Consider the following 144179-nt stretch of genomic DNA (forward strand, 5'->3'; position numbering starts at 1 on the left):
TGAGACGTGATTGGAGCAACCGAGAGGTGAAGAAAGGGGGACCCGATAAACGAGAGACGTGTGGCGAGTAGCAGAGAGGGTCAGGAAAGGGGTTACTCACTTGTGTGATAGTCACAAGGCAACAGCGCTAGGAAGGGTGCGGAGGGACGTGATGCTGAGGCGGCCAGGGAGCAGGTATTAAGGTACAAAGACCGAGCGCACAGGAAGGGCTGCTGTGACAAGGTGTAGTAGATGCCGCGTGGGAAGGGAAGAGGTGACAAGGTGTAGTAGATGCCGCGTGGGAAGGGGTGCTGTGACAAGGTGTAGTAGATGCCGCGTGGGAAGGGAACAGGTATGATGTATATAGCCAGCTGGAGCGCAAGGGATATGGCAGAAGGCTTGAGAGGGCTGGTATGCGTAGAGAGAACCAAATAGCGGCTTTTGCAGTACGATCATCCTTCAGCACAGTCAGAAAGTCAGTGAGCAAACTAACAAGAGTGGATATGATGCAGATGTGTCTACAGAAGTCAAAAGAATGCTGCCCTAGCATCTAAAAAGGTGACCAGGAGGTGGAAAAGTGGGCTCTTATGCAAACACAAAACATGGTCTGAAAGAAAAGGTTTAAATACACCCAGAGCCTAACCGATCCCTTTTTCTACGTGTAGGCGGGGGCTCTGAAGCCTAATTGCTCCTGGACAACGTCGGGACGGGCTGCTAGTATATATATATACTACTATTATATAGAGAGAACACAAACCTTTCGGCAAGGTAAACTCAGGAACTACAGTGCCAATCCACACACCCAATACATTGTTGTAATCCTCAGGGTGTGCAGATGGACATAGGCTATAGAAATAAAAAAAAAGGTAAATTAAAAAATATAACTTTAAAAAAAAACTAGTGCCCTGAAAGTAGCGCCGGCCGCGACGCTGACGGCCACGACGTAGCGCTGGCCGCAACGTACGTGATGACGAGGAGGAGCGGCGGTGAAGTGAGGAGCTCGGGGAGGAGCGGCGGCTCAGGTAAGGCTCTGGGAGACGGGACGGGAGGGAGCCGGTGCGGGAGTTTGGCCCGGAACAACTGTGGTAAGGCTCAGGGTCTGGGGGCAGCATTTCAGGCTTGCGAGGAGGAGCGGCGGCTCAGGTAAGGCTCTGGGACACGGGACGGGAGGGAGCTGGTGTAGGAGGTTGGCCCGGAACAACTGCGGTAAGGCTCAGGGTCGGGGGGCAGCATTTCAGGCTTGCGTGCACTCCCGCCACGGCCCCCGCCCGCCACGACATTGTCCGGGACACAGACAATGTCGTGGCGGACGGGGGCCGGGGCGGTAGTGCACGCAAGCCTGAAATGCTGCCCCACAGCCCCCTTCTGCCCCGTGCAAAGCTGGGGCGGGCTGCTAGTATATATATATTTATATCTATACTACTATAATAAACGAAGAACTTTCAGCCTTTGAGGCGGGTAAACTCGGGAACCACAGCGCCAATCCACACACCCGATACACCGTTGGAATCGTCAGGGTGTGTAAATGGTTATAGGCTATATAAATAAAATAAAAAAACGTTATTTAAAATATACAGTAAAAAAAAAGTAGTCCCTCCGAAGCAGCGCCGGCCGCGACATGCGTGCTCACGTCAGGAGCGCGGGGAGGAGCGGCGTCCAGGAGCGCGACGAGGAGCGGCGGACATGGCGCGGGGGAGGAGCGGTGACGTGAGGAGCAGCGGACAGGCCAGCGGCGGTGCGAGCAGCGGACAGGCTGGAGGAGTGGCGGCTGTCAATATGTAGAAAAACAAGGACCCCTGATTTGGATCAAATTCCTCGGTCAGGGTAAGTAATATGTGTAAATTAACGCACCCAGGCAAAACAAGCTACCTACTGGCAAATTTAAGATGGCAAACAAACCACAAATAATAAAGATAAAGAACTGTTTTAGCACATAGAGTACATTTTAATTCCATACAAAAAATAATAATGTTTGATAAAATCAATAGATCATTGATGAGACTTGATAAAAGATTTGATAAAAATGTTTAGCATTGTAGCATATGCATTCATTAATAAGAAACAAGTTATAATATAAAAAGATGGATGGTTTCCTGTCTACGCGTTTCGACACGAGACCGTGTCTTCCTCAGGACTGTACCATCATGATACCGTAAAAAGATGTTTAAAAAGTCTTTACAATTTTGTTTTTTTGTTTTTTTGTGCAAAACATTTCAAAAAATACTTTTTGCCAAAATTCTAATGCCAGTTAACGGTTACATAAGCACGATAATACCGCCTAACGATTGGTTCAATATTCAAGATAATTACAACAAGACATGCTTACACGTATATACATAGAGAAAATGAAAAACAAAATAGTTATATTTTCCACAATTCGAACAGTTCAAGACATAAACAGGATACTACCCTTTGTCCTTCATAGTGTTGCTATGGGTACAAATATAATGAAATATTTTGTATACATCCTGCGAATTGTTTCAAACGAGAAGAGAGAGAAGGAATGGTGAACAGAAAATAATGCAAACTAAAAGGGAAATGTATTTGTGCTTACCTATAGGGTACTGTGGTGACTCTTATTAGGAGAAAAAGAATGAACCTATTCACACAGCAAAATGGGGTGTATCTGTCTTGTGATATTTCCTGTACTTTACAATAATACACCATTGGTTTACTACCAATGTACTTGAATAGCACTAATCATCCCGATTTACTCTTACCTGTATAAACAGATTTTTAATATAAGCTTCTATTTCTTTTTGGTTCTCCTATCTGTTGAACCATACAAGTACACTGCTGAGATGCGTATAGGTAGATGATCGTCTGTAAATAGATAGAGTAATTATGTTTGCTCTTTTTTTATGATAGCTTATTGCAGATGCTCAACATTTAATCTTTGTTACCTATTTAGCCTGATTTTTTTGAATATTCTTGCAACCTAATTGTTGGTATAATCTTGCTGCGGGTTACCAATTTCCTAAAACATAAGGTTACCTAGAGTTAATTTATTGCATTATTTGTTGTTTTTTATTTGATTAGGGTGGTCCATCTATTATAATTATTACATTGCTCACCTGTTCATAAACAACCGGGAGTATATCGGAATAGCGCGTTAATTTCTGCGTCTGCTAATACGGATTAACGATTCCCTGGAACATAAGGTTGCCTAGAGTTAGTTTGTTGCATTATTTTTTATTTTTTATTTGATTAGGATGACCTATCTATTGCGGTTGTTACATTGTTTACCTGTTCTTAAGCGGCCGGGATTGTATCGGAATAGCGTATTAGTTCCTGCGTCTGCTAACACAGATATTTTTTGGAGGCTAGCAGCTCTCTGTAAGTGAATAACCGTCAGTCAGTAACATTTCCTCACTATTTTCCAAAAAGAGACATAAATTGGTGGTACCTTACCCAGCGTAAGTATTTGACAGTGACAAAGTGGATAATGGACGTGGCAACGCGATCGTTCAGACTTGATATGGCGTGCAGAGTTTCATTTATCTAGTAGAGAAAATCGGCGGGTAAGCGGTTTTAATCGTTAATCTCTTTTACTAAACTCTGTGGATGATTTAATTTCTTACCTCTGGCGTAACAATAAATGCTGGACCAGGATTACGACGTTTATGCGAGGACGGGTTGCAGTCATGAACTTACGGCTTATCTACAGTTAAAAAATAGCTGTACATTAGTATTAATATTCTATAATGTTTGCCGGTACTAATTTACGTTAGTTTCCTACTTTTATCTTACCTCTAGCAGGCGAAGGGACGGCGTGCCGGATATGCACTCAGTGGCATCTTAGCATTCAGCGGAAGAATGAGAACGATCATTTTGGTTGGTTTATATAACTTGCCTGATTATTGGTCAGCGCGATTACCTAGTTTCTTAAGGGTGTATGACCCTCTTTTAATGTTATTCATTTAGAGGTGACGGTTAGACTAATTCCGGATCTGTTGGATAACGTGAATTAGCAGCTTATGCGTGGGTATCTGATAATGTGAGTTAGCAGCTATGTATGGGTATCTGATTACACCCTGGTATATGTCCTTACTATTTTTGATTTTTAACTAGTTTAATTAAGGAGAAATCAACAGCTTAAAGGGCCTATTAGTCAGAGCGATTTTTATTTCAGTAACTATAGGGCAGAATGCTAATCTCTTTTAGAGGATCGCATTTTCCCAAGGTAATTCATTATTTAAACCATGGGTAAAAGTTCTCAAAGAAAAGATCCAGAAAACTTCTCTCTTTTTTCTTATTTTATCCCCGCCATTGTCAAACGTCCCCAAAGTTATGAGCAAACCCAAAAAATACTTTAACCTTTAGAAATGCAATGCAACTATAACTACCCAGATATAACCACCAATGGTCTCTTTCTTTCTCTTTCTCTCTCTCTTTCTCTCTCTCTCTCTCTCTCTCTCTCTCTCTCTCTCTCTCTCTCTATATATATATATATATATATATATATATATATATATATATATACTTTTTCGCCAAGCATCATGCAATGTAACAATGCTCTCCCTCCAATGGAATCACCACTCTGAATAAGTTGCAAATAGGATTATTTATTTTTCATTTTAGCACGGTGAGCCGAGAAAGAAAAATGAAAATTAAATAATCCTATTTGCAATTTATTCCGAGTGGTGGTTCCATTGGAGGGAGTGTATTGTTGCATTGTATGATTCTTGGCGAAAAAGTATGTAGATTCAGGGCGACCTCGGACCCTGTGATGCACCGCTGTCCAAGTGTCCCGGCATGTCAGAGGGAGTGAAACAGAAATATATATCCCGGCATGTCAGAGGAAGTGAATATATATATATATATATATATATATATATATATATATATATATATATATATATATATATATATATATATATATATATTATGCTCCAACTCCTCCTCACATAAGAAGAAGACGACAGCACTCGAGGGTTACTTTTCGAAAACGTGCAGGTTTATTTATTTCTCGCAGGCACCCTCCACAAACGCGTTTCGGCGTGCTGCCTTCGTCAGTGTGGTAACAACATTATGCATTCTTAGGTGGATTATATAAGGCATTTTCACTTTCTGGTTACAATCATGGAAATCGACAGAGGACAACCCCACTATGATCACTGTAGGCGCCATCTTTGAATATCAATGTATGCAACCTAAAGATGTTTTACAGGTTGTGCACTAGAGCCCATAGATGGGCAGATCCATACAGGAAGTGGGTATACACAAAAATTATAATGTTTAAGGCATAAACAGAATAAAATAAAGCTGTGGATCGGCTAGGGTCCTCTATCTAGTGTGTCAAATAACAGTCCACCAATATTCTGCAGGTACATGACATCTTATGTTACTGAAAGAAAATCGCAAAAATCGCTATACTGTACACCTCCATAACTCAAAATATATTCATCCACATTGTTATGTAAATGCGTTCATGCAAGCCATGGGACACAACAATGTTTAAATCCTATGCATAGATGGAATCTAGACACAGGAACAGATCCTAATAGATATAGTCACGGTCCATTCAACATGATAAAGGGCCCTGACTTCCTGAGCGTACAGACAGTGCGAAGATTTTAAGGTAAATTATATATTCTCACAAGGCAATTGAATCTTACAATGTAAGACAAACAAACGGACAAATGCGTCAGCATGCGTCATATTCAACACCTCATTCCAGCTATATTGAAGACCCTGTATGTGTTCTATGATCACCTAGAATTCCTACTCCACTCTACCTCAGACGTTTCTTGCTAACAGGGAGATTTTCTGTACTGTATATGGCCTACACACAATATACGTGGTTCTATTTCCCTAGATGGAACGCCATCTCCTCCCCCGCATTCAGACCCCTAGGGTGCTTCGTGGAGAGGTCTATGATGAACCTGGATTCCAGTCTGCGGAGTCGTCTCAAGCGATCTCCACCCCTCGCATTAACGGGTATGGTATCTAGACCGTAATACTGTAGTAATTTGCGGTCACGTCCATGTACCTCCGCGAAGTGGCGGGCCACTGGATAACTGGGGTCGGCTTTGTCGATGGCTCTCATGTGTTCCATGACCCTCAGTTTCAGTTCTTTGATCATGCTGCCTATGTAGCGCAAGCCACACGGGCAGTGCAGACAATAAACCGCGTATTGTGTACTGCAGGTGATAAATTTTCTTATAGGCATGCTCCTTCCTGTGTCCGGTATAGTATATGAGAGAACGCTTTTGCTATTTGCACAGGCTTTACATCTCCCACAGGGGAAAAACCCTTTTTGATCTCTCAAGGTATTTACCCTTGGAAGGGGTTTTTCCAGATGACTTGTAACGAGCATGTCGCCCACAGACCTTGCTTTGCTGAATGTCACCAGTGGATTGAGGGGAAGGTCGTCCTTCAATACAGTATCAGTTTGCAAGATATGCCATTTCTTTTTAAGCATTCTTTTCAGGTCATTGGCCCCAGTGGAGTAGGGGGTGATCATTCTGAATTTATTGACATTGGTGTTTTTGTTTACATCACGGCCTGATCCATCCGGTCTGGCGGTGAGCAAACTCCCTCTTGATGTCTTGTTAACCTTTCTCAACATATCCTGTAATAGGTCTTCACCATATCCCCTTGTTGATCAATTGTGGTGGATGGCTGCTGCTGGCAAAGAGTGTTGAATTGCCAGCAGTCTCTTTTCTAAACAAGCAGGTGTGTAACTGCCCATCTTCAACAAACACCCTCAGGTCTAAGTACTCCGCTGCCACCGGACTAATAGAACCCGAAAAGTGTAAGTTGAGGCTGTTGTTATTGAGCAGTTTGATGTATTCAGTGGCTGTCTCAGTATTACCATTCCAAACGATGAAAAGATCATCGATGTATCGATGCCAACACACCGCAGTACCCACCTCCTGCCCAACCCTGCAGCTCCTGGGTACTTGCTCCTCCCACCAGCCCACGAAAAGGTTCGCGTAGCTGGGAGCGAAGCAAGTACCCATCGCCGTCCCTGACGTCTGTAAATACAGTTGTTCTCCAAACAGGAAAACATTGTGGGTTAAGCAGAATTCAACAAATTCCAGTATCATCAGGTTGTGTCTTGCAAATCGCGCCTGGCGCTGATCTAGAGCATGTCTTATCGCTTGTAAGCCCTGTTGGTGTTCGATTATAGTGTACAAGCTGGTGATGTCCAGCACTACCAGCAAGTAACCTGGATTCCACTGTAGGTCTCCTATTTTCATGAGGAAATCCTTAGTATCCCTGACATATGATTTCAGGTTTAGCACCAAAGGGAAAAGAATATTGTCAACAAAGCGCGACATGTTCTCCGTTAAACTCCCTATTGAGGAGATAATGGGGCGGCCAGGTGGATTGTCTTTGCTCTTGTGAAGTTTCGGGAGATGGTAAAAGGTGGGAATCATTGGGCAGTTGTTACGTAGGAATAGGTGTTCATCCTTGCCCAGCATCTGTAGGTCGTACCATTTTTTGAGGAGAGTGTCATATTCTTTGATGCTCTGTTGGTACGTGGTCATGGTACACTTGATGTAAAAGTTTTCATCCGAGAGCTGTCTCAATGCCTCAGTCTTGTAATCGTCCCTACTCATTAAAACAATGTTCCCACCTTTATCAGAAGGTTTCACCACGATGTTTTTGTCTTCTTTTAGTTTTATTAGCGCTTCATGTTGCTGTTCAGTGATGTTGAAGTTGTGACTGGTATGGTTAGACTTTCGATACCTCATGAGGTCGTTGATCATGGCTTCGCTGAACGCATCCACAGCATCCCACGGGGACTGAGGGACAAATACGGAAGGAGGTTTGAAATTACTCTCCTCCCTTTCTTGATCAATCCCTTGCAGCTCAGCCCTTTGTGCAGTGTCCAAGTGTTGAACCTCTAGTGTCCCATCTCTTTCAAGATCTTCCAGGGCCTCCACTGTTACTAGATCTCTACTGCTCAGGGCATCAGTGGCTGTTATTCTTGTCCCCTGATTTTTAGGATCTTGAGTGTGGGGGCGTAGCTTGAAATATTTGTGGAGTTTTAATTTTCGCGTGAAGCGAAACAGATCAATCCTTGTTTGAGTATATTCCAGTTCTTTGTTGGGGCAGAAGGTTAATCCTAGACTGAGGACTTCAGTTTCTTGGTTGGTTAATTGTAATATATGATATATATATATATATATATATATATATATATATATATATATATATATATATATATATATATATATATATATATATATATTACTATTATAAAGAGAGAACGCAAACCTTTTGGCAAGGTAAACTCGGGAACCACAGCGCCAATCCACACACCCAATACATTGTTGTAATCCTCAGGGTGTGCAGATGGACATAGGCTATAGAAATAAAAAAAAAAGGTAAATTAAAAAATATAACTTTAAAAAAAAAGTAGTGCCCTGAAAGTAGCGCCGGCCGCGACGCTGACGGCCACGACGTAGCGCTGGCCGCAACGTACGTGATGACGAGGAGGAGCGGCGGTGAAGTGAGGAGCTTGGGGAGGAGCAGCGGCTCAGGTAAGGCTCTGGGGCACGGGACGGGAGGGAGCCGGTGCGGGAGGTTGGCCCGGAACAACTGCGGTAAGGCTCAGGGTCTGGGGCAGCATTTCAGGCTTGCGAGGAGGAGCGGCGGTGAAGTGAGGAGCTCGGGGAGGAGCGGCGGCTCAGGTAAGGCTCTGGGACACGGGACGGGAGGGAGCCGGTGCAGGAGGTTGGCCCGGAACAACTGCGGTAAAGCTCAGGGTCTGGGGGCAGCATTTCAGGCTTGCGTGCACTCCTGCCCGGGGCCCCCGCCCGCCACGACATTGTCCGGGACACAGACAATGTTGTGGCGGCCGGGGGCCGGGGTGGGAGTGCCCGCAAGCCTGAAATGCTGCCCCCAGCCCCCTTCTGCCCCGGGCAACGCTGGGGCGGGCTGCTAGTATATATATATATCTATACTACTATAATAAACGAAGAACTTTCAGCCTTTGAGGCGGGTAAACTCGGGAACCACAGCGCCAATCCACACACCCGTTGGAATTGTCAGGGTGTGTAAATGGTTATAGGCTATATAAATAAAATAAAAAAACGTTATTAAAAAAATTTACAGTAAAAAAAAAGTAGTCCCTCCGAAGTAGCGCCGGCCGCGACGTGCGTGCTCACGTCAGGAGCGAGGGGAGGAGCGGCGTCCAGGAGCGCGACGAGGAGTGGCGGACATGGCGCGGGGGAGGAGCGGTGACGTGAGGAGCAGCAGACAGGCCAGCAGCAGTGCGAGCAGCGGACAGGCTGGAGGAGTGGCGGCTGAGGTAAGGAAGCGGCGGACAAGGCGCGGGGGAGGAGCGGTGACGTGAGGAGCAGCGGACAGGCCAGCGGCGGTGCGAGCAGCGGACAGGCGAGAGGAGCGGCAGCTGAGGTAAGGGGACCCATGTCGGGGCAGGCAGGGGTCGGGGCAGGCGGGGGTCGGGGCAGGCTGGGGACAGGCCGGGCAGGGGCCCGGGCTGCTGGACAATGTCGAGGCGGGCGGGGGTCGGGGAAGCCTGTTGCTTCCGGACAAGGTCGGGACGGGCTGCTAGTATATATATATCATGAAAGGTTGCCCTCTGTAGAAATGCTGCACCCGGGGAGTTAAAACCTCCTTTGTGAGGACAGCAGTTAAGCCAGCCTCGACCTCCATTCAATTTCAAATGCCAAACATGTTTCGGACCCCGTCGTCCATGATCACTGGCAACAAAAAGAAGAACAGCAGCTCTTTAGTGGAACACCTGCCTGTTTCATTATTGAAATCCCGCCCCAGTGGGCGTTGATATCCCGCCTGATAGGCATGTGCAGCATTGCACTCTGGTACTCGCAGTTCCACTAAACAGTTATCCACAGTGGCTGCTGCTGGGCGCCTTCAATTAAAACAATGTCATACCCCAGTGGGTAATGAAAGGTGTAGGTACATGGATGCACTGCTGATTCGTATATCACTCACAGTTGGGTCCCCCGGCCCAGCCAAATCTCCTTATTCCAAAGATTCTGAATCCGCTTTGATCACGGCGGGGCGTTTCCGCAACCGAGCAGGTCGCTGAACATAGATCATGAAAGGTGGCCCTCTGTAAAAACGCCGCACCCGGGGAGTTAAAACCTCCTTTGTGAGGACAGCAGTTCAGCCAGCATCGACCTCCATTCAATTTCAAATGCCAAACATGTTTCGGACCCCGTCGTCCTTGATCACTGGCAACAAAAAGAAGAACAGCAGCTCTTTAGTGGAACACCTGCCTGTTTCATTATTGAAATCCCGCCCCAGTGGGCGTTGATATCCCGCCTGATAGGCATGTGCAGCATTGCACTCTGGCACTCGCAGTTCCACTAAACAGTTATCCACAGTGGGTGCTGCTGGGCGCCTTCAATTAAAACAATGTCATACCCCATTGGGTTAATGAATGTTGCCAGTGATCAAGGACGATGAGGTCCGAAACATGTTTGGCATTTGAAAGTGAATGGAGGTCGAGGCTGGCTGAACTGCTGTCCTCACAAAGGAGGTTTTAACTCCCAGGATGCAGTGTTTCTACAGAGGGCCACCTGTTATGATTTAATATATATATATATATATATATATATATATATATATATATATATATATATATATATATATATATATATATATATATATATATATATATATATATATATATATATATATATATATATATAATTCAGCAAAGGAGTCCTGTTAGGAAGGGAGCACATTTCAGTCGGTGCTCGCTTCGAGAATATTGTGATCTGCAATAAATAACATCTTCCCAACCTAGAGGTGTACCGCGACTTCAGTTTTTTGTGGAAATATATATATATATATATATATATATATATATATATATATATATATATATATATATATATCGTAGCTCCTTTCTTTTCGTCTTTACAAAGAAAACAGCACTCGCAGGAGGAGGATCAGAGTTTTTATTTTCGACCCTCTGAGCACCAGACGCGTTTCGGCTCCTGCCTTTGTCAGTGGTACACTGACGCGCCATTTTTTCTTAATTTAAATACCCTTCACGTGATACATTGTCATCGAGATCGAAATAGGGTTACTTCCCAAACATATGCGCCATATTGGAACGGTTTTTTATAACAGTTATTCACAGTTTTTAAACGTTTGTTGCCTTAATTACGCCCTGGATGGGCTTGTGCATATTTACAAACAGTTTCACATCATTCTGTATTATAATATTGCCCTGGATGGGCTTATGTAACGTAACCCTCTTGTTTTCTCGCTAGACTTGATTTACTGAACACACTGTGCAAATGATAACCCTTTAACCAAAATGAGATTAAATAAAACAAAATAAAATAAAATCGCAAAATCACCAATTCATCTTATCTTAAAACTTGCTAACATTTCATAGTTTCAAAAAAAATTGTAAAACATTTTCAGAAATTTTCTTGGTCAACTCTACTCTGTAACATTGGGATTCTTTTAGCCTAGGTGTACAGTCATTTCTTCATGGCTATTGAGACCCCCGGGGTTCTTAGTTCCGATGTCTATTATATGCCTGGATTCCAACCTCCTTAGTTTTTATAGTCTATCCCCCCCTCTAGGGTTGATAGGTACTTGGTCTAATGCAATATATTCCAGTTGCTCACTATTGCTCTTATGGTGTTGTTTATAGTGTCTCGCCACTGGATATGATGGATCACAATTTGTGATTGCTCTGAGGTGTTCCAGGATGCGCATCTTCGTGGGGTTCACTGTACTTCCTATATAGCGTAGTCCGCACGGACACACTAGGCAATAGACTGTAAATGGTGTTGTGCAGGTTAGAAAAGATTTAATTTTCCGCTGCTGCCCTCTCACCTGGTAAGATGTTACTTTCTTGCTATGTTTACACGCTTTGCAGCGCCCACATGGGTAGAAACCTGGTATGGGTTTACCGAATGGTTGCTCTATAGGGCGTGTGAGGTAGCTGCTTGTCAAGGAGTTCCTTAGTGCCCTCGCTCTCCTATAGGTTATCATGGGTTGTTTTGGAATATCTGCACCTATTATTGGATCAGTTGTTAGCAGATTCCAGCTCTTTCTCAGTGCTGTTCTTAACATTCCAGCCCCTTCCGAATAGGTGGTGATTAGTCTAAATTTCCCTTCCATTTCGGTATCCTTTGTTCTAATTTTCAACGTTTCTTTCCGTGGGATGTTATCCACTTTTTTCTGGGCTTCTTCTAGACACTTCTCCCCATAGCCTCGCTGTCTAAATCTATCTACACTTTTCCTTGCATTCTCCTTGAAATCTTCTTCTGATGTGCAATTGCGTTTCATGCGCAATAACTCTCCATACGGAATGCTGTAGATCAGCTTCGGTGGATGGCTACTCATGGAGTGTAATATCGAGTTCCCAGCTGTGGGTTTTCTGAATAGCTGTGTGTGCATCTTACCTTGCTCTATTCTTATTTCTAAATCTAGAAAATTTACTTTCCTGTTACTTATTTCTTTAGTGAAACGTAAGTTATATATGTTGTTATTAAGTTTCTCAATGTATTCTTCTGCCTTACTTTCTGATCCTCGCCAAACAATCATCAGATCATCTATATATCTGTACCACACTAATATGGTTGTGTCCACTCTTCATATTTGGGGTTCCATGCCTCATTTTCCTCCCACCATCCCACAAAGATATTAACAAAACTGGGGGAATAACTCGTGCCCATGGTACCCCTACCAACTGTTTATAATATTGGTCTTGGTACAGATAAATATTATTGTTTAGGCTGAAGAATAAAAATTCCAAAAGCATAACATTGTGTTCCGCAAAGTTAGCCTCTCTTGTTGACAAAATCTGTTCTACTGCTTCCATACCATGCTTATGTCCTATGCTAGTATAAAGGCTAGCAATGTCCATTGTTATGAGTAGATCTCCTTCTCTCAACGTGAGCTGTTCTAGCTTGCTTAATAAGTCTTTTGTGTCTCTTATATAACTTCTTAACGTCTTGACATGATCAATCAGAAAATAATCAATATAGATAGATAAATGTTCCAAAAGGCTCCCTTGGGCACTTACAATTGGTCGTCCCGGTGGCTTTACTCTGTCCTTGTGCACCTTCGGTAGGTGGTAGAAACACGGTGTGGTAGGATTTACGCATCGTAAATACAAGTACTCCTCCGTTTCTATTATCCCTTTGCCATGCCATTTCTTTAACATTTCGTAGCACTCTGTAATGCTCTCTTGGTAGTCTTTCTTCCCCAGTTTCCGGTAACACATCACATCTTGTAGTTGTCTAAGTGCCTCTTCATTGTGGGCTTCATATGTTTGTAGGACAACGTTCCCCCCTTTGTCTGAGGGCTTCACAATTAGTTTCTTATCACTCTGTAAGTTTATTATCGCCTCTCGATGTTTCAGTGTTAGGTTCCACTGTTTGTTAGTTGGGCCTTTTTTCTCTATTTTCCTTAGTTCTTTTGAGACTGATTCCATAAAAAGATCTATATTGTCACTTGGCATTTGTGGCACAAATGTCGATGCTGGTTTAAAGTTGGTGTTACCTCCTTTTTGTACTATGTTTACTTGCGATAAGTTTTCAGGTTGACTCGCCTCCTCCGCTCTTAATTCTTGCATGGCTTCAAGTGCGGGAATATCTTTCACTCGAATTTCATGTGTTTCCCCTCTTTTGGGTTGAGTCATTATTTTCTTAGGTCGCATTTTGTAAAATTTATGTAGCTTTAATTTCCTTGAAAACTTATAGAGGTCTATTTTCGTTTGTGTGTACTCCAGCGGTTTAGAAGGACAAAAGGAAAGACCTAATTTTAAAACATATTCTTCTTCTTTCGTTAAGATGCGATGGCTCAGATTCACAATGGTCAGGCTATTGGCTTGTTCTTGTTCACTGCTCTCTATAGCCGCCTTTTGTTGTATCTTGCACTGCGGGTTGTCGGTGGCGAGTAATTGCTTTTTCCTCCATTCGCCGCCCCTCCGCGTGGGGCGTTTCTTTGTTGCTGTTGCTCTGGGGGTTTCCCCCTGCCTCCTCTTTGTCGTGACTGCCTGATGATTTGGAACTCGTCGCGAAAAGGGAGTTTGTTTGTTTCCGAGCTTCCCGTCGCATCTCTGTCTTTCCGTGCTTCCTCATTTTTGGAGACTTCTGACTCTGTAGTGTCTCCTGACTCTTCTCCTCTTGTAGTCACCGCTTTGTTTTTAGACCTCAACGCTTTTACTTGCGCATCGTATCGTTTGGCGAAGGTTAATACTCTGCCCGTTTCATAGTCTCCTTCGTATCTCTCAAACTTTTCTTGCTTTCGTTTTCTGATTTTATCTTCGTATGCCTTTAGTCGTTTTGTCATGGCACCTTTTAATTCATCCAGCTTTTTTCTGTCTTCCCCCAATGCTTCTATCTCATTTTCGAGCTCTGATATTTCTGCGTGTGTTTTTTCATGGTCGCTCCACGCAAATTTTATTAACAGCTTCAGAAGCCCTTGGCAGAATTCACTCGTATATTCCGCCCATTCCTCTAGTAGCTGGGGATCCGGATTTTCATAAGCCGGGACTGTATATACTCTTAGTCCCCGTGGTACCCGTTTCACTTCTACATAGTTCTGCAACAAAGTGGCTTCCCACCACTTTCTTATTTCACGTTCAAACAGTCTCTCCAATTTACTGTATGAAGTTGTCGCTGTTCCTGTTGACCCTTTCGTGTCGTTTTGTTTCTTTTTGGTCACACTGGTTTGAGTGCGTTTTTTAAAAGCATTTTCTGCCGCCTCCTGGCGGTCTGTATCGCTATATATGGCACGTCGGTGTCGTTTTGGTTTGTATATACACGGAGTCTTGTTAGTTCCTTTTACTCCTGCTCATACTCCCTCGTGCGCCTCTCCCATTTGAATATAGGGCTCCGGTCTTTAACTAGACCTTTAATTCCCTTCTTCCTCGTTGGTAGCGGCGGTGCACGGCGTTTTGAAATTACTGCTCCTCGTTACGCCGGGTCATGCACTCATGCACGGGTGCGTGTTGCGAGGGGCGTACCTCGCTATTATCGTAGCTCCTTTCTTTTCGTCTTTACAAAGAAAACAGCACTCACGGGAGGAGGATCAGAGTTTTTATTTTCGACCCTCTGAGCACCCGACGCGTTTCGGCTCCTGCCTTTGTCAGTGGTACACTGACGCGCCATTTTTTTCTTAATTTAAATACCCTTCACGTGATACATTGTCATCGAGATCAAAATAGGGTTACTTCCCAAACATATGCGCCATATTGGAACGGTTATTTATAACAGTTATTCACAGTTCACATACTGCAATCTGACCCAGTAATTGGTAGGGACGTCCCAGATCGTCTATTAATCACATTCCGGAAATTAAAATCTATCAGAGATAAAATAGTCCAAAGCCATCTCATGCCACCGAAACCCAAAAGTAGTGGAACATTGAAAGAAATGAAGGGTTTCTTCCCCTGTGTGAAATGTAGAGGGTGCGAAAATAGCCGAAGAGTACTTACCTACAAAGTGCCGGGGCAATCTAAAAATAGGGAGATTAATATGTTCATCACATGCTCAACTCCCTTCGTAGTTTATTGCCTATCTTGCCCATGTGGCTTGAAATATATCGGCTAGAAAAGAGAAAATGCTAGCCCTCGAAATGATTTTCTCACAATTTTTGAGAATACAAACAAGGGGGAAACCTTTTGTTTGTATGGGTTATTTTATTTGACCCTTTTATAAATTTTCAATCATTTTTAGAAACATTTTTTCATGGGTGAGAAAAACACACAAAATACTAACATTTACATTATTTACAACCCTCATACATGCAACTATCATACAACTATCTGACGACTGACATATATACAAATAATCCACAATTTATATACAAGCTTCTTTTGCAAGAGGAAATGAGTGACAATTGAACAAACACAAATAGTTAATCTTTGTGGAAAATCAAATCATTGTAATGCCCAACCAGGGTCAAAAAACAGAAAAGGCAACAGAAAATTGAATTTAAACTCTTCAATTAATTCAGATTAGTGAATAAACAACGTAAGAATTGCTAGATCATAATGCCTATTTGCTGTTTTGCCGACGCGTTTCGAATCTGGGTGCAATCTCAGATTCTCCTCAGGGCTCTTTCAATGTAGTAACTCTAGAAAAAGAGAGGAAGCTTGTTTTAACCACTAATTATAGAAATGTGTAGACCCCCTGGCTAAACAGATTGTCACAGACTTACCTTCATGAATGGATTACGCGGTCCTGCGGTCCCATTAATCAGGTAAGGATAGGGCATTGATTTTGGCAGAGGTTCTGTTAAAAGAATATATATATACAAGATGATTACCAGACCATCCAGAGACGCGCAGTTACTGTGGCTCCACAACTCAAAAGCTAACAAGTCCTACCTTAAGATGTTATATCAGCGAAGCTACTGATTTCTTTCACGCTGAATTATCTCCGCTCGCGAAGCGAGATCACTAATGCCTGAAACGCATAAACATGAGCTGTGCTCAGTGTAAGCTGCTCTAATCCAAAACAACATTTAAGGTTACAAGGGATGCGATGGGATGCGGTGGGACATACCTGAAGGATATGGTTTTGGAGCAGAGGTGGTTGTTATTACGCCAAACCCGCTGTTCCTTTGTTATCGGGCGGGCGGCAGGCCGAAGACTCCTCCGCGGCGTGCCAAAAAGCTGTGCTTCAATCGCGCTGGTTTCTAAAAGGAATTATATTGTATTGTATTGCGGGACGCAGAATTTTCTTGTCTTAGTCTGAGGCTAAGGACATGCTGGCACTAACCTCTCTCTCCAACAGATGGACCAGGAAATGCAAACTCATTGGTGGAAAACCACCATGTGAGGTTCCTACTTCATAGCAAACCCGCCCCTCGGCAATGGAACTCATTTTCCCCATTGGACTGTGTTGTTCAATCTGAATCAATCTAATTGTGGCACTAATAGTGAACAAATACTAGTAAGGAAAGAAGCTTATCTGATACTTAAATTTAACAGTACCCAAACGGGACTCACTATCTGAGATCTCTCATTTGTAAAATCATGACGCGCCAATTTCTGAGAAACTACACTGACCACAATGCCGAGGGGCGGGTTTGCTATGAAGTAGGAACCTCACATGGTGGTTTTCCACCAATGAGTTTGCATTTCCTGGTCCATTTGTTGGAGAGAGAGGTTAGTGCCAGCATGTCCTTAGCCTCAGACTAAGACAAGAAAATTCTGCGTCCTGCGCTAAACAATACAATATAATTCCTTTTAGAAACCAGCGCGATTGAAGCACAGCTTTTTGGCACGCCGCGGAGGAGTCTTCGGCCTGCCGCCCGCCCGATAACAAAGGAACAGCGGGTTTGGCGTAATAACAACCACCTCTGCTCCAAAACCATATCCTTCAGGTATGTCCCACCGCATCCCTTGTAACCTTAAATGTTGTTTTGGATTAGAGCAGCTTACACTGAGCACAGCTCATGTTATGCGTTTCAGGCATTAGTGATCTCGCTTCGCGAGCGGAGATAATTCAGCGTGAAAGAAATCAGTAGCTTCGCTGATATAACATCTTAAGGTAGGACTTGTTAGCTTTTGAGTTGTGGAGCCACAGTAACTGCGCGTCTCTGGATGGTCTGGTAATCATCTTGTATATATATATTCTTTTAACAGAACCTCTGCCAAAATCAAAGCCCTATCCTTACCTGATTAATGGGACCGCGGGACCGCGTAATCCATTCATGAAGGTAAAAGTCTGTGACAATCTGTTTAGCCAGGGGGTCTACACATTTCTATAATTAGTGGTTAAAACAAGCTTCCTCTCTTTTTCTGGAGTTACTACATTGAAAGAGCCCTGAGGAGAATCTGAGATTGCACCCAGATTCGAAACGCGTCGGCAAAACAGCAAATAGGCATTATGATCTAGCAATTCTTACGTTGTTTATTCACTAATCTGAATTAATTGAAGAGTTTAAATTCAATTTTCTGTTGCCTTTTCTGTTTTTTGACCCTGGTTGGGCATTACAATGATTTGATTTTCCACAAAGATTAACTATTTGTGTTTGTTCAATTGTCACTCATTTCCTCTTGCAAAAGAAGCTTGTATATAAATTGTGGATTATTTGTATATATGTCAGTCGTCAGATAGTTGAATGATAGTTGCATGTATGAGGGTTGTAAATAATGTAAATGTTAGTATTTTGTGTGTTTTTCTCACCCATGAAAAAATGTTTCTAAAAATGATTGAAAATTTATAAAAGGGTCAAATAAAATAACCCATACAAACAAAAGGTTTCCCCCTTGTTTGTATTCTCAAAAATTGTGAGAAAAATCATTTTGAGGGCTAGCATTTTCTCTTTTCTAGTTATATTAGGTCCAGCTGCCCCTCTGTCCCAGGACCAAACTCCGTTTAGTTTTGAAATATATCGGCAGCACAATCAAGAGTGTGAAACTGCGAATTTTAGAACACCAGCGGGCAATAACAAATCAGGACGTAACATATCCGGTTGCCCGGCATTTTGCCCAAGGACACGACAGCAATAGGGACCTATTGCAGTATTGGGGTGTAGATCATGTACCTCCACAACCGAAAGGAGGCGACAGACTTCTCAAGTTGAGAAGATTAGAATCACGCTATATTATAGACTTAGATACCAATACCCCCCAAGGCATGAACAGTGGTGAAGAAATGACAGTACATTTGGGAAAATGAAATATAGTGGATGAGACTATTGTTATCATTGTGGATCAGTTGTAATGTCATTTTGACAATTTGAAAATGTAACGATTTTTGCTGATTTGTTGCTCATTGAGATTTTGAAAAAATTTGAAATTCTGACCTAATAATTCTGACCTTCTTATGATTATATGTTGTTGGGGTATATCCAATGATGAAAGAAAACAACAAAGTTGATACCCCCCCTGTTGATAATGAATTATCACATGAGTATTGAAAATGGTTTATGTTCGGAATGATATGTAAAATGATGGCTGGTGTGATGCCGATACACGGCTTTATTGTTGCTTTAATCACCGGCCCATTGCGGCCAATTTGCCGATATACGGCTTTATTTAATGGTCTAATAATCTGGCGCCGTAAATTTCTAGCGCACTGAAGGTTTAAATACTTGGATTTACACATTATAAAATGGCTGCACTGTTTACATACAAAATGAAATACTTTTGGTGCCGTCATTGCTTTCCATGTATAGCTTGCAATGACGTGTTGATTTATAGCCAGGAAACACTGACTATGTGCTAAACACTGATGAAGGACTAGACGTCCGAAACGCGTCTGTTTTGTTGCCGGATTAAAACGTTTTGATCACCCACCTTGGAGTGCTTCTACTTTGTTTGAAAGTGAGCGAAGCTGCGAGCCTGATATATATGTATATATATATATATATATATATATATATATATATATATATATATATATATATATATATATATATATATATATATATATATATATATATATATATATATATTTGATCAACAATGCGCTCCTGCACTTTCAGAAGGGCTCACCATGGCACCCCTAGCCATCCGGCTTATTGTAGCTCCCCCAAGCAGCTTTGCAGCCTCCCTCCAAGAAATTGAAAAGTCTGACGCATTTCGGGGACAACTGAACACCCCTTCCTCAAGAACATAAACACTGAGGCATGACAGGCTCACCTTTTTGCAATTCAAATGCATTTTTATTTGAATTAGTCCACCCTTAGTGGGTGTGGCTGTAATGTGTCACCAGGGTTGCTGGTAAATGTAGTCCTTCAGGTGAGTATTCATTTATTACCTTAAGTAGGTTGCATGCATTTGTGCGCTGTATTTAATCCTTTATTAAAACCTTTAGTAGGAAATGGGGGCAGGCTCTGCAGTCGCAACTTTCATCGGAGTTTCGTGCTGACAGGCCAGACCTGTAATCTCGCCACAGTCTTCCCAAGCGCAGATTTTATGGACGTTATATGAAGTGGAGCTCCTTCCATGTGAGTAATTTGATCAACAATGCACTCCTGCGCTTTCAGAAGGGCTCACCACGCATCCCCCAGCCATCTGGCTTATTGTAGCTCCCGAGCAGCTTCGTAGCCTCCCTACCTGCAATTGAAAAGTCTGACGTGTTTCGTGGCCAGAATGCCCCTTACTCGTGGACATAAACACTGAGGCATGACAGGCTCACCTTTGCAATTCAAACATATTTTTATTTGACTTAATCCGCCCTTAGTGGGTGTGGCTATAAGGTTGTGTTGCCAGGGTTGCTGGTAACTGTAGTCCTTCAGGTGAGTATTCATTTATTACCTAAAGTAGGTTGCATGCCCCTGTGCGCTGCATTTCATCCTTTAGTAAAACCTTTAGTAGGAAGTGGGGGCAGGCTCCACAGTCGCTACTTTCATCGGAGTGTCGTGCTGACAGGCCAGACCTGTAATCTCGCCACAGTCTTCACAAGCGCAGCATTCATGGACGCTATATGAAGCGGAGCTCCTTCCCATGGTCCAAGCCAGCCGTGTAACTAATTTGATCAACAATGTGCTCCTGATCTTTCAGAAGGGCTCACTACCGCACCCCCCAGCCATCCGGCTTATTGTAGCTCCCGAGCAGCTTTGCATACTCCCTCCAAGTCCAACGCGTTTCGGGCCAGAATGCCCCTTCCTCATGGACATAAACACTGAGGCATGACAGGCTCACCTTTGCAATTCAAACACATTTTCATTTGAATTAGTCCGCCCTTATTGAGTGTGACTGCAAGGTTGTGTCTCCAGGGTTGCTGGTAACTGTAGTCCTTCAGGTGAGTATTAATTTATTACCTTAAGTAGGTTGCATACTTCTGTGGGCTGTATTTCATCCTTTATTGAAAACTTTAGTAGGAAATGGGGGCAGGCTCCGCAGTCGCTACTTTAATCAGAGTGTTGCACTGACAGGCCAGACCTGTAATCTCGCCACAGTCTTCACAAGCGCAGCATTCATGGACGCTATATGAGGCGGAGCTCCTTCCCAGTTTATATATATAAAAATAATTCCCAGTGGCAGTTGATACTGGGTAGTTATATTTAGGTCAGTGTTTCTATAGGAAATGCCTTTGTTTTTTGCTAATAACAAATCTTCACAAAACGTTCCCAAAAAAATGTTCTTTTTGTCACATGTATGCATGGAAAGTTTTGGGGTGATCCATCAAGTGGGGCTTAGAAAAAAGGGGGTTTTCAAAATGAAAAACCCCTGCATTTCCATAGCGGTTTTGAACAGAACTGAGGAAAAACTGCTGAACTGACTTAGACCAAATTTGGCAGGAAACTAGATCTTGGTCGAGAAAGCATGTTTTTGCAACTTGGTGTAAAACCATTCAGTAGTTTTTGAGATATTAAGTCTAAAAAATAGTTGTATGTCTGGACAAATGAATGTGAGGGACACTCGCGAGAGTCCCTCAAATCCAATTTCATAATACAGAGCCTTTTGACAGCACTATGATTGGCTGGCCACACCATCTTTGATGATGTTCTGGCAGCTATTGCAGGACTCGGGGACATAGGTCACTGTCTTGAATTTATAGTAAAAAACTAACATTGGGTGGCAGGGTAGGGATGCCCTGTCCCCTTAGGACATGCGGCCATGGGATCCCCCCACCCAGGACTCAAAATAATATATATATTTTTTTAAAGGCAGCCAGGTGGTGCTGTGATAAATTCAGGGGAGGTGGTGCAAGGCTCCCCTCCCCAAGACTTATCAATGCCATGGGTACCCCATCTCCCAGGGCCAAGTATGGCCCCAAGGATCCCATCCCCCAGGGCCAACAAACATTGCTCCCCAAGCCATCAATGGGCCCTGGGGACCCCACCCCCGGTGCCATTACTAAAATGAGGGAGAGGAAGGCACGCAGACTCTTTCTCTGACCATTAAAAGGGCCTGGGGACCAATCCCCCGGGGCTGACTTATGCTGTGTGTCCTGGGGAGCCCACCTCCAAGACACAGTGGTTTCCTGCTCGCATTTTCAATGCTCCCGCCGGGTAGGAACGGAGTTACTTTCCCTGTCCGCATTTCTGTGGGCTGGGAAACTTAGATTTTCCCCACACAGTACGTTTGCTGGGAGGCTTTTGGTGGCCATTCCCCCTATCTCCACCACTCTGCAAGCGCAACTCCTGGTGCACTACTAATTGGGGGATGAAGTCCCCTTGGCTCTTGAGGGTCCTTGGGGGCCAACTACCCCTCCTGTTACCTTCAGTAACTCCCACACAGTGGGTTTGATGGGAGGTTTTCAGTGGCCTCGCCCCCCCTTTCTCCACCACTTTGCAAACACGCCTCCTAGTGCACCACTAGTTGGGGGATGAAGTCCCCTTGGCTCTTGAGAGTCCTTGTGAGCCAACTACTTCTCCTGTTACCTCCAGGAAGACTCACACAGCTGGATAGCTAAGAGGTCATCAGAGGCCACAACCCCTTTTTCCACCACTCTTCAAACATGCCTCGTGGCGCACTACTGGTTAGGTCAAGATGCCCACTTTAGTCCTGAGGTTTGAGATGTCATGAGTGATGTCATCAGTGATGTCACTGATCGTGTCATGAGTGATGTAATATGTGAGGTCATAAGCAGTGCATTGCGTGGGCACAAGCTGCTGAATTTCCCTGGTTATATGCGAGTGAAATGTCAGCCTACCTATAAGTCCCTGTAACCTTTGTTTTTTTCAGTGAAATTCTAAGGTTTTTTACAATTCTATTTCCTAACAATAACGTCCATGTAACCTTTCTTTTTTTTCAGTGAATTTCTAAGGTTTTTTGAATGATTAATGTTACCTATAGCTTATCTGTAACCTTTGAATTTTTAAGTGAGTTTCCATGTTTTTTTAAGTAGCAATGGTCTTTGCAGATGGTGTGGAAAGGGGACGGGGCCTCTGACCAGCTCTCAGCAATCCCGCTCAGTACAACGTATAGAAAGTACCAGGAGTGCTTCCTGGCCCCCAAGGTCTTTTAGCATCCAAGACAACTTTATTCCCCAACCAGTAGTGTGCCAGGAGACAGGTTTGCAGAATAGTGCAGAAAGGAGGTGTGGCCTCAGACCACCTCTTAGCAAACTGACTGTGTGGAATTTGCTGGAGAAAACAAGAGGGATATTCCAGGAGGCACATTTTCAGTGTGATGCAGAAAGGACATCCTTCATGATTGCACAGGTAGAGCCTGTATGATTCTATGAGTGCCATTGCCAAGGACAGACTGCGAATATCAGGTGTTTTTGACAAAGTGTGAAACCCATATTTAGGCATATTTGACAAAGTTTCTGTGTAGCTATTTAGTAAGATACTATTATAACTTTCCCCTTTGAATTCATTTGTCAAAATAACTACATCAAGAAAGCATTTACCTTCTTCACAGCAACACCGGAGGTAGCAATCGAATTAGTCATGAATACAAATGAAAAAGTGTAAAACAGATATACAGACATATTTTACACGAACTTTGAGTCTGGCTGTTCAGTAAAATATTGGTTTAGCTTTATTTTAACAACATATTTGTAAAAAAACAACTGTTTAAAAAATAACTTTCAACATCTAAACACTTGAACACAACATAACTTCCAAACATCAAACTATCCATTGTTACCAAACTTTATGGGGAATCAAAAACTGCTGCAGAACTAGTGCAATGCACTATGTATGACAAGACCATCTCTAGAGGGGCGAACAACAAATATTTTTGTGGGGCGATGTCCATCTCATATTATCTTCAAAAACGTCTCCAACTGGCAATCTACAAGAGGGAAGCTGGAGGACCATTTACATCAGAGGCAGCAGCAACTTAACTCAGCTAAAAGTCCCTTTAGAGGTACAGGCTACTACAACAGATATGGCTCTACAGTTTTCAAGAATTGCCATGTATTGCAATGACTGTAGTGCTCTTATAACAGCTGGTGAGCAGTATGTTAAAGCTATTTACAATGCTGCCAAAAATCATACATGGTATTTATTTATTTTCCTTCTTTTATATCTTTGCACAATTCATAAGAGGAATTCATAGTGAGCACAAGAAGGCAAAGCTAAGCTTGAGGGCCCTCAAGTTAAAAAACAGCACAACATCTTCGAAGCAGAGAGTCAATTCAAAATTCCAATCTCAACTTCAAGATTTGGCTTCACAGTTTTCCTCAATGGCGTCATACTGCATTGTGAAGTTGTAGTTAGTACTGGAGAGCAGTCCATAACAGCCCTTCGCAATGCTGGAAGGAAAAAGAAATATGATTTTTTTTTACCTCCATAGTTGTTAATTTTATTATCTTCCAATTTATTGTAACATTACTTACATACAACTTGCCATATAGACAAGTCAAACCATCCCTCTACAAATAAAAACACAGCTAACTTTTGCCAGTTATCATAATTAACTTTTTCACTTTTTAAATATGTTAACAATCTGAGTTTAAATCTTCTAGAAAGTGCATCAACAACATATACAAACATACTCTGTTTTTTTAACAGAACACTCTGTTAAATTTCATAATCTCTTTTTTAAAACTATCACCTGTAATATATGTGTCTTGTTCTGCAACTCCTCCTCTTAACAACTCTTCATTTTTCCTAGAATCCTGCTCATTACCAAAGAAATGAAACTGCACATCACCACAAACCTTTTCTATGTCTGCCATACTACCATGCAAAAGTGCTCTACTTATTTCTCCTAAAGCAGGAGTATTCACTTAATACAGCCTCCTACCTAAAGTTCACATTGTTAAGTAGTATAACTTATTTTGTGTTTTAAACTTCTCCTTGGCAAGATATGTAGGAATGTTCTTAATATTTCAATGGATTCCTGCCTAATACTAGAAACACTCCAACAATCCCATTTGTAAACATTACTCTGACTATGCCTCCCTTGTAACTCTTCTGCAATAACTTCTTTTACATTTCTAGGTACCATCACCTCTTTTGATATAGGACTACCATTCTTCATTTGATAACATCCTCCTCTTTAATCAATAGCACAAACTATTTTGTTATGCTGGATATAGCTTTCTTCATTAAAGAAAGCGTCTGTACAAGAAGTATGTATCCATTGTCCATTAAAAACTGTTCAACAGTTACTTCTATTCACTAATCTTTTCTTCTGGGGTTGTCTCCTCATGCAAAACACTATTTTGTCAAGAGTCTTCATTCTATTTAGAATCAAAATGAAAAGCAGCTTCCTCTTCAAACCAAAGGCGTCATCAATTACTCTCACAACTTGTTCTTTGTGTTTTACTGCATCTCTCCTTCTTCAACACTTTTTAAAATTGTACACTAAATTTACAAGGCTGTAACTATGCAATAATTATAAAATTTGCGCATCTAAACACCCACTTACAACCAATGCAGTCATTGAAATACTGAGGCACACACATGCACTAATGAAACACTCAGGCTCTACTAATGACTTATGTGATTACATAGAGAGTACCACTGTAGTAAACCTTATCACCCATATTGTCTAAAGCTTACATATTCCTCAGTAAAACTTGAAAAATACATGGGTATGTAGTTGAATTCATCAATAGTCCCTGGATGATTGAATGAGTGCGTAGGTAGTGCCCAGGTGATTCCATGAGGATACACGTAGTGCCTAGATGATTCCCTGACTATATCATAACTCCATGGGTCATTCCATATATGCATACTTACTGCCAGCATGTTTGCATGAGTATACCACTAGTATCTGGGTGTTTGAATGAGTGCATGAGTAGAGCCTCAAGGATTCAACAAGTGTGTGACTAATGCTTCAATAATTCAATAAATGCATAGCTACTGGCAGTGCTTAATTTGTAAAATATGAAGTGCAGGTGCTCAAATGTTTGTCGGAGGCCACACCTACTTTTTCTGGCTCCACCCACTTACTATATTAACTCCACCCACATCGTCAACGGGCACTGCTAAAACTCAGATGTAATATATACCTGATCTGAATTTCTGCAAGGGAGCCTTCCTCATAGTAAGGTTTTGATAGGAGGTTCCGCTGCCCTGTGAACATTTTGAAAAAGATTAAATCAAAAGTGCATTTAAAGCACAATTTTTGAATAAATTAGCTAAAATCACTAATACATTGAAAAGGGACAATTTCAGTGCTGATTTGGGGAAAGGATAATACTGGGGTAGGGTATACCATTTTTAACAGGGACTATGAGGCCAGGAAGTCAATAGAAGGCCTTAGCATTGCAAAGGGCGCACCAGGGACATGCATTGCTCTTTAACTACTGATAAATAGTTTGGTGACATACTTTGGCAACACATTTTTACATAATACATGAGAGCTTCAGATCTATTGTTTAACTCTGACCCTGTACATTTTGTTGCCTCCTCCAGTGCTTTGGTCTGGTACTGTTTTTTAAAAAAGTTTTACTTTTATTTTAAATAACTCAGTATGGCATTGTCTCCTTGTGGATCACTATCTACAGTACATAACATTAGTCCACAAAGGGATCATGAGTCTCAGGTTCTTAGGGAGATAAGGTGTGTGAACTTCTTTGCTTTTAATGAACCTTCTCCTTATTTCACCACGAGGGGTGATATTACATAAGTACCACAGGGTACAGAAGGCATTGTGCCACATTTTGAAACCCACCCACTCTTGTGGCAGTTCTGTATTACATAGGGTATTACAGACTCAAAGTTGCAGGGTGTTTCCTCATTTATATGGTGAGTGGCCACATGGAAATGATGGAAAGCCTTTGTGGCCGAGAACATTTAGCAATGTATGTACAAGAGTAGAGTGTACAACTGTGTGCCATGTGGGAAGTGTTGCACAGTTAGGACGCCCACTAGAAACACATTTTAGGACAGGGGACAAAGATTCCTCCTTCCTGCGGGTTCAGTCACAGACCCCCAATAGGATTTCCCTGCCCCCTATTAATGCCAACCGTTTAGTTAGCAGCTCGAGAAATGGCATGTTTTTCGCTACTGCACTATTTTGGGGGGCTGCAGGGAAATGGGGATTCTTTGGGGATCTCAGTTTGCATCTTCAGCACAAGCAGGGAATGAGGGCTAGAAATGTACAAAAGTTATGATTAGCGTCCTCAACGTCAAGTCGCCAACAACTGAACAACGTCGTACGGCCTGGCCGTTCGGGCTTGGTGCTGCCTTACTTTCACTTAGACAGACTTAGTGAACAAACGATATTGCAAGTAAATACCGAAAACCACAGAATGGAAGTGCACACATTTAGAACTGAAGCAGAGAAATGCAGAATTAAAACAGACGAAGAAGACTGAAGTCTGATGGGCCCCGAATGGAAGCTGATATCTGGGAATTTGACAAACACAGAATGAAAGCAGACAAAGCCAATAGGTCTGGGTTTAACCTGCTATTAAGTGCAGCATCAGCACATTAGAGCAAGGCATATGGGAGCGAGGCAGCACAGGTTCAATAGTCATGGTCACTGGAATTATACAATCCTGCAGTTCTGCAATTGCCCACAACATTATAGATTTACCACATAATCCATTGTCTGCTGATAGTTTGCAAATTTTGACCACATTTTTTTTTCTAGCTCAAACGTATCAAAAGTTACGATAAAGTCCACATGTATGTGATATTTCGCACTAGGAGACCCTCTGCGAGGGTTAATTGGTTACTTTTCAATTGCTACTCTGTTCAGGTGTTAAACTGGCAGCTAAGAGATGTAACCTTTGCCCAGACAGAATTAACGTGTGTTAAAATGTTAAAACAACAGAATACTGTCAGATAATATGCTACAGTATGCAGCACAGTTTCCCTAGTCTTGCTATATAATTTAGTTAACCTTACTGCATAATTTAGTCCCCCATTGCAGCATAATTCTAGTGACCCTGGCTGTATTTGTAAAGTAGCCTGCAGTTCAATGCAAGCACTAAAGTGGAGACAGAAAGACACACCCAAACAGCCAATAGCTAAGTGGAGAGATGATTACTCACTGGGCTGAACCAAGACTTGATTGACACAATCTCAGCCCAATACATGAAAAAAGTCTGGTAAAAACAAAGCCGATGTTTCAAAGGGGTGGATCCAAATCTCCATTTTACCTACATTGTTATTGAACGAACTGACGCTGCTGATAGGTTCTTGAACTTGAATGGCCATGATGACTCAGTGGTGTTGAGAGGTGAGGCCTTGCATGTCCTACACCTGCGCAGCATTGTCAGCCTCGGGCGGGCTTCCGAGGGCCCACAGAGTATTGAAAACAACACTTACAACCCTAAATGGGCCCATTCTCTCCGGGTGCCCTCCACTGTAAAGAGGATGGCAGAGCAGACCCGTTAGCACTGCTGCTCGCTCCCCAGCACCACCACTCCCCAGCCGGGGCCAGATTGTGATCCCAATCCTACTCTGGCAATGCTACGATCAACGTGGCAGAGTTGAAATATGCTCAGCACGCACAGTGCCCAGGGTGCAACCAGCAAACTTTAAGCTCTTGAAAACATGCGGGCACATACCGGAGCAAAGCGGTCTGACACCTTAACCAGCTGAAAGCATGCCGTAAGTCAAGCATGTTAGCAATACACCTTGGTATATGCATCTCTCACAGATGGATAGTTATCTTTTGAAAGGTAGGGATATTTTCTGGCTTGGAGTACTAGACAGTTTGTTTCATATGCCTTTCAGTCACAGCACACTGTGAAAGTGAACCTAATTTGTGCCCGGCCGTGCGCCATGTTTGGACTACAGCAGCGGCTGTGCGAACTCTGAGTCGTCGGACAGGGCGGGCCTTGGCTTTTTTTTAAAACTTACATACTACTAACAGTAGTCTAAATATTGCCAGGCCCATACTTCGACAGGCTGCAGTGCAGGCCCTATCAAAAAATCACATGATCATTGCGTAGGTAACGGTTAAAGAGGACGAAAGTGTGTGTGTGTGTACCTAACTAAGTCAGTCAGTATTAATAACTTAACTTACACTGCGTTACCTGCTGTGTGGTGGACCCGGCCGGCCGTCAGGGACTAGGCAGGCCACGTCCCACACTGGCTGCAAGCACGGCCTTTCTTTATAACTGATATTAGGCCTTGAGCTGCAGCTGCTTCTACTAGAACATTACACATTACAGTACTGCTACTTACTGGCTGATGATCGATGCTCTCCTCAACGCAACTCCACGGTAGTCGGGGTCGGGCCGACTTGAACGTGATGACTGACTCTTGGTGAGCTGAGCTGCTGCACGCTTCGGTGGTTATGCTCGGGCGTGGCAATGATGTGAAAAAAACCTGCGCACATTGCCGCGCGCACAGCCCCTACCCCAGTATAACCCAAATAAATGCAGCCCAATTCAGTGTCCTCCTACCTGGAAAGTCAGTGGCTAAGACCGCTGCGGCGCGCAGTGCGGTGTCGCCATTAAAACAGTTATATATTTAAACTCATGTATTTAGGAATAATGAATTTGCTCAGGGCAGCAGTCTAAATCCCACACCAACACTTTTAACCGCCGGCGCTGTGGAAGATGTGAAAAACATGCAGCGGCTGCACGAGAGTACAGCAGTAAGTTGAAATTGGAAAATAAATGTGACTTGTGCAGCAGATGCGACGTAGACCCGGCCCTGTCAAATAAGTGCCGGGGCTAAGCACCGGAAAGCTCCGGCACAAATTAAGCCCTGGCTACTGGTAGGGTGATTAAATTAGTACATCTCTAATACCTGGATGGTTGTAAGAGTGCATACACAGTATATAGGTGATTTATACAATGCATGGATAGTGCATACAAGATTCTTTAAGCCCATGCATAGCACCAGCCTATTGGATGCCTGGATGAATACTGTTTCAGGAATTGGATACTGTCCATGTCTTTTTGGTTTTTTGAACAGGTTATGCCTGGATACTTACATAACTACATGGGTAGTGCCCGGAGAATTGAAGAAGTGCATCGGTAGTGTCTACCTAATTAGATGATTTCATGACTAGTGTCTGAATGACTGAATGATTCCATTGTTAAAGCTTGAGAGATTGGATGAAAGTAAGTATACTACTGGGGTGAATGTATTAATGCAAGACTATTGACGCAGTAATTAAATGACTGCATAGGTACTGGATGGGTGATAGGTTTACTACAATGGTACTCTCTACGTAATTACATGAGTGCAATGAGTAGAGGCTGAATGTTTCATCAGCGCACACGTGTGGCTCAGTATTTCAATAACTGCATGGGTTTTAAGTGGGTGTTTAGATGGCTGCATAGGTTATACGCAAATGTTATAATGATTGCTTTGTTACAGCTTTGTTATTTGCATAACTCAATAGATAGTACTTGTGTGATTAGATTAATGTTATGTAGTGCCTGCATACTTCAATGCCTACATCATTTCAGCTGCCTGATTGCAAGAGTACATGTATAGTTTCTGGATAAGTGAATAACTCCATGGATAGTGAATCACTAATTTGATGACTACCTGAGTAGTGGCTGTGTGATTCCATGAGTGCCTGAATACTGCCTGACTGACTGAGAAAATACCTTCATTGCTCGCTCTTAGATACATAACAGTTGTCACTATATCTCTGAATCATTGGTTATCTTCTTCTGTCAGTATCAAGCTACCTATTTTACTGTATACATGCTTTTCTTCTGAGCTATGTGTGAGTGAAATCTAGGTATCACACTTCATATATAATTGCATACATGGCCCTCTAGAAACCTACATTGCTTGCTTTGTTACTGAGAATGCACATGCATAAGTAAGTTTCTAAAATGGAAAACAACATTTTGAAATTTTTCAAAGCACACATCTATTGCAAATGGCATACCTACATCATTTCTTAAACACTTCTTCTGCTTCTAAAACATACATTCACCATATCTCAAACAAAAGTTACACTTGAAATGAAGCTAGCACAAGAACTCTCGAGGCATCCTGCACCTTCTCAATTTAAAAAAAAGTGTTTAAAGAAAAACACTACCTTCACCATATACATGACATTTTCATCAGCCTTACTTAGCATAGATGTAAATGTAAATTGATACTTGTATAGCGCACTACTCACCCGCAAGGGTCTCAAGGCGCTTGTACGAATACCGCTGTGGAACCCATCCTGGCCTTCCCTGTGAGGCGTCCAGTCCTGGGCACCCCCAAGGTGGAGGCCAGGCATCCTTGGCATTGTGGGGGCCGTTGTGGAGATTAAGCAAGCTATTGCCCAGAGTTGCAGAGTGGGACTCCATGATTGGAATAGGCACCGAGGCGAGAATTATCAGGTCCATGGAATTTTCGAGCCCAAAACCCACCGCAGCGGGGAATTGAACCCTGGTCCCGGGCTAGACCTCTGCATCAGGGTCGGCCGCTCTAATCATTGAGCCACACTTCTCCACAGATCACAATGTAAACGTATATGCAATTTCTTAATAGATACAAACCTTCAAGCCGTCTTTCCCAAAATATATACCTCTTTGCATCTTTAAGCAAACTCATAAGTCCCACAGTATATATAGCTATGTGCAAGCACAAAATCATATCTTACCATCTGAGCATATGCAAAGTGGTCCTTTAAAATAAAAGCCACATTGACAACACTTCCCAATACATACCCAACAAATATTATGTCTTTCTAATTGATATATACAGGCGGACAGCATGTTCTTATCTTTTATTTCTCACTACACTTTTCCTGTTCAATAATGTGACTAAAAGTACTACAACTCCCAGAATGCAAACAACAGATGTATCTATTCTGCTCATGATGTTTAGACATTTAAAACATTCTCAGTTCCTCATAGCAACTTCCCACAAAACTATGCTGTTATTTTTCAATAAAATACATAATGCAATAAACAGGCACTGATTCATTTTTCTCATACTTCCTAAAACATACACCACTAACCTTTTAAATGCATACCCTCAACTAGATAGTTTATCTCATATATTTTTTTATATCACTGTGAAACTCTTGTTGATCAAACTCCCATATACATCTTCATTTCTTATGTACATTTTTAAATTAAGTACAAAGTTATAAACATACCACTGAATTCAGTATGTAGAATATATTATTGTTTTAAATATTTCTGCATAGGTTTGACACCGTTAAGATTTGTAAAAACTAAGCACAAGAATGGTACACCACTCTCATATAAAGCAAGTCTAAAATGGCAACCTCTTCAACTTTCCACTCTATCATCATGAGAAAGGCAGCAAATGAAATTTTCTCTTTCATTTTAGACCACTGCATCTCGACTTGTGAAGGGTTAGCATCTCTTACCCATTTCCTCTCTTTCGAAATGAGGTCCCTGTCTGCACGTTTTCACAATATTTTCTTGATCATCTCAGAGAAACCGCTGTAAAAAAACAGAAGTTCAAACCTATATCTAGCTTCATTTTTTGGAAATTAAAAATACTACACAACAGTTTATTACATATCCCTGAGTTGGATGCTGGGTCTAAACTGGGGTGGCATGGTGAGCAAAAGAACAATGGATTTAACCCAGATCTCTTGACTGGGGGTGAATGTATGACTTATGCAGCATTCCGTCCATCATTTGTTTGCATAGCACTTTTCACTCTAAGTGGGATAGGTATGCCCAGATGTGGGTCCCTTGCTCACTGTGCCACTGGATTCAAGCTAGCCTGGCTGATGAAGGGTAATACCCAGAAACCGGTCCTGGGGGCTTGTTTCCGGTCCAGGGAGGACCTGGCTTGGCATTTTGGTCTGGACTGTTCCCATGAGGCACTGGGTCAAGACTGATATGCATATGGCTGGGTCTTAACTGGGGTGGCATGGTGAGCAAAAGAACAATGGATTTAACCCAGATCTCTTCACTGGGGTTGAATGTATGATTTATTCACATTCCGTCCATCATTTGTTTGCATATTACTTACATTGTGTCATCACTCCTCAACTTTTCAAAAAAATGTTCTGTCTCTTTAACACCCTTCCCCAATACAGTCTTAGCTCAGTGTATCTAGGAACCCAGTGGAACCAGTAGGAGGTACGTTCACAGCACTTTTTAGATAGAACATGCTACTTCCAAATGAGATACAGCAAGTGTGGTTTACCGGCTGAGCTTGGTGAAGCCGGAGCTGGCGACTTGTGTGGGGAGATGCCGTTTATGAGGAGGTGAGCCTACATGGAGAAGCCTGGACGTTTTAGTTTTTAGTTGTTTAGTGCATTCTCTTGAACTGAGGGGGTGAAACTCACTCTCTATCTGGGAGGACAGAACCTGCTTTTTGATTTTTTTTTCCAACTCCTGAATGTTAAAGTGTTAGAAGCTTCCCAGCCTTCCTTCAGAAGCTCGATTTAAGGATACAGACCTGCTCCTTTAAGATTAAGAGGATATTGAATATCTGATACGCTTCGTGGAGTTTTGCCACTACTGAAGGAGACTACTGGTCCCGGGAGGCAGAGGGACACCGAGGGCGTGCTTAGCCCTCCCACCATCACCTGCAGCGCCTGTAAAGCGCCTCGCGCCTCCCCCTTTGCGGGACGCGCGAGGGCACGTGCTGGGCGAAGCCCGGGCCAAGGGCGTGCCCGTTTGAGCACGTTAGAGGCCAGTTGAGGACGGGACGGGGGCCACCTCCCTTTCATCTCCAAATTAAGGTTAGTGCTTGAGTATTTCTACTCACAAACAAAAACAAGGGAACCCTACCCACTTAGGAACCAGGGCGCGTATTTTATATCAAAAGAACATTGGTTCCAGTGGAACAATTGACAGTATATTTGATACTTACTGAGCAATGTCTGATAATAGTTATGAAGGTTCGAGGGTGCAAGAAGGAAAATCAGAAACTCATAACACCGATTTGAAAACCATCAGTTTGTTATTCTTACACAAATTCAAAGAATATACAGTTAACCTTATATAATCATTTACATTAATGTGAAAGCTTTTCGAAAAAAGTAGTCCCAGGTGTAAAGTGTGAACCGGAAGAGTGGTGAAAAACACACTAAGAGTGACAACAAGTGACAATTATGTACACGTTTTCAGCAGAGGTGTATTTACAAGGAAATGGGAAAAACGACCAAACAGACAATATTCAATAATATATGCAATGGCTATTCAATTCATAGGCATTGTTTAAAAGGTTCATTCCCAATGGGCGTCGACGGCGTTTCGACCCTTTACAGGATTGAGGGTCTCGTCAGGACAGGGACGGTGTGGGACATCTTAGAGGATTAAATCAAGAGCTCGTGATGGAGTAGGTGCCAACCATGCGTGAGAATAAAAGATAAGGTGTACTCACAGTGGACCCAGCCGGGTACTCACTGTAAGATTGTACACAGTGGAATATATCAAGCGTGGCTACAGGTATGTCCAATCATTAACCAGGATCGTGCCACTTGGTGCTTCACTGAGCACAGAAACAGCGTGGGCCAGGAAATTGCCTGCAGGTTGACCGCAGTCAGCTTCTATGCGAATGTTGCGGTTTAACAGAATCGTGTCATTTGGTGCTTCAATGAGCACTAGATCAGCGTTGGCCAGGAAAATGCCTGCGGGTAAAACGCGGTCTGCTTCTCTCCGAATGTTGCAGGTTTCCTTGTAAATACACCTCTGCTGAAACCGTGTACATAATTGTCACTTGTTGTCACTCTTAGTGTGTTTTTCACCACTCTTCCGGTTCACACTTTACACCTGGGACTACTTTTTTCTATAAGCTTTCACATTAATGTAAATGATTATATAAGGTTAACTGTATATTCTTTGAATTTGTGTAAGAATAACAAACTGATGGTTTTCAAATCGGTGTTATGAGTTTCTGATTTTCCTTCTTGCACCCTCGAACCTTCATAACTATTATCAGACATTGCTCAGTAAGTATCAAATATACTGTCAATTGTTCCACTGGAGCCAATGAGTATTTCTACTGGCAGCCTGAAAGTCTGATAATCTATATGCCAAAAGTGTTATAAGTAAATACTGAAGACGCTGCCTTCCTCCCCAAAGCTGTGATGACTACCACCAAGGCAGTTAAGGGGAGAAATTCCATTACTGGCGGGACATTATTGGGCACCTTGGACCAATTCCTTCGAGGGCATCATCTGTGCTGGCCCGCGAAATAGAATTGACTGAAAGAAGGCTTTTGTTGGAGTTGGCCTTTGATAAACGTTCATCCTTGGGCTTGTTAGTACACGCAGTGTCGTCCAATAACCAACATGAGACTGAAACTGCCTTGATTAGAGTTAATGGCGAGGGGAGAATCCCATTACAAGTCACTAAAGACCTGAGTCTATCCTCTGCAATCACGGACGCTGCCCCGATCGAACAAAGTATATCTGGCCCCAACAACCAACATTCAGGATCGCCGGTTCCCAGACCACAAACACGATCTACACAGAGTTCTAAACTGGAGATCACAAATCCCGTAGTAGATCCGGTTGTTCAAAGGAAGCGCAGAGGTGCCCCCCTGAAAAACAGGAAAGCTAAAATCCAAAAACGGAATAACGAGGGGGAAGGACAAAGTACACAAATTTTAAACAGCCCAGTGGCAAGACCGCCCACTGTACACGCGGCTATACCTACAACGAGCTTCAGTGAGGTGGGTCCTACGGAGCTGGGAGCTGTATTTTGGGCCAAATTGGAACTTATCTTTACACAGACTTGTCTCCTTATCTATGAAATACTCACTATTATAGAAAATAGACTCCTGCACCTAGATTCATTGCACAAATCTGCCCAGGCACGAGACGGTTTACAGGATTCTGGGGTGATTGGAAATATTGATAGGTTCCAAAATAATGGAGATGGTAATCGACTTGCCCCGCCTATTGGTAATAATACATCTGATCCATCTCTTTTGGTGGCAGCACCTAATGACCCCTCATCAAGATCTAGTGACATTGCTGCAAGTAATAATAATAATTTGAATGGAAGAGGGGTGACTGGGGGAGTGAGTGGGCCGTGAATCACCAACCCCGAGCAAGTAGTAACATGCCCCAAGAAGGGCTAATAAAAGCTCTACCATGTATAGATCTCCCCCCAGAGTCATTACCATATGTGGTGGTGCTTGCAGGGGTCCCAGCTCTGAGTCAGGGGACAAAAGAGGGCTATAATGAGCTTAAAAAGAAATGCATGCAGTGGCTCAACGACAATAGGCCACTTCTCTCTCAGGTTCCTGGCAAAATTTGGGGGCATATTACCAAGCAATAGCGATAATTATCGCTATTGCTTCGTTAGAGACAAAAATTTACCGCTGAGCTGCGGCGATTTATCGCAGATAAACCTTGGTATTACCAAGGTTTATCGCAAATGCGATAAAAATCGGCCGCAATGCATGAATATCGCAGAAAAGTCAGCGATATTCATGCATTACCGAGCTAATGCTCTTAGCCATGTTATCCACCTCCCATTGGATAACATGGCTAAGAACTGCTCAGGGCAGGTGCTAGCTTTGGGAGATATTCGCGCTTAGCGCGAATATCTCCAAAAGTTGGTAATAGGAGATAGCGATGTTAGCGACTGTTTCCAGTCGCTAACATCTTGGCACGCCCACTTTGCATGTCATTAGTGATAAATATCACTGACATGCAAAGTGGGGCCCAAGATGGTCGCTATCTCCTACTAGCTGTCGCTAACTGGTGTTAGCGACAGCTAGGTAATAGGGAGATAATTTTATCTCCGCTTTCTTGGCTTTTAAAGCCAAAAAAGCGGAGATAAACCCCCTTGATAATATGCCCCTTTGTTTGCAAGATGAGTAGACTGGGTGGGGTCGAGGCAAAAAACTATTGTGGGAGATTGCGTAATAATCAATTTCAGGAGTAGTCGAGCTGTGGAATATATCTGCAGCAGGGCACCAGCACGGTCTGAAACGCAAATTCAACCCCTACACCTATCCTACTTTTACCCCGCTCCTCCGCCTGATCCTACCCGTAATCGAGGTGGACAGGTCTGGGGGACTCATGATATGTTTCGCCATGGAGACCAAGGGGGGCTGCATACAGGAAGGGCGCAAATATATTTACCCCTGTACTTGCAAAGTTTTCCCAAAGCAATAGATTCAGTGTCATACATCAAATGGATTGACGGTTTGGGGTCCGATTGCCTACACTCCCCGCGGACAAGGGTCAGGGCTCACTTGTAGCTACAATGGGACTAATTGTTGATGTAAATGTTCCCCATATCCCAGTAAATACTCAACAAGAGGGTGTAGATGGTAGGGGGGCATCAAGGGCTAGCGCGGGGCAGGTTACCGGGAGTGGCTTTGTGGGTGTACACCGTGGAGTTCTATCCCTCGCAAGGCAGGTGGATGTCGGTGGTGACTCACCTGAGTTGATAAAGGGAGGGGCCCAGGAAAGAACCCCAGGGGGTAATCGGCCAGTGTGCGCTAGTGGAGAAGAAATTGGTGAAGCCTTTCAAGTTGGGGAAACAACCTGCACAAGGGTATTAGGTTCTTACACGGTCTAAGGCAACGGGTGGTAACATCAATATCCTCTCCTGGAATTTGGCAGGGATTAAAGCAAATTATCTTCCCCTGAGTGGGGATTGTTTATAGAAAAATGCGACATTTGCTTAATGCAGGAGACCTGGGCGCTGGAAGAGACCTCGATGGCCGGTTTTGCAACCTTTAATATACTGGCTACAACACGGGGTAGGGGCAGACCATCAGGGGGTTTAAGCACCTGGGTGGGCATACACTTGGGTGCAAAAGCTGCCCAGATACCAACCAACTCACCTGATGTTCAATGTGTTCTTCTTACGCTTCCAGATTCAACACAAATTGCCCTATTTAATATTTATTCGAGACCTATGCAGAGTGGGCATGAATCTGGAACCATTGATGAACTAAGGCAGTTTATCATGTCCCTAGACCCAACAGTAGTCATAATAGTTGGTGGAGATTTTAACTGCCAATTTGAGCCTCTGAGCAGAGTAGATCTAGATGGATTAGCGGATGAGGATCAGTATTGGCATATCCCAGAACCACAGATAGCAACTGTTAGAGCATGAACGCCCCTAGTTCTTCAAATAAACTCTTTTTCCCTCTCATTCTCTCTGAGGGCTTGCAACAGGAGGACAAAATCAGACAGATCGGGTTTATCAACCTTTAATAGAGAAGGGCAAAATTCCCTTATTGATTACATACTGGTTGAACTTAGACACTGGGCTAAGGTCCAGGCCTTTAGGGTCCACCCGAGGAAAGACAGGGACCACAACGCCCTGGTCTTGACATTAAAACCAGTGAGTTTTGGGTTGTAAAACCCCGTCCCTGAGCCCACTGTTGTACAACTGCACCTCCAGCTAACCAATAACAGGCGGAGAGTTAAATGGTCATACTTACAGGGCCCCCCAACTAAACTTGCAGGTTTATATCAACAGGCTTTGCCACAGTTGATAGAAATGGGAGAGATTGGGGATAAGGACACCTACCAAGAATCTTTGACTAAGCCCGTGGAAATTCACAAACAGTTGGTCGCCAAATTGTCTGATGTGTTCTTCCCGGAAGGAAGTAAGAAGGCAAGACCAGTTGCAACCCATCCCTGGTATAACGTTACTTGTCGGAAAGCAAAAAAAGAACTGCTAACCGTAATAAAAGCAAAGGATAAGCCAAGTATTAAGCAGCGCCGGCTCAAATATAAGCAGGTTATTAAAAGAGAAAAGATAGATTGGGAAATGAATAGATGGGAAGATTTAGGAACAGCACTCTCATGTAGGGACTCTAAATCATTTTGGTCTATCGTAAGCTCTGGAGAGAGAGAGGGTAGAATAGCTTCTGAACCGAATATAGCAGCTGTCGTTTGGAAAGCCCACTTTGGAGCTCTCTAAGCATATTCTGGTGAAGATGGTCCCTCGTTTATCACCCCAGGCCCACTTCATGAGGATCGACTGGAGGGGTCCTGGGAAACCGCAATAGCTAAACTCCTACCCAATAAGGCGCCCGGCCTGGACAAGCTCCCAGGGGATTTATTTCGAGCAGAACCGAAAATTTGGGCACCATATTAGGCTCTTCTCTTTAATTCAATATTAAATGGCATGGACCCGCCAGATACCTGGTGTGGAGCGGAGATAGTCCCGATCCACAAAAAAGGTTGTCCCCTAATGCCGTCTAATTATAGGCCTATCAGTTTGATAGACATTACACAAAAACTGATGGGAAGGATCCTTTTAGATAGAGTGCAGGGGTGGATAGAGGAAAATGAGATTCTGAGTACTCTGCAGGCCGGGTTCAGGCTGGGCACTTCAACCCTTGATCAGATATTTAGACTCCAGGTACTGTTCTGGAAAACGGTGATCATGGAGGCTGGCAGCCTCTACCTCATCTTTGTTGACCTGCGGGCCACATTCGATCTAGTGCCAAGGAATAAGTTGTGGAGTGCATTATTTGATCTGGGCCTACCCACTTATTTATTGGATGTGCTAATTAGACTCCATACCGATAATTACGCACAAGTCAGGTGCTGGAAGTATGCAGAACTGTCGGCCCGCTTCCCAGTAAAAAAGGGGGTGCACCAGGGGTGTTTCCTGGCCCCCACCTTATTTTGTCTTTATATAAATGGGTTAATAGACCACCTGCTCGGAGTAAAGGACAATGATGCCCTAAGGCTAGCCTCAGGTCGTGTGCCTGCGTTGATGTTTGTGGACGACACTTTGTTGTTGTCCAAAACATCAACGGGTATTCAAAGAACCTTGGACGGCTTTGCTGCTTTCTGTGCTTTGCGAGGGTTAGAAATAAACTTGGATAAGACCAAGTTTATGATTTTTAATTCCCCAAGGCAGACCCGTCTAAATCTGCTTCTAAATGGAATCTCTTTGGAGTGAATAAGACCTTTGAGTACCTGGGCATCACCCTGACAGAACATCTTGACTGGGGTATCCAGTGAGCAAAGGCGGCACTTAGGTTATCTCAAGTGGCGGGGGGAATTGGTAAAATGCACAGAACATCTGAATTTAGGCCAATAGCCCCGGTCATAGAAATTTACAAACTTCAGACTAGAACGGCTTATATGTATGGGGCGGAACTACAGAGACATCAATGTACAACCAGCCTCATGAGGGTAGAACACACGTTCATGAGGAATTTATTGGGTCTACCAGCCAGCTCACCGCTTGTTCCTCTACGCATGGACCTGGGGATAGTCCCTATAGAGGAGGAGGCCGCATTACGGCCTTTGATGTACTGGAAAAGATTATGGTCTGTGCCTGAACTAGTGTCCTGCAAAAAAGAATTCCTGGAGGTTTGGGCTACCTTACGAATTAAGAACAGTTTGTGGCTCACACATATCAAAGCAGTTAGTTATAGGATCGGCTTACCCGAGCTGTGGGATAAGCCTGAAGAAACTTGTCCAGGGTTATCCAAGACAGTGTTGGTCTACCATTTTAGGCACCATAATCTATTATCTCTTCATAGAAGTACTACAGTGGGAAGACTAACAGCAGAGTTCCTCCAAGTTAAATTAGAACCCAAAAAGGAGGACTTCTTGGATTTAATCTATCCTTCACTGGCGAGGAAACTGTACATGCAATCTAGGTTTGGCAGTCTCCCGCTCAGGGCATTCATCAGTAAATGGGTCAATACAGAGAACCCCGTGTGTCCGGCATGTAAATTCAATCTAGAGGATGAAATCCATGTTTTGTTTTTCTGCCCTGCATATCAGGTCACTAGGAAATGCTGGTTGATACCACTGTGTAGAAATTTAGGTTTCAGCCAATGTGCCCAAGCACGCAGGGTTTTAAAGTATGATACCCATCCCCAAGTTATCTTTGCTGTTTTGCGGTTCCTAATTGGTATGTGGCACAGACGAAGAACATTTTTGTAAAAAGATCTCCTGTAATCACAACACTGCATTCAATGTACATCTTGATAACTTTAAATGTCAATGTCAATGCCTCTTCAAAATGGAACGCACTTCCTCGCATGTTGCGTCTTGAACCATGTCACGCCCTCTTCCGTAAAAAACTTAAAACCTTCCTCTTCCCCAAATAGTTCCTGGTCTCCCCTTCCTGGATTTCACAACCTTACAGCGCGGGGATGCCTTCGGGTCACCAGGCGCTCTATAAATCACAAAATAAATAAATAATAAATAAATTCGATTTTAGATGCTTGAATTTTACTTGGATATGTTATTTATTGTTTTATCCTTACTTCGTGCAATGTATGTATTTTATCTGCACTGTTATGGTCCGCGGTGACCGAAATAAAGTTATTTGATGATGATGATGGTTTACTCCACAGATTCAAAGCATATCAATGTCTGTATTACATATCTTTTTTTCAACAACAGACAATAATAAGACTTCTTCCTGAGCCATCCAACACCCTACCTAATTGTATTCACTTTCATGCGAACAGAATCTAATGGAAAAAAATTAAATATATATATATATATATATATATATTCTTTTTTTTTTTAAAACACCTCCATTTTAACTTCTTTTCCTTTGGAAAACTACCTCGTTCAGCTCCAGCCTTCTCCCGACTACTATTGCTCCTTCATGTCAAAATACTTAAAGTATGGATTGTGGGCCCTAGCTATATCTATTTGGCTAAACACACTGCAAAAAAGAGAGGTATTGACAGGGACTTGGGTTTGCCAAATGTGCAGATTACTTAGTTTGGGTAGAAAGGGTTAAAGTTTAAACAGTCGTTGGCTTTGGTTAAATCGATTGTGGATTTCCAAACCCCTCACCTCATGATTGTACACTGTGGTGGCAACAACCTAGGCACATTCACTGGGGTATGGCTAGACATCTCAATGAAAGATTCCTTTCCAGAACTGATGTCGCTTTTCCCTCACACTGTCTTGGTGTACTAATATATCCCAAAGACAGAAATGGAAGTGGTCAAATCAATTCTGTCCACAGATTGACAAAGCCAGGAAACATGTTATAAAACTGTTTCTGCATTCCTCAGAGATCATCGTATAGGCTGTATCTATAACAAAAATCTGCATTTTGACATGCATGGATTTATAGAAATGATGGAATGCACTTTACAGATGAAAGCAACAGGGTGTTTCAAAGTAACCTGAAACTCTGCATGCAGTCTTATGTGTGGCAGTCATACACACACAACTAACACAACTGCTCTTGTCAGAGCCACCCTAGAACCCAAAATATTATTAATTGTTTTTTCTAAAGGGTTTATTTTTCTTTAGTTTTCGGGGATCTTCGCCGCAAAGTTGTGGTCCCCGCGGACATGTTGTGAAAACAGAAAACAAAAGCATTCAAAGGCCACCAAGACATCCTAAAATACTATATGAAAAATCCATTCTGAACATCATATTTTTATACTAAGTTTCTTGGAAAACCATCTTTAGGGCCTATTTCCTGTTTTCACGGTTATTCAAGACATTGCAATGACGTCATTAACAACGACGATTGCACCTTTCCCATAAAGTGAAAACACATACATGCACACACATTACAGTATTCATACAACAAAGGTTTATCACTGCACACTTCAAACTCATGTTTTTCTACTTTTTTCTAGAACAACCATCTCTAAAACCTGTTTTCTATTCTCGCTGTGACTCCGGAGATCGCAATGACATTGGTAATCAACATCCCCGTGGGTATGTCGCGAAAGCGGAAAGCAAAAGCAGGACTTCAATAGCCACATCAACATAAATTTTTTTTTAACAATATAATTAATTCTAACCATCACAGTAGATAACTCACTACATAAATAACTCTATAAAAACATTTATTAGAATCTCAATATCTCTATAAGAATGCACATTAATGATTCACCAATCTTCACAACGTTGGTAATCGTGATGTCCCCTTGATGGTACACGGTCGGCCACACCGGCGTTCATGGCATTGTCGAGAATATCGTGTGCATTTAAAAAAATAAACTTTGGACACACAACTTGTGTCACTAACACCTCCATTTCTCAACCATGGGTTTAGAGTATCTTTACGTTGACCCCTTATGTGGGCTTTCACACAGATTTTCAGACCCAGGAACCATTCCCGATAGAAAAAATAGTGGCTGCAACTTTCTATTCAGGTTGCGACCAGCCAATATAAGCATTCCCGTGGGTGGTGTATTGGCGATTCATTGTGAAACCTTCGCGAAATATCTGCGGCCAGAGATATCACTATAATTTTTAACTTAAACTTCTCAACTACTACTGAATGGATTTACACCAAATAAGCAAAAGGCACTTCCTTGAACCAACATCTACCTCACTGGCAAATTTGGTGTAAGTTCATTCAGCGGCTCAGGCTGTAGAGGTGGCGAAATATTCCTATGCGAATTAACATTACAACCAACACCTTGGTTCACGCCCCAAATTCTATGTCCCCACTGCATGGCTAACCCCCAAACTTTTCCAATCATTAGTATTCACATGACACTTTTTTGGCAAAATTTCATGCAGATTGGTTAAGCGACTCCCAAGTTATAGCCAAGTCAAAAAAAAAATTCCTATGGAAACTAGGTTCTAACTACCTACTGGTGACCTAAATATAGCACCAAATGAAATCCCTTCAATCTCATAATTAAAAGATGGTGGGAGAAGAGGAAGAAGTGTACTGGGAAGTGTAATGTGTAGGTTCAAAAGGTATAATTTGCAATGCAATTTCATCTTCTCTGCAGTCTGTGGAGGCTCCCCTAGCAAAGCACATTGCTGTAGACCCTGATCATGTCACAGGTGATCCTGATATAGATGGCCAGGAACGCTTACCTAAAGGGAAATATGTTCAGGGACCCAACTTCAAAAGGTCATGTCTCATACCACAGGGACAAATGGGTTTTGGCTGAGCACTCAGCTGCATGCAAAAACTGGTGCAAATTTAGGTTCACAAAGTGCTCCCATATTATCTTTTGTTCCAACTGAGGTCAACATCAAAATTCAATACTTTTCAATAACGTGAAGCTCATTAGGCTCCACAACAAACATAGAGAGTGGTGAGGTTTTAAACAATAAAGGTTTATTAAAGGATTAACAAGGTTACAAATTCAAATCTTCTAATTAGTTGTAAATCAATACATGAGTGCATTACTCAACATATTCAAAGCAGTTCAAAGACAAACTATTATAAAGCTTTCTCAAAAGGAGAGTTAAGAAAGATAAGTCCTCCCAAGCTATACAGTTGTGGCTCCATTTTGGAACCAATCGGTCGATATATTGCCTTCTTCATTTTAAGACTTTGTTCCCATACAAAAGACTTTTGTGAGGGACAGTACATTTGTGATAAACCTCATTGATAACATGCTCTTTAACACAGAGCCTGACTTGCTTGCTACACTAGACATATCATCATTATACACCAACATACCCCAGGAAGAGAGCATCCTGTTAATAGAAAAAAATTGATGGATACACGAACACAGCCTGTCCAAGTTCCCACTAGTTTCATTATTCCTTTACTGAGAATTGCTTTACAACACAACTACTTTGTGTCGCAGGGGGATTTCTACCAACAATGTTCAGGTTCTTCGATGGGAGCAGTTTTTGCTCCCAATTTGGCTAACATCTATATGGACTATATTGAATAAACGCACACCTTTTCCTTGCACAATATATATTGTTCCAACAGTAAGTGTTGGAATCGTGTTATTGATGATATTTTCCTTATCTCGCCAGGTCTGAAAGCAAATTTTATGACTTTGTAACCTATCTCAACGGTGTCCAAAAATATCTAACCTTCACATCCACCATACACCAGTCAGAAATTGCCTTCCTAGACTTAACCATTAAACATCAGGAAGGAGGACTGTACACCAGCCTTCACAGGAAACCCACGGAAAGGAACACTCTTTTATCTTACACCAGCAACCATCCTTTGGGCTCTACTCTTACACTTAACTCTATGCCACTCTACTGAACTCTACACCAATGCACTCTATGCCACTCTGAATCACTCCACTCTACATCACTCTAATCTACTCTGCCCCGCTGCACGCCACTCTACTGTGTACCACTGCACTCTACACTACACTTGCGTACTCTACCCTGCACCACTCTACTCTACGCCACTTCACTCTTCTCTGGAAAAGTCTACTCTACGCCACTGCACCATATGCCCCTCTATGCCACTCCACCCTGCCCTGCTCAACTCTATGCCATTGCGCTCTTTACCACTGCAATTTATGATGTGCCACGTCACTCTACTCTAATCTTCGCCACTTCACTCTATGCCACGCTACTCTGTGTCACTTCACTCTACGGCAATGCACTATACACTATTTTACTCAAAACCAATGTACTCTACGCCACTGCACTCTATGCCAATTTACTCTGCACTACTGCACTCTATGTCATTTCACTTTAGGCCACTCTACAGCACTCCACTCCACTCTACAATACTCCACTCTATGACACAAAACTCCATTAAACTCTACTTCACTCTATGGCACTCTACTACACTCTATGCCACTCTATTGTATGCCACTCTATGACACTACTCCACTCTATGATGCTCTATGCAATCCCTCTACGTCACTCCATGCCTCTTTGCTCTGCTTTATTCTATAACACACTCCTTCATTCTACTCCCCTCCTCCACTCTATGCCACTCCATTCTGAATGTCTATGCCACTCCATTCTACATCACTCCAGTCTACTCGCTTCTATGACATTCCATTCAACTACACTATTCCACTCTATGCTACTCCACTCTACGACAATCTTGTCCACTCTGCACCACTCTGCTCTACATTACTCCAATCCACTCTAAGTAACACCCTGTATGCCACTTCTAAGAGACTGCCTTAATATATGGTAACACTTATTTAACTTTAGCACCTTGCACTAATCCATACAATCCTTAAGGTGATTTTATTGGTCTTAGACAACCATGGAAAGCTTGCTAAGTGGTAGCTGTGAAGATCATCCTTCAGGCTTAGTCCAGAAGGAGTGTTAAGAGGCCTGTTTTACCAGATCTAATCATGTAGTATAGGCTCAATGAAAAAGAACCACACAGTGTAGTTATAAAAATATGCCTATTTATTACAAAACACACACTCACACATTGGTATATCTCCTACCCAGAGATATCAGCACAAATGCACAATAATACACAATAATACTTCAATTGCAAGAGGTAAGTAAGCACAATACACAGTGGTTTCCAGGGGGAGTCCAAACAATATAGTAAGAAAGTGGAATGCAAACTGTGACCGAATGCTGGACTTGGACCACGAGACGCAGAAGAGCTAGGGACAAAATGAACCACCCAAGGTAAGTACCCAGGTTCCCCACGGAGGCTGTGTGCAGAGTGGAAACAGATCTGCATACTCAATACAAGTCAGCGGGAAAGTCGCAGTTGCAGTTTTGGAGAAAAAGTACCCTTCCCAGAGGACCCTGCAGAAATACCATGGAAGACAGAAGGTTGGGGAATCTCCCCACCTGTGGATACCCCAGGAACCAGGATTCCTACACCAGGGAAGCCGGGGGCATAGGTGCGAAGTGACCTCGGCGAACCGCCATAGGCCACAATAGAGGACTTCAGTAAAGATGCCGCTGGCGAAGACTGTGCTAGAATCTTGTTGAATCAAAAGGTGGATTTTTGAACAGAAGAACCTGCAAGCAGAGGGGACATAGTTTATGCCACTCAGAGGTGATCAGGAGGCACGGAAGAGCAATGCCCACCATGACAGAAGATTCAGTAGTGATGACAGTGCCCTAGTTGCTGGCTGCAGCTGTGAGAACCAGGCAATGAAGAGGAAGACCAGGAGCCATGCATGAGCTTCCCCATGGCGGTAGTCGAGAACCAGGGGGGTGGTGTCCGGTGAGAGCACCAACAAGAAGCCTTGGTAGCAGCAATAGGCATGGAAAACAGCGAAGGAGCAACATTGGGACCAGCAAAGTCAAAGGGACTCACAAAGGGCAGGAGAGGGCCCCGAGAAAGCAGGGTAGCTCATGGAAGCCAGAGAGGACCCTCGAGAGAACCCACAGATCAAAGGCACAGGAGTCGTTAGAAGACCTCGAGCAACTCATCAAAGATGAAGGCCCATGGTGCAGATGATGCGGTGAGGACAAATGTTTTGGCAGAAAGAGATGCTGCAGGCTGGAGCTTCCTGTAACTTGAAGATCTCTGGAGTGCAGACCCAATAAGCTTTGGCAATGGCAAGTCAATGCAGTGCACAGGGGTTCAGTCCCAGCGGTTCTGATGAGGAATACTGGCCTCAAACTTGCTGAGAGGATAGGTCAGGCCTTGTGGGAGTTGCAGAACCACCACCTGTATTGCTGAGCCATTCGAAGTCCGTTAGACGTCAGCATCAGCAGAACGGTCAGCTTTGTTGCGGTGCCTGCAGATGTAGAGTAATCTCCCTTTACTGCAAGGGAGATTACGTTGGGTGTCCTTGATGACCACAGGTCTGTGGAAGATCCTGGAAGAAGCACAGACACAGATGATGAGGAAGACTTGCAGAACAGCCAGACCAGGAGAATTAGAAATCCTCCTTGATGCATTCTTGGTTCCAAGCGAAGTCTAGCAAAGTCCAAGTGTCCAGATGGTCAAAGAGTGACGTGGCTTCAGGCTTGTCCCATGACAAATCTGAGGACCCACCCACAGGTAAGTCTTTTTATAACCTAAAAAAGGGGTTAGGACAACTCAGGGGTCCCTTCCAGGGGAGGTCCTTTGTCCATTTTCATGTCAGAACGGGAGCCAAGGGCTCCCCGAACTGGCTCAAACCGGAGGATGCAAGGAGGGCACCAAATGTACCCTTCAAAGCAGTCTGGTGACGCTGGCAAGTGCCCCCACCCCAGGCCAATACACTAAGTCCTAGCTGGGAGGTGCTCACACCTCCCTGTGACAGCAAACCTATTGTCCTACCTTCCCCTGCTCAAGCTCAGCTGAGCAGCAGGACGGTAGAAGGATGTCTGTGGTCATAAGCAGCACTATCTTGCTAGCAGACCGTGAAAGGCTATTACCGGGAGTACTGGGGGCTTTCCGGAGAAGCCCCCCAAGTACATGGAATCTTACCTTTAACATCAGTAACAGTGTTGGGGTATGATTCCCACATGTCTTGTACCATACAGGCCCGGGGTCAGCACAGCCACTATATAGTTAGCCATCACATAATGACGCATGGCCACTATATGTATCAAAATGGCTCACCTCACATACAAAGCCTGGAAATCGACTTCAGGGTTTGTAGGGCATCTTGCTCATGCAGGAGTACCCTCACACTTATAACCCAGCACCCTGCCTTCAGGATTGACAGGCCTGCCTTAGTGGTGACATAGGTTGTAAGTGTAGTGACCTCAGATATAAGGAAACATATCTGTTGTAAGTGGTGCTAGCATGAGCCTACACTGGCTGCAATGGCAGGCCTGTAGTCACAGTTTGAGTGGTCTCTCATGGGTGGCATAATACATGCTGCAGCCCATGGGTGACCCCCAGTGTACCTATGCCCTGGATAAATTAGTACCATATACTAGGGACTTACAGGGGTACATCAGAAGCCAATTGTGGAGGTATCAAATTACTTACCATGTCAAATTTACAGAGGAAGCACAGTGGTTGGGGTCCTGATTAGCAGGATCCCAGCCAGACTAGTAAAAAAAACATACTGACACCAGCAAAAAAGTGGGGGTAACCATGAAACCAGATCGTACTTTCCTACACCACTCTGCTCTGCTCTACACCACTCTACTCCATGGCACTCTACTTCGCTCTGAAACTTTATTCACTCCACTCTATGACACTCTACTTGACTCTACACCCTTCAATTCTACAACACTCTACTACCTCCACAACACTCCACAACACTCTACCCCACTCAAATCTAGGCTACTCCACGACTCTCTACGCCACTCCATAACACTCCATGACACTCCACTTTACACTGCTCCACTCCACACCACTCTCCTTTACCCCACTAACCTTTAGCCATGTTGATCAGCAACTGCGCTGGTGTACAACATGGCTAAAACATATTGGCAAAGCCAATAGCTCTTGCATAGGAGAGAGTTATTGGTTTTGCTAATAAGTAAAATAATAAAAATGTAAATCCGTATTTGTAAAGCACAAACTACTCACCCTTGCAGGTCTCAAGGCACTGGGGGCCATCGTGGAAATTAAGTGAGCTATTGCCCAGAGTCACATGGTGCTGAGCTGCCACCGGAGCCAGGGATCAAACCGTGAACCCTGAGCTCTGAAGTCAGCTGCCCTGGCCGCTGCACCACACCTCTCCTCTGCTCACCTCACCTTATTGGTTTTGCTAATGCTTGTTTGTGATTGTAAACCCATTGTACCTCAATTTTTCCTCGACTGAACCACTGTGAGAGCCCTTAAAACCTGTCAAACATCCATGCCAGAAACTGCAGAAAACTATTCAACAGTCAACTTACATTCCTACCACGCATAAATTATGCAGGTAATTCGACCTTCCACCACTTCAATCAATCAATCAATCAATCAATCAATCAATCAATCAATCAGATATTTGTAAAGCGTGCTACTCACCCGTGAGGGTCACAAGGCGCTGGGGGTAGGAGGGAGCAGCTGCTGATCAAACAGTCAGGTCTTGATGAGTCTCCGAAAGGTCAGCAGGTCCTCGGTCTGTCGCAGGTGAATGGGGAGGGTGTTCAAGTCTTGGCGGCGAGGTGGGAGAAGGATCTGCCACCGGTGGATGTGTGGGACGGTGACGAGGGCGAGGTCAGCAGAGCGGAGCTGACGGTTGGGGGTGTAGAAGGTGAGTCGTTTGTTGAGGTATGTTGGTATGGCATCGTGCAGTGCTTTGTGAGCGTGGGTGAGGAGCTTCAAGGTCATCCTCTTGTTGATGGGAAGCCAGTGTAGGTCCTTCAGGTGGCCAGTGATGTGGTTGTGGCTGGGTATGTTGAGGATGAGGCATGCAGAGGTGTTTTGTATGCGTTGGAGTCTCTTCTGGAGTTTGGTCGTGGTTCCCGCGTAGAGGGCGTTGCCGTAGTCCAACCTGCTGGTGACGAGGGCCTGGGTGACCGTCTTTCTGGTTTCGGTGGTGATCCATCTGTAGATCTTGCAAAGCATGTGGAGGGTGTTGAAGCAGGAGGAGGAGACTGCGTTGGCTTGTTGGGTCATTGACAGAGTGGAGTCCAGGATGAACCCCAGGTTGCGTGCGTGGTTGGTGCGTGTCCGTTCAGCTCCCAGCGAGGCTGGCCACCAGGAGTCGTCCCAGGTGGAAGGGGTGGAGCCAAGGATGAGGACCTCCATCTTCTCAGAGTTCAGCTTCAGGGGACTGCTCTTCATCCATTTGGTGACGGCCTTCATCCCTGCGTGGAAGTTGGTTTTGGTGGTGGCGGGGTCTTTGGTGAGGGAGAGGATCAGCTGGGTGTCGTCGGCATAGGAGATTATGTTGAGGTTATGCGATTGGACGATGTTAGAGAGCGGTGCCATGTAGACGTTGAAGAGGGTTGGGCTGAGGGATGATCCTTGAGCACGCAGCAGGTGATCATGGTGGCTTTGGATCGGAATGGAGGGAGGTGGACTCTCTGGGTTCTGTCGGTGAGGAAGGAGGTGATCCAATCCAGGGCTTTGTCGCGGATCCCTGCGTTGCAGGGGCGTGAGCGAAGGGTGTGGTGGCAGACGGTGTCGAAGGCGGCCGAGAAATCCGGGATGATGAGGGCCGCGGTGTAGGAAGGTGGATACCTGACTATGGTTACCCCAGATTTTTTGCCTAGTGTTTAGCTGGTTTTCGACTTAGTTGGCCTGGGATCCTGCTAATCAGAGCCCCAAGCTATCTGCTCTCACTGTAAAATGGACTCCATGTACTTGAGGTAAATCTCCGATTGGATATTGGGTCACCGTATGAGCCCCTGTGCAGTGTACTATAGGTACCCAGGGCATAGGTGCATCCAAGGCCTACCAGGGGCTGCAGCATGTATTATGCCACCCCTGGCTGGCCATTCACATTGACACAACTGGCTGATCACTCAGCTAGGGCAAGGCTGTGTAATCACCCCTTGCTTAGGTGTAGTATCCCTATACCTACCATTACATATAGACAAATATATACGTATAAGTCACTCCTATGGCAGGCCTTAACAATCCTGGAGGCAGAGTGCTTGGTTTTATGTGAGATGAGACTCTAGCATGAGCTGAGCCTGTCTGCAGCTTTCGGAACCATGTCCTTATAGCTGTTCTATGATATTGCCATACCATATACTCTTAAGTGCATTATCATCCTCGCTGTTGAATGCTAACTTTGGTTTGGCTTTATCAAAACATGTCGTGTAAGGTGTCATACACTTGGGAATACTATCCCCTCGCCAGTTCTGGCGACGGGGGTAGCATTCCACCCTTTTAGAGGGAGAAGACATGTTCTTCCTAGTAAACCCGGTTAAAGTTAACCAGAGCCTCAGCATCACAAAATGGATGCTGCTATCACAGACACAAGTCTGACCTCCTGTTGCTGGGAGTCCTTCCAGTGAGAGAGGCTTGGACAATAGGTTTCCTGTCTTGGGAGGTGCCAGCACCACCCCAGACTGACCATAGTGTATTGGGGCAGGGAGGGCTGAATGAAATGAGACACTGCCTGGGGCACACAAGGTGTCCCATGCATAGCCCGGTTCAAACCAGTTGCTGGGGCAATCCAGCCCCAGCTCTGGTGCGAAACTGGACAAAGGGAAAGGGGTGTAACCACCCCCTTTCCTGGTCCCACCCATAGGAGGGACCTAGCAGGTAATCTAGCCCCTGAGATTAGTATATAGGTAGGAGCTGAGTCAAGAGACTTTAGATTTATCCTGAACTGAAACTTGAAACGAAACTCTGGACCTTCGACATTCTACTCGACATAGAAGACTGAAGAATCTCCCTTGTGGTCAAGGAGTGACCACCCTGTGCAAGCAGGCACCATCAAGCGATCAACGGTTTGCTTTGTCGATGCTCCCGCCGGAGCCCGAGCACAAAGCCTGACAAGACCCAGACTTCCAGTCTTCCTTCAGCCCGATCCATAGCCACAGCAAAGCTGAGACCCGTGGAGGCGACGAGAGACATGGGACCGGCCATCTTGGAAATCCTGCAAATTGCTTCCCTCGAAGTTTTGTATTGGGGATTAAGAAGCCCCAGCCCTGAGCATCATCTGCACTGAAGATCAGCCCTCCACACTCCACGAGTGCCGCGTGGGGCCCTTCTGCATTTTCCTGCTCAAAACATCTGTCCAGTCACTTGCCCGTTGGCTAGTGGCCTCTGTGATGAATAACCTACAAATTTCTTCTGCTGGCCTGGTTGCTCCAGGCTGGCCCTTGCTTCCCTGAAAAGGAGAAGCCCATCAGACCTTGCTGGTCTGATCCAGAAGCCATCTTTGATTCCTGTGTGGGTTGCCTTTGCCAAGGCTTGTTGACTCCCATCCGGAAGCTGACACCGCCGACAGCGAGATCCTTTCTGGGACAGTCTTTGCCCAGCTCCTGGTTGTGGTCGACACCTCCTGGTCCAAGTGGCTGCAGAGACAAGCTTCACAACATCACCTGATTGCTTCACAACATCGCCTGGTTCCTTCCTGGTTCCTTCCTGGTCACTGGCAAGTGACCCAAACTCTGTCCCTTCTGCTTTCAGGTACTCTTCATCCTCGATCCGCCCCTGGATCCACCCGGACACTTCTCTCCTGGTCGCCTGCAGCATCTTTCTCCAAGGCTCCATAGGATTCAGCGACGAAACCCGACACACTTTGACACCTATGCACCCGCTTCCTGTGGGTGAGGTAACGTGAGTACTCCGGTGCTCCTGTGGGTATTGACTATCCCAGTGTCCCAGTTTTCAGTAGCTTTCTCCTAGTCCATCCGGAAGTGTTCTAAAATAAATAGTTTGCCTTTATTTCGTTCCCATTATAACTCTATGGTAACTCGCGTGTGTGTAAAGACACTGCACACGCCTCCCGTGGGCCTCCTGCTTCCTATCCTTTGGTAGTACAGCCTAGCCCCAGCGATTCCCTAGGCCCTAGGTCTATCCATTGTCCGTGACGTGATTCTTATACCACTATTTTAGTATATGGTTTAGCGTGCTCCTAGGGCCCTACTGTATTTTGTGCAACTTATTGTATGATAATTAAGTTATGTGCTTGTGCCTCTGATCTCATAAAGAGCTCAGAGGGGTTGTTTTAGTTATAAATACATATATATTTTATATATAACCTGTGTGGTGTCCTTTCATTTGATATTCAAGGGGTTGCATATGGTAAAACAGCTGTCTTTACATGCCCTCTGAAGTTTTAGCCTAAGACTGCTTTGTCCATGCTACCTCAGCGCACACTGACCTGGGTGTAGCGGGGGAGAGCCAGGGAGCAGCGCTCTTCTCCCGTGGTGACCGCCGTTGCCGTCAGCAGCCTCTCAGCCGCCTCACAGCGCCACAACGCCCATCTTGCCAGCCAACCCCACGAGGATCGGGGACTACACCCCCCAGCGGCCCCTTCGCGACCGGAAGACGCGCACGCCCTGTCCCGCCCCCGGAGGTGCTCTTAGTGCAGCGAGAGCCCCGGGGGAGCGGGGAACTCAGCGCACACTGACCTGGGCGTAGCGGGGGAGAGCCAGGGAGCAGCGCTCTTCTCCCGTGGTGACCGCCGTTGCCGTCAGCAGCCTCTCAGCTGCCTCACATCGCCACAACGCCCATCTTGCCAGCCAGCCCCACGAGGATCGGGGACTACATCCCCCAGCGGCCCCTTCGCGACCGGAAGTCGCGCACGCCCTGTCCCACCCCCGGAGGTGCTCTTAGTGCAACGAGAGCCCCCGCGCCGCGGGACGCGCGAGGGCGGCGCCGGGCTGAGCCCGGGCAAAGGGTGGGCCCTCTGTGGCCCTCAGAGGCCCGAGGAGGACGGGACGGGCCCACCCCCCTTGGCTCATTGTTATGAAGAGGTAAAGAAAGACATTTGCTTCCTTTGGCTTTCCGCATATTGACTTTGGCCTTCCCCAAGTACATTCTCCCTTCCGAAGTGTAAGATTCGCCGATAACCATTCTGATACACCCAAATTACACTATGACTCGCAAGGGGGTTAATATAGACAGCTCAACTTTGCCCATTGCTAGAGAAGTTGATAAAGGCGTATCTCCTCAGCCCACACAAACAGTAGACACAGAGTACGCTTTTGCATGGTTAGATGACCTAAACACCCTGTGTAAAACCAAACATGTCTTAGTGGAATCGCCGCTTCCTGCTGAAAGCTCCTGTGTATTACTTGATACTGTTAGCCCCCTGCAACCCATCCCTTAATTCCAAAAAAGCCAACACAGAAAACACCCAAAGCATAGCATCCCCCCAATTCCCATCTGTTAAAAGGAAACATAGTGGGGTTAATTACATTGGGAATCAATCAAAATTCCACAAATTGTGCTCTAGCCCCACAACTCCAGTCAGGAATTCTTCCACGACTCCCGAGGCTGCCGAGAAATTAGTTGTTCCAACTTCTCCTCCACAGCTGGATTTACTATCCCTTATTGAACAACTGGTCAGCTCTATTATATCACCACTAATAGAAAAAATAAACATACTGGGGGACAGGCTGACTGGAATGGAGGAAACCATCAAATCTAACTTGCTAGCCAATAAATGCAATAAATGCTTTATAACATCTAATTGTTCCCACCCATCTACTACTCCCAATGACCTCAAGCCAATCACGCAAGATAAAAGGGCTCCAACTCAATCAATAGCCCCTAACGCACCAGCCTCAACAGCCTCGATAGCCCATAAAACTTTTTTAAAACCCCTTTTGCCGCAGATTACTGCTCCTAGAGGACAGTATAAAAAAGCTACCCCTATTCAACTCCCTCCGGAGGCAGCTCCTTTTGTATGTGTCCTCGCGGGAGTTCCATTACTTACACCTGGGAAAACCGAGAGACAACATGATTTGCTGAATAAGGTAACATTTTGGTTGGAAAAAAACAGACCCCTGCCACCTAACCTCGAGGGTACAATACTGAGTGTCAGAAGGGTGGGTTGCTGGGTTCCCTCCCAAAGGATATTGCGGGTGACCTAGTACTCGTTAGATTTAGGCAGAGAGACATTGTCCCATGCCTGCGTACCTGTGCACCCCAAGTGGGTAACGGCCCAATCTCCGTCTGGGATCTGCATGATTTTTACCCTAGAATGCCGTGCAACCCCACATCCAGCCTAAAGGAAGGCTGCAACATGATAATGGGCAGAGGACTCCATGTACCGAGCGGCCGTAGCCTTCCCACCTATACCAGACAGGAATCATTGTTTTTTAGTCCCAAGTATTGGAACCCCTATTAATTACTGTTTGATTTAAGCTTAACCTGTGAAAAGTAAGCAAAAACTTTTTAACTTCATATATTATGTGCTATTGTATGTATGTTTTTACTTGTAACTGATTTTTAACTGTACGCTTTTATGATTTTAAACCAAAATCGAATGAAGCTATACTGAACTGAACTGAACTGCTACCGCTAGGATAGCTGGTCTATAAGGTTGACTTTACAACCATCACCATAAGGGTTGTTTGGACTGATACAGGGTGCCCACTAGAATAGTGGACATCACATATCAGGCCAACTTCTCACACATGGTTTAGCCGTTGTCCAGCAGGACCCTGGTGCCGTCGGTGGCGGAGATGAGGGAGATTTTGGTGCTATGGTTGGTGTGGAATCCGGATTGGGACAAGTTCAGGGTGTTGTTTTCTTCAAGGAAGTGGGTCAGTTGTCTGTTGATGATCTTTTCGACGACTTTTGCCGGGAACGGGAGCAAGGAGATGGGCCGGAAGTTCTTGAGGTCCTTTGGGTCTGCCTTGGGTTTCTTGAGCAGGGCATTGATCTCTGCATGTTTCCAGCTTTCCGGGAAGGTGGCGGTCTCGAATGAGTTGTTGAAGATCTTGTGGAGTTGGGGTGCGATGATGGAGCTCGCTTTGTTGAAGATGTAGTGGGGGCAGGGGTCAGATGGTCAGGCGGAGTGGATAGTGTTTATGCTCTTGATGGTGCCTTTGTTGTTGACGTGGTTCCAAGAGGTCAGGCGGCCGGTGTGACTGGGGGGCGGTCTTGGGTGTCGGTGACTGTCGGAGAGGTGTGGGCAGGGCCGGACTGAGAACAGAAACCAGCCCTGGCAAACTGCTCAGCTGCCCCCTACCGTCCCCATGGGGGGGAGGGGGAGTGCAGCTGAGCAGTTTGCGACGGCCGGTTTCGGACAATTTTGTTACCGGGGCCGATATTGCCGGCCCCTGGTAACAATAACGGCTCCCCAGGGGCCCAAAACCGGCCCCCACCCTAGCGGCCTACCGGGGAAACGCCCGGTGTCCGCTATGGCCAGTCCAGCCCTGGGTGTGGGTGTTGAAGCTGTTGTGGATGTCTGCGATCTTGCAGTGAAAGAAGGTAGATAGAGAGTCACAGAGGTCTTGTGATGGCGTGATGTCGTTGGAGTTGGAGCTGGGGTTGGCGAATTCCTTCACTATGTTAAAGAGCTCTTTGCTATTGTGTGCATTGTTGTCGATGCCTTCTTTGAAGGAGGTCCTTTAGGCTGCACGAATGAGTTGGTGGAGTCTGCGTCTGGCGTTCATGAAGGCTGCATGGTTGTCAGGGGTTTGCTCTTGGCGCCATTTCCTCTCTAGTCTCTGGCAGGTTTGCTTGGCTGTCTGAAGGTCAGCAGTGAATTGTTCGTTTGTGGGGCTGATGGAAACATGCCTGCTGGTGGAGAAGATGGTGTTCAGCGTGTGTCCGGCGGAGTGGGTGGGTGTTGTGACGAGTTGCTTGAGGCCGAGGTTGGCTAAGTTGTCTAGTAGTGTGGTGGAGTTGCTGTCATTGGTGTTCTCAAGGTGGAAGTTCAGGTCTTCGAGTAGGATGTAATCTGTGGAGGCCAGGGCGTACGTGCTGACGGCGTCTGTGAGGATTCGATGAACTGTGGTCGGGGTCCGGGGGGTCTGAACTCGAGGGTTTCTCTGAGGGTGGTGTTGGGATCTATGTGGATCTGGAAGTGCATGTGTTCGGCGGTGCTGAGAGTGTCTTCGGTGTTGATCGAGATTCTGAGGGTGTTTCTGTGGGCAATGCCGATTCCTCCTCCTGGTCTGTTGGTCACTTATATATATCTGTATATAGGCTAATAATAAATAAATATGAAAACAGGATGAAGACCACAGTTCAATCTAGGAAGGATCGCCTTCTGGGTGGATTTTCTGATGGATTCTTTTCCATCACCATTTGAAAGACAAGCATTTGCAATGCAAAAGGTCTTGCATTATATTATTTTAAAGCTATTGGCATAGGAAATGAGAAGGTTTCTTAGATTTTTCTTTTTTTTTTTTAAATATCTTAGCACTAGCATAAGTGGTAAAAGGCAATCCATGAAGTAAGGAAAGGGTGTTGAAACTTGATTGTTACTAGGTGGTCCTGTGGAGTTTATTCGCCACATAAAGTACTGCACCTTTAATGCAATTCTAAAGGGCAGAATTGCATTAGAGTATACATTTGTAATTGTTGTTATTGGGAGAGAGTTTTTTTGTGTGTTTGTTTTTTTAAAAAGCCACCATTGGTGTTTATTTGGTTGTATTTTAAGAATCATATCAAACAAACAGCAATGGTGCCACACTCCCTAGAGGAGTTGGAATGGGGGAGTGAATAACGGGATGAAAGAAGCAGGTTGCAGCATTGTGCAGAAGATGAAGAATGAGGAATTACCACTGGGAAGAGAGATAAAGCTGCAGCGCTTTTACCGAAACACAGTTTACAAAAATCGGTGTAAATGGGAAAGCTAATTAGCACAAGATTCGATCCAAGGTGCACAAAATCAGAACTGTGCCACCTGCCACGCCCACTGCAGCGATCCCTCAAAATAGCTCTGCACGTAATGCTGCACTGAAAGGCAGAATGTGATGAAACGAGCACTGATACAAGTGGGGAGAACGTGTAGTGCGTGCTACAGTCTCTTGGGTGAAAATATTAATCACCCAGAAAGCAGGATTATATAAAGCTCACCCCAAGCTGAGGTCATTATCCTGCGCTGTCCAATTAATTGGTTCCGAACCAAAGCTCCACAACCTGTCCCAGCGCTCACCCGTTAATGTCTTTATCATCCCAAGTCCCGGCCGTTTGTGGCTCCGCCCACAATGGGGAGTACACGCAGAGTTGTGAGCTACTGCATTTATGGAAGTCTCAGGATGGAAAGCTCATTACAGGCTTCTGTGCTTCCTAAAATATGTCCGCTGCCTTGGGCAGCCTGCACTAGATTCTTATTCCAGTGCCCACCACAATTCTTGTAGTCACAGCTTTGTTGGAGATGATGGAGTTCCCATGTATGGGAGGATTACCTTCTTTACTGCAAGGAACCTATGTCTGACTTGTTCTTATCCAGTATGGAGCATGGGGGAACTACATTAGAGCCCTGACAGTATCTGAGGACATTGCAGCATCCTGCGGACCAGTACCAGCAGGGTTGGGACATGTAGGGGGATCCTGGACTAACAGGGTCTAATGTCTGATCAGTGACAGCAGCGCTAACCCTCATGATGATCAGTGCATACTGACAGAATAAGGCCCTCACTGAGAAGGCATTGGCTTTGATGATCAGTGCACACTGACAGCAGAGGAGCACTCACTGAGGAGACACTGGCTGTGATGATCAGTATACACTGACAGCAGAGGAGCACTCACTGAGGAGATATTGGGTTTGATGATCAGTACAAATGGACTGCATGGGAGTACTCACTGAGGAGATATTGGCTTTGATGATCAGTAGACACTGACAGCAGATCAGCACTCACTGAGGAGGCATTGGCTTTGATGACCAGTACACACTGACAGCAGTGGAGCACTTACTGAGGAGACATTGGCTTTGATGATCAGTACACACTGACAGCATAAGAGCACTCACTCAGGAGAAATTGGCTTTGTTGACCAGTACACATTGACAGCATAGGAGCACTCACTGAGGAGACATTGGCTTTGATGATCAGTAGACACTGACAGCCGAAGAGCACTCACTCAGAGATATTGGCTTTGATGATCAGTACACACTGACTGCAGAGTAGCACTCACCGAGGAGACATTGGCTTTGATGTTCAGTACACACTGACAGCATAGGAGCACTCACTCAGGAGATATTGGCTTTGATGATCAGTACACATTGACTGCATGGGAGTACTCACTGAGGAGACATTGGCTTTGATGATCAGTAGACACTGACAGCAGATCAGCACTCACTGAGGAGACATTGGCTTTAATGATCAATTGACACCGACTGCAGAGTAGCACTCACTGACGAGACATCGGCTTTGATGATCAGTACACACTGACTGCAGAATAGCACTCACTGAGGAGACATTGGCTTTGATGATCAGTACACACTGACTGCAGGGTAGCACTCACCGAGGAGACATTGGCTTGGATGATCAGTAGACACTGACAGCAGAGTAGCACTCACCGAGGAGACATTGCTTTGATGATCAGCAGACACTGACAGCAGATCAGCACTCACTGAGGAGACATTGGCTTTGATGATCAGTACACACTGACTGCAGAGTAGCACTCACCGAGGAGACATTGGCTTTAATGTTCAGTACACACTGACAGCATAGGAGCACTCACTCAGAAGATATTGGCTTTGATGATCAGTGTACACTGACAGCAGAGGAGCACTCACTGAGGAGATATTGGCTTTGATGATCAGTACACATGGACTGCATGGGAGTACTCACTGAGGAGACATTGGCTTTGATGATCAGTAGACACTGACAGCAGATCAGCACTCACTGAGAAGGCATTGGCTTTGATGACCAGTACACACTGACAGCAGTAGAGCACTCACTGAGGAGACATTGGCTTTGATGATCAGTACACACTGACAGCATAGGAGCACTCACTCAGGAGAAATTGGCTTTGTTGACCAGTACACATTGACAGCATGGGAGCACTTACTGAGGAGACATTGGCTTTGATGTTCAGTACACACTCACAGCATAGGAGCACTCACTCAGGAGATATTGGCTTTGATGATCAGTACACATTGTCTGCATGGGAGTACTCACTGAGGAGACATTGGCTTTGATGATCAGTAGACACTGACAGCAGATCAGCACTCACTGAGGAGAAATTGGCTTTAATGATCAATTGACACCGACTGCAGAGTAGCACTCACTGAGGAGATATTGGCTTTGATGATCAGTACACATGGACTGCATGGGAGTACTCACTGAGGAGACATTGGCTTTGATGATCAGTAGACACTGACAGCAGATCAGCACTCACTGAGGAGGTATTGGCTTTGATGACCAGTACACACTGACAGCAGTGGAGCACTCACTGAGGAGACATTGGCTTTGATGATCAGTACACACTGACAGCATAGGAGCACTCACTCAAGAGAAAGTGGCTTTTTGACCAGTACACATTGACAGCATAAGAGCACTCACTGAGGAGACAATGGCTTTGATGATCAGTAGACACTGACAGCAGAAGAGCACTCACTCAGGAGATATTGGCTTTGATGATCAGTACACACTGACTGCAGAGATGCACTCACCGAGGAGACATTGGCTTTGATGTTCAGTACACACTGATCGCATAGGAGCACTCACTCCGGAGATATTGGCTTTGATGATCAGTACACATTGACTGCATGGGAGTACTCACTGAGGAGACATTGGCTTTGATGATCAGTGGACACTGACAGCAGATCAGCACTCACTGAGGAGACATTGGCTTTAATGATCAATTGACACCGACTGCAGAGTAGCACTCACTGACGAGACATTGGCTTTGATGCTCAGTACACACTGACTGCAGAATAGCACTCACTGAGGAGACATTGGCTTTGATGATCAGTACACACTGACTGCAGAGTAGCACTCACTGAGGAGACATTGGCTTTGATGATCAGTAGACACTGACAGCAGATCAGCACTCACTGAGGAGACATTGGCTTTGATGATCAGTACACACTGACTGCAGAGTAGCACTCACTGAGGAGACATTGGCTTTGATGATCAGTAGACACTGACAGCAGATCAGCACTCACTGAGGAGACATTGGCTTTGATGATCAGTACAGACTGACTGCAGAGTAGCACTCACCGAGGAGACATTGGCTTTGATGTTCAGTACACACTGACAGCATAGGAGCACTCACTCAGTAGATATTGGCTTTGATGATCAGTGTACACTGACAGCAGAGGAGCACTCACTGAGGAGATGTTGGCTTTGATGATCAGTACACATGGACTGCATGGGAGTACTCACTGAGGAGACATTGGCTTTGATGATCAGTACACACTGACTGCAGAGTAGCACTCACCGAGGAGACATTGGCTTTGATGATCAGTAGACACTGACAGCAGAGTAGCACTCACTGAGGAGACATTGGCTTTGATGATCTGTAGACAATGACAGCAGATCAGCACTCACTGAGGAGGCATTGGCTTTGATGACCAGTACACACTGACAGCAGTAGAGCACTCACTGAGGAGACATTGGCTTTGATGATCAGTACACACTGACAGCATAGGAGCACTCACTCAGGAGAAATTGGCTTTGTTGACCAGTACACATTGACAGCATGGGAGCACTTACTGAGGAGACATTGGCTTTGATGTTCAGTACACACTCACAGCATAGGAGCACTCACTCAGGAGATATTGGCTTTGATGATCAGTACACATTGTCTGCATGGGAGTACTCACTGAGGAGACATTGGCTTTGATGATCAGTAGACACTGACAGCAGATCAGCACTCACTGAGGAGAAATTGGCTTTAATGATCAATTGACACCGACTGCAGAGTAGCACTCACTGAGGAGATGTTGGCTTTGATGATCAGTACACATGGACTGCATGGGAGTACTCACTGAGGAGACATTGGCGTTGATGATCAGTAGACACTGACAGCAGATCAGCACTCACTGAGGAGGTATTGGCTTTGATGACCAGTACACACTGACAGCAGTGGAGCACTCACTGAGGAGACATTGGCTTTCATGATCAGTACACACTGACAGCATAGGAGCACTCACTCAGGAGAAAGTGGCTTTTTTGACCAGTACACATTGACAGCATAAGAGCACTCACTGAGGAGACAATGGCTTTGATGATCAGTAGACACTGACAGCAGAAGAGCACTCACTCAGGAGATATTGGCTTTGATGATCAGTACACACTGACTGCAGAGATGCACTCACCGAGGAGACATTGGCTTTGATGTTCAGTACACACTGATCGCATAGGAGCACTCACTCCGGAGATATTGGCTTTGATGATCAGTACACATTGACTGCATGGGAGTACTCACTGAGGAGACATTGGCTTTGATGATCAGTGGACACTGACAGCAGATCAGCACTCACTGAGGAGACATTGGCTTTAATGATCAATTGACACCGACTGCAGAGTAGCACTCACTGACGAGACATTGGCTTTGATGCTCAGTACACACTGACTGCAGAATAGCACTCACTGAGGAGACATTGGCTTTGATGATCAGTACACACTGACTGCAGAGTAGCACTCACTGAGGAGACATTGGCTTTGATGATCAGTAGACACTGACAGCAGATCAGCACTCACTGAGGAGACATTGGCTTTGATGATCAGTACACACTGACTGCAGAGTAGCACTCACCGAGGAGACATTGGCTTTGATGATCAGTAGACACTGACAGCAGATCAGCACTCACTGAGGAGACATTGGCTTTGATGATCAGTACACACTGACTGCAGAGTAGCACTCACTGAGGAGACATTGGCTTTGATGATCAGTACACACTGACTGCAGAGTAGCACTCACTGATCAGACATTGGCTTTGATGATCAGTAGACACTGACAGCAGATCAGCACTCACTGAGGAGACATTGGCTTTGATGATCAGTACAGACTGACTGCAGAGTAGCACTCACGAGGAGACATTGGCTTTGATGTTCAGTACACACTGACAGCATAGGAGCACTCACTCAGTAGATATTGGCTTTGATGATCAGTGTACACTGACAGCAGAGGAGCACTCACTGAGGAGATGTTGGCTTTGATGATCAGTACACATGGACTGCATGGGAGTACTCACTGAGGAGACATTGGCTTTGATGATCAGTACACACTGACTGCAGAGTAGCACTCACCGAGGAGACGTTGGCTTTGATGATCAGTAGACACTGACAGCAGAGTAGCACTCACTGAGGAGACATGGGCTTTGATGATCAGTAGACAATGACAGCAGATCAGCACTCACTGAGGAGGCATTGGCTTTGATGACCAGTACACACTGACAGCAGTAGAGCACTCACTGAGGAGACATTGGCTTTGATGACCAGTACACACTGACAGCATAGAAGCACTCACTCAGGAGAAATTGGCCTTGTTGACCAGTACACATTGACAGCATGGGAGCACTCACTGGGGAGACATTGGCTTTGATGATCAGTAGACACTGACAGCAGAGGAGCACTCACTCAGGAGATATTGGATTTGATGATCAGTACACACTGACTGCACAGTAGCACTCACCGGGGAGACATTGGCTTTGATGTTCAGTACACACTGACAGCATAGGAGCACTCACTCAGGAGATATTGGCTTTGATGATCAGTACACATTGACTGCATGGGAGTACTCACCGAGGAGACATTGGCTTTGATGGTCAGTAGACACTGACAGCAGATCAGCACTCACTGAGCAGACATTGGCTTTAATAATCAATTGACACCGACTGCAGAGTAGCACTGACTGACGAGACATTGGCTTTGATGATCAGTACACACTGACTGCAGAATAGCACTCACTGAGGAGACAGTGGCTTTGATGATCAGTACACACTGACTGCAGAGTAGCACTCACCGAGGAGACATTGGCTTTGATGATCAATTGACGCCGACTGCAGAGTAGCACTCACTGACAAAACATTGGCTTTGATGATCAGTACACACTGACTGCAGAATAGCACTCACTGAGGAGACAGTGGATTTGATGATCAGTACACACTGACTGCAGAGTAGAACTCACCGAGGAGACATTGGCTTTGATGATCAGTAGACACTGACAGCAGAGTAGCACTCACCGAGGAGACATTGGCTTTGATGATCAGTAGACACTGACAGCAGATCAGCACTCACTAAGGAGACATTGGCTTTAATGATCAGTACACACTGACTGCAGTGTAGCACTCACAGAGGAGACATTGGCTTTGATGTTCAGTACACACTGACAGCATAGGAGCACTCACTCATGAGATATTGGCTTTGATGATCAGTACACATTGACTGCATGGGAGTACTCACTGAGGAGACATTGGCTTTGTTGATCAGTAGACACTGACAGCAGATGAGCACTCACTGAGGAGACATTGGCTTTAATGATCAATTGACACCGACTGCAGAGTCGCACTCACTGACGAGACATTGGCTTTGATGATCAGTACACACTGACTGCAGAATAGCACTCACTGAGGAGACATTGGCTTTGATGATCAGTACACACTGATTGCAGAGTAGCACTCACCGAGGAGACATTGGCTTTGATGATCAGTAGACAGTGACAGCAGAGTAGCACTCACCGAGGAGACATTGGCTTTGATGATCAGTACAACTACCAACAACAATGTAGCAATGGGTCAAGAAGAGAACAATATTGTATGTATTTGTCAATACGTGACCTCAACTGTTAATAGTAAACAGCGAAATCAAGCCTAGGGTACTTTCTCTATGCGAAGAAAATTCCCATCAGATTACCAACCTGTACCGCCCTACATCATCTGGGAGCATTCGCCATGAAGGTAGATAGTCGTACCCTCGGAAGATTTGGCCAGACTCAGCCTAATCTCACCAGTATGTCCCAGTGTCAGTATGATCTTTCTGGGTATCAAGTGGTAACTGAATAGCAGTGATAACTAGTGAAAATCATAAGTGATTGAAGTGAAATGAGTAAAATTGGGTAGTGAGGGAGTAAAAATGTTTTTAATAGGCACCTCCTTACTCCCAAGTATTAAAAAACAGTGCAAGTAGTAGTATCAACAAATAACTACTAAGATAGGTGTTAGGTCGACATGTTTCTGCAGTTAACCGGGGCCCACAGGTCTCCTACTGCTTCTTCAGGACCATGAGTGCTACTGCTAAAATATTGTAATCCAAGTGAAATTTTTTTATATCACCTGAAATTCTCCTGCTTTCGAGGTCCAATGTGTACCAAAGTGTTACAGAGAATAGACAGACCGAAACATACAAGAAAAACATACACATCATTAGTAGTGTATACATATCACATTATTCCTTCAAGATTAATTGATCAAATCAAGGACAGACATTTCAGTATGTCATATTTATCTAGAGTGATATACCGTGAGAATGTATCAAATTTAGTACATTGCCACTCACCTATATGTTAGGAGAATGTAGCCCCACCTCACCTGGACACAGCACAGGTAAAAGGGAGCACCGCTCTAGTTAGATAAGAAGAAGAAGGAAGGAGGAGGTCAAAGGAAGAACCTCAAAGACTACAGATACAAGAATCGGTTTAAAGATTTTCGTAAGTCCGACTATGTTACATTTTAATTCCACTAGTGCATTTTTACTGCTTCTCAATGGTATTTAACATGTCTTCGTTCAATGTCACCGCGCGCCATCAATAAACAAACCACCTCGATTGAGAACTAATTGGCAACTTGGGGTTTGTGGAAAGAGCTAACTATATAAATGGTGCTGCGCCTATCAAATAAGTCCGGCCATAATTATCCTATTGGTATGTAGGCGTTCGTGTAAGCCGATCTTAATCCCTCATGGGCATACCAAACAGGTACAGTACCTCAAGTGGTCATACGCTTAGCATTTCCGCATCGTGGACGCCAAAAAGAGGCAGCCACACATCGTATAACCAGCGTGTACATCCTCGGTGTCTACATCGTCATTCCACAATGAAACCAACGAAGTGCCGTGTTACCGTGTTGCCTAAATAATGCCATGGCTGCCACCGTTGTTCGTATAAAATCACTATAGGGGAGAATTCGAAGCCCTTATGACATTTAAAAGGGTGCTCTATCCTCATATCACGCAATAATAATGTACTCGTAGAAATGAGGTGGGGACACAATAACAATGATTAAGAGAAAAAAACTACATTTCCCAGCCTCCTTCGTGGCACTAGTGGATTACGTCATTTTATACGTCAACGGGCCAATCACACCAAGCAATATAATGGCCGCTGCCTCTCCATTCCGGTACCTCCCCACAGACAGCCCAGAAGGACGTCCGGGGGTACCGACGGACAGGTAAGCGTAAGCGCAGGCCATTATGCAATCTGTCAGGACCCAAACCCTGGGTTCCGTCCTCTACAATCCAACCACACTGCTCACTGGACGTAATGCCTGGTCGAAGAAGATGCAGACCTGGTGACTCAAGATGGCCGCCGCTGTGGCCATGGTAGGGGCTAAGTAGGCGCGCTAGTCTCTCAGGCTCTTAGCTGCTGTGAACCAATGTGAAGCGCGAGCGCCCGGAGAAATGCGCACTTCAGTGAAAGACTACCGCGAGAGAAGTTCGTTTCACGATAATCAGTTAATCCTGTCAGAAAAGTGATTAATTTTTAGAGTTAAACTCATGCCCCCAGTTAACTCAGAAAATACATCTTCAAGCTTCGGAACCCGGCGCACGATTCAAGCGCGGGTTGTCAAGTCATCGAAGAGCGGCATTGAGCCGTTATCGAGTGATTATTCAGAGGAGAGGTGTCAAGACGTCAAGCGGAGAGAGAGGGGGTGGAGAGCTAATCGACGGTCTCGGACGAGGCAGGGTCAAAGAGGCAGTTCCTGAGTGACGACGTTAAGCGCTGGAACACAGACATAAATAGACTAAGTGATAAAAGAAAGATTAAGAGACTTTTGATACGAGTTTAAACTCTTGAACTTACCATTCATTTTTTGAAGGAAAAGAGGAGTACATTCATTTGGTAGTACCTGCGAAGAAACAAAAGAAAAAGGGCATTACAAATGAATATGGACACATGCAGTTCAGCATTAGAAATGTAAATGCTATGTACATATATTAGAAACTCACCAAGGAATTTTAGGAGTGTTTATAAACTTAGCAAAAAACCTGTTAAGACAAGAAAAAGACAAGATTAAAAATCAAGGAGTAGTTCAACAGTATACAAGAATTTTCCAGAAACCCCAATAGGAAGCATTCTCCACAAATAGTGAAGTAAGTGCACTTACAGAGAGCAATACCCCAATCAGTTAGGCATCATTAGAGGGATAGATATGAATATATAAATCGATATTTGTTCTTTTCTCTTTCACTAGTGACAACTATAAGAGGAGAGCAGATTCACAACACATATAAGAAGAGGAGCTAAGGTTCAACCGTAAAATGGTGGGTGAGAGAAGATAACGGATTAGAACACAATAGGGAGAGCAGGAGGTTAGGATAATAATGATGTGTTATTATTTCTAGGTTTCCATTAGCAAGGCAGCACCAAGAGTAGCTGACCAGGGAGGCCAACGCAGGACCAGTCTCTTCTCTGTTTCTTATTTTACCCAATTCCCCGGTCCCTTGAGGTAATGATGGAGGATTCTGTGTAAAGACCCACCAGCATTGCCAAGAGGGGCTTGGGTTCTAGCATCTCTGTTCCTGTGCTGTAGCCGAGAGTCAAGAGTAAGTTAAGGTCCTGACACAATCCTTCGAAACGATAGCTCAGATTTGGTTTCATTGTGGAATGACGATGTAGACACCTAGGGTGTACACGTTGGTTACACGATGTGTGGCTGCCTCTTTTTGGCGTCCACAATGTGGAAATGCTAAGCGTATGACCACTTGAGGTACTGTACCTGTTTGTTATGCCCACGAGGGATTAAGATCAGCTTACACGAACGCCTACATACCAATAGGATAATTATGGCCGGACTTATTTGATAGGCGCAGCGCCATTTATATAGTTAGCTCTTTCCACAAACCCCAAGTTATCAATTAGTTCTCAATCGAGGTGGTTTGTTTATTGATGGCGCGCGGTGACATTGAACGAAGACATGTTAAATACCATTGAGAAGCAGTAAAAATGCACTTGTGGAATTAAAATGTAACATAGTCGGACTTACGAAAATCTTTAAAGCGATTCTTGTATCTGTAGTCTTTGAGGTTCTTCCTTTGACCTCCTCCTTCCTTCTTCTTCTTATCTAACTAGAGCGGTGCTCCGTTTTACCTGCGCTGGGGCCAGGTGAGGTGGGGCTACTTTCTCCTACCATATAGGGGAGTGGCAATGTACTAAAGTTGATACATTCTCACGGTATATCACTCTAGATAAGAGGGACATACTGAAATGTCTGTCCTTGATTTGATCTATGAATCTCGAAGGAATAATGTGATATGTATACACTACTAATGATGTGTATGTTTTTCTTGTATGTTTCTGTCTGTCTATTCTCTGTAACACTTTGGTACACATTGGACCTCGAAAGCAGGAGAATTTCAGGTGATATAAAAAAAATTCACTTGTTTCACAATATTTTAGCAGTAGCACTCATGGTCCTGATGAAGCAGTAGGAGACCTGTGGGCCCCAGTTAACTGCAGAAACATGTCGACCTAACACCTATCTTAGTAGTTATTTGTTGATACTACTACTTGCACTGTTTTTTAATACTTGGGAGTAAGGAGGTGCCTATTAAAAACATTTTTACCCCCTCACTACCCAATTTTACTCATTTCACTTCAATCACTTATGATTTTCACTAGTTAGCACTGCTATTCAGTTACCACTTGATACCCAGAAAGATCATACTGACACTGGGACATACTGGTGAGATTAGGCTGAGTCTGGCCAAATCTTCCCAGGGTACGACTATCTAACTTCATGGTGAATGCTCCCAGAGGATGTAGGGCGGTACAGGTTGGTAATCTGATGGGAATTTTCTTCGCATAGAGAAAGTACCCTAGGCTTGATTTCATGTTTACTATTAACAGTTGAGGTCACGTATTGACAGATACATACAATATAGTTCTCTTCTTGACCCATTGCTACATTGTTGTTGGTAGTTGTATATGTATAGGGGCAGTAGCAATGATTGGTCGATAAACATCCCCTAGGACCCCCCCTCTTTTCTTGTAGTTATGTTTGATGATCAGTACACATTGACTGCATGGGATTACTCACTGAGGAGACATTGGCTTTGATGATCAGTAGACACTGACAGCAGATCAGCACTCACTGAGGAGACATTGGCTTTGATGATCAGTAGACACTGACTGCAGAGTAGCACTCCCCGAGGAGATATTGACTTTGATGATCAGTACACACAGACAGCAGAGTAGCACTCACCGAGGAGACATTGGAGTCAGATGAGTCATTCAACCTGTAACTATGTTTAAGGGGTAGAACATTTAGCTGGGAGGGTCTTTAGTACCCCCCGCCCCATGTCTAGAAATGACCATGCCAGCAAAACCCACAAAAAATGGGGCTAACCACTCCAAAAGAAGTAGTTTTCTACACCGGGTGCAACACTGTGGCAGACACACTGTAAATTGTCATTGATCACTTATTACCTGTCAGCTTCTGATTGTTGTAGTCAGCCATTTAAAATGGTGACTATTTGTGCAGGCTAGGTTTATCACAATTGATCGTCTATAATGTTAAGTGCTTTCTGTCGCATGAAACTTAAACCATACATGGTTATTTTTTTCCATTTGGGAATGCAGTACAAAGTAGTTAACTTTATAAAACCTATAAAAGTTATTTCTTTGCGATTGTACTGACATTCTAAATTCCAAAAAGAGAGACAGAAGAGAAAAGTTAAAACCTTTATGTGTTCCAGGACTGAGCCTCGTATTCTGGCAATATGTCTTCTATTCTTATCTTTGGCTAATATTATAATCTCCATGCCTGTCTCCATGCCTGCATAGTCAATTAATCATTTTCACCCCTATCTATAGGGAGTCAGTTCATAGACAATTTTACGCAGTTACACAATCTGGATACAGAAATTGAGGTAAACACGACCCCATTATGTTTCTTCCTACCGACCCTCTAAAGTGGACCGCAAAACAGGCTTCAGCTCGGAACCCAATAATTTATTAATTTATGTAAATATTTGATTTGAAAATGTTTCGAATTTTGCTACATTCAGTGAACAAGTAAATTGAATCTGCATTAGTCGTGTCTTGTTGCCTCTACTGGAACCTAATAGAAGTCTGATAAATATCCTGTATGTTTTTGAAGTTTTGAAGTGCTGACATTTTAGATTTGTTGTATAAGTTTATGAGTACACACAATGATGTTCATAACTACAACAGTAATTACTTCACCCATTTTTTCTGATCATCCATTCGCTAAATGCAAACATATAACATTCTGTCTCTTCAAGAGTATATTATATAACTGTTTGCTAAGATCTATTCTTTTCCCCCTTTGAATTTATAATGTAATCATTCGGGTAAAGTCTATGATTGAATCTACCCTGCTTAAGTGTATGAGTTAGTCACGGATCTGAATATGTTTGGAATATTCTAGATTTAGGGATCCCATGTTTAGCCTGTATCTGTTTACAGTCTTTACTGCCCATATTACTAAACATTTTGGAACGAATAGGTTATGCCACAGCTGGGAATACTTGGTTTTTTTGTGGACTTTCAAACATTTTTGAAGAACCTTCCGTGTGTTTATAGGAACTGCAAAGGTCTTCTACTGGGTTTATTTGAAATAAGTGAAGTGAGAAGGTTCGTAAAGCGTGCTACTTTGGAGATTATCTGCAAAGAGTGGCTATGCATTATTTCAAAGAGTTACCATACATTATTTCATACATAAGATATAACCTGATCAAGGTTATCCCCAAGTGCAGCCTGTTCATAGAATTTTCGAAAAGGGATGATCCTGCCTCCTCGCCTTATTGGTCGTTGCATAATTTGAAGGCCTCTGAGTGTTTTTGATACACACAAATACAACTGCTCCAAGTTGATCCCACCTTCCTGAAAAAGCTACTTGAAATAATCAATGCCACTGATCTGATTAGATACAATAAATTGAGGAGGATACGCATTTGTATAATGCTGCGTTAGTCCATTAGCCCAATAGACAACCCATTCCATTTATGCATCATTTTACTGAAACTTTTTTGAGAGATTCATAATTATGGGCAATCACCGATACTAGTGGTAGTCTTGACACACAGTTAAGTAGCTGATATAACAAACCTAAAGTCTTGCTCGAGCTAAGAAAGGCTAAAAAGTGTTTGTGTCTTGTCAGAGCTTAAAACATAACCAGACAAATGTCTGATTTTTGCACCTTTTTCATCTATTGCGATGCCTGCTTTGGGCTAGGTTGAGGTAAAAACAGCAATATCACCAGCATATCCTGCAATGTTAGGTTCCACTTCATTTGGTATGAATGAGGGAATCTCCACCATGTTGTACAAGTGTAATAAAATGAGCTCCAAACATAACACAAATAATAGCACCAAAAGCAGCTGTCCCTATTGTGTTCTGCAAGTGAAAGTACTCATAATAATAAGTCTCACCATTAAATTCTCGTAAGGGATCTTTATTCGGTATAGTCATATTGGCCCAAATCCCATTTTTCTCAGATGGTCCACAGAAATGGCCAGGACATCATCTTTGATGCATTTTTGGCATCTGACTGTATTATTCCAGCTGTTAGGCAAAATCAAATGTGGCAGTAGCCATGTTACTTTGTGCTGGGATATCTCTTCCTTGGAATACATCATTTTGCATTGGATCAATAGGCAATTCGATTAGCTACATTCTTTGTGGAAATTATAGCATCTGAATCTATTAATGATATTGGTCAATAAGACCCACATTGTTTGATATCCTTGCTGTTTTGGGGAAAACTACAATGTTTATTTATCAACAAGACAGAGCGATCGTTACTGATTCCCTGAAAGTGTTAATCATTGTCAAAATGTAGCAAGTAACAATGCCAGAAAAGGTTTTTATAAAATTCATAGGAAATGGAATCCACACCAGCTGCCTAACACTTGGAAGTGTTTTGATAGCATTCCCTACTTCCTCCATAGTAAATTATTTATCTAGTTACATTCCAGCATTCCCTTTTCTATTGGGGACCAGCATTCCCCTATTTCTTCTAAAGAGTTTTGAATATCTTCCCAATATAAGTTTGCATAATAGATACAGTGCTTTAAAAATTTCCTTTGGTAGGCAAACCTCCATTGAATTCCAATTTCTGAAGAAGCTAATATAAATTTTGTTGGTTAGTTCTGAAATATTTAGCGCTAAAATCCAATCGTTAGACTTGCTTTACTCAATGGTCTTAAGACATTGAGTCCGATAGGCCTTTGCAATTTTATCTCTTGCACTATTTTGAAGCTTCATGTGAATAACCCTGATCTTTTAAAACATCACCAACTGTTGGCCTACACTATTTGTCCCCAGATGTGCTGGCCTTACTCCAATTCTAAATGAGTCAGGATTTCCCTAAGTGGTTTGATCTCCTTACCAGAGATCAAATCTTTACTTCATTTATAATTAAATGTGGTACCATAGATTGAAACCTTATGTGCATACCAAACTTTATTGGGATGGCAGGTAAAAAAACATGTTTGCATATGTAGATGAAGTGTATCTAGATATTTGAATCAGGTAGAAAAGAATGGTACAATGTCCATCTCCTGGACTTACCCACAGAGGACGGAATTGGGAAAAAGAGATCAATTGAGACTGGGTTGTGATTGAGGATGATCCAATGGTGTGACTTCAAAGTCATCTGATGTAACAGTTTTGTGAGACAAAAATTAGGGTCTAATCATGAATACTGCTGATGTGGATTAAAGTGAAATGTATACCCAACTGGCTTGCCCCTGGGAGAATTAAATTATTCCATCATATGTTTAAATGCGACCCAAGTCTGACGCATTATGTTTCATCACTCTTACTAGACATATTAGTTTGAGGATTTAAATGAATATTGATAAACCAAGCAAAAGGCTGTTGGGCTACTCCAACCAGATAATTCCAACAATAGTTCCATAAGCAGCTCAGGATTGTTGATGCTTGGGCTATAATCCTATTAGTTAGTGAGGCACTGATTATCTTTCTTCATCCGAGCAATAGTCCAGAACCCTTTTGAGTCCTTTTTGGCATTTTAGACTATTCATGTATTAGTTATACAGAGAATGGCTACGACCCTTACAGATACAGTTCGGTTCATGGAGTCAAATAGTTGATATCCAAGTCTTTTAAGCTTATATTGAGCTTAATATGATATGCAGATTTCTTGCAAACAAACTATTTCAGCCCGAAGTGTTGTGATTCCTTTTTCACTTCACTATTTTTAGCCATACAGTTCAGCCTATTTATATTCTAGGTTAATATTCAAAGATAGGCTTATTAATGCGTTTTTATTGCTTCAATATCCTCTCACTCTTTCCTCCACACTAGAATATTAGTGTTCTCTCTCCCCAAGATCCTGTTTTTCCTCTGTGCTCCTTTACCGCTACCAGTGCTGCAACACAATAAAGGGTGGGAGGTGGATCTCCCACCTTGGAAAGGGAAATATCATGCACTACTCTGGCTGTCTAATGTCAGCCATTGGATGCCACCTGACAGTACCCCTAACTCCTCAGCACCCACAATTCACAATATCATCAAAAATAATATTCTTAAGAAAGATAAACAATACCAAAGATACCAGTACACTCAGCGATCCTACCCCCACCAACGAGAAGCCTGCAGAAAAGAAAGAGACTACATGGGCTCCCTAACGCACAGAGAATCCATTTCAAGTCTCTCTGCATTACCTTTAAAGCTATGCATCGATCTGCCCATAGGTGCATTTCTGGTCCCCTGACCAGGCGTATTCCTGGTTGCATGTCATGTTCTTCGACAGACCTTCTGTTGGTTGTACCTAAGATCAGGAAAACCAGGTGTAGTGTCCATTCCTTCTTTTATTGCTCTCGGGGCTCTGGAATTTATTGCACCTTGAAATCTGGAATTTTTTTATTACTTGCCTCTGTACAGAATTCAATCTCCTCTCTTTCAGGGGGTCTTTGAAAACATGGGGTTTCTGCACAGTATTGTGCATTTATTTGGTTCAAACAGAAATTCTCAACTTACCAGTTAGTGCCAATAAAACTGTAGGTGAATGCATACTCTATAAATATGGTTAACATAACATAACAACATATGAACACATGCATGTGTATAGTTTTCTTTCTTAAAAAACAATGGATCTTTCTGCAACACTTGTATCCTTTGTGCATCAGTTTCATTTCAAATGTAAAATTAGCAATGTAATAATTCATCAACTATTCACTTTATTTCGGTTCACATTGCAAAAACAATATTGATACTTAAAAACATAAAAGACACAATCACAGATAAGAACAATGTAAGTATAAAAGAAATACATTCATAAAACCACAACTGTTCAAGTGCTGCCACAAAGCTAAGACAAGCAAAAAAAACCTCAGAAAGGTCCTTGAAAATGGGCTCTTAAAGGGTCCACTATGTCACCAGCAGTGCAGTAATGAGGGCACCTCAAGAGTACTCATTAAAAATAAATAGAGTAAATCTGTGCACTACAACGGATAAAAAGAAGCATTTAAAAATGGAGAAATGAATTACAATGTAAATATACTTCTAAATAATATTGCCTCCCCAACTCTTAACATCAACTCATTCTCTATTTCTGCTGTTTAGATCCACACTAGTATAAAACTACCAGTGTCCTGGTGTTGCTGAAGAGCTGGTTAATTTGTATAGGTTAGAAACCCCTAAAACACATTCCGTGGCACTTGAGCTATAAGTACATTTGCAGGGAACAGTGTCTTAGATGCTCCCATCTAAAATTACCTAGATTTAAACAAACTAAAATCCAAAATTAAAAACCAAGACATATATGTGCCAAATTTCACAGGAACCTTTTTCTTAGACACCTTATAGAGAACAGATACCTGGAGACAGCAAACACTGTTGGTTGGAAGTTATCATATTTCAACATTCAAAGGGCAGTTTGGCAGCTAGTGATCTCTAGATCTGCAGATAAGCAGATGAACATAAAGCACTGGGACATCTATAATCCCATAACACCAAGTAAATATAATATCCTCCCCGTCTGCAAAAAGACTTTCCACCTCCTACAGCTGTCTTGGCGTCAGTGTACTCGTACTCCAACGTACTGAACTTTCTGTTCATCTGCTTATCTGCAGTTTCTACCCCCAGTTCTGCATCCTTTAACTACCGTTCTACTGAGCATTTTACTCTGCATAAACAGATTCATCTCCTACATTATTTGTGCCTGTCCGGAACATGACTACTTTTGCTTTTTATTGATACGACAGTGTTAACATATTCCTTCATATCACGTCTTCCTTGCAGGCTGTAAGAAATGTAATCAACCAGCAACTTGAAGACTACGTGTCTGGTGAATACACTTGGCTTTCATACGGGACTCCCCTACGGGAACGAAACGCGTTGGCTGAGGCCGTTTTAAAGAATTGGAACAATAAAATAACTTTTTTGAATACTACAACTCTCTTGGACTCCTACTTTGTGTGCACCATCCCTACCTCTAACGGAAGTGGAGTCAGGGGAGTGTTCGGGGAAAGATTCACTAGCTGCCTAATACAATGATTTTCCAGCAGCAAATTCTCTTTCATGGGATTATGACCCCACAACTCCGCCCCTTTGGTGATAGCTCCCAGAGCTTGGGTTTTGTAGATGTCTATCAGGGGACTAATAGACTTAAAAAAAGAGGTCCTTTGGAGTTTAGCAAAACCACCAGTACTCTGCACAAGTTGTATCCTTAGTTTGCAGATGTGAAAGGACCAGTCCATATGCTCATTAAAGGTTAAACCTAGATACGTCGTAGAGACCATCTCCAAGGGAGTTCCATTCACTAAGGGGCTAGCTCGTGTAGAGGGCAGTTGATTAAGGACCATAAATTTGGTCTTAGCAACATTAACCTCAAGACCCCCACAAAGTACAAAAGGAGCTGAACCCATCTAGGATCCTTTGCATAACCATAGGAGATTTTGACAGGAGTAAATTGTTGTCTGCAAACATTATGCCAGGGATTTTGGAGGAACAGATCTTAGGAGGATCGTTATCTCTTACCCCATTCAAACATTCCACCAATCCATTGATATACAGGGAGAAAGGGGTGGGGGCCAGTACACAACCATGTCGCCCTCCCCAGGTCAAAGGAAAGGGATTTGAGAGCTCACCCAGTTTCCCACAGCGGACCTGTGCCAAATTAGTCTTGTGTAGCCTCCGGATGATTTGGAAGAGGTAAATATGAACTCATATAGCACTAAGTACAGACCAGAGTTTATCCCTAGGGACTAAGTCAATGGCAGACCTAAGGTCCACGAAAGTTAGGTATAAACTAACACACTCCAACACAGCTCTTTTCCAGTAGAGAAGTTGAAGGTGCAACACCTGGTCAATTGTGGAAGTTAATATCCTAAAGACCGCTTACAAATTGCTCAGTATGCTATGGTCCTCCATCCACTCCTCCAACCGCTCCAGTAATATCTGAGAAAAAACCTTCTGCATTACATCTATTAGACTGATGGGTCTATCATTCCTAGGTAACAGGGGGGAGCCTCTCTTGTGCACGTGCATTGTTTCTCTAAAAGGCCAAGATTTAGGAATGGGCATGTCTCCCAGTGTGGCATTGAAAATGACCAGCAAGTAATGGGCCCCACCCTTCCGTTTCAGTGAGAAACAGATGCCCAGGTATTTTGTCGATACCGGGGGCCTTGTGCGGAGCTAATATATATATAGCACTGCGCACTTCTATAGCAGTGATAAGTGGAAAATCCTACTGATCAATGCCATTTATGGGCGGATCAGTTGCAGTAATCACCCCTCCCACCTATCACTCCTGTCTATCATATAATGGCCGAAAGTGCCCATTCCATACTTCTGCTGCAATAATTCAACTCAATGTGTTGCTTATTTTTCTTTAAGTCGCCACAATATTCCCCTTTCCTTTGCTGCGTGATTTCATCAAGCCTATCATATAATTAAGTCTTCTGTTAGTTGTGCTTAATTACATTGCCCCTGCTTCTAAGAAACCATGACTATAGGTTTTGGTTGTGCTGTATGATGTGCCATTTAGACGAGAACTAAATGAATTAGGGGGGGGGAACATATTAACAAAAAGACATTCAGGTGCAAGGCTGTACCTTGGATTTGTAAAGATAAACATGCATTTCCTGACTTAGAGACCAAGGACCACAAACGTAATGCACTTACGGCTAGATTCATGAAGCCAAAGTGCGATCGCAATAGCTGCGAAAAAGCTATTGCGATCGTAATTTGATGAAAAGGTATTCAAGACCAAAAATTGCGAGTTCGGTAATATTGATTTGCGTTATCGCAATTATATTTGCCGAATCCTGGTAGAAGCCCATTAGCGATTCTGTAATTGCGAGAAACCATGGATTCTGCATATAATTCTGCAATATCGCAAATAAATCGCAATCGCAATTCATGAAAAATCGCAAATAGCGAAAAACCCAAAAATCGCATTTTGCGACGCGCAATTTAAGGGGAACACAAACCAGGTGGTAACCAGTAAGGATTTTTTTTTTTTTTGAAAAAACGTTTCCTAATTAGCAACAGGTGCAGGCCTGACCAAACACACTTAAGGAGATGCAGCTGCAGCATTAGGAGTCTTACAATGCCAGGACTCTACATGGTGGTCAGGCTGCGAAGGCTACAGCGAGCAGCACGGAACAGACGTAGGATCCAGGAGAGGATATTCCGCCAGCGGGTCACCCTGCTGGGCCAAACCAGAGAGCAAATATACGCTAAGTACCGCCTGAATGGGCCAATGATCATCAAGCTAATCCAGGACCTGGACCCCCTGATGCAGCACCCAACAAGGCGGACCAATGCCGTGCCCACACATGTCCAGGTATTGTGCAGCCTGCACCTTCTGGCCTCCGTAAGCTTTCAGGGGATAGTTGCAGTTGCTGGGGGGATATCCCAGGCCACCATGTCCCGCTGCCTAAGGAGTTTCCTAGATGCAATGCTGACCCAGCTACACCACCACATCTCATTCCCCACCAGCCAACAAGACTTGGATGAGACCAAGCATCAATTTTACAATGTTGCTCAATTTCCACATGTGATAGGATGCATTGACTGTACCCACATCCACATCTGCCCACCAGCACAAACGGAATACATGTACCGCAACCGCAAGTCCTACCACTCCCTCAACATCCAGATGGTGTGCAATGCTAAGACATACATCACGGACATAGTGGCACAGTACCCGGGGAGCACACATGACTCCTTCATATTCCGGCACAGCGGTCTCCACACACGACTGGCCAGGGGAGACTTTGGTGAAGGACACCTACTCGGTAAGTACACTTGCCCCACAATGTTACACTGTGATGATGTAGCTGCGCAGCACAGGCACTCACCCTCTGCTCCTCTCATTCAGGTGACAGTGGCTATGCTCTCCGTGAGTACCTCCTCACCCCATACCTCAACCCTGCAACACCACAGCAACGGCGTTACAATGTAGCACACATACGCACAAGAAATTGCATTGAGAGGACATTTGGCCTTCTAAAGAGTAGATTCCGCATACTTCACAAGACTGGTGGGGCCATCAAATACGATCCTGAGGTCTGCTGCCGCATTGTGGCTGTGTGTGCAATACTACACAACATTGCTAACAAGCGCCGGATACCTGTAGAGATATCTGGCAGTGAGTCGGAAGGGGACCACCGCCCACCTGCACATGCGTGTCATGCACGCGGGGAAAATCCTGCAGAAGGACACAGACGGCGCAACCAAATCACAATGAACTGTTTCTAGTGCACCCACTCCCCTCACCCAACACTTCACTCATGCATGGCAATGGAAATAATGACATGAGTCTGATGTACTATTATTGAATAAATATTATTGTTGGTTGCACAATAATATGGCATTATTTGAAACTGTTACATATGAGGAGTATTGCGCCATACTGCTCAATATTTTGTAGTGGACATGCTTATGTCAGCAGCATGTCCCTGCCCATGTACAGAAATGTCATTGGCGCCTCCGGCGCGAAGCTCCCAGTCGCCTCTCGGGCTCCTCCTCCGGCAGAGCACGTGATCCCGCACTGGGCCTGCTGCTGCGGCGTAGAACACTGACCTGTGTCGCAGACAGGCTGCTGTGACTCGATGTCCCCTCGCTTGTGTCATCCCCTCCTGCGAGGCCTTGGCCAGTTGGTTGCAGAGCCTGGACAGCAGTGGTCACCTGCTCGAGTGCACGTGCCACGTCCTCACAGCATTGTACCATCTGCAGCTGCATTGCCAGAGACCTACGGGACAGCTGGGAGGTGGCATTTCCGATCACGTAATTTTAACGCGCCGAGAGGCGTGTGAGGAGCTGGCGATGGCGGCGGCGGGTGAGGTTACGCTGGCTGACCATGGCCGCAGTGTTTGCCTCCATGGCTGTGGTCATCCTGTCAATGCGGTCCGACAGATTGGCAACATTCCTGCCTGTGTTGTGCAGCTGCAGGTGTATAGCACCCAGGTGTCGTGCATGTAATTGGTGCACACGCAGCATGCGGCGCTCAATAGAGAGCCCTGGCACACGCAAAGCCATCCCCCTCCTGCTGGTGCGTGGTGTACTCTGCCGCCCCTCCCTGACATGCCTGCTGTGCTGGCTGGGCACAGTGGGTGTGCGTTGTGTCGCTCGTCTTGCAGCACCTGATGTTGAAGGTGACACTGGCATGGGTCTTGCAGCTGGCAATGGTGGTGTGCCTGATGTAGCTGCCGTTCCTGGTGGTGGTACGCATGCTGGCACTGGTGCTTGGCCAGATGGAGCTGGTTGTGTGGATGTTTCCTCTTCCTCACCCTCAGGCTCCTCTTGTGTGTCACCTATCTGCAGCCCCTCACTGTCGCTGCTGGTGTTATCTGCGCCACCTGTGATGGAAAGTGGACGTTGATTAATTACATGTATCTTTCACATGTGCGGTTGCTACATGCATGCTGGCTACCATTCCCTGACTGGCTGTTGCATTGCGTACATTAGGACATGTCTGGCTGCATGGGATTTTTTGTACTTTGTGGTCAGACATGTCCCACAATGCAATAGGGATGTTCTGATGTGCATGGGCTGCATGACTGGGGTTTAGTATGGGGGCTATAGGGTCATGGCCATTGTTAGGCTATAGGGTCGCAGTCGCATGGCACTTACCTTGGCTGTCTTGGGTGGGTCAGGATGAGTCCAGACGGGTAACCCCAACACATGCCTCAAGCTGCAATGTGTCCTCCACACGATCCTCCAATGGGGTGTTGGGAGGGACTGTAGGCTCTCCCCCTCCAGTTGCAAGGCGCTCACCCAGACTCTCAGCCACCCTCTCCTTGGCACGACCTCGGAGGTCGTACCACCTCTTTTTGAGGTCGTCTATGGATCTCTGTGTGACTCCTACTGCGTTAACTTTGGCGCGGATGCGCAGCCACAGTCGCCGTTTCTCGGCCTCAGGCACCCTCCTGGAGTCCTTGCCAAAAAGTTTGTCGTGGTCTTTGCAGACTCCATCAATAAGATGCTCCAGCTCCTGTTCTGAGAACTTGATCTTGCGCTTTCTCCCGGTGTCACTGGGCCCTGCTGCTACTTCCTGTGACATAGCTGCAGTCTGCAGTATCCAAAATCCAAAACTGGAGGTGGTTTTAGAGGAGCTCTGAGTGGTGCTGCTTCAAATTCTGCCTCAGTGTTCTCAATGGGGGAGGGAACTGCCTGCTTCCTGGTTGTGATGTCATCACTGTGCTCTAAATGCGACTTCCCGTTTTTGCGATCTCGCTATTAGCGAGATCGCTAATTGCGAGATCGCAATTCCAACACGAAAATTGACAGATTTTGCGATTTAACTGCGATTTCGTAAAATCGCTATCGGCTTTTGCAGCCGAATGCGAATCGCTATATTTTGTCGCAGATTTACATGAATCCCATTATGCGAATTCTAAATTGCGATTCGGTATTAATCGCAATTTAGAATTCGCAGAATTTGGTTTTCATGAATCTGGCAGTTAGTCACTAGAGAGAGGATCCTGTGCCAGAGATGCTCAACATTGGATCATTCTTCTCGCGGGTCCTGGGTAGTGGACCAGTTTGGGAGAACCCATTGCTGAACCAGGACCATTATTGGTAGGTTTGATCAGAATTCCTAATTACTTCATAAAAAAATTAATGGCAAACTCAGTTATATCCCAATTGGTTAGTTCCAGTTTATCAGTGGTATAAAGCTATTGAAAAGGACTGTCTGACCAATCAGCACAGATACAGTGTATTCCATAGTCTATCAAGAATATTTTACTTGCATTTTGGTCAAGAGGTAACTGGTGACGAAAATAGCAGTGGTCCAGGTGCTTGTTCTTAATCATAATTTCTTGAGCAAATCTTAATTTGGTTATATCTTTTAATTGTCAATTACTTGTTAACTGCTTCATAAATTTTTGAAGTATGTATTCAATTAAAATTTCGAGTTTCTGGTATTCTTTGGGTGGATGGAAGAATAGTTTATTTGCATAAATTTTAAGCAATGTGAATTCATCTGTTAATTCTGTTATATAGCTTAATTGTAATTATGCAAATTTTCAAATTGACAATATATTAGTCTTTTGTATTAATATTTGAAATTTAAAATATTTCTTTATATCATTTTCAAAACCTATTTTTGTAAGTGTCATGGTGTATGTTGTATTTTAGAGCAGCTTGTTTTTTCTTTAGCATGATCCGATGGTATTGGGGGTGCTTATTCCTTCCTCCATCTTGCCATAGTGCTAACAACAGCCTATGGTATTGAAGGACTTTAAGTGCTCATCAGTTACATTACATAATAACACATTCATTGTCGTATGCAGCGTAAGTGATTTACCTAGAATCACAAATTGTTCAGTCTACCCCGAAATTAGAACGTTTGCCATCAGTTACCCTGTTAGCATCTCTGGCCTTATGTGACATCCTTTTTTTTCTTCAAAGCACCTCAACTTTTTGTCACTACCACTTCCAAATTTACATAGCAAACAGTTTCATGACTAAGCTCATGCACAGGCTCTAAGAACCTAGCCACACCCTTGGCTCAGCTCTCCATAATAATTTGTTGGCTCGGCCACCCATGATAGCTGTGGTGTTCTTCTACGATATAAGCCTCGCAAATACCATGCTTTCCCGTCCCCATCTTTTGTCCCCACTTCATATTTTGAAATTTTAGATAAGGATAATAGTGTTTTGAAATAATTATGTGTTAAGAGCGATATGTGGCATTACCAAGATATGCAGAAGGCTCAGCCCGCCAAGCTGGGGGAACTGGGGCATGCTTGAAATGGCTCCCCACTAGAAAACAAAGCTCCGTGAATTGTGCGTGCATTTTCACATGGATGGCTCCTGTCTTGTAAAATACCTGAAGTCCTTGAAGCCTGTGGGGCCTGCCATGGTTGGATTGGGATCATAAATCGGCCCGGGCACATCAAAAAAAAGTTACCCACATTCGCGTTCTGCCTTTTCCCAAAACACTGCTTCAGCGAAGTTTTATGAAAAGAAAGGGGGTGGGAGGCATATTTTATTAACTTAACTTAGATAAAAAAAAATTGCACAGATTAGTTTACACTGCTGAACCACACATGAATGCAAGTGAGACCACTTCCGCTCAGGCCCTCTTCCCCCGCTCAATCAGCATACATTAATGGTCTTGCCCAGCGAGAGAAAGTGAGTGACACCTCCGCTCATCTGCTTCTAGAAAGGCCACTCAGGCACCCACTGGGCAGCTGCACATCCTAACAGCACAGACAGCCCCAGGCTGCCCAAGAAAGCAGCCCACAGCTGAAACTTAGCTACCGGCCCTTCAGCCATTTCCCGAGGGCCTGCGTTAACAATCCGACCCTGGGGCCAGCAGTCTGTGAAGATGTCACTGTTTCCTTAGTTAATGACAGTTTTTATGAGAGAAGTGTCTTTCTTGACTCTTGTCCAAAATGACTGCTTTGACATGAGAGTTTCTTGATGGCATGAGCGAGGATTTTGATACGTTCAGCTTAACCCAATATTAACAAGCATTGAAAATGCAATAGGTCTCGCCCTCGTTTAAGTTAAAGCAATTCTGTTTGTAAATAGGTGGCTTTTTAGCTTTGTTTTTATTAGTGTTTTTCAAACTTTCATGTACATAACATGCATATGTATGCACATATGTATATGTTCGAGGCATGTGGGCTGCTGAATTCATATCTGTGCATAGATCGCCGCCTAGTGTTGGGTCCAGATGATTGCACATAGTTGTCCTGGAAGAGTCTTCGAAGTATCACGACATAGGAGGCTCCTCCCTCGGACTACAGTGCGCATGGGCATCCTCTCCATCTCCAGATTGTTTTTCTCCACCGTTGGGTTCGGATGTACTTTCCTACTCTCCAAGTTCGGAATCAAGAAAACTTCTTAAAAGGGCAAAAGGCCTTCGGATACCGTCGGTATTGTTAAGCGCTCGGTGCCGATACACTTTTTACATCTCGGTTGCACTCCGGTCGTCGAATCGGGCCATAAGGCCTTCTCGACACCACGTGGACCGACCGTCGATGGAACGAAGTCCGTTCAAATACTGCCCTCAGTGCAACTCGAAGTTCCCGCACACAGACAAGCATCCAGTGTGCAACAAATGCCTGTCTCCAGATCATAACGAAGATAGTTGCCTGGCCTGTGCCCAGTTCTGATCAAAAAAGACTATTCGGAATCGACGGGCGTCGAGGCTAGAAATGCAACGATCGGCGCCGGAGCCCGATACCATCTTCGGGGATGAAGAAGATCTAGACAGCGCCGAAGACTCAGACCGAGACGACGGACAATACTCGGAGCCCGAGTCCGAATATTACTCCGAAGAGGAAGACCTAATCGTCGATCTCGAAGACTATGATCAGGACATCGTAGCAGTTGAAGATGACTCCGATGACGGCGAGGGGTGAACCGTGAGTACACCGCCCCATATAGACACTACATCTCTATCAGAGACTCAGGTCAAGGCATCGCCAGCAGGCCTTAGCCAAGACCAACAACCTCGTTCTACAACCCCGCAATATCGCCCAGCTAAGAACATATTAAAAGAGCCCTCTGAGACACATCATACAACATTGGTTCCATCGAAACCGAAACTAGTCGACAATACAGTCTTCGGACCGAATTAGGTCGAACCGAAGGTTTCGAAGCCAAAGGGCGTCGACCCAAAGGCCACAGTACCCTTGAAACAAAAAACCGTTGAGCTGACAAAAGCAGTCTAGTCGAGCTCCAAGTCAAAGGCCGTCGAGTCAACCTCAAAGCCAAAACACGTCGAATCGACACAAAAACAGAAACACGTTGAATCGACCCCCAAAAAGAACGTCGAAGTGAGCAAATCGGCCTCAAATATCGACAAGGGGAACAAACCAGTCGAAGACAGGACAAGGCCTATGCCCAAACCTAGCGTCGAACCGAAACCAAAACCGAAAGTGGACGAAAAGAAATCAGTCGAGTCGAAGTCCATCGACCCGAAAAAGGGCGTCGAGCCGAAACAGCAGGCTCCAAAACAACATCAAGAGACTATCGAACCAACAACACCGCTCGGTCCGAAAAAAGTTGTGAAGCCAGCAAAGGACGTTCAACCAACAAACCCTGTTGAAAAACAGCCGAAACTAATACAAACACCTAAAACGGTTGAGGTACCAAAGATCATCGACCCGAAGAAACAAAAGGCAAAGATTGTAACACCAAAACCAAAAACTGTGGAAGAGGAGCTTCTTCATCCAGATCCCTCCACAGACGGCCAGTCAAAAATCTACATTGACCCAAAAACTGGTAAAGTGACTGTATATACTAAAAAGAAAAGGCCTCTACCAACTGAAGACTTTTCCAGAATCCCCCTAAAGAAGAAGAGAGACTGTGCTACCTCTCCTATCCTCTTTCAACGTATCACTCCTGCTATGCCTACTACTCCTTATACACCAAACTCGCCAATACGCTCTGACTACAACCCTGATGAAGATCAGGACGCAGATGTAGGTTTTGGTTACCCACAAAACCCTGATACAGAGCCAGACACACAGCCATGGGGTACAGGGGAACCAGACAATGAAGGGATTCTGCCCATTATAGACCCTGCAGTATACCCTACTAAGCCATCACCAACAGAGGACACAGTTGCATTTAATTCTCAGTTAGATAGATCAGCAACCTACGACAATGTAGAGATGCACTCTGATGCTATTGAGGAAGACTTCCTATTTGATACACTTACAACATCTGAAATACACGTTAAAACACTCCCGATGCTAAAAGGGGTGTTAAAACACGCAGGTGACATTTTTAAGGACAATATGTCAAATATAATGTCCCCTTTGGACAAAACATAAACAAGCAGAAAGACTTGCAACTTTACCACACACTAATCAGTTGATACATTCAATTTGAGCAGAAACGAAGATGATGCAAAAATAGTAAAAAATTATAAAAATGTACACAATTTATTATAACATTAAAAAGCACAATGAAAGGAATGATCAATATATCTTATTAGAATACATGCAGATAATTATAGCACAGTGGGAAAAAAACATAAAAACGTTTCAATTAAAAATAGAACGGGATGCTGTAGTCAGACTTAAGTTAATCATACTCCAAATTCGTATAAGTATCTTTAAGATGGAGACGTTGTGTAGCCCAATGACTTAGCGTATCCCAATTCACAAGGGCATCGACACGTTTCGGTTTTGGCAACTTGGTTTACAAGCCAACACCTTCATCAGGATTAAAAATTATAAAATCCCACAATATATGGAATATCTGCAAAAATATAAAATGTACAATATCAAATATATTATCTCTAACTACTAATTACATCATCGTCAATTAACTACTCCTTCAGAAACATCCAATTATACATTTGAAACCGTCATTTACACATTAACCTTATACTTCAACATTTTGCTCTGAAAAAGAGCATATAGCCTCATAAAGATATTAACTAAGACCACAGGAAGATATAATAATCTTGCCAAGTTTCAAACATGCTGTCATTTTGTCTTGAGATCCTAACAGAATGAATGGAGATATTGCCATTCTCCAGGCCACTTGTATACGTATCAAACACGTTCCTCCATTTTGTAGGGTTAATCACCTTTTAAATGTTTTACATTCTCATGTTTTTTTCCCACTGTGTTATAATTATCTGCATGTATTGTAATACGATATATTGATCATTCCTTTCATTGTGCTTTTTAATGTTATAATAAATTGTGTACATTTTTTAATTTTTTACTATTTTTGCATCATTTTCGTTTCTGCTCAAATTGAATGTATGAACTGATTAGTGTGTGGTAAAGTTGCAAGTCTTTCTGCTTGTTTATGTTTTGTCCAAAGGGGACATTATATTTGACATATTGTCTTTTGGAACCCTACCCCTTTGGTTGTTGGGGTCCCTCTCTTTGATTAGAGACATTTTTAAGGACACTGCTAGAGCCCAGGTCATTAACCCTAGAATCGAGAAAAAATACAGAGCTGCACCTATAGATCCTACATACATCAAAGGACAGCTACCCCTAGATTCCTTAGTGGTGTCAAACACACGTAAGCGTGCAAACTCACAGACTACTGGTGAGGCTGCACCCCCAGACAAGGAATCTAAAATATTTGAGGCATCAAGCAAGAGAGTGGCGGCACAGGCAGCAAACTCCTGGAGAATAGCCAATACACAGGCCTTGCTGGCCAGATATGATAGGGCGCACTACGACAGTTTGGAAGAAATTTCCAACACTTGCCTGATCCCTACAAACAGCAGGCAGATGAACTCATACAAGAGGGAAAGCTCATCACCAATGCATCCATTAAGTGTGCACTAGACGCAGCAGACACAGCTGCCAGATCCATTAATACCAGCGTGCTAATAAGGCGACACGCATGGCTTCGTATATCGGGCTTTAAGAATGAAGTCCAGTCTACAATTCTTAATCAGCCAATTAACCTAGACTTTTTATTTGGCCCAGCTGTTGATTCAATTCTGCCAAAATAAAAAAGGATGCAGAAACTGCAAAATCTATGGGAGCACTTCAGTCCCAACAACACCGGGGCTCCTTTCGTCGCTCCAATTATAGAGGAGGAGCACGAGGAACATCACAGCAATCCTCCAACTACAAAACTAACACACAATCCACATATAACAAGAACACCAGCAGGGGTGGTTATAGAGGAAACAATACCAAAGGCAGAGGTCATGGAGGCAATGCAAATAGATCCTCCACTAACACAAAGCAGCGACTTCTTGACACTCCCCCCAGACCACATAACACCAGTCGGGGGAAGAAGACAACAATTTCAACAAGTCTGGTTAAATATCACCACAAACAAGTGGGTCAGGCAAATTATCCAACATGGCTATTGACTAGAGCTCACCTCAACTCCACCCAACATACCACCCGTGCACCACCCTATGTCACAAGAACATATAACATTACTTCAGCAAGAGGTCATCAGTATGCTGCAAAAGGGGGCCATAGAACGTGTCCCACTGCAACATTAAGGAACAGGAGTATACTCCCTATACTTCCTGATTCCAAAGAAGGACGGGTCTCTCAGACCAATATTGGACCTCAGGCCCCTCAACCTCTACATACTGTCAGAGCATTTTCACATGCTCACTCTTCAGCAAGTCTTACCATTGCTTTGCCAGGGAAACTTCCTAGCAACTTTAGACCTCAAAGATGCATACTTTCATATACCAATACACCCTGCTCACAGAAAGTATTTGAGGTTCACCATTCAAGGCCAACATTACCAATTCAAGGTCCTGCCATTTGGGGTGACAACAGCTCCAATAGTGTTCACCAAATGTCTGGCTACAGTAGCAGCACATCTCAGAAGACAACACATATACGTGTACCCTTATCTGGACGACTGGCTAATACACGCGCCAACAGCCCAGCAATGTGCCGACAACATGTCAAAGACCATACACCTACTGCACAGTTTAGGATTCTCACTAAACTACCCAAAGTCACACCTACAACCCTCCCACGTCCAACAGTACCTGGGAGCGACAATAAATACACTGTCAGTAAAAGAGCATATCCCAACACAGCACGGGTCCAGGGAATGCAAATGCTAATACAAAAGTTCAGACCCCAACACTCGCTACCAGCTCGAGTGTTTATGCAGCTAATAGGCATAACGGCCTCGTGCATATTAATAGTACCTCACGCCAGGCTACATATGCGTCCGCTGCAAGAATGCGTAGCAAGGCAGTGGAACCAGGCTCACGGGCAATTAAAAGACCTAGTGTTGGTGACCAGTCGTGCATACAACTCTCTGCATTGGTGGAATCCACAAAACCTTTGCAAAGGTCGACTGTTCCAAGAGTCTGTCCCACAAATAGTGTTAACAGCGGACGCATCCCTACTAGGATGGGGAGCCCATGTCCTACACTACACAGTGCAGGGACTCTGGACTACACAGCAAAAGAAAATGCATATCAATCTCCTAGAATTGATGACCATCTTCCTAGCCCTAAAAGCTTTCTTGAAACACTTACGCAACAAAGCTGTGTTGATCCGGATGGACAACATGACAGCTATGTATTACATTCAGAAACAGGGAGGAACACACTCGCCACAGCTGTTGCACCTAGCTCAAACAATGTGGAGATGGGCCATTCAAAGGATTATCTTTCTCATGGCAGAACACCTCCCAGGCAAGGACAACCAAGTGGCCGACCTCCTAATCAGGCACAGCCAACAGATGCACGAATGGGAAATTCACCCCAAAGTGCTCCAACCTTTTTTCCGGAAATGGGGACATCCAGAAATAGATCTATTTGCCACAAGTGAAAACACAAAATGCCAGTACTTTGCCGCCAGGTTCCCACATCCGCAGTCGCAAGGCAATGCGATATGGATGAACTGGTCAGGCAAATTTGCGTACGCTTTTCCCCCATCTCCACTAATACCGCTAGTGGCACACGAAATGCGCCAACATTCGCTGACGCTAATCCTAGTTGCTCCCGCGTGGGCGAGGCAACCATGGTACACGACGTTCCTAGAACTGTCAGTGGTGCCTCATCAAAGACTGCGACTAACACCCAGTCTTCTAACGCAGAACCATGGCGAAATCCAACACCCAGATCCCCAAAAGCTGAACCTAGCGATCTGGCTCCTGAAATCCTAGAATTTGGGTACCTCAACTTGCCTCCAGACTGCATGAATATTATCAAAGAGGCAAGAAAACCAACTACCAGAGCATGCTATGCAGCAAAGTGGAAACGTTTCGTCATTTACTGTAAGAACGACATTAACCCGCTTGATGCTTTCACTCAAAACATCATTTGCTACCTATTGCTTCTCCAAAGATGCAATTTAGCTTTTTCTTCCATCAGAATACACCTAGCTGCGTTAGCAGCATATTTGCAAAACAGGCAACACCTTTCACTATTCAGGGTGCCAGTAATTAAAGCATTTATGGAAGGTCTTAAACGCGTAATTCCTCTAAGACACCCGCCATCACCAGTCTGGAATCTAAACGTTGTTTTAACCAGACTAATGGGAACACCCTTTGAACCACTGCACTCATGCGAACTACAATTTCTTACTTGGAAAGTGGCTTTCCTTATTGCCATTGCTTCACTTCGAAGAGTTAGTGAGCTGCAAGCCCTAACTATTCAAGAGCCATTCATTCAAGTACATGCAAATAGAGTAGTTCTTAGAACAAACCCTATGTTCATGCCAAAGGTGGTATCCCATTTCCATATAAATCAAACTATAGAATTGCCAGTGTTCTTTCAGAACCCACAAACAGTAGCTGAAAGGGCCTTTCATACCCTTGACGTTAAAAGAGCTCTGCTATATTACATAGACAGATCTAAAACATTTCGAAAGACAAAACAATTGTTTGTTGCCTTCTCACCTCAGCACAAAGGTAACCCTATCTCAAAATCAGGTATAGCCAGATGGATAGTTAAGTGCATACAAATATGTTATATAAAGGCAAAACGCACCTTAACAGTTCCCCCTAGAGCGCACTCCACACGCAAGCAGGGGGCATCCATGGCTTTCCTGGGAAATATTCCTTTACACAAAATTTGCAGAGCAGCCACGTGGTCAACCACACATACATTTACAAAACACTATTGTGTAGATGTACACTCAAAACAGCAAGCTGCTGTAGGTCAGGCTGTTCTAAAAACTCTTTTCCAGACTGCTGCAGCTGACACAGGTAGCCACCGCTAAGGGAGATACTGCTATACATTCTATGCACATATGCACAGATATGAATTCAGCAGCCCACATGCCTCGAACTGCAGCATTCATTCTTTGCATGGACATCTCTTACTGTACTATACTCCATCTCTGCCACAATGGCGAAAAACAATCTGGGGATGGAGAGGATGCCCATGCGCACTGTAGTCCAAGGGAGGAGCCACCTATCTCGTGATACTTCGAAGACTTTCCAGGACAACAATGTGCAATCATCCGGACCCAACACTAGGCGGCGATCTATGCACAGATATGAATGTCAGCAGCCCTACATGCCAAGAACAGATGCATACTGGTAAGTAGCATATTCCATATGCATGCATTTATATGTGTATTTATATAAATATGCAGATGAACATATATGTTTATATATGTATGTATATATATATATATATATATATATATATATATATACGCACACACATACATATATATAAATGCATATATATATATATATATATATATATATATATATATCCTGGTTCCACTCTCAACGCCGGTATCCATGAGGCGTTTCACAAAAAACGAGAGAGGCGGACTCTTTTCCAAATTCAGCAGCCGCTGATGTTCTTTATTTTTTCAATTTCATAAAGTGCATTACCGTGCCTAACCAAACGCGTTTCGGCGTACCTTGCTCGCTGGTGGTGATCGTGAGGTTCCCTCCATTATTTAAATTATAAAGTGCTCAGTGATTGGCCATTGCATTTACATGGAAATAGTAAACATACTATGCATCACAACATTAAACCCATTTTCATCATCAATATAGCAGCATTCATTTCATCTCTTTAGAAACTATTATTATTGTTATTGCATTCTTTTACAGTGCGAGCTTAAAAATAATTTCCATTCATTTTCAAACCATAAAATATGTAATGTCAAAGCAATTGCACATATCGAGTTTCTAATAAAAGAAATTGTCCCATTTACTTTCATGAGTGATCCTGAGCATTTAAAATACTGCATATTGAAAGGTTTTTCGTTTATACTAGTCTCGATTTTCATTAATGCATTTCAGACCAATAACTTCATCTAATATGTGCAAATGTGCTCAAAAGTGCCAAATTAAAAAACATAATCAGTAATGGTAACACGTTTATCCTCCCGACAGGAAGTATACATTTACCATACTATGAAATTCATTCTTTGTATTTAAAAAGAGGGGTTTATGAGGGACCGAAGGGCGGTCTTAAACAATGCTGTGGGTTTACCTATATATATGCCTATATATATGTATGTATATATATATGTATGTATATATATATATATATATATACATATATACATATATATATATATATATATATATATATATATATATATATATATATATATATATATATATATATATATATATATATATATATATATATATATATATATATATATATATATATATATATATATTACCTACTGGCGGTCGCCAGTAGGTATATATAGTTAGGATTTTTTCTCTATGGAATTTTTGAAAATTCTATGTCTAATAACTTTGGCGTTTGTGGACGGAATTGGCTGAAATTTTCAGGAAAATGGAACATTTTGTTTCTGAGCAGCCCCTGACAATTTGGGGGGGTTTCATCAAGGGGGGGCCGAGAAAAAAGGGGGGTCCCAAAACGCGTTTTTCCCATGTTAATTTCCATAGGGCGGTTGGCCTCACTTTTAGCTCGAACGGCTGAATGGATTTGCACAAAACTTGGCAAAATTGTAGGGACTGTTAGCCCGATGTGCCTTTGCTAGGTCTCAATATATGTGCTCCAGTGGATTTTGAGTAATTTAGGTTCAAAAAAAGATATATATCTGGGCGGAGCCTAACCACACATCTGATCTGATTGGCTGTCAGCGCTTCATCCAAGAAGTGTTGGCAGCCATCTTGGGACCAATATACATGATAGCACCTCATTAAAAAGCATTGTAGTTAATAGAGGGTTTTAGGACTTTAGTTACATTATAAATCATTTGTTGATGGTACCATACTCGTTTTAGGAATTGTGGTGGGTTCTAAGGTGATTTTACCATGTGAAAAAACCTTCTGCTGTGATATCATGAATATTGTTTGAAAGAAAACTAATATCTCATGATTTTCCCACAGTGGTTTGGAAGGGGATCTATAAGCTAAACTGAAAGCATATTTTCTGTAAATTCACATTATCTTTCTCAGTCATGTGAAAATGAAGTCTGACATTCTCAGTAAAACATGTACATCCAACAAGGACAGACACTGTCAGTTGATTCCTTTGTGTTCTACTGCAGCCTCCTAGAGTGTTCTAAAGAACAACTAGAGCGCTAACAGTCCTACTTATTACAAAGGTATGGCACACCTGAAGCCATCTTGATTGGAATAAAGTGGTAACTCTTAAAACATTTAATTTAAAAAGAAACAACATGAGGGGGTATATTTTGCCATAGAAAGTATGATTAGTGCTGCAGAATGAAAAATTAGGGCACATTTTGAGTGACTTCTCAAATCCTTTTCTATTTCATTAAAACATTCTGACATGCAGTCTCCCAAAATGGCCACCAGAGACAAAAGAGCCCAAATGTAGCCCAAATATCACCCAGATGTAGCCCAAGTATAGCCCAATGACAGAATGTCCCAGAGTGTTCTAAAGAACAACTAGAGCGCTAACAGTCCTACTTATTACAAAGGTATGGCACACCTGAAGCCATCTTGATTGGAATAAAGTGGTAACTCTTAAAACATTTAATTTAAAAAGAAACAACATGAGGGGGTATATTTTGCCATAGAAAGTATGATTAGTGCTGCAGAATGAAAAACTAGGGCACATTTTGAGTGACTTCTCAAATCCTTTTCTATTTCATTAAAACATTCTGACATGCAGTCTCCCAAAATGGCCACCAGAGACAAAAGAGCCCAAATGTAGCCCAAATATCACCCAGATGTAGCCCAAGTATAGCCCAATGACAGAATGTCCCAGAGTGTTCTAAAGAACAACTAGAGCGCTAACAGTCCTACTTATTACAAAGGTATAGCACACCTGGAGCCATCGTGATGGGAATAAAGTGGTAACTCTTAAAACATTTAATTTAAAAAGGAACAAAATGAGGGGGTATATTATGCAATAGAAGGTATTATTAGTGCTGCAGAAAGAAAAATTAGGGCACATTTTGAGTGACTTTTCAAATCCTCTTCTATTCCATTAAAAAATTCTGACATGCAGTCTCCCAAAATGGCCACCAGAGACAAAAGAGCCCAAATGTAGCCCAAATATCACCCAGATGTAGCCCAAGTATAGCCCAATGACAGAATGTCCCAGAGTGTTCTAAAGAACAACTAGAGCGCTAACAGTCCTACTTATTACAAAGGTATGGCACACCTGAAGCCATCTTGATTGGAATAAAGTGGTAACTCTTAAACATTTAATTTAAAAAGGAACAAAATGAGGGGGTATATTTTGCCATATGAATTATGATTAGTGCTGCAGAAAGAAAAATTAGGGCACATTTTGAGTGACTTCTCAAACCCTCTTCAATTTCATTAAAAAATTCTGACATACAGTCTCCCAAGATGGCCACCAGAGACAAAAGAGCCTAAATGTAGCCCAAATATCACCCAGATGTACCCCAAGTATAGCCCAATGACAGAATGTCCCAGAGTGTTCTAAAGAACAACTAGAGCGCTAACAGTCTTACTTATGACAAAAGTATGGCACACCAGAAGCCATCTTGATTGGAATGAAGTGGTAAGTCTGAAAACACTCAATTTAAAAAGGAACAACATGAGGGGGTTAATTTTGCCATAGAAAGTATGATTAGTGCTTCAGAAAGAAAAATTAGGGATCATTTTGAGTGACTTCTCAAATCCTCTTCTATTTCATTAAAAAAATTCTGACATGCAGACTGAAACATGCACTTTGAATACCAGCAGCAGACGTCCCTGGTGAGCAAAATGTGTGACACATCTGAATGCCTTCTTGATGGAACCAAAGTAAACAAGCATTGAAAATGCAATAGATCTCGCCCTCGTTTAAGTTAAAGCCATTCTGTTTGTAATGAGGTGGCTTTTTAGCTTTGCTTTTATTAGTGTTTTTTCAACTTTCATGTAAATAACATGCATCTGTATGCATATAAGTATATGTATGCATGCATTTATGTTTGTATTTATATAGATATACAGATGATATATGTTTATATATGTATGTATATATATATATTCACTGAAAAAACCATAGGTTATAGACCATATATAGTTAGGAATTAGCATTTACAAAACCTTGAAAATTCACTGAAAAAACCATAGGTTATAGACCATATATAGTTAGGAATTAGCATTTACAAAACCTTGAAAATTCACTGAAAAAACCATAGGTTATAGACCATATATAGTTAGGAATTCGCATTTACAAAACCTTATTTTACTCACACAAAACCATTGAAATTCCATATATAGTTAGTTGCACTAACTATATATCGCGCACCCGCAATCCACTGCTGATGATGTCACATATTACATCATTCATGACATGGTCAGTGACATCACTGATGACATCACTGATGACATCTCAAATGACATCACTGATGACATCACTGATGACAACATCCAGTGACTGTATGTTTCTGTAAAGTTAAAATATGTCTTACATATTGAAGAATGAGTGGATGTATAAGTGTCTGGATGAAGGATTTAGTAGGTGCATGACTGACTGTATGAGAGAGTGATTAAATGTGTCTCACTGAGTGCATGGGTTAGTGACTAAACTGTCTTAATTTGTGCATCATTATGTCTGTTGTCCTGTAAACTGTTGCATGTGTTGATAAGTAGCTATATGAGTAACTATATGGGTTATTGATTGGTTGCCCAAGTATTTGTATGGGAGACTGAGTGTGTGTGTGGGTGGCTGGGAGGTGTATGACTCTGTGCATAGATGTGTGAGCAGTTGATTCACTAGATGTATGGTTTCAAAAGTGCATGTGGAAACAGCTGTATGGGCGGTTGACTGTGTGCATGAGTGTATTGGTGAGTGAATGGATATCTCAGTGCTACATGTCAAAGTAAGTACATATGTAAAACACAGTACATGTGAGAGTTGACATATATAAATAACTGTGCATAAGAGCCAGTGAATGTGTGAGTGGCTGTATGGATCATTGTGAACTTGTATCAGGGATTGTATAAGAGAGTAAATATGTGTTAGTATATGTTTGAATAAGTAAAGTTTGTATAACTGTATAGTTGAGGAAATGGAGGTGTGATTGATTCTTTGCATGACTGACTAGGTGTGTGAGTAACTCCATGGATGAGTGACAGTCTGTGAGTGTCTGTTTACACTGATTGTATCTAAGGTTATATTAGAGTCTGAAGAGGTTCATCGTATTATCACATGAATGATATCATCAGTGATGTGATCAGTAATGTCAAATGAGATGTCATCAGTGATGTCATCAGTGATGTCATTTGAGATGTCATAAGTGATGTCATTTGAGATGTCATCAGTGATGTCATCAGTGATGTCACTGACCATGTCATGAATGATGTAGTATGTGACATCATCAGCAGTGGATTGCGGGTGCGCGATATATAGTTAGTGCAACTAACTATATATGGAATTTCAATGGTTTTGTGTGAGTAAAATAAGGTTTTGTAAATGCGAATTCCTAACTATATATGGTCTATAACCTATGGTTTTTCAGTGAATTTTCAAGGTTTTGTAAATGCTAATTCCTAACTATATATGGTCTATAACCTATGATTTTTTCAGTGAATATATATATATATACATATATATAGGCATATATATACATATATATAAATGTGCATATGTGTGCGCGTAGAGAGGTAGAGGTAGAGAGGTAGAGAGTCGGCCCCTCCCTAGCCGCTACTTCGGAGGCATAAACACCCCTCCCCGAGAACAGATAAAATGGACCAATGTGCATGTAAATCCAGGGGGTAGCCTATGTTCAATGAGCATGCAAATACACGGACTTCCGCAGTAGCCTATGGAGCAATATGCTTGTAAATACAGAGGCCTCCCAGGAAACCTGTGGAACAATTTAAATACAAATACCGGGACATGCGAGGTGATCCAAGGAGAAATATGCATGAAATACAGAGGCAATGTAAGAAATCTGTGGACCAATGTGCAAGTAAATATCTGCAATGACCGATGGTGAGATACGCGTGTAAGTACATACGTCATCCCGTGGATGGTGGACCAATGTAAATGCAATTACCGGGACATGCGCAGTGATCTTAGGAGAAATGTGCAAGTAAATACAAGGCCATCTGTGATGACCTGTGGACCAATGTATATGCAATTACAGGGTCATCAACGGTGACCTACGGAGAACTATGCATGTAAATACAGGTGCCCCCTTGGTAACCCGTAGACCAAAGTATATTTAAAGAGGGCGACGTTCACCAAGGGTCCATGTATCATCTTGAGCCTATGGATCAAAGTGCCTGAAAACCCGGTGACGTTAACAGTAACCTTTGAGTTAATATGTAAATACTGGGACAGTTACAGTAACCAGTGGATTGATTTGCATGTCAATCCTGGGTCATCCACAGTGACACATGGACCAACGTGCATTTACATACAGGAATATATATCTTCATCAACCTATGGGTCAAAGTGTCTGTAAATTCATGGACATTCTTGCTGTCATACGGCTCAATGTACCAGTAAATAAAAGAGGACACCCTGTGCGACAACGCATAAACACAGGGGGCACGTAGACTATGGACCAAATTAAACACAGAGAAGTCCTCGCTAGCCTATGCAAATGCAAAGACGCCTACAGTAAAGTGCGAATCTCGCAGCAGACTGTGCTATTTTCCCAGCACTATCACTCTCAGCAGCTGAGAGCCCCATCTTCACGGCGGGGGTGCTGGAGGGTATCGTACCAACAGGGATTTGTGCTAGAGGGCTGGAGGGCTGAACGCATGCAGGGGGGAGACAGGCTGGGGGCTGCTTCTCAGCTGCCACATGAATCGGCCTCACAATGCCCACCGCCTGTCCCCGGCTCATTCTCCACGCTTGGATGGCACCGGGGGGTGTGCCAGGGGAGGGACGGGGGTACATATGGCATCCCTGGGAGAAGGCCTGCCTGACCTAGTCCCAGTTTTCACCTGCAGTGCCCATGGGTACAAGCTCTCACCATGAATTATACTTTTCTCTTTTTCTGCAGTCCCACTTGGATGGGCTCGTCGCTTTCCTTCTGAAGGAAAAGGTTTCTTATCTTTATGGGGCCATGTGTTTAAACATGGCCCCATAACGATAAGAAACCTTTTACTTCAGAAGGAAAGCAGGCGAGCCCGACCAAGTGGGACGGCAGAAAAAGAGAAAAGTATACGTCATTAAAAGCTCTTTTCCAATGGCTGGCCACCGTTTAGCATAAACGGTGACGCCAGCCAATGGAAAAGAGGGGCAGGGCTTGAGCCCCCTTCTCAAAAGTAACTTGATTACTAAAAGTCTCGAGGAGAGGAGCGCATGCGCTTCAAAACCAGCCGAGACCTAAAAAGTCAGAATCAGAACAAGAAGAACCAGTTATAGGAGGAGAAAGAATTACTAAACTTGCACAAACACAACCTAGCAAGCACAAGGATAAGTAAACCCTAATACCAAAGGATGCATATGAAAGCAGCAAAGGACAGCGCCAAAACGGCATCACAACACCGAAGAAGAGTGATCAGTTAATATAAAACTTTTGTATGAGTTACCACATACATTAATTATACTAACCATGACAGGCGCTTGCCTTTTCTGAACTCAAAGACAAAAGGGCAACTTGATCATAGAACGACTCTGGCAATCCAGAGACTGTGCCAAACTGAATCATACAGGAAAAGGCTGGACTTTAAAACAGGCATGATTCTCATCATGGATAAAGGCTTTAGTTTGAAAATGAAGTTTCAGACATCCAGACTTCAACATCAACTGATTTAGTGTACGAAGCCAGCTGTAGCTACACATCTTCCGATTCTCACTAAATATGAATCTGCATTAAGACTTAATACAGCTAGCCACTCATCTCACGATCGACCATTGGTCTACAAATCTAGGACCAATAAGAAATTGCCAATTTGTGAACACTTGTTTTATGTGTTATCTTACAAATACATATCTAACATTAAATAATATAATGTAAGTGTTTTGGTGCATGTTGATATCTATATTGAAAGCAACCACACCACATTCCTATTTTGTACAGAACGACGTCCAAAATAAAATATGACCATGTTTGTAGGGGCACAGTGGTAGTCTAAAAAACTAATTTAGCCACCTGAACGGCAAATCTTACAATAATAAATGTAAGACTTTTAAATCTTAAAAATAATTCCATCCGCCCAAGTTTAATAAATGTTAAAATAACTTTCACGTATTTTGCCTCTAAACAAAATTACATAAAATACTACTGACAACGACTGCAACAACAGCTGCCTAAAATGGGAGCAAAATTGGCACTTTGAGGAGAGGCTATAAAGAACTCACCGCGTTGTAAGGTGACATGCAATATAACAAGGAACCACTGCTCTATAGAATAAAAGTGGTGATTACATGAGATGCAAAAGAAAAACACTTAGACAGAAGTCAGTAACTGTGCAGTAGCAGGCTTGTTCCTCGCCCTCTCCAGAAAACTAATAGCATTTATGAAGCCTCAGTATTTCATTATTGGAGATTTTCATCACGGCTAACGGCAACAGGTCTTCAAAGTTGCCAGCCTTATCCAAGCAACTACTTTCATTCCAATTTTCGAAGTCAGCGGCTTCACAGATCATACTTCTGTTGCCAAAATACAGAGCAAGCAAGACATCATCAGAGTGGATGTGGAAACAAATAATGAGGTTCATAGCCATGGCCCAATATAAAACTGTCCTGGAAAGTATCATTTCGCTAGATATAGGAGTGCAAACATCCTGCTGCAGAGAGACTAGTCAAAAAGGGGGAGTGGTGCTGGGACTGTAATTGGGGTACTGTTGAGAGGTAGACAAATGGGGGGAAAAATGTCCCGGAAACCAGTGCTTTAAATGGAAATGCAAAAGTGCAGGTACTAGCTACTTAAAGTACTTCCGTGCCCTGAGAAGTGCTCCCACTCTCATTAAGGGGCCGATTCTGATCCTGGATTTTTATTTTCCATACAAATCGGATCCGTATTTTTTTCCATACAAATTGCACAAGTCCCTTCCAACCCGTGTAGTATGATTAGTACGGGAAAAATACATACAGATCGGCCCGATCCTTACAAATCGGATCGGGAAAAGCTGTACGACACGGACTTGTAAAAAAGACCATACAATTTGTAAAAAGGCTGTCCAACCCGTCAAGTATGATTCGTACCGGGTTGTCAGCATACGATTTGTATGGATAATGGCCTGTAAACGGGGAATGACTCATACCGGGCAACAAAGTGAACCCCTATACGCCTCGTACCCTGGTATGACTCGTTATGGGGGTACGACTCATACCGGGGTACGGGTTGTATAGGGGTATGAGGCGTACAGGGGTCCCCCCACATGCGAGGCATGTGTATGGGGCGTACCCCTTCATTGCGTATGTATGCACCGTACCCCACTTTCCGTGTCATCTGTACGCACCGTACATACGCACCTTACCCCTGTATTCATGGGGTGTACGACGCGTACATGGGGGGGGTCCGTCTCGTACTGTTTTCGGGGTGTACAAGGTTTTCCTGGCACTTTTTGGCTCTTGTAAAAAAAGAGCCGTACGGAGTGCCGTTTGTACGAATCATACTTGACGGGTTGTAAACTGCTGCCGGGAATACATGGGAACGTCACGTACAGAGCAATCCGAATCGGAATCGCTTGTATATACGAGTTGTATGGTCTTTTTTACAATTTGTATGGAGTGCGTCTATTTGTACAGATCGTACTTCCTAGGTTGTAGGGGACTCCTTAGTTGTATGGGAAAAACGCTCCATACCACGATTTGTACAGCGTTTTTCCAGGATTGGAATCGGCCCCGAAATGTATTGCCGCAGAGGTGGGAAGTGCAGGTCCTTTCCATGGAAACACGCCATGATTCACCTATTACTAAAAAAAGCCTAATGCAGACCATACTGAAACCAAAAACTATTGTCCCATATCATTGCTTCCGATTCTATCAAAAATACTAGAAAAACACATTCATATACATCTGACGCCATATGTAACAACACATCACCTACTCCACCCTTCACAGTCAGGTTTCAGAGCTGGCTTCTCGACTGAAACAACTCTCTCAGGTGTCACGGAAGCAATCCGTCAGAATTTCGACAGAGGAGAAACGGTGGCGCTCATTCTGCTAGATTTGAGCGCCGCATTTGACACCATATCACACACTGTGCTATTAAACACACTAAGCAAAATAGGAATAGGCAGAACAGCTCTCAAATGGATTCAGGCTTTCCTTTCAAATAGAACTTTTCAAGTTTTTTTCCCAGAACGCTTGTTCCAAAACATACTCTTTTGTACATGGTGTACCACAAGGATCCATTTTAAGAACGCTACTGTTCAATCTCTATGTAAAACCTTTAGCTGAGCTGGCTGAAAAATCCAGGCTGTCAATCTACTCCTACGCAGATGACTCACAAATCATGTTTTCACTATCTGCGCAAAACCCCAATGATACCTCCACACTCAAAACAGGACTAACTAACATAGCAGCCTGGATGCAATCCAACTTCCTAAAATTAAATGGAGAAAAAACAGAGGTACTATACTGGGAAAGCAAAAAGATCTTTGGAGTCTACAACACTGGCCAGACAAAATGGGCACTCTCCCTATCCCTTCATCACAAGTGCGAAATCTAGGCGTACTCCTTGATGACACCTTGAGTATGCACGCCCAATCAGTAAAAGTCGCGGCCACATGTTTTTCCATCATCAAATGGCTGAGAAAATCCGCTGGATATGACCAGAAACAACAAGAAAAACTGTAGTCAATGCCTTATTCACGTTCTGGCTTGATTATGGAAAAATCCTTTATGTAGGCTCAAACAAACATATAATCCACAGACTACAGATGGCCCAAAATGCTGCAGTCAGACTGCTATGCAAAGTCCCAAAAAAAGAATCCATCTCAGCATACCGATGTAAACGACATTGGCTGAACATTGAAAATCGTGTGAAATTTAAAACACTCACCTACATGCACAAAATTAAATCTGGAAGGGCCCCCAACTTCCTCTGTACTCTGACCCAACCCTACACCCCAGCCAGAAATCTAAGATCAGCCTCCAAAGGCAGTTTTGTGGCCCCTAAATACAAACATGCACAGATGGGAGGAAAGTCCTTCACATATTTAGGGCCATCTTATTGGAATTCCCTACCAATCTCGCTCAGAAATGAAACAAGCTACTCCAATTTCCGTAAGCTGCTTAAAACATGGCTTTTCGACAAATAAGATGCCCAGACGTTGCTCTGTCATGGCTTTCAGTCTGCGCCGGGAAACCCTTTCTGGGTAGCTGATGTGCAATATAAATTCAAATAAATAAATACATATTTCCGTTTCAAACTGAATAAATGCAGGTACTTGGTACCTACCCATTTACAGCACTGCCGGAAGCACTCCCTCCTTGGGCACTCCCATAGGTGTGTTGATATGCTTTGCGGCCTCCGTTATGTGGCAGGGTGCCCCCTCATCGTTCTATGGGTGTGTCTGGTGAGCTCTCACCCAGCAATGTGCCATGATAATGAGTGGGTACAGGTTCCTTCAAGGCTCTATGCGGGTACAATCTCACCCTAGGTGTGTTCTGGTACTCGCTGATGCTGTACAGCGCGTGTACAGCGTTTCTTTTGCAGAGGTGGGAGTGGCAATGTCCTCGGGAGAGTACAGAAGCCCACGGACTCTAGATGTGTCACTGGAGGTACTCTTCCCCCGAGGTGTGCATGGGATGTCCTCTCCTCACACAGTTATTATTGAGGTGTCATTGCTCCAAACGGAGCGTGCAGCACTTTAAGAGCGAGCTCTGGGGTTTCACGTCTCCCTAGTGATGTGGGCCTCCTCCCACCAGCCGATTTGTATGGGGGCATACTACACCATTCGCCAGGGATGTGTGAAGGGGCTCTTGCCTTCCGAGATGTGAATTGGCGTCCACTTTCTTCCTGGGGTGCCTTAAAGGGGAGCAACGGTAAAGTCTCTTTCCTCCCACAGTGGGTAGGAATCTGCCATCTTCAAATATGATAGGGGATGGTGGTTGCTTGTGAAGCATTCTTTCCCCCCCACAGGAGCCTTAACTTGTCCAGACAGTTGACCTTTTCAGTTGGGTAGACGATCTTGCCACAGCGTGCACAGCTGGGGTTCATGATGGTGCCACGACCTCGCTCTTCAACACCACTCTTTGCACACTGGGCTTGCGCCGCTGCCTCTCCTCCTCACGCACGCACGCACACACGGAGCGCACGCCGCTTCCTGCCGCCACCTGTCCTTCCCACTGCTGCCAACCGCCACAGCCCACTAGCGCGCTCACAACTGGAAGGTGAGGGAGGGGCCGAGGAGTCAGAGAGCGCTTGATCACGTGCGCGTACTCCACACGAAGGAGTAATAGGCACGATCCCGGACCGGACACGTAGATGGAAACTAAAAATTTAGTAAACATACATATTCTCCAACACAGTTATCATGGTAGACCAAGAAAATTGATTACAAGGTAAACAGAATCATAAGTTAAAACAATTATTTTTATTTTCGTATACATTTTTACGACATTATGTTATAAAGTGGCAACTTTTTGTTTTTCACATCGCGCTTGGTACATACTTTATAATACGAAAGCATATCTAAATAGTTGTAGAATTAATAATTTCCTGAAAGATTAGTAACGCATGCTGTAGAAATATTTGCTGCACTACATCGCAGAGGACTGGCACTGCTTCATGATGGCGGCAATGAGTGTGAGGGTTACTGGAGAACACATAACTTTTACAAGGACGGTCCGCTTTCACTTCCATCTGCAGTGAAAGCTTTCTTGTCTTTATGGGGCCATGTGTTTGAAACACATGGCCCCATAAAGATAACAAACCTTTTACGACGGGAGGAAGGCAGACGAGCCAGTCCAAGTGGAACGGCTCAAAAAGAGAAAAGTCCACGTCAGGGATGGCTCTTTCCCAATGACTGGCAACCATTTAGCATAAACAGTGACGCCGGCCAATGGGAAAGAGAGGCGGGGCTTAACACCCGCTGGTGAGAGCTCCTGAAAAACATAAAATCTCGCCAGTGAGACTGTGCATGCACAGCCTATGCAGACGAGACCTAAAAAAGGTCTGAGAGATTAAAGGAAAAAGACAGCTGTTGGCAGGGCGCTCTTGCGACAGGTAGCCATAGAATTATGGAAATTGCTACAACATCGGCCTTGCACAAACTAAATGTGTCTCATAGAAAGAACCACACAGAATACCCTGCAATCTACTCAGCACACCCAGACCTGGGCTGTACCGTGAGCTTCTGGAAGCGGTGGAGCAGCCTGGATCATATCCATCTAGCTCACCTGCTCACTTGTTACTGGATAGCAGGGAAGGTCGATGCCCCCTCAGAGAGTGGAATTGGACTGCGGCCCTGAAGACGAGAAGCCTTTGCAGTTCTCCAGGGGAGTTTGCGATATTGGATAAGGCAGATGTGACTTTGATAGTGCCAGCTGTGTGGACCTTAGAACACCGCTGTTGCAGATCACCAAATGCATCAGAAGTAAAGTTGGGTTTTGGTTCAGTGATGGCACTGTGGGGCAAGCCTGTCTCAAAGTGACAGCATGTACGTCCCTCCTATGGAGAAGGACAATGCCTTATTCCCATGTGGAGTCATTACATGTCTGCGCCTCCTGTGAGGACTGTGGGACAGGCTTGGTTTTCTACCCTAAGAAATCCTCCTAAAAAGAGAAGAAAACGAAAATTATTTGGTTGCCGACGCAGCAAGTCTCATGAAAATTATCCGCTGGAGGACAGCAGCAGACCAATAATTCTCACTTTGTATTAAAAATGTTAAGTAATAAATGTCATGTTAAAAAAAAAAATAGAACTTGACCTTGTAAATAATGGCATTTAAAGAACTGCCCTACAAACTGAGAGGAAATCTTTAGTTAAACCTACCCTGCATAGCAAAGCAAGAAATAAGGAAAATCAAAAGATATATCCCAAGCATATCTCAGATATATATTAAGACTGGCCGAAATTGTGTTTTTATTTCTATTGAAATCTTACAAATTTTATGGAAAATTTAGCAAAATTATGTTTTCAAAATGTGATTTACTGGTATCATAAAAATCTTTTTTTATATATAAGTGGTCACTTTGCATTAAAATGTCTTGGGAGATACAGGCAGGAGACAGGTTAGAGTAAAAAATGTCTCTCAGCAAGGCATTATCTCGTCAAGATACATATTTATGGAGTTGGGCACAGCTAAACTATATTTACCTTTGTATGCTTTCATTGTCAATAGTTTGGTCATCAGTATTTTTGCTACTATATTAATATTGCACGATATTGAAGGCTAAATGTGTACTTATCATCAAAGCCAATGTCTCCTCTGTGAGTGGTCCTCTGCTGTCAGTGTGTACTGATCATCAAAGCCAATGTCTCCTCAGTGAGTGCTACTCTGCAGTCAGTTTCTACTGATCATCAAAGCCAATGCTTCCTCAGTGAGTGCTACTCTGCAGTCGGTGTCTACTGATCATCAAAGCCAATGCCTCCACAGTGAGTGCCCTTATTCTGTCAGTATGCACTGATCATCATGAGGGTTAGCACTGATGTCACTGATCAGACATTGGGCCCTGTTAGTCCAGGATCCCGCTAAATGTCCCAAGCTTGCTGGGACTGGTCCGCAGAATGCTGAAATGTCCTCAGATACTGTCCGGGCTCTAATGAGTTCCCCGATGCTCCATACTGGGTAAGAACAAGTCAGACATAGTTTTCTCGCAGTAAAGAAGGTAATCCTCCCATATATGCGAACTCCATCATCTCCAACAAAGCTGTGGCTACAAGAATTGTGGTGGCCACTGGAATAAGAATCTAGTCCAGGCAGCCCATGGTAGCGGACATATTTTACTAAGCACAGAAGCCTGTAATGAGCTTTCCATCCTTAGACTTCCATAAACGCAGTAGCTCACAACTCTGCGTGTACTCCCCATTGTGGGCGGAGCCACAAATGGTGGGGACTTGGGATGATAAAGACATCAACGGGTGAGCGCTGGGACAGGTTGGGAAGCTTTGGTTCGGAGCCAAGCAATTGTATTGTATTGTATTGTAATTGCATTTATATAGCGCTTACTGCCCCTGACGAGGTGCTGAAGTGCTTTTTCGGCGAGTAGCACGCAACTCCGGGACCCATAGAGGATTAGTGTTGAATTGTTATAGTGAAACATGCAAGTACATTTTAAGTGGTGGATAGGTTAGTCAGTTATTTGCATTTGGAATGATAGCAGAAGGATAGAGGAGGAAAAAGGTTTGTATTTATATAGCGCGTATTGACGCACACTATTCAGGAAGCCCATAAAGGATTAGTGGTGAATTAATATGGTGAAATATGAAGTAATTTCAGTGGTGGATATTAGTCAGTTATTTGGAGTGAGAAGGATAGCGGAGGAATAAAAGGGGAAGAAAGGTTTGCATTCATATAGCACTTGTTACCCCTGAGGGGTGTTGAAGTGCTTTTCTGGCGAGGATTAGTGTTGAAGATTAGTATAGTAAAATATGAAGTAATTTGAGTAGTGGATATGTTATTCAGTTATTTGGGTAGAGAAGGGTAGGTGGCGGGATAGAAGAATAAAAGAGAGAGTAGTGTTCATCTTCAGCACTTGACTTCAAGGGCCTGGATGGCAGCAGGTTGTCGTCTGACACTCTGTTGCTCTGGTTTAGCACAGACATTAACTTCTCCTGGAAATGCCTAAGCTGGAAGGCGGGTCAGGTGTTCTAAGAAAATATCCTGGGAAGCTCTAGAGAGAGCCCTTGATGGGAACTCTGACTGAGCACCAACACTGTACTCTCCAGAGGCATAGAGGCTTCAACTGATCTAACGTTAGCTAAGGCTTGGATAGCTTGCCATGAGTGCTAATGCTCAGGGAAATGCAACTGTGTTTACAATCAAATCATAAATATCAAGCTAGGTAAAAAAACTAAATGTAATACAAAAAGTAAAAGGAAATAAAGAAAATCCCTTAAAAAGTTATAATAGAAAAAAATATATTTTTAGTAAATAAGAGAGAAGGTAAAACTATTTGGTCACACTAAGCTAACAGAAATCAACAAGCATTGTTAAAGGCAATAGGTTTATCTAACATATGCAAAAGGGAATGTTGAAATACTCTCGGCATAGTGCTATTTGTCCCTTTAAAGCCAGACCTATAAGTTTTGCTAATACTGGTGGAATGGGAGAGTAACAAAAACTGTCTAGAATACATGTGGGAGATAAAGACATTGAAGTGGCAAAACGTGAGTGTACTTTTGAGATTTAAAATAGTCCTACCTGCATTCTATCTTCCTAGAAGGCAGAATGATACGCCAAACAACCAACAACATGTGATAAGAGGGTAATGTCCCTATGCCCTCTGTGACTATTTTAAAGAACCGGATAACGGTGGGCACAGCTCTCAAGTTGGAGCTAAAGAATGAGCGGAGTATCAAAAGATTCCACTGGAGGGCAGCAACACACCAGGAATTTTTAATTCGTAGTAAAATGACATTTACAAAATGCTGCAGAAAAATTAAAGGCGGTTTGCGATGAAGTGTGCCCTCTAAACAGGCGCGCAACACCCATTGGGCTCACGGCCGGGGCTTCAGCCCCCCCCCCCACCCCGTCGTGTGTGTCAGCCCGGGCTGACACAGGTTCGCGGGCTGGCGACCATCTAATTGCAGCCACACCCGAGTACTTAACAGGTCTTTAAAAGACCACATTTACTTGTAAATTAGGAGTTTGTTGTGTTTTCAGTCACTCTGTCTAGGGTTGGAAGAATTAGCCCTCCCCGAAATATTTTTCAGCCCCCCCCCGAAATTTGGCTCTAGTTGCCTGCCTGCCTCTCTACAATGTTTTAGTTTACATGCATCAGTCCTTGTTCCGAAGGATCAAGAACTCAACACGAATGAAGCCGGCTACATTAACTTCAGAAATGCAATCTGTCATTGGCCGTATTGCCTACCATTCGCAGAAATAGTTTACTTTATTTTTTGAACAGGGTCGGACTGGGCAGGAAGAAAGGCCTGGCACCCAAATAAAAGTGGCCTTCGTTAGTCAATTAGATATCTAACAAGCATTTACAATGCAATGGTTTTGCCTTTGTTAAAGTTAGAGCTATTGGCATTGCTCTTGACATTATTTTTATTTTATTTATGTTTTGTTTTAACATAAATACATGGCATTGTCATTTACAATGCCACTAGCTTTATCTCTCGCAAATGACAGACAAAAACACCCACACAATGCCCTTCCACACACACAGCCACACAGAGCCCCCCACACACACAGCCACACACAGCCCCCCACACACACAGCCACACAAAGCCCCCCCACACACAGCCACACAAAGCCCCCCACACACACAGCCACACAAAGCCCCCCACACACACAGCCACACAAAGCCCCCCACACACACCCACACAGAGCACTCTACACACACTTACACAGCACAAGCAGGCAACAGGGGCACACGGAGGCACAAGCAGGCAACAGGGTCACGAAAACGGAGGCACAAGCAGGCAACAGGGTCACGAAAACGGAGGCACAAGCAGGCGACAGGGGCACGAAAACGGAGGCACAAGCAGGCAACAGGGGCACGAAAAAGGAGGCACAAGCAGGCGACAAGGGCACGAAAACGGAGGCACAAGCAGGCAACAGGGGCACACGGAGGCACAAGCAGGCAACAGGGGCACAAAAACGGAGGCACAAGCAGGCACACGGAGGCACAAGCAGGCAAAAGGGGCACACAGAGGCACAAGCAGGCAACAGGGGCACACAGAGGCACAAGCAGGCAACAGGGGCACACGGAGGCACAAGCAAGCAACAGGGGCACACGGAGGCAACTGCAGGCAGGACACTACCGGGCTGTGCCTTGGGACTGAGGACGCCGTGAAAATGGGGCATGTTATAGCGCCATAATTCTGTGAGTACTGACCCCCCTCCTTAAGGTGTGGAGCTCTCGGCACTGACCACTCGGCCGCCCGTAGCACAGGACACTGGTGGGCGTCATCACTGTACCAGCCCTCTCTTGGAAACTGGGAGCCCCGGCTCGTGCTGCTCTGCGGGGACAGGGTAGGTGGACAAATTCTGTCCGGGCAGCGAACGAGGGTGCGGCGGGCCTGCTGTTGCCCGGATCCTCCTGCTGAATACTGTGAGGAGCGAGGGAGCTCCGAGTGACCAGCCCGACACTACCTCACAAAGACTGAGGGCGGAGGAAGGTGCGGTAGTGGGAGCTGTAAGAGCGACATACACCCGACTCTCCAGGACCCCCTGAATGCGCCGCCGTGCACATCGGTCGGCTCACCGGCCCCCCACGCAGCAAGGGTCATACACGGATGCACGCTTTTGAGGGGTGCTGTGTGCTCGTCCCTGCCGCTGCCTCATGGTGTTTGCGGACGACATACACCCCATTCCACGACAGGGCCACCAGGGGAGGGGGCGAGAGAGAAGGAGGGAGAATCAGCGGGAGGGAACTGACAGACGGAGAGCGGGATGGGGGGTGCCGGGGCAGGAACGGACACACGGAGAGCGGGAGGAGGGGTGCGGGGGCGGGAACGGGCACACGGATAGCGGGAGGAGGGGTGCGGGGGCGGGAACGGACACACGGATAGCGGGAGGGAGCCTCCCCTAGCCCCAGCACGGAGGGTAAACAAACAAAGCACTCACCTGGACTTCGCCGTCACGGAATGACGAAAACAAACGCACGGCTTCCTTCTTCTGTGGCCACGCCCATCCTTCTGTAGCCACGCCCATGGAAAAAAACACAGGAACGCCTCCCAATCTGGTCCGCGTTGACAGACAGATTCGGCTCCCAATGGCTAGCCTCCATTTATGGAGCTTGCCAATGGGAGCCTGGGGCGTGTACCCGAGTCCTTATTGAACTCATGAGGTTTTTTAGCGCATGCGCACTTCGTGCGCATCGCCGAGGCAAAACCTAAAAAGAGCGCAGAAGGAGACAGGACCCTGGGGGAGGACAGTGGATAAGAGCTTCAGCAGAATAGGAAATATAATCAGGTATAGTACAAGATGAACGTCACAAGCCCGCTTTGAAAGAATACATATCTGAGAAATAATGTAGATAAGGAAGCCAGAGGCGCAGTATAATTGGGAGGTTAGGATTTGCCAAGCAGCAGATGCGTAGAAAGTAGAGGATTGCTATTCTTCAAGACACACCAAGGTCACCAGTAGTGTAGCATTGATGTGAAAGCGTAACCAATGATAACATGTGCACCGGAGATGCATTTTCGAAACCACGTGATTAGTCGTTTTTGCAGAAAGTGTTGCTTTTGATAACAATGTTGTTTGTAGAAGATGTTCATTGATTATGTAAATGTGTTCCATATTCACAATTATAAGAAAACATAAGAAGCTGTGTGTCACACTAAATCGAGGATCAGATTCCAGGGGCATATTATCAAGAACAGCGTTAAAATTATCGCCGGTTTAGCGCCACAAAACTGCCGCTAAAACAGCGATATTGGGCTTGATAATATGCAGTGGAGAATTCCAATAGAAGCCCATGTTCACACCAGATCATGGACTTCTATTGGAATTCTCAAGGGCATATTATCAAGCCAATTATCGCCGTTTTAGCAGCAGTTTTCTGCCGCTAAACCGGCGATAATTTTTAAAGCCGTTCTTGATAATATGCCCCTTAGTTCTTTAGAGCTGACTGACCTTTCGCGCTTGTTTTTCTTTATATTAAAGTGTGTACTATTTTGCCAACAGAAATCGTCATTTTTTTCCCTTGATTTCGGCAATCATACTGTTGTGTGTTGAGTCCTGACCCTCATACTACATTGCTGAGAAGACTGTCACTGCTCACCATTCGTACTACTGAGTGTCAATTGCTATGGGGTTGTACTTGGCTCGGTTTGCAGAGCAATATTAGGATGGACCCCGGAGACAACAGAGGGAAACAAACTCAACCCAGGCAGTTGAAACACAGTGACATGGAGTCTGACACCCACAAATCTCTGCTGAATTTACCAAGAGATATTTCACGTAGGAATATTACAATAATACTACTCAGAGACACGGAGATTTCTATCAGTTCCCATCTCTATTTCAGCCAATAGTATATATACAATAAATCGAAAGCAATGTTTATAAGGTTAACAAAATTTTATGCAAAAAGCATATGTAAAATTATTACAGCAGATATTAAAATAAATGTGGCTATTATAAATGGTCACAGAGTAAATATGAAAACAGACCACATCTTAACTTAAATTAATTCTATTGCTAATAAATACTATTTAATAATAATAAGCACTAAAAGAACTGCCATTGTGAGGTGTGGCTAGCTTAGTATTCAACAGCAGTTTTGAAATAGGTCTTCTATTAAAGAAAGCACATTCTAAAATGATTGTGATGTGGATGGTCACGTGTCATTGTTAACACTCATATTAGACTGGTAAATTAAAATAATAAAACGATAAGGGCAGGATTGGAAGGGGTGGGGGAAGCAACACAGAAAGCGAGGAGCCGTGGGGAAAAGTTGAAGGGGGAAAAAAACACAAGGGCGAGAGAGCTAGAAAACACACACACACCCACAGAGTAATTTAAGAAAAATATTAAAGTAGTTCCTTGAATGAAGGCAAGGTCAGCAGGATTTCCTGGATGAAAACTGGTCAATGTAACTGGTCTGTCGGCTGAGGTACATCTTGGGGCCCGGTATCGGTGTGTGTCACGTCCTCTTAAGTTGCAGCCACTGGGACATCCAGAATGAGTTATCTCATGTGGTCTGTAAACCGCATCATCCGATAGACCAGTAACGCCTTCAATACTAGGACAACCTTAAGTTGTGAAGAGTTACACTCCTAAAACGATTACTTCAAGCTTTGCAGAGAATGGGTTGGCAATGACAGAGAATCGTTTTTAGCGTTTAGTGTTGGCAATTGTTTTCTCACTCATGGGCTGTTATCTCTCGATCATGAAGAAGCATAGATAAAATTTGCAACATTTAATCTTTGTGATTCCACGTTTATCTTTATGGAAAGGCCTTAAAAATATTGTGTAATGTTATGTGATGACCAGTCCTTCTGGTGATCACTATTTTTAATGCGAGAATGTTTACAATATGATTATATAAAACTAGGATGTAAATTTCTCCAAAGTTCTTACCATCCTGAATTCACACCTTGTAAGGGACGGGTGCAATACCATCAAGGGAATATTTACACCTCCGCCTGCCCCACCGCCCAGATCCGCGCATCACCGCCGCGACCCGGGACTCAACCGCTAAGAAAACACACCGCCAGCGGCCCGGGACCCGTGAGCAGCATCGGAGCGGCCGCGCTGGGATTGGCTCGCTCAGGGAGGCTCGTCTGAGAAGGACGCACTGCCATTGGTCCACCGCCAGGGTCTACACGAAGGAGCTGCGCTCCTATTGGCCGAGGACCGGAGAGGCGTGCGGCGTCATCAGGGGCTCGTCCCGAGAGCCGCGCACGGATTGGACGCGCGCCTGTGCCGCTCGAGAAGAGGCGCTGCTGCCGGGGAAGTCCTCCTGCCAGTCCCTGGGACCTCGCGTGACTGCTGCCTACCCCGCGTGTGGCGAACTCGTCACCAGAGATCCCCGACTGTTGTGGGGGCATAACGAGGAGCAAGGGGAAGGTAACCGGAAGCGCTGAGAGCGCAGGAGAGACGTGGCGGAAAAGCACTCACGCAAGCAGGAAGGCGGGTGCCGGCTCAATGCCGGACCAGATTCGGGGGCGTTCCCGAGGACAGGCTTTCGGCTGACGTCGCCAAAAGCCAAAAATTCTCGGGAACGCCCCCGAATCTGGTCCGAGATTGACGGACGTCCCCTCCTCCCAATGGCTAGCCTCTATTTATGGAGCTATCCAATGGGAGGAGGGGGCGTAGACCCGACTGCACATACAACTCATAAGGTTTTTTGGCGCATGCGTACTGAAGTACGCATCGCCAGTCAAAACCTAAAAAGTGGCCTGTGTTTTCAAATTGAGGCAGTTTTGAACTTGAAAAGATACACTGTAAAAGTGTTTTGCAAGATTAGGAATTCTGCATGGATTATTTGGCCAGCTTGCTGCAGCCAATAATGTTTACTACATCGGGGAAATTAACAGGAAACGCCAGTCCAGTAAATCATAAAACGGCCTACAAGTAGCCAAACAATTGGCCCACACACTGACATTTCAGCTGGCAGTCCGGCACTGCCTGATGGCTCTCCAGGCCCGCCTCAGAACATTTCTGACACCCACCCATGCCTCCTCCTATTCCATCTTCAGAAATGTCTCCCTTTGTCCTTCTTGGTCCATGTTCAATTCCCGTCAACCTGTGCAAATTACTAGTAGGTCGCAGAGAAAAATTATATATAAACAAGCATTGTCAAAGCTTTGAGGTCTAGCCTTGCCATCATCTTTTTGGTTTTATCAATGTTTGATTTGTTTTGTCATAGTTTTTGCAAACCTTTTATGGTGGAGAAGCCGCAGGGCCCTCATCAAGCCAAAAAATAGTCATAAACAAAAATATGTTTTGGTCTCAAAAAGCACGCACTGCCATCGAGGCCCTTGGCATTTAATGGAACTATGGGGCATATTATCAAGAAGGGCGTTAGAATTATCGCCGCATTAGCGGCAGGAAACTGCAGCTAAAGCGACGATAATGGGCTTGATAATATGCCATTGAGAATTCCCATAGAAGCCCATGTTCACACCAGAACATGGGCTTATATGGGAATTCACAAGGGCGTATTATCAAGTCCATTATCGCGGCTTTAGAGGTAGTTTTCTGCCGCTAAAGCGGCGATAATTTTAACGCTGTTTCTTGATAATATGCCCCAATGTTTTTGTCTGCTTAGATGCGCTCTTTGTGAAAGTGCAGAATGGCACCACTCCTCACAGTGATGTGAGCCAATGGTTGAAGTGGGCTGACCCGCAGCCCCATGTTGTACACTGTAGTAGGTGAAATACACAAGTGAATGACACATTAACAAACTAATGGATGAAGAGAATTGGCTGAATGCTCCTAAAATCAAGTATATTATAAGTGTCATTTTAGAAAAATCAAAAGGGCCTTGAAAACACCATACCAAACAAAATTAGGTTTTGTGCATGTATCTGTCATTTGTGTCTATTAGTGGTGCCTGTCACCGGCCATTTTTAGAGGATATTTGCTCTCATAGATCAAGAATTGTTGGATGATAGGGCATCTTATATTACTGGAACCAAATGTGACCAGAGGCTTGAGTGTGGTGGGTGAGAGTGGGTAGAGGAAGTCCTGGAAGGAGCCAGGAAGAGGCTCTCAGTGATCCTCAAATGAAAACCTCTACCATCAAATAGAGTGGTAAGTATGGGGAACAGGGTAGATCTGAAGAAAAGTTCTAATGACTGAGAAAATGGAATATTAAAAGGAGTTTAACACAATGCAACATGACTGGTTCCCCATTTATATTATACACACAACATTACCTAAGTTTATTTTTAACCAGGAGGCCTCAAATAGATGATCACAGGGATTGGTCCTGATGGGATGACGTCAGGCAGCTGGTTGCTTTAGGCTTCCTCGCTGACGTCATTTTGCTGACTATCCAGTGAGTAGTCTCACTTTTGAGCAGTTTATTCACTAGCTACTTACAGACAGATCTTAGTGACCTTTGACCTCCTTTGTGGGCTCGGTTCCCTCCAAGTCTTATTAATGCAGGCACTGCTGGAAACAATTCCCCTAGTCCAGAAGGTTTGTGGCAGATACAGGAAGGAGTCATGAGAAGTGCAGTCATGAGGCCGGATCACGAGGAGCGTTTGATAAAGTCACCCAAAGAAATCGGCAACAAGGAAATATGTGATAGAAAAGCTATCCCAGTTAACATAACTGGGCTCAACCAGGCTGCATATTAGGCAGGGCCGGACTGGCCGTAGCGGGCACCAGGCAATCCCCCGGTGCGCCGCACGGGTGAGGAGCGGTTTTGAGCCCCTGGGGGACGTTTTTGTTACAGGGCTATTTTTGCAGCATAGTGGCAAAATCGGCCGTGTAACAAAATCATCCGAAAACCGGCCCCGGCAAAGAGCTCGGCCGCACCCCCCCTCCCTCCCCCCCGGGGGGGGGAGGGGGACCAGCCGAGCACTTTGTCCGGGCTGGTTTTTGTTCCCAGTTCGGCCCTGATTTTAAGATATCATAGAGGATTAACCGCTGTGTGTGCTATGTGAGCTGATGAGCTGAACATTCTGATGATCTCTAAACTTCCAGTGGACATAGTACAAGAGTAATTAAGATATATTCACAAGAGATGTGGCTCTTGTGCCTAAGAGGGTCCCCTTGTACATGAGGCCTGGAACTAGAATGGCCTCTCGTCCGGGTCTTCCTCACCATGGTCCTTCTGCTCTTCCTTATCACCCTCCTTCTCCGGGCCCTGCTCCACATCCTCGTCTTTCTCTTCATTCTTATCAGCATCACCCTCTTAGACCCCTTCTCCTCCTCCTCATTCTCCTCCTCGTTGTCCTATCCTCTTCCTCAGGGTGGGTTTGAGATTTCTGCCATTCTCCTGGTTGGCTGCAGGCATTGGGACTGCTGTCAGATCAGGATGGACTGCATGACCCCACAGTGCCCCCGCCTCCATTCTAGATGCACTCTCTTGCAGGGGGCTAGTTTGAACTTTTTTGCCACTACTGATTTTAATTTCCAGTCAGACCCTACTTGCCCTCTTCCTGCTCATCCTACTCCAGGACCGTGTCCTTCTCTTAGCAATTCTCCTATTGCTTATCCTGGTCCTCTTCCAGGTCCCAGTCATGCTTATCCAGGTCCCTGCCATCCGCGTACTCCTAGTCACCCCCCGCGCCCTGGCTCTCTTCATCCCGTTCCCAATCCTGCTGCTGTTCCTCTGTCTTTTACTCTTCCTACTCTTTCTCCTGGCCTCACTGCTCTCACTCCAGATTGTCATCATCTTGATCTACCTCCTGCTCCTCCCTCCGGCCATCCTTATCCTGATCCTACTCCTTCAGCCTCCTGCCCCCTCCTCCTCCCGGCTCTGGTCTTCCTTTGGGTGCTGACCCTGAACTGGAACATTTGGTCCTGGTCCTCCGGCCCCTCCTAGGCCTGTCCCTCTAGACCCTGCCCAGAGCTTCCTGGTCCTTCAGGGTTCTTAGTCCTGCTCTTCTCTGTCCTGCTCTTCTCAGTCCTGCTCTTCTCCTCAGTCCTGCTCTTCTCAGTCCTGCTCTTCTCAGTCCTGCTCTTCTCAGTCCTGCTCTTCTCAGTCCTGCTCTTCTCAGTCCTGCTCTTCTTCTCAGTCCTGCTCTTCTCTGTCCTGCTCTTCTCAGTCCTGCTCTTCTCCTCAGTCCTGCTCTTCTCAGTCCTGCTCTTCTCAGTCCTGCTCTTCTCCTCAGTTCTGCTCTTCTCCTCAGTCCTGCTCTTCTCAGTCCTGCTCTTCTCAGTCCTGCTCTTCTCAGTCCTGCTCTTCTCAGTCCTGCTCTTCTTCTCAGTCCTGCTCTTCTCTGTCCTGCTCTTCTCAGTCCTGCTCTTCTCCTCAGTCCTGCTCTTCTCAGTCCTGCTCTTCTCAGTCCTGCTCTTCTCCTCAGTTCTGCTCTTCTCCTCAGTCCTGCTCTTCTCAGTCCTGCTCTTCTCAGTCCTGCTCTTCTTAGTCCTGCTCTTCTCCTCAGTCCTGCTCTTCTCCTCAGTCCTGCTCTTCTCAGTCCTGCTCTTCTCAGTCCTGCTCTTCTCCTCAGTCCTGCTCTTCTCAGTCCAGCTCTTCTCAGTCTTGCTCTTCTCCTCAGTCCTGCTCTTCTCAGTCCTGCTCTTCTCCTCATTCCTGCTCTTCTCCTCAGTCCTGCTCTTCTCAGTCCTGCTCTTCTCCTCAGTCCTGCTCTTCTCAGTCCAGCTCTTCTCAGTCTTGCTCTTCTCCTCAGTCCTGCTCTTCTCAGTCCTGCTCTTCTCCTCATTTCTGCTCTTCTCCTCAGTCCTGCTCTTCTCAGTCCTGCTCTTCTCCTCATTCCTGCTCTTCTCCTCAGTCCTGCTCTTCTCAGTCCTGCTCTTCTCTGTCCTACTCTTCTCAGTCCTGCTCTTCTCCTCAGTCCTGCTCTTCTCCTCAGTCCTGTTCTTCTCAGTCCTGCTCTTCACAGTCCTGCTCTTCTTCTCAGTCCTGCTCTTCTTCTCAGTCCTGCTCTTCTTCTCAGTCCTGCTCTTCTCCTCAGTTCTGCTCTTCTCAGTCCTGCTCTTCTCAGTCCTGCTCTTCTCCTCAGTCCTGCTCTTCTCCTCAGTCCTGCTCTTCTCAGTCCTGCTCTTCTCAGTCCTGCTCTTCTCCTCAGTCCTGCTCTTCTCAGTCCAGCTCTTCTCAGTCATGCTCTTCTCCTCAGTCCTGCTCTTCTCAGTCCTGCTCTTCTCCTCAGTCCTGCTCTTCTCTGTCCTGCTCTTCTGAGTCCTGCTCTTCTCCTCAGTCCTGCTCTTCTCCTCAGTCCTGCTCTTCTCAGTCCTGCTCTTCTCAGTCCTGCTCTTCTCAGTCCTGCTCTTCTCCTCAGTCCTGCTCTTCTCAGTCCAGCTCTTCTCAGTCTTGCTCTTCTCCTCAGTCCTGCTCTTCTCAGTCCTGCTCTTCTCCTCATTCCTGCTCTTCTCCTCAGTCCTGCTCTTCTCAGTCCTGCTCTTCTCTGTCCTGCTCTTCTCAGTCCTGCTCTTCTCCTCAGTCCTGCTCTTCTCCTCAGTCCTGTTCTTCTCAGTCCTGCTCTTCACAGTCCTGCTCTTCTTCTCAGTCCTGCTCTTCTTCTCAGTCCTGCTCTTCTTCTCAGTCCTGCTCTTCTCCTCAGTCCTGCTCTTCTCCTCAGTCCTGCTCTTCTCCTCAGTCCTGCTCTTCTCCTCAGTCCTGCTCTTCTCCTCAGTCCTGCTCTTCTCAGTCCTGCTCTTATCAGTCCTGCTCTTATCAGTCCTGCTCTTCTCCTCAGTCCTGCTCTTCTCAGTCCAGCTCTTCTCAGTCATGCTCTTCTCCTCAGTCCTGCTCTTCTCAGTCCTGCTCTTCTCCTCAGTCCTGCTCTTCTCTGTCCTGGTCTTCTGAGTCCTGCTCTTCTCCTCAGTCCTGCTCTTCTCAGTCCTGCTCTTCTCCTCAGTCCTGCTCTTCTCAGCCCTGCTCTTCTCAGTCCTGGCGCTTCGATTCGTGGAATCCTCTCTCTCGCTCTTGTTGGTGGTCCTCCTACTCTCGACCCTCCTGGTCTTCGTCCACCTGGAACTGTCCCCGGGACTTATCATGAACAATCAAGTAGAACATTTAAGTAACAATAAACAATTAAGTAAATAGACAACACCTAACTGCAAACAGATGAACATGCCAATCGGATTTGAGATGTTGCTCCTTCGGTGCCACAGATGCTCCTTGTTGTCCCAGGTTCTCCCTCCGCTCCTTTCAACTGTCGCAGTCTCCAGGGGAAACGCAATGGTCCTGGCTGTTCATGAGGATATTGGAGTTCTAATAGGGCTGTTCATTCATGCTACATACCCCATCTGAATTACAGGGAACTTGGGAAGAGCCCCTTAAGATGTAATTTTTTCATATACATGAGGCAGAGCAAGCAGAGTAATTTTGGGGGACAGACAGCGGTCATGCACTTTTACAGCTGCTGAAAGTATCTTTCCTCAGCCTCATACTACTTCAATTGCGGATGAGCAGTGGCTCCTGTACATTTATCTTACACTAGACGTGAGGCCAGTTTTAGGCCCTAGTGGGCCTGCAGTCTGTCGTCTCCTGCGCCGACCTGGCCGGACTGCCGCCCACCAAATTAAGAGACCACCACCGGCCCTGCAGTGATCTCTGTGCCCTTGCTTCTTTGGTGCACAACTGCTGTTTTCAGGCATCCGTGCACGATGGCCAACAAGTTTGTAATGGAGTACCCAGTCCGCAAACTCCAAATCAGGCCCTAAGTATGGATAGTCATATCCCTCTCCGTGTCAACCTTATGTCAAAAAACTATATCCTTGCATCAGTGGGGCTTCACTCAGAGAAAGTGAGCGTTCAGGTGTAAGCAGCGCACCTCGGCTTCAGAATGGAGCAAAGGAGAAATATACAATGATAGAATCCATAAGGGTAAAATGTTACATAGGCAGGGAATTCCTCTCCCTAAGGATGTATACATAAATAAATAAATAAAACGAATTTCGTAGCGCACCCTGCATCGCATTCGATGCAGGGTGCGCTACGAAATTCGTTTTATTTATTAAATTGTTTACTTTCCTTCAATTATCCATACTCCAGTTTTTAGCACCCCCCACACTGCCCCTCCCCCGCATCGCCTCTTCGCCTCACCGAAACTCCCTCCAGGGGCGTGGCTGAAAAAGATACGGAAGCAGAATGATTTCTTGTAGCGTGTTTAATCAGCAGACACGTCTACTCAGTTTCTAAGTCCAGTACCGAATGCCCATCAGGCGTTCTCTCCCCACAACCCTCCAACCACCTTTTTCAAAAGGTACAATACAGATACAGCTCGTGCATAAGACGCGAGACAGACACGAGCCAAGACACGCAGTGCCATGTTCGTGTGTGTCACGCACCACAAGAAATACAACAGTAGACCCAACAGTATTTGTGTTTAAGCATGGATTAATCTGTACACCTCGTTCTCTGTTTCTCTTTTTCTCGCTCTGTCCCGCTCCCTCCCTTTGACCCTCCATTCACCCCTCTCCAGAAAAGCCGACATAAAAATAAGCACTGCGCTATTACATGAATGGCCAGCAGAGGTCAGCAGCAGATCAGGGACCCTCCTGGAAAAGAAACCTTACTGCTGAAAGTTATCGCAATTGAGGAGAATTAAGATATACAAGCCATTTGAGAGTTTCTGAGAATTCAGGCAGGCACGGATGTCTTTAAACCAGCAGTAGCTTGACATTGTATATGAAACGTGTATGTATCTAACAGACTCACTAATGGCTACTGTTATTGTAAGTATTTTTTGTATCTGTTGTTTTGTGATCGCTTTATTATTATGAGTTAAGGTCAGTGCACTGAACCGAACATGGCATTACACAACAAGGGCTTGATATCAACGCCCATGATTTATTGTGAATGTAATCTGAAATTTCTATCATTTGTTTGGTAAAGGATGATATAATTTGCAGGTCTGAGTAGAATATACATTTCAAGAAATGCTGGCAACTGCAATCCCACATGTGCTGAAGTGTCACTGCAAATAGAAAACGGATTTGATAGGTATTTCTGGAGAGTTGAGGAAAAGCCTTCATTTGTTCTAAACGTCTGAGGAATTAAACACACGGGGGCATATTACCAAGCAATAGCGATAATTATCGCTATTGCTTGGTTAGCGGGGAAAAAATATCGCAGAGCACCGAGGATTTTTACAGCTGAGATACCATGAAATTATCAAGGTTTATCTCAAAAGCGGTAAAAATCCTGCGAAATGCATGAATATCGCTGAAGAATCAGCGATATTCATGCATTATCGTGACAATGCTCTTAGCCATGTTATCCACCTTCCATTGGATAACATGGCTAAGAACTGCTCCGGGCAGGCGTTAGCTTTTGGAGATATTCGCGCTTAGCGCGAATATTTCCAAAAGTTGTTAATAGGAGTTAGAGATGTTAGTGACTGTTTTCGGTCGCTAACATCTTGGCACGCCCACTTTGCATGTCATTAGCTATACTTATCACTGACATGCAAAGTGGGCCCCTAAATGCCCGCTATCGCCTACAAGCTGTCGCTAACTGGTGTTAGCGACAGCTTGGTAATAGGGCGATAAAATTATCGCCGCATTAGCTGGAAAAAGTCCCGCTAATGCGGCGATAATGCCCTTGGTAATATGCCCCACGGTTTCACAGTATAAAACTAGCGGACATACATAGGGCGAGTGCCATGGAGATGTTGTCCTAGCTGATAAATGAATGCAGGAAAATGACAAATACTACAGTTGTTGTGTTGACTGGGAATTCGTCTTTTGTCTCAGCAAAAACGTACTGCCAATTTCGCAAATTTTTAAATTAAAATGTCCACAAATTTTTAGGTAGAATGTGCACATTTTGCAGAAAAATTTTCGGATTAGGTACAACTTCTTTCAGAACATTCTTTACAAATCTCGGTGACATCTCTAAAAAAAAAAAGTCCCATAAATTCTTCATTCTCCAGTTAACAGGACTCCCTCTCTAATGAATCCCCTACTCAGAAAGTAAGCGTTGGCGTGGGTGCAGTGTCATTCGCCTCACCCTTACATTGTAATATACCTGTCCTGTGGGAGCTGGGTGAGACGAACAGGGAACAAGTCAATGCCCTGGAAGAAATAGGAGAAGCTGGGAAATCACTGATTCACTGGGGGTCTAGGGTACAGGTAGGCAAAACTGGTGGGAAAATCAAGATGAATATCCAAAGTTATCAGTATCACAAAGTAAACTTGCTCTCTATCTTGTGTTAAAATCAACATGAGGGCATTACATTCATGAAATATGACAGGTAGTATCAGCTTCAGCTTTTATGTGTTCTGGTATGTGTTATGTGCATTTGTATAGCTCATAACTCACCTCGGAGGGTATCCTGGCGCTGAAGCAGGAGCCAGAGTCTGGGCAAGGTTAAGCGCCAGGTCTTCAGTATCTTGCAGAATTCAAGAACTGAGGAGGAGGAGGCTCTAAGGTAGGCCATTCCAGGCTTTAGGAGCAAGCCGAAACACATCCGGTTTTGTGTGTGCGTGAATTGTGTGAGCGAATAGATGACCCAGTGAGCGGAGGTGTTTGGGAGGTTTGTGAAAGTTTATGTGGTTGTTGAGGTACATAGGGCCAATGTTATGTAAGACTTTGTATGTGTGTGTGAGGAGTTTGAAGCATGCCTGTTTGTGGATTGAGAGGCAGAGGAGCTCTTTGAGGTGTGGGCTGATGTGAGTGTGGGGTGGGTTGCTGAGGGTGAGCCTGGTCACTGAGTTTTGTATGGTTTGGAGTCTTCTGGTTAGTTGAGTGTGGATTCCAGCATAGAGTGCATTGACGTAGTCCAGCTTGCTGATAATGGCAGCTTGGGTGACAGTTCTGTAGGTGTTAGCCATTTTAAAATCTTCTTGAGCATCTTGAAGGTATGAAAGCTGGAGATGGAGACAACGTTCACTTGGCCAGTCATGGTGCGTTGTTTGTTGATTACTATCCTGAGGTTCCATGCGTGATATGCCATGTGGGGAGTGGGTCGAGTTTGGCAGGCCACCATATGGAGTCCCAGAGCAAAGTGTCTTTGCCGAAGATTAATACTTCGTCTTGTCTGTGCTGATCTTGAGGCAGCTGGTTTTTCATCTTTCTGGCAACTTGGATCATGGAAACGGAGAAACTGGTCCTTGTGTTTGGCTTCTTGTCAGAAAAGAAGAGTATGAGCTGGGTGTTATCAGCATAGGATATGGTATTGATTCCATGAAAGCGAATAGAGGTGATGTACGGGGTCATGTAGGTGTTGAACAGAGTAAGGCTGAGTGAGGATACTTGTGGAACTCAGCAAATGAGTTTGATCACATCCGAGGGGAAGGGGTCCTGGATGAATGACTGGGTGCAGCCTGTGAGAAGGGAGCAACACCCCTTCCTGGCATTATTATACGTAGATGATGCCATCTTATTGGCATGAACACCCCGTGCTTTGCGCACCCTGAATGGATCTTTTGTATCATTCATGGGCACTCCTGATATGTTGACTCATGTTGGGAAATCCCACATAATGGCCTGTAGGCCTGGCATAAAATGCCTAACCTTCCTAAAACTTCAAGAGCGGCACTTATGTACTCCACAGAACTTTCATGTGGGTGTTATTTTTGATGTGGATAATTCATGGCAACCACAAGTAAACACAGCGCATTTGAAGTTAGGAAGAGCAGCAGGATCTTTGTCCAGTATTGTCCACAAGGATGGAAGGAACACTATTTCTCCATTCCTAAAGATTTATAGATTACAGTGCATCCCAAAAGCAAATCACGTTGCGGGGTATGGGGATGTCATTAAGGGTCCATGAACTTGTAGGCGATTGCTGAATGGCCCACCATCTAGTTCCATCTATATCTTGCACTCTGAGCTTAATGTGGAATATGTTACAGATAACATTATATTGCCCCACCCCCCACTCGGGGTGAGTGTGTGGTCCAACAATAAAGCTAGTTTTAATAGAGAAGTCATTTTAGACTGTCTCAGTCAGGATAAGGGTCTTTCTATTCCCTGCTTGAATTACATCAGCAAGTCCTTTGCTGACATTGGCCATTCTGAATTATTCACCTCCCCTAAGACCAGTAGCATGTGTAATAGGAGGTTGAGTAAATCCCGCTATGTAGAGTTTGCTCTCTCCCAAAGAACAAATTAAGTTTTTAGAAATTACTCTGCTAGTAATTATATTATTATATTATCCACAGGGGATTTAGCACTTTATTTAACTCTGGGGCCTATGAATTGGGAGAGGTCTCTTCTTTTTGGATTCAGATCAGGCACTGTGTGGTGTTTATTGTGTTTCTCTGAGGGTGAAAAAGTGTGGGAGTGCAACTTCCTTCCTTGTTCCTGGGATGTGATTGCAGAATAATCCATGTTGCATTTTTTATTCATCTGCAAATTCTACCATGCATTTTTTAAAGTCTGTCTTAAGCACACTGTGAAATCCCTGGCCTTTAAGAAGTGCATAGAGGCTCTTTTGTTCCTCCAGATATTAGGTAACTAACACATCTGTTTGAGTGTCTGCTGCTTTCTTAAAATACATATACATAGCACGAAAACCATGGAGGTGTGATGTATCTGAAGGCAGCTAAGTATTTTCCCAATGCATTTTACTAATAGTTTATTTTGCACTGATCTCTGTTTTATTATGTTTTCATTTTGAGGTTTTAATGAGTCTGTTTAACTATGACGTGCTTCGTGCATGTTCATATGTGATGAATCACATTGTGCATCTTGCTATGCATTGAGTTGCATACTCAGGGTTTTTTCCTTAGCTGGGCTGAGTAGCTGATTACTTCCCCTCTTAATACTGCTTTAAATGAATCCCAGACCGAGTTTCTCGAAGCACTGTATTGATTTGCGTCAAAAAACTCGCGTGTCCGGTTTCGTAAATGTTCTATAAATGCAGCATCAGCTAATAATTTACGGTTAAATGTCCAAGATCTTCTTTTCTTAGTTGGACCTAAACCGCTGTGGCTAATAACTAACGGGTTATGATCCGATAGGATTTTGGGGAGTTTTTTAATGTTAACTTTCCCAATCTCTCCTAAGGAGATTAAAGCATAGTCAAGTTTACAATACTTCTGGTGGGGACAGGAGAAATAAGTGAAGCCTGGGTCATCAGAATATTTTGAGCTCCATATATCAACCAGACCATGTGATGTCATCATGGATAGGAGCGCCCTTGAGACTCTGGGTTTCCTTCCACTATAAGGGATATTGCTAGAGAAATCAATTGTAATATTAAAATCACCACATACCAAGATTGGTACGGGCCAGCTTGACAACTCGCTTTCCACTACTTCAAATACTGTGGGATCATCATGATTTGATCCATAGATTCCACAGACCGTTATCCCACATCCTAATTCTGCTATGGCCCATCTCCCTGCTGGATCTGATTTAGCCCGTTTAACCCCACCCAGGGTTGTTTTTCCCACAATTGCCACACCTCTTATAGTTGAGGACTGGGAAGAGCATGTAAGCATCTCAAAGCCACCAAATTTTAACAACTTTCTTTTAGCCCATGAGAGATGCGTTTCCTGCAAGCACAAGATATCTAAGGGTTCAGTTTTAACAAATTCTGTAAGTCTGGCTCTTTTTCGCCAATCATTCAGCCCCCCTATATTAATCGAGTAAATAGTAAGGCTAAGCATTATCGATTTTTATGCATCCCCTTCTTTTTAGATCCGGGATTTGATTACTAATATTAGTCATTCTGTACAAAAAAAAGCATACGGGTCTGATTTCTATAGCGTCAATTCTCAGTTTTTTCTTTATTTCTGTGCTTCCCCCCCCCCTCTCCCTCCACCACCCTTAAGTGCGTGACCCTCCCTTGGGTCACCCTCCCCCCCCCCTTCCATCCCACCCTTTCCCCCTAGAAGCGCTCAGACTGAGGTCTGTGCGTTGATGGATGGATGCAACAGTGTGGTGTGTGTGGATGCACTTGTGAAACACCAAAAATCATACATTGAACAAAAGCACATCCCCCCCTAGACGCCTCCCCTCCCAACTCCAAGAGACAACAAAGAAAAATTAAACATAACACCCTAGGGTAAGCATCAACATTAGTTTGTTTAGCCTGCTGTATATCTTTTTCTGGACACCTTTCGAGCCACTTCCCCTTGTTACCGGGTTATTTATAATTATTTATAGTGAGTCCAGAAATTCTTTTGCCTTCACCTCAGATGAAAAAAATTGAGTCTTGCCCTCTCCCACAACTTTAAGCTGTGCAGGATTTACCAGATAGACCTGCATATGTTTTTCCTGGAAAGGCTTAATCAGTTGACGAAGCCTCCAGCGCCTCTCGACCGTTGCATGACAAAAGTCCGGTCTTACAAAGAAAGATATGCCCTCGCTTGTTCTTTTGGCATCAGGTCTGGCTTTATCAAAAATACTTTGTCTGAGGATGAAGTTTCCTAAAAATATAAGGACTGCCCTTGGTCTGTCCGGAGTAGCACCAGCTCGTATTTTAAATGGAGTTTGGTGGGCTCTCTGAATCTCAGAAGACCAGTTCCAATCTGCCAGCTCAGGAAATGCATTCTTAAAAAGGGTAATGATGAAGGCCCTCATGTCCGACCCCTCGATCCCCTCTGGAACCCCGAGGACGCGCAGGTTGTTGCGCCTCAGCCTATTCTCCATATCCTCCAGCTTCCACTGGATATCAACAACCTGCGCTGCCTGAGAGTCGACTTTAAGTGATGCAGAGGCAGCCTCCGACTCAGTCGCTACAATCCGCTCTTCTAAGTTCGTAACTCTATCCCCCACATTAGCATGTGCTTTTGATAGCTTTCTTACAACAGTTTGTAACTTACGCATTGCTGATTGCGACTTCCTTGTGTCCTGCCTGGCTTCTTCTCTGTGCGTGAGCATTGTCTGGTAGATAACATCCAAAAGGGGGGGGTGAGGGACCTCGGTCTCCTGGATTCCCTGTAGTGGTGTCGTTGAAGAGTGATCCCAACTCAGATCCCTATGTGCTTGACCATGAGCCTTAGCATTGCCATCTAGTCTTTTCGCTGTACCAGGAAGGGTTAGGTCAGGGTCGCTATCCGTCTCAATATTACTATCTTCTAGAGAGGAGCTCCTTTCGCCATCGGACCACTCTGCCTCTTCGGTCACTGAATAGAAGCATTCACTGCTATCCTTCTCCTTCTCTTGTTCGCTTACCATTCCTTCAGCCAAGATCGCTGTAGACGGAGAGAGACATGGTGCATTCTCCTTTCTCCTACAGTCAGGTTCCTTTAGAGTGTCTTTCTGTATACCCTGAATGGCATTGGAATCCTCGAGTTCGACAGCCATCAGCTCCTCCACATGCGGGGGTGCAACTAAAACGCCAATGATTGCAGTCCCGTCAATATTTTCCCCCTTTGCTCCCCCATCGCTTAATTGAAGCTCCTGATCGAGTAGTTCCACATGGGCTGGTCCTGGGGTCGGCTGGATCACTCCTTCATTTCCTCCTTCTCCTCCTCCTTCCCCCCTTATGTTGGCTGAATCTGTATTAATTCCTGTTACGGATGAAGGTGTTTGTGACACACTCACCGTGGCCGCCATTAGGGCTGCATCTGCGTCTAAATCAGACTCCAGTGCGTCCTGCAATACCTCCTCCTTATCTGCAATGGAGGGAGTTGTATTTGCTGTATTTTTAGAGCTTTGGCCATTACGAGCAAAAAGTTCGGGGATTGACGTGGTCGGCTTTAGTTTCGCCCCCGGCTCTTGCACTGCCCCAGCTACCTCGCTTTTCGTGCCGAGTTCACCATCTCAGCTGAAACGGCAGCTGCCGTGTGAGAGGCAGCCCGCGCAGCCTGTGCCTTCTTCTTTGCAGCCGCCGCCTTGGCTGCTATACCAGAGGCTATTTTCGGGGCCATTCTTGAGCTTGACGACCCTCGAAGCAGTCCGCACCAACAGGGGTTATTCACAAAACTCGCCCTCCGCTGAGTCACAGAAACTGCCGGATAGCGGGAGGCGAGCTTTACAATCAGCACGCACCGCAGCCAGGAAGCGAGTGCCGCTGTGAGCAACCGGAGCGCACCTGTAGTCACTGCCTCCGGCTGTTGATTCCTTCGGGCTGCCGGAGAGCACACTCTTCCGCGGCTGAACACACCTCGCATCGGGAGTGAAGTCGGAGATTGCGGGCTCCTACCGCGACTTGTTAGGAGTTAACAGTCCTCCATTTTCACCGGCATACGGTAAGAGTAGGTGTTCGAGGCATCTAGGGGTTTGTTGCACCACCGCCACACACTGCTGCTCTGCGGCTCCTCTCACACTGCCGCCATCTTGCTTCCCCTACAACAGGATTATAAGAACAGACTTCTGGGTGATTTGGTTAAAGCAGAGGAACAGCATTGTCTGGCATTAACTTTGGGGAAGGAGAGCGCTCAGTGTCAAACCAAAATTTGTCTGATTAAAGCCGAAATACAGAAGCAATTGGCTGATAGGGCATCTATAGATTACTGGACCTATAGGAAGAAAATGTACGAGACAGGGGAGCAGGCCGGGAGGGCATTAGCCTTAAGAACTAGGCAAGACAGTGTTAAAAATGCCATAACATGCATACAGGATGAGGGTCGAGATTATACTGAACCCCAAGATATTGTATCTGTATTTGAAAAATACTACGAGAACCTATATAGGGAAGATGCAGGGGACATCCCCCCAGATATTATAGGGAGGCATTACCCAGATTTAGGCCCCAAGTTAAATCAAGATGAAATGGCAAGCCTCGAGTGTGATATAACTAAAGAAGAAATACTAGAAGCATTGTCTCAGTTAACCAGAGGTAAAGCTGCTGGCTCTGACAGTATACCCTTAGAGATATATAAATATCTGAAAATCGAGATAATACCATACTTGCTAGATCTTTTTAACGGGATTATATGTACTGGTATAATACCAGAAACTTGGAGAGATACTAATATCGTGGTATTCCACAAGAAAGGTAAGCCGAAAGAGAATACTGGTTCTTATAGACCAATTTCTCTTATTAATTCTGACAATAAACTTTATGCAAAAATCATAGCCACAAGGCTGGGGAGGGTCATTGGCGGCCTCGTCTCCCCTTGGCAGCATGGGTTCATTCCTGGTCGTGGCACAACGGACCATGTGAGAAGAGCTATATCTATATTTGAGGCCCATGCTGGGGGGGAGGGTGTCGCTATGATCCTCCTCGATGCCGAGAAGGCATTTGACCGCGTTAGATGGCAATATCTTTGGGATGTATTACAGGGAAGAGGCTTTGGTCCAAAGATATTGATAGCTATCAGGGCCATGTATCGCGACCCGATGGCGCACATACAGTTGATGGGTCTGAGTTCGGCTGGGATCAGGATAGAAAGGGGCACTCGTCAGGGTTGTCCCTGTTCACCAATCTTATTTGCCTTGTATATTGATCCACTGATTAGGCAGATATTGGTAAGTAACAACATAAAACCAGTCATAACTAATGGGTTCGAGAGTAAAATCCTTGCATATGCAGACGACCTAGCGGTTATGACACCTGATCCGGCAGTGACCATGCGAACATTAGTAGAGATTACTAAACAATTTGGACATTATTCTGGATACAGGTTAAACGAGGAGAAAACACAGGTGATCTGCTCAAAGAATATAATAAAAATGGATCAACGGTATGTCGACTCTGCTACGTACCTGGGGGTTATAATTAGAGCAGAGACAGGGCTAATTATACAGGATAATTTCAATCCACTACTTAAAAAAATAGAAACAGACTTAAAACGTATGAATGCATTACATCTCTCTATCATTGGAAGAACAAACGTTTTGAAAATGACAATGCTGCCCAAATTGTTGTATCTATATAGGTCTATACCCTTTTTGATTGAGGAACAAATATTAAAAAAAACTGAATCTATATTTAATAGTTTTCTCTGGCAATACGGCAAGATTAGAAGAGCAGCTAAGTATATGTCTCTACCTCAGGAGCTGGGAGGCTTGGGTGCCCCAAACATTAGATTCTACCACTGGGCATGTTTAATAACCCAGATGTCTATCTTATTCCAAGCTGGTGGTGGGGGGGGGGGAATTATACCAGGGATCCAAATGATAACATGTATATTCCTCCCTCAATATACGAGCTTCTCATGGGGCAGGAAGCCGTGGGTGCCTTATTGAGAAAAAAGAGTCGCAGATTTTTTAAGAAAACTAGGCTCAAGATTATACTGGGAGCCTGGGACCTATGGAAGAGAGTTCAGAAATATATGCAGATCTCCAGAATTAATAAACACACTCACCACTTTGGAAATTAGGTTTCTTTCCGAACCTTAGTATGGATGGGGCATGGAAATGCTGGGAGCAACATGGCATACAGACGATAGGTGATATTATGCGTAGTGGTAAGCTGATGTCATTCGAAGCTATTCAACAGAAGTACGATCTATCTATAGCTCACAGCTTTAAGTATTTCCAAATCGCACGAACTTTCAGAGCAGATGTAAGTGCCACTTGCTCTTCTGCCCCTAACCCCATTCTTGATTATGTAGCGAACAATGGTGATAGGATAAGGATAGTATATCAGGAGCTGTTGGGCAGGTTGCCTAATGATCTTGAGAAACATGAGGCAGCTTGGGCAACGAAACTACAGGACCCAGATGCAGACCTTGATAGAGCCCTATCCTTAGATAGGCAGGTACTTAGGTCCTCCAATTTGAAGGCTCAACGTTTCATGACTGTCTTCAACCTATACTATACACCAGCTAAGTTACATGAGTGGGGGATAAGAGAAGACAGTAAATGTCCTAGATGTCAACAGGATTCGGCTGATTTGGTTCATATGTTCTCTATCTGTGAAAAACTTGCCACAATCAAAACGGAGATAGAGAAATTTCTGGAGGGGCTGCTAGGCTCGAAGATCAGCCTATCCCCAACAGTTATGATATTGGGGATTGATGGCAGACTAGGGCTGAGTGGAAGGAGAGAGGCAGAGGCTTTAATCTTCTTAGCAGCAGCCGTTCTAAGAATCCTGATATCAGCTGCTTGGAAGGATCCCTCTCCCCCCAATTTCTCGATGTGGATGGCCAGATTCCTCACTATACATAACATTGAATCCTCTCTGTATTCTCATAAAGGTAAAAAATTGCGGGATTTCGGTCTTGAAATGTGGGCACCGGTGAAGGCATGGAGGGAGGGTATATCTACTAACGGTGCTTTTAGGTAACTTTTTTTTGTATTTTATTTTATTTCTTTTTTTTGTATTTAGTCTGAATCTTGCCAACCTTTTTTTAAATAGTGGTATATATATATGTAAATAGGTATAAACTGATCTTTTTATCTTTTTATATGGATTAAATATTTTATATACCTTTATAAAGGCGGGCAATAACAATATTAAATCTAAAGGCTATATTGATGTATTAACGGGATGTTCTGGTATATGAATTTTTGTGATTTTCTGTCGGTGTATTAAATTTGTATGTCTGTTTTTTTATATACCGTCAATTCTCAATAAAAAAAAAGAAAAAAAAAAAAGAGTTGCATACTCAGGGTATTGAACAGTTGGCGGCGTAAGTCTGTGATTATATCTTAGTATTATGATATAGTCCCCTCTCTGTATCATTTTATCAGCTTTTATAAATCTCTGTGTTGACTTTTAATATTTATTATTATGCATTTTTCTGTGTGGTTGTATTTTGCACTTTTATGATCTCTCTGCAAGATCGAATTAAGATTTGAAACTTGACTGACAGGGTGCGGCATATGAATTAAAATACACAAATTCCAAAGTACTTCAGCTGTGTAATAACAATTTCCCCTTGAGCAGGCTGTTACAAGAGTCTGAGATGAGATTGTCTAGAGGCCGATAATGGCATATGCCAAGAAAGTGAGCCAAGCACTTGGTTTCTGTTTAACCAGCAGCAAGAATGAGGGAAAAATCCTTCCTCTTTTTCATAACAATTTATTGGGATAGTGTGCATGAGACAGTGTCTCTTTTATTCTGCAATACCAGGGAAAACTCCCTGTAACTGTATCACATCATGTTGTAATGCGCCGATGACACCACAGAGGGTGTGTTGTGCCCTCCACAGCACTTGAGAACCCAAACCTGTAACTATTGCACATTTAGGACCTGTAATGAGAGGCAGTTGACATGACACAAACTGGAGAGACTGACACAGTTGTAAACCTTCCATTAAACCAGTGCTGGGCTTGTGAACAAAAAGGCACGGATTCACAGAGAAGACAACAGAGGAGAGGACTTAACCTGCTGTTGCCTCCACTTCAATGGTGCAGAATGCCTCTGAAACCCCACACTTCTTCCTATTGGTGTCTGCCCTTAACCCATAACCACCTAAGCTTTCACCCACAGAGGAATGAACATAATACAGACACCTAACTGACAGCCGGGCACAATGCCTGTAGTACATTGTCTCAAGCTGATACTGACTGCCATCTTCATTGGTAACCGTGGACCCCGGAGGAACTTTGCCAGGCGGCCAAAACTGTCACACGGTCCCAAAAGTGGCAAAATGGGTGCTGTGCAAATGCTGATGATATAAGATCACATGGAATAGTTAGAGGTGCTGTATTTTCTATTTCAATAGAATATGGATGTCATATTATTATTATTAATCAATCAAAAAGTTTTAAGGAGAAACCCTTTTATGAAAAGGGAGACATATTTTCTTTGTTCAAATGTATATTGTTTTTAAATATTTTTTCTTAATAAATGTGATGTTTTTAATCAACATTTGTATAAATAGATAATAAATCTTGAAGATACACTTGAAAATCCTCTTGTCTGCACACTCTCTTTAGCGCCACTTGATGCATGCTTTAAATTCTGGAAATAGATTTAACTTGTTGAAATTGTAAATTTGTCAATCCTCACACAACCTCATATACAACAGATGTCTCACCACCTATCCCTGGTTTGGATCCCCTAGAGACCTCAGTCTCCTTACTAAAAACATATGAAAAGGGAACCCTTATATTTGTTTCATATTATTATTACACAGTACTGTTGTCAAAACCTGATTGACTATGATGATGTTTTACCTGCAGTCCTAAGGGCTGCAACTGACTTTGGATCTACGATAGCTGAGTTCTACTTCCGCCATTTGGCCAAAAAACTGTATTGCATTACGTCAGAGCGTGCGCTCCCCGACTCCAGTGTCTTTTATGTCTCTGCCTCCCAGTGTCCATGTGTCCATAACCCATTGTCTGGTTGATCTTCCCACGACATCCATGCACCTGTCTCCCCCTTGCCCAAGCCCCCTCTCTTGCTTGTCCAGTGCCTGTGTGTCACTGCTCCAGTGCTGGTCTTCCTTCGACAGTTTTTATAAATCCCTCTTTCAGTGTCTGCGCTTTCCGGACTCTGTGTCTGCATCTCCTTGCACTGTCGCCTTGTCTTTCTGGCTCATTAGTTATTTATTTTCGGTTTGACATAACATGAATAAGACACAGACAGAGGACAGAGTGCTTTACATAAGAACAGTTACAAAACAAAGACACCTGAGATTTGTTACAATAAGTGACACTGAGGAAATGTTGCAGAAGGCAGGTTACAATCGAACGAGAGGTAGTTCATGAAATGATTCTTTGGCCGATGAGTAGGTGACTAGGGCATCTAAGCGCCTGCTCAGATGTCAGGTGGAAGCTACCATCACCATGAAGCCACAGCTAGATGTGCCTAAAATCACCCGTCACCCATGCGATCGGAACAAAGATATCCTAAGAAGAGAAGCATCACCCATCATAGCAGTGCTAGGTTGACTTCTTTGCAAATATTATGGGGCAGATTTACAAGCCCCTTGCACCTCTTTTACGCCGCCATTGCTTCACTTTTGTGATGCAGCGGTGGCGCAAAAGATGCGCCATGGTGCGGGGTATTTACAACGTGACGCATCTGGGAGATGCGTCACGTTGTAAAGCCCTGCGCAATAAGGAGGTGTTCCGGCGCAGGAACGCTTCCTAAAAGTGGCTGAGTGAAATCTACAAGATTTCACTCAGTCACTTTGGGGCCCATGCTGCGTCAAAACCCTGCGCCTGCTTGAAGCAGGCGTAAGGCTTGACGCAGCATTGGCAGAATAGGCCCCCCCACAGCATTGCTGGAGCTGCGTCGCGCTTGCGACGCAACTCCAGCAATGCGCTGACTTTACGGCACAGATGCGTGACGCATCTGTGTCGTTTTTGCCCCATGGTTCGCCGCATTGTAAATGTGGCACACCATGGGTGGCGGAGCTGCGGCGCACAATTACTGGCGCATCCCTGCTAATTTCCAGGGATGCGCCAGTAATTGTAAATCTGCCCCTATGTATTTTGCAGGGTCACTTTCAAAATTTATGAGACAGTCAAATTTGTGAGAAAGATGGACAATGACTATTCCAATGGTTCATGCGCAGGGTCAAGACTGATTAGCATATGGGTGGGTTCAAATGGGAATGGCATGGTAAAAAGGCGAACAACTAGCAATTGATGTTAAAAAGAAGCACTTATTAAAAATGAATCACATTGGTAATGACTATTGCCATTTAAGTCAATCTGTGCCTCCTTGTAGTTTTTCTATTTTTGCTAAATGTGAATGTTTTTGTTTTTCAAAATCTGGTCAGCCAATCAGGCTGGCACAACCAGGCTCCAGTGTTTGTCCTTGCAGCACTACAGCGGTTTACAGCTGGAAGGCTCAGTAGGGAGCCCATCTCCTGTAAGTCTCTCTTTGCTGAATCACACATGTGGGGTACAAGGGTGGGCCCCACTTCCCAGGACCTGGTAGCCATTAACTAGCGCTGCGAGGCCCAGCGTAGGGGGCTCTATCCTGGGTCACATATTGCTACACTGAGGCTTCGAAGCCCAGGAACCCTCTTAGGATTGGGGGCCCTCTCATGAGCCTTATAACATTACACTTTGGCCCCAAAGTCCAGAGGAGGCTGTTTCTGAGCCTCATTGACAATATCCAGCATTGAGAGACCCAAGGGGCGGGGCTTCTCTCTTAGGCCTAGTCGTGATTCGCTATGACTGAGAGGTCCAGGGAAGGGCCCCCCCTCTATGAACAGAAAAATGATGGGTGATTCCAACCACAGATTCATAGTTGCAAAATGTGTAAAGAGTGAACCACTTCCCTCTGTGCTGTGAGCAACAGGTTTGGCGTCTGCTCAGGTGCAACAATAAGTAAGAAGAATTTTCAAAAAGAAAACTCATAACAGTTGAAAGGCGGACAACTGGCTATTCATGTTAAAAAGAAGCACAGCCTGTTGCACTATGTGTTAGCAAGCCCCTGTACCTCAAAATAGTTACAGCTGTCAATGTTATTAAGTACAGTTCACTGTCCATCCATCTATTCATCCCGCTCCATATCTACCAGCCTATTTATAAACCCCACTCACGCATCTGCCATTCAACCAATAAAACCCAGCCATCTGTACATCAGTCAATCGATTAAATCCATTACCCACCAATTCATGAGGTCCCCACCACCTCCCCAGGACATCAATGCAACGAATCCCCATTTATATAGTTCCTGCCTGCAGACTATCAGGGTGTCACTAATCCTCGCTGCTTCAGTAATGTGTGTCTGTTTCTTGGTGTCTAATCGTGGCTGTGCTGTCTCTATGTGACCCTGCCCTGTCTCTTTGGCCAGGCAGGGTCCAGTCCTGGCAGTGCTGTCATGCTCTAGGTGTCTTGGTCCCCTCCCTTGAGCCTCGCGTGTTGCATACCACCTGTAAGGCATGGGAGAGGACCCTCAAATGCTACGAGAATGAGGCGAGGGTCTTCGGTCCACCGGGCCCCTCAGGCTGGGTAATGTGTTTCAGTCCCCGGGTGGGGGACCCCATCGCCTAGGCCTCGCAGACATGATCCACTACTATACGGCTCAGGCGAGGGGCCCTCTTATCTTCGGCTTCTCAGCACAGGATCATGTTTGCCTATCAATGAATAAGGAAAATCGGGCAAATCTGGATTTTTTTCCCTTTTTGAAATATGAATATTAACCCCTTCGCTGCGGCGGCTATTCCGCCGCAGCGCTAATGGAACCGCTCCGTCACGGCCCGCAGGTGAGCTGTGCTTGTGACGGAACGGTTCCGTCACGGCCCCGCCCGCTCTTCAGAACGTCAGCACAGGCGCCGAATTCGCGCAGGCGCGGCGAGCGGGCCATGACGGAATCGTTCCGTCACCAGCACAGCCCACCCGAGGCTCGTGACGGAACGGTTCCATCACGAGCATGGGAGGGGTTAAAGAGCAAAAACAAGAAGGAATCACTTTTAAAGTATTTGAGAGTTGTCGTATGTTATTGCTCCATGGTTATTAGAGGAGATATAGGGATACCTAGGGGAACTTGTGGGCCTGATATGGATTTCGACAAAAGGGATACTCCATCACAACGGTGATGGATCTCCCATCTTCCGAAATATAATTCGATTGGATATAATGGGATTTATATTTCAGCGGACGGGAAATCTTTCACTATTGTGATGTAGGAACCAGTCTGCCGAGATCTAAATCAGGCCATTGGTCCCTAAAGAGAATGAAAATGTGAACAAATTACCACTTACTTATGTTTCTTTTTGTAAAGCAAATTGGCAGCTCTATCCGGCATGGCCAGTGATGGGAGCCCTGCTCTATCAGGCCTCACAGCCATGATCCAGCATTGCGATGGCCAGGGGAGAGGTCCTCTTGGCTAGGCCTTGAAGCACTTTACCATGGCTCGATGCCCCAGGGTCACACAGGGCTGGAGAGTTGTCTCATTTCTCACAAAAATATCTGTCATTTGTTTACATTTCACTACTATGGAAGGACCAGATACTGCTAGGTGGGAAAGAATATGTGTAAAATCATTGTTATTTCTTCCGATCACAGCAAATAACCAGTGTGCTGGCTTTTATAATCATTTGCAAATAACTTAAAACTTTTGCTCAAATGTCTTTTCCGTGCTTTCTTCTTTTGCTGCTGTTTATATTGCAAAATAGTAAAATGCCAGATTTCCCTGCTTTTACAAGTTACGTGCAGGCATGGACATAAAAATAAAGGCCATGCTTTTAAAATAATGGTCATGTGACAATCCTAGCATAGGATCACTAGGCCTAGCAGCCATGGTCCAGTGCTCATGGGGAGCGAGCCCTCTTCTGGCCTTGTAGCACTACATCATTAAAGAGAAGCCCAAGAAAGGGCACCCTCTTCTGGGCCACACAGCGCTGGATCATGGCTTCTTTGCTTAGAAGAAGGAGCCCCAACTTTCAAACTGCATGTGTGTTACACTTCCAAGATTGTAGAGGGTTTATGGGTGATACCTTTATAGCATATGAGCAACATTAAAAGTGATACTATTGCGAGCTGTTCTACAAATGTATTTTTGGTACTGTTGCTGGTTCCAGAGATGCATACTTTTTTCTAAAGTAAAGTTCAAGAAAGCATCAGCACATGAACATTTTCACTTTTTAAACATTTAATCAGGAAAACTTTGCTACGCTATAAACCAGTCTTCTACTTATTTTTGGGTGGTACACGCCCACTACTCTGGTTATGGTGGGTTGCCTGTGAGGCATCTGTACCCAACATATGCTTTTCCGTTTCAGTAATGAGCCCTCCCTCGTGCCAGCCTCAGCACCCTGGTACCGGATTGGGCTGCTCAGTGAACTAGGAAACAACCACAGGAGTACACAGGATAATACTTTACTTTTTGCATAATAAAACCATTATGGATTAAACTTAACCCTGGGCATAGTTCACGTAGTAGCGTTACGCGTAGCTACGCAAAGTGCACTTTGCACTACGCAAGCGACGCGTAGCTACGCGAACTGCGTAGTGCACTGTGCAAAATGATGTTCGCACTGATTGTACAGTGCCGGATGCTTGTCCGCACTGTGCAATCAGTGCAAACCGCATCTTGCACAGTGCAAGCCGCCGTTTTCTGCCGCTCAAGTCGATTTCTACTCGAGCAGCAGCTTTCTCAACGTGGACTGGTAGTTTCTGATCGCAAGCATATGCAACCACTTGCAATGAGAAACCTGACCTCCGCGCGTTGAGAATCTCACCGGGAGGTTTATTTTCCACGCTCGCGATTGGCAACTTGATGTTGCTGATCGCGAGCGAAGAAAACGTCTCGCCAGGATGTCATTTTGCTCATTGTGGTTGCCAACTTGACGTTGAGGACCGCTAGCAAGCAAAAAATTACCGCTACCCTACGTGTGTTTGCACTGTGCTACGTGCAAGTAGCATAAACTTTGCAAACTACGCAAGCGCAGCGTAGTACTTTGCCCTGGGTTAATTAAACTACTTAAAAGTATGAAAATTATCCTGTGTGTTGAAGTGAATATATCTCAAGCTCTGAAGATACCTTCCATCAGGCATGAATAGCGCTTTCAGTGTTATATTGCATCTGAGACATATAGTGCTTCCTCCCTGCTATTAAAATGCAGAACTAAAAGTACCAAAAAGCAAAGAAATTAGAATTGATTGAGCTAGTCTTTCTCTTTGGGATGTGTCCTCCTTTTGGCCAGATCCGTTCATTGCAGCACTCCCCTTCAACTCTACACTAACATACCTCCTTTAAGTGGAGTTTCTCAGTTACTACATGCCTCCTTGTTTGTTAGCTACTTGATACAGTACTCACCTTTCCTCAACTTGAGATCAGCAGGGCTCCACACACGTAGCAGTAAAATACTGTCAGTGTTCTCCAAGCTCAAAGGGGAAACGTTTTCAAGTTTTCAATCAAGCAAGCAAAAATTTGGGAATAGATATACATACTTTTTTACTAGCAGGGCCCTGCCGGTTATCATGCCATGACACAGGATTATGCTGGTTTTGCAGATCATACATCCGTCCCGTCTAGTAAAAAAGTCCCTTGAAGGGACAGTGGTGACTTGGACCTTGCCTTATTCCTAACATATTATTCAGGATACTTGAAACTCTGCAGTTATTGGGTGCGAGATTTCGCTATACATACCACTTTTGAGGCTGAATGTGCCCCCTGAGGTCCCAACCCACCAAACATACTGTTCATTACTACCGATCAGCTGGATATTTAAGAGCTCTGACAAAGTTCCCTCTGGCAAAATTGGGAACGAAACGCGTTGGCTGTGTGCCACCTTTAAAGATTGACTGAATAAAAGAAGTAATTTTGGAACAAATTTTTGCTTGCTTGATTGACTCCGCAACGAGTGCACCTTCCATTTTTCTTGAAAATGTGGCTACTATTGGCACCTCCGGACGGTGATTGCACCACTCTGTAACATATTGCACACATGGATTGGATGTGCTTGACCTTGGTCTGCCATTTGCTCTTTTCCTGTTAACTCAAAGTGGAAAAAAACTTCTAATTTAAACCATGAACTTTTGCAGACCTAGTGCAACTTTGTGAATTGTGTAACAAACTGTTTCAGTGCAGAAATACAGTGAAGACTAACACATGCATTCATCTAACCGGTGATGAGTGATATTTAGCAGGACTGGCCTTCTTTCCAAGATCAGGGCTGGAAAGGTCAGGGGAGTAGGCTCCTTATCTTCATAGTGCTGTACGATGGCCACAAGGCCATGGGGATGGGGGAACAGGTATTCGCTGGTAGGCATCTTTTCACTTGTAGCCCTGCTGCTCTAGTGCCACGAAAACCCAAGACTACCCGCCTTGTGCATTCCAATGCAGTTCTAGTTGCTCCACTTAGCAATCTTAGCTATGTCCTTACACCACCCAGTATCTTCCTTCTGTCTCCCTTCACCACACAATGTCTACCTGCTCCATCCCTACACCAACCAATCTCAAGCTTCTTGTCTGCTACATCCAGTACCAGCCAAGATTCATATTTTTCCATACCTCCCTTCAGCATCACATTTCTGTGCCTGTTGAGTCTATCTTTAAACACATAACCGCTACAAGGTGTTCTGCAGTAAACAACTCTGTGCTAAGCTCTTTGTTGTGTGCCATGCCCACTATTGTCCTGGCTGAGGCCTGGTGTGTGTTTGAGTGCCCACTACTACTTCATTGAAGCACCTAAACAATTTGTTTCTTGTGTACGTCACCTCTGTGCACCTTATAGTGCTTAAAGAAAGGTGCATGTAATCAGTTAACATTGGACAGAGAACACTGGAGTAAAGATACAAATTTTCGTGAGAACATGGTCTTACAGCCATATCTTGAGCGGATGGTGCTCAAATTATCATAAGTCTTTCAAATCATACAGAATCCACCTCTGTTCTTTTAGACAAATGCCTAAAATGGTTGGTGACCTGGATGGCAGCTAGCAACCTTAAGCTCAATGGAAATAAAACTGAAGTACATGTGCTAGGGAATAACTCATCACTTTGGGGAGAACTGAATGTGGCTAGTAACTATGGGCAGCAAATTCTCCCCCAAAGAATAAGAAGTCAAAAGTCTTGGTGTCTCGATAAGCAAAACCTTACCATGGCTTCCCAAGCCAAGAAATTGCCAGCCATCTGCTTTGGCCTCCCTCGCACCCTCAGGAGAGTACTGAGATGGCCGCCAAAATCCATACATAGAACCATAGAACAGGGCCTGATTTTGTCTCATCTTGACTATGGTAACTCTCTATATCTAGGCAGCCCCAAATCTGTCATAAATAGGCTTCAGGTGATAAAAAATGCTGAATTCTGCTGGGTGAAGCACACCCTGAAGTTTCAGTCAGTTATGGCTGCAAGAACCTCATTACACGGGCTTCCGGTGCAAAAAAGGATACCATTTAAAGTGCTGTGCCTGGCCCACAAAGCAGTACACAAGAAAGGTTCTACACTTATACAAAACCTATTGACTATCCATCAGCCTTCAAGACATTGTGATCTGCCTACAAGCAAATTCTTATTGTCTCCAGATTCAAAATAGCTAGAGCCGGAGGATGTTCCTACGCCGTTTTAGTACCTAGGGTATGGAATGCCCTTCCTCTTCAAATTGGGAAAGCAAAATCGAGCTCTCCTTTAGGGAACTGTTAAAGACCTTTCTATTTGAATACTTAGTTTCCTTTCTCCCTCTATCTTGCAAATCCTGGAAAATAGAATAGAATAGCTGTGCCAAGAAATTCCATCACGTTGGACTACTGTAATCCACTAACAGAGGTTTAAAATATATGGACTTGATTTATTCGGGGTATTTGTGATCTTATCCATTATACTGATATCAATTCTCAAGAAGTTGCGTTTTACAAGTCACTTCAGCAATGCAAAAGAAGATTGATTGCCCTGTGTTGTCACTTCCTATGGGGTCAGTTCCTATGATGATACATCACATGCAAATTAAAGACATCCTCGCATCTTTCACTTTGCTAAGGGCCCCAAAAATCCTAGAACTGTCCCTGGGTTATACTAGTGCATTTTAGTGCTGATATCCTGATCATCACACCAAAATGCATTGGTCATGCATTATAGCTTCTGACACCCTTATTAGAGGCACTAATGAGGATGCATAACAAAAGCAGTCAGCACGCTTTTAATTGACTTCCACTGGCAGTGCCTAGATTACTGTGGCTGCAGTCTCAAATTCACATATCTGGTTTGGAAAGGGCCATCAATTTGCCCTGTTGTAAGTTTTTAGGTCTCACCTAGGCAGCGCTTGCGCTGTCTCTTCGAGGCATGCTGTATTCAGGTATAGACTTAAGGCTCCGCCCACTCTCCGCACATATTTTTTGTTGGCTTGTATCATTGTCCTTTGTAAATGTAGGCTTCTGATTTGTTAATAGGCTTATTAGTCCTTCCTTAGTACCTCCTTATCTTTTGTTGTTACCTCCACAGAGGACTGGCCCTCTTACATGTGCCCTTACTCTAGAGGTTTCATTAGCAGTTCGGAGAACTATTTACTTAATTAATGTACACAGTACTCATGGGATGCCAGCTTCGGCAATAGCGGCCGCTTCCTGCCTAACAGGCTTGGCATTTCCATTTCTTGGTTTCCTACTCTTCAGTCATCAGATGCGTTCCAAGGGCATCAGTTCCTGCACTTCCCCCTCCTGTGCTATGTTTACTTTGTGGCCGGCTTGTTTACTTTGAATAGTTCCAGCACTCCGCACCATTTGTTTCAAATGCTTGACTGCCTGCCCGCCCCAACCGTGTTTTTTTATTTTTTATTTGTCTCGCCCCACCCCCCCAACACTGATTGATGCCCCTCCAAGATCGCTGTTTGTTTGTTTATTTAGTTGAGGCTCAAACACTGGTCCCCACCTCCCGAGTCGGCAGCTCTGACCGCTGAACAGCATCCTCTCCTTCTGGTTTCTCTTCAATGAGTACCCCATGCAAAGTTGAGTCATTACCGACACTCGTGAGACAGGCTAGGGCTCTGGGGGAGATGTTGTTAATTATTTTAAAGCCCGTGCTTCTGGGCACTGCAAATGTGAAATATCACTTTATATTTTGGAATGTTTATGCACCCCTCCTCACCACCAGCAGGAGAGGCTGCAGTCGTCTGACGAAGAGGAAGCCTAGAGGTGGAAGATGCGAGCTGCTCTCCGCTGGTAGGACCCGGAGGTGTGAGAGAGGGATCAGGAACAGGACTCAAGGAGAGTAGCGGTGAGGGAAGAAGGCTCAGCCCCAGCCACTTCTCCTCGCACTAAGCTCTGAAACCTGGGAAGAAGCTGAGTCAGAGGAGAGAGGCAGGTGTCAGCCAGAAGCACAACAAGCATTTACAATGCAATAGGCTTCGCATTTGCAAGACTTTGAGCTATTGGCATTGTAAATGACAATTCCTTTTATTTATGTGTTGGTTTTTTAAATATAAATAAATGGCATTGTTATATGCAATGCCAATAGCTTACACTCTTGCAAATGCAAGACATATTGCGTTGCAAATTATTGCTCTAGCAAGGCAAAAGGTGGGGCTTCCACTTCTAATAATCAAGTCCCAGCCTCAATCTCGCTGGGAGGATGACGGGTGCTGAATAAACAATTACAACTGGGTGATCAGAATCCTGACACCAGTCCTCGTGTTCATACGCAGGTGCCTTGTCTTGTATGTCAAACTATGTCCTCTCTTTTGTAAAACCTCTTTCCTCCATCTCCAGAGCTGAAGCATTCTGCTTCTGGCTGTTTGACTTTGAAGACGAAAAGTGGGTGTTTGAAAGAATCATATTGCGGCTGCAGTGACTACAACAACTGGGCAAAATTACAGTTTAGTGTCAAAACACCACCAGGATCACATAAGCAAGCCTTTCCTTGTCCCTTTGTGAGCATCAACTCCAAGTTTATCTGTTGAGAATAAACACCTTCTGTGAAGCACACAAAAGTAGAATAAAAAGACACATCCACTAATTACCGGAGTGAAGGGTCCATTGGTCCACTCCTGTCTTCAGACTATGGCCGATGTTCGCCACTGTCCCTCCTGACCAGAACTGTTTCATTCAATCGCCCAGGTTCATACATATGAACAGTCACGGCCAGCATGAATCGCGGGTGGTGGTGGGGTCCAATGGGGTGCTTAATAAAAAAATTTATTTAAAAATTACCTTCCTGGGTCCCACGTCATCTCTGCTCCTGACCTGCTCTCCTGCTGTCCTGCCTTCGGCAGGAACAGGAAGCAGGCAGTCTCCCTCCCCTAAGCCAATCACAACGCTGCAACAGCAGCGTTTTGATTGGCCGGGACAACTCCCAGCCAGGCGCCTACGAGGAGGCCATTTTCTCCATGTAGGATGCATTGCAGTCTACTGATTTTGGTGGCCCTAGGGGGCCGACCAAACAGTCAGCGCCCTCAGCAGTGAGCAAGCCACTCCTCCCCTGCCGTAGAGCAGAGCCTCCCACCCCCCCCCCCAACCAAACCCTTCTGCTTTCTCGCAGTGCGTGAAGCAGAAACATAAAATGGTAGTTATTACCATTTTATGTTTCCGCTTCTCGCACTGCGAAAAAGCACTGGGGCGACACTCCTCCGCCCTAGTGGAGGAGCTGCCCCTGCATATGAACTTTCTGCACACATATCAAAACATGGTACTGCAATCACATTCTAGGATTGTATTCCTTGTAGATATGTGAACATTCGAAACAGCATACACAATATTGACATCAGACATACTCTCATGTGCAATGTCTCATGCAGTTGTCAGAGTGTCTGCTTGGCCCAGCTTGTTTACTTAAGTTCCATGTGAAGTTGCAGGGAAAGAGGAGTGCCAGACTGCTTCCTGCCCTCTCCTTACGTGGCCTCCGCCCACCTATGTTGTAATTGGGCCTCACAGCACTTGTTTTATGTCATTGGCATTTTTTGTCTTCCTTCCACCCAGACAATGGTGGAACCATGCAGCCCTGGATCAGTATGGAGTTCAGATTGCATCGTGGATGCTGATGCATTTGTGGACAGTTATTACAACCATTAAGGTATTCCATGCTAACAATGCAGGCCTTGTTTACATTTCATGTTTTTCTTCATCTAGCAGATTATATATTTTTCCAGATGTGCTTCTGACTTTTTTTTTCCATGAAGCATACGATTCTTGTATAGTGCATAGTGTGAACAGAGTTGTCTCTAGAATTCTGGAGTTCAGGTTTTTGGTGGATGTTTATGATGATGCACAATTGAGAGCTCTGGAGTTGAGGTTGAAGGCAGTGTGTGATTTCCTTAGAGCTAGAAAAAGTGGTTTATAACGCTGTTCAGGCTACATGATCATCTAATCCTTTGCCTCTCTGCACAGCGCACCCAGCAATATTACTTGCTAATGCAGCCCTGGGGTTATCACCCAGCTCTGTCAATGGACTTCTCACATAGCCTGAAGCAACCACCACTCTTCCAGTAAGACCATCAACTATACCCTGCTCTGCCATTGCAACTCAAGTCTGATATGTAGTGACTCATACACTTTTGATAGTAGGAGCAACACACACCTCTATCAATGTAGCTCAACATGACAAGACAGTACTCTTTTACGTGTGCTGTTTCAGCCACATATACAGTTCTTCTACTGCACCATATACTACATGCATCATTGTGTGTGTTTCCAGCACACAGTTCTGTAGCACTTCATCTACCTACATGGGAGAAGATGTGACTTAGCAGATGGAGTGGCTCAACTTTGGAACTGGGGAAAGAGGTTCCAATCCCAGCCTCGGTTTAACATTGATTCTGGGCAAATGACATGGGGCCATCAAATAGCAATTTTTTTAGACTCGCCATTTAGAGAATTGCAAAATGGCAGGTCAAAATTTGCAACTCATTGGGAATGGCTGGCATTCAAAGGGATGGGGGCCTGCTTGGGTCAGCTTTTTCACTCAAGCAGTTTTTTTGTTGTTGAAATGCAGCCCGTATTATATTGGAAAACAGGATACATTTAAAAAAAGAAATATTAAACATTTCTGTTTCATTTTCTAAGAGTATGTCGTGGTCCATGGGACCACTGCCTGCCCTTAATAAAATGTCACTGCCGGTCAAAAACAGGAAGGGGTCCCCTGAGGACCCATTCCCATTTGCTAATGGCTTACCACTGATGGAGCGAGGTGAAGAAACAACATTTTGTATACCCCTCGTAAAGTAATTTCCTCATAACTGTAACCTATATTAATTGTGTGGTGTGGAAAATATTAATCAACGTAGTATTGAATGCACACACAAATACACTTGGGAATACTAATCTGCTTGCATGAAGAACTATAACTAACTAATTCAGTAATGTTGTCATGTTGTTCGCTCATACAAAGCTTTAAATTAATCAAAAGCGGCATAAATGTGCTTTCTGTTTATGTGTTTTGTGGCAAAGACATGAAGATAAGTGAGTATATCACGCATATGTGTTGCTTATTTTGCTAGGTAACAACTAATGGGGAAACCTTAGTATGAGGGGAGGTAAACAGAAGGGCTGTATTTCAATAATTAACATTTATTTGTGTTTGTTTCTATGATAGTTTCCCATTCTGGCTCGTGAGGCCTACCAAAATATATAGGCTTTCGATTACTGTGACAGTGAAAGATACTGCGCACGTGCGGCAGAAACCGAGAATGAATGTGAGCTGCCTGTGTCTGAACGAAAGCGGTTCAAGGACGACTTGCCCTTTAAGTCCTGCCAAAAGAATGAACATTTGAGCTACTGATCGTGGGAAAGGTTCATGTAGTTGCTAGTTGAGGATGTGACTAAACCAAAGACTTTCTCAAACAAAGGACTCTTTAAAAATCAGCTGATGCCACGGAAATTGAATGTTAGGATGATGAGGTGATGCTCATCCACCCTCAAATGAGCCAATCAGAACTTGAGTTTGTGCTGATAGTTACTTTTGTAGATAGATAAAACTTATCTAAACTGCAGGTGTAAATAGTATAAATATTTAGTTTTAATTTAGATACTCCGCTATGATACAGCAGCTCTCCT

The sequence above is a fragment of the Lissotriton vulgaris genome, chromosome 1_1 (genome assembly GCF_964263255.1).
Source record: "Lissotriton vulgaris chromosome 1_1, aLisVul1.2, whole genome shotgun sequence".
NCBI lineage: Eukaryota > Metazoa > Chordata > Amphibia > Caudata > Salamandridae > Lissotriton > Lissotriton vulgaris.